Source organism: Tachypleus tridentatus, chromosome 10 (genome assembly GCF_004210375.1).
Source record: "Tachypleus tridentatus isolate NWPU-2018 chromosome 10, ASM421037v1, whole genome shotgun sequence".
NCBI classification, from domain to species: domain Eukaryota; kingdom Metazoa; phylum Arthropoda; class Merostomata; order Xiphosura; family Limulidae; genus Tachypleus; species Tachypleus tridentatus.
In genome coordinates, this window is record NC_134834.1 from 29,329,652 (window position 1) to 29,444,621 (window position 114,970).

General features: G+C 35.1%; 2 protein-coding genes across 4 annotated transcripts; one reads left to right on the forward strand and one right to left on the reverse strand.

The window, feature by feature from the left end:
• The first annotated feature begins 17,233 nt into the window (after positions 1–17,233).
• On the forward strand, positions 17,234–84,192 carry LOC143228962 (villin-1-like). 2 transcript variants are annotated; one of them, XM_076460498.1, is made up of 26 exons: positions 17,614–17,749; positions 31,053–31,111; positions 34,869–34,950; positions 39,213–39,287; positions 42,106–42,144; positions 42,954–43,019; positions 43,667–43,797; positions 56,106–56,208; positions 58,010–58,123; positions 58,611–58,712; positions 60,757–60,866; positions 64,824–64,902; positions 65,273–65,371; positions 67,716–67,869; positions 68,457–68,557; positions 70,038–70,175; positions 70,753–70,839; positions 76,203–76,274; positions 77,408–77,605; positions 79,217–79,272; positions 80,121–80,214; positions 80,692–80,895; positions 81,755–81,877; positions 82,583–82,651; positions 82,772–82,885; positions 83,721–84,192. In XM_076460498.1, exons 3-26 carry the CDS (start codon positions 34,879–34,881, stop codon positions 83,832–83,834), a joined length of 2,514 nt encoding a protein of 837 aa, XP_076316613.1. In that variant the 5' UTR covers positions 17,614–17,749; positions 31,053–31,111; positions 34,869–34,878; the 3' UTR covers positions 83,835–84,192. The 2 variants fall into 2 exon arrangements, with proteins under 2 accessions (XP_076316612.1, XP_076316613.1); XM_076460497.1 differs by lacking the exon at positions 31,053–31,111 and having other exon boundaries at positions 17,234–17,749.
• A 1,210-nt stretch (positions 84,193–85,402) lies between these two features.
• On the reverse strand, positions 85,403–101,024 carry LOC143228963 (LETM1 domain-containing protein 1). 2 transcript variants are annotated; one of them, XR_013015577.1, is made up of 9 exons: positions 100,898–101,024; positions 98,029–98,192; positions 97,008–97,120; positions 94,631–94,713; positions 93,501–93,687; positions 92,707–92,808; positions 89,926–90,065; positions 87,917–88,013; positions 85,403–87,227 (listed from the first exon to the last, which is right to left on the reverse strand). XR_013015577.1 is itself a non-coding variant. In XM_076460499.1 (9 exons), the coding sequence occupies exons 1-9, from the start codon at positions 100,975–100,977 to the stop codon at positions 87,148–87,150; spliced, it is 1,050 nt and encodes a 349-aa protein (XP_076316614.1). In that variant the 5' UTR covers positions 100,978–101,024; the 3' UTR covers positions 85,403–87,147. The 2 variants fall into 2 exon arrangements, 1 of the variants encoding a protein (XP_076316614.1); XM_076460499.1 differs by having other exon boundaries at positions 89,922–90,065.
• Positions 101,025–114,970: the final 13,946 nt, after the last annotated feature.

A 114,970-nucleotide genomic window follows, 5' to 3' on the forward strand; every position in this document is an offset into this window, starting at 1 on the left:
TTGATAATGTTACGTACATCTTTGAAACATTGAAATAAAACTTTCTCTTGTTTATCAAATAAAAATGATACATTTAAAACAATTAAAGTATACTGAAAAAAACAAAAAGTTACCCGTAAGTTAAAGCAGGGGAGGGAAACTTCATTGTGGTTACTAGCTCGAGTTTAGGAATCAACTTTTTTCATCACTTATTTTTTATCGCAAATTTTGGTAATCAGCAATTGCATTGCATCACGTCATCACTGCCATAGACTCCGCTCATTTTGTAACGTCAGTCTGGTTTAGATGTTATCGAGTGTGCGTTGTTTTGCATGCGCTTGCAAACATATTTTTATTGTGCAACTTTCAAGTGATTAAATATATTTTGTTTTTAATCCCATGATGTGGATAATTCGAAAACAAGAGAATCCAGATGATGGTGAACACTCAGAAAATAAAACAATTTCATTGATTCCGGTATTACTACCAGAAAGAGAATGAATGACACGTGACTGGAGAAATGTGAAAAGAGAATTTGATGAAAGTCGGAGTTAAAATTTGCAGTGACTGAAACAAATAGCAAGCCAGTGTGTCTTTTGTGTAACAGAGTTTTTAGGAATAATAAAGTATACAATCTTAAGCAATACTTTAACAATTTTCACAACGAATTTGATGTAAAATTTCCAGTTGATATCAAAAATCGTGTGAATGAAATTAACTGTTTGAAAGCACAACTTCATGAACAAAAGGGATTCCTAAAAAGATTTTTATCATTGAAAAAATTAGTTACGTTGGATAAAACATCTTTGATTCTAGCTAAAAAAACATTTTCTAATGCAGAACTGGTAAAAGAAATATTGATTGTGGTCATTGAAACTGCTGGAGAATTATGATTCAAAAATAAAAGGTATTATTCAAAAGGTAAATAATTTGCTGTGCCTCCGCTAGTACAGCAGCATATCTACGGATTTATAACGCTAAAATCAGGGGTTCGATTCCCTTCGGTGGGCTCAGTAGATAGCCCGATGCGGCTTTGCTGTAAGAAAAACACACTTTGGGCCCGGCATGGCCGAGCGTGTTAAGGTTCTCGACTCATAATCCGAGGGTTGCGGGTTCGAATTCCCGTCACAACAAACATGCCCGCCCATTCAGCCGTGGGGGCGTTATAATGTTGCGGTCAATCCCACTATTCGTTGGTAAAAGAGTAGCCCAAGAGTTGGGGGTGGGTGGTGATGACTAGCTGCCTTCCCTATAGTCTTACACTACTAAATTAGGGACGGCTAGCGCAGATAGCCCTCGAGTAGCTTTGCGCTAAATTAAAAAAAAATGCAATAAGTTGAGGAACAATTATACTCAGAATGCTAGAGCTAGCGAAAGACAGAGTAAATCAGTTACTTGAACAACTGAAAGACTGTTTGTATTTTTCTTTAGCACTGGATGAGTCAACAGATGTTAGTGACATTGCACAGTTGATATTTTGCTTTCGATATATAACTTCAGATCTTCGAGTGAGGGAAGAAATGCTTGGCCTTTGTGGATTATAAGATCGAACATGTGGAAAAACATCTTTGAGAAATTTCTTGAAATGTCAAAAAAAATCAAACTGTATTTTATAAAACTGGTTTATGTCACAATAGACGGTACTCCCGCCATGAGTGGGGCGAAATTAGGATTTGTTTCTCTTTTGAAGGAGCATTTAATTGAAAATAATGTGAAGTCCATGCTGCCATCTTTCAATTGCATTTAGCATAAGGAAAATTTATGTGCTCAGATGTCTAAAAGTGATGAACTGAAAAATTTGATAGACATTGTTGTAAAAATTGTAAATTATATTAGAAGTGGAAGTTCTCTCATCCACCGACAGTCTGTTGAGTTTTTGAAGAAAAGCAGTGACTGTACTTTTGATGATCTTACTGATTTTGCAAATGTAGGATGGTTAAGTAGAGGAAAAGTCTTGGAACGATTTACTTCCTTATTACCTCAAATAAAAGAGTATCTTGTTGAAAAAGGTTAGATTGAAAATTTCCCTGAAATTGAAACTTTGTCATGACAGTGTGATTTGCACATTCTGTGCGAAATGATGTCTCACTTGAATAATTTGAATACGAAGCTTCAGGAAAGAGGTAAAATAATACGCGAGCAATCACAGTCTATTCATGAATTTCAATTAAAGTTAAACTTCCTTACGGAATAATTACAAAATAATGATTTGACACATTTTGCAAAGTTAAATAGTTTTCTAGAAAATAATAAGGACCATGATCTCTTTGTAAACTGTATCAAAAATCTATCTCAAAATTTTGAACCACTTTTCTCCGAATTTAAAAATTTAAAATTGATATTTGAATTTTTGCATGATCCATTTCAATTTGGCTTAGAAAATTTGAGTAAGGAAATTACATCTTTTTTGTCTTTGGATAAGTGTGGATTTGAAGACGAGATGCTTACCATGCAAAGAACACATAAAAGGTAAAAATATTCTATCAGAGAGATGTGGCTTACTATTCTAATAAGTGAGTCTTCCAAATCTAAAGATAGCAATTTCAAAATTATTTTCCATGTTTGGATTCACATGGGTGCGTGAGTCAACATTTTGTACTCTAGATTTTTTCAAGTCTGGATACAGATCTCAACTTACTGACATAAATTTAGAGGCAGAGCTAAGGTGCTCATTGAGCAGAGATATTAAGCCAAATTTCACAAAACTTGTTGATGAAAACCCCCATCAATTTTCACATTAAAAATTAGTTGAAATGCAATTATTTTTATTAAACTAACATTTTTCAATTTTTTAAATAATGTGGCCAACGTTGTATTCAGTAGCCACGGTTGTGAGCACTGAAAAATAAGTTGTCCACTCCCGAGTTAAAGTCTGTGTTATAGTCATAACTTTTATTTTCATAGGAGTTTTTCATCCATTTATAGAAACTTAATTTGTAATGCAAAATGGACTGTTACTTAAAACGAATTTGCTGAGTCGTGAATGAAAGCAATTCTCTGTTTTGTCTGTTATATAGTAGAAACAAATATAAATGCATGTTTTTTAAAAGTTATATATGTTTATTATAATTTTATGAAAAAAACTGGGTATAATTTTATTATTCTTACATCAGAATGACTTCCACTGAGGTCTACCAATCACAAACGTACCACGCAGTTTTTGTAAACTGTTAACATCAGCTGAAGTGGACGACTCGTTAGCCATTGGCATGCTTCCCATGGTCGTTTTGTCAGATACGTCAATGTATTTGTTAACCTTAGATTACTGTATGTGTATTTCTATGATATTGTGTACCAGGATAATTGATATTATCTTCCCATCAGAGCAAACTACATACTTGATTCAAAACTGAAAATCAACCTGGTAATGAATATAGCTAATTGAACATATAATCCTTACTTGTAAGGATTAGAATGCATTGTTTTATCAGTTGGATACTGTCACTATTTAACGATGTTTTGGGCCGTAAACCCAACAATATCTCACTAGACATAGGTTTGTTCCAAGTAATGCATTAGGCTAACAATATAAAATAATCATTATAGTGAAATTATAATAATGAGTAAAAATAATAAATTATACATATTAAAAATTCTAATCAATTTTATTAATGATAATAAACTTAAAGAAAACAGTTTGTCTTGGTTTAAACACCAGCGAGCCACAAGTATTGTAAATTTAACGTTCGTTGAACAACGTAATTTCAGTATGACCTTTTATAAACAAAAGTTTTTTACAGTTCTCCCTAAAAATGTCTTTGATTAACAAAAATCCATTAACAGCTTCGATAGTGTGTATTTAGAATAGCCTGACATCTGAATTGTTTCGAAACGTGTTATCGTTTGGGTGTAGCAGGACGGTCATAAACTAACGTGTAGACACAAGATAAGAAATTAAATGATTACTTAAATCGTACAATAAATAAGTAGAATATTGATTATACAACTAAAATATAATTCTCTTAAATATAATAACGATATAATAAACATTTGCTCTTCATCCGGCCACATGATAGTTGTTAAAACACATTCTATTGTTTATTACTCCAGAAAAAAATTGTCAGCTGTTTCTAACGGAGATTAACGTAATTCTAAAAAACTTGTATTCCATGTTATGGCGTACATCTTCTGATGAGCTGATAATCCCAGTGTTCAATAAAGGATAATTAATTGGAGAGTTAAAAAGAACACAACGAGATACAGTTTTTATTTTTATTTTACCATTACCGTTGAGAAGTTGTAACCATGAGCTGATCACGTGATAGCAACAACTGAAGTCTTTTTTTTGTTGCTTTAGATGTTTCTTTTGCAATAAAATAATAGAAGCTTGAATAATATAAAACTTTACATTATTTTATCAATAGATTTTAATGGAATTATTATAATAAAGTGGTTTAATTAAATTTTGAACGTAATTCGATACCGGTGCAGAAAGGGATTAAAAACGGAGCTTGGGAGCAACAGAGTTTAACTGCTATAGTGATTCATTAAAAATATCAAAAATGTGTATAATATTGTAGTTCAGGACGTACAGTTTCCTAGACAATTTTTGTAAATAACTTTTTCTTTTGTTAAATGAAAAACCGAGACTCTATTTATTAGGTTTCGATATATGCTCAAATCTTGGCTATCAAGATCGGATACCATTCAAGTCAAACTAAGTACCACAGTTTGTTAATTCGCTCACAGACCACATTTTTGTTTAACCCAACATCCTCTGCGGACTTGCAATACCAGAAACTGGGTTTAGATATGCATATTGAGAAGAGCATGATAGCCAGTTTTGCTTGACCACAAACAAACAAACACCGTTTTTAAATTATTGGACTTTCATTCTCAGCGATAATTTGAGTCTAATGAGCACCACCTAGTATGAGAAATATGAGTGAGTCGTGGCCCATCTTCAGTGAAGCCAAACCTAAATATTGCATCTTAAATCAGATGCGCAATAAATATATGTGCGTTTCTGATTAATATACCTCGTATTACAGTTTACTACTTTGTGAAACTAAAGTGCAAATAAGCTTCTAGTGAAACTCTTTTAGCGTCACCCTTTGTTAAGTACAGTAACTAAAAAAATATTTTATAAATAATTCCTTTTTAAACAGTATTGTTTATTTTAGAGCAAAGCCACATTAGATCAACTTGCTATGTCCACCACGGAAAATCAAACACCACATTTTAGCGTTATAAATCCATAAACTTACCATACAACAATATTATATGTTGGGTTGTTCAGAAATATCGGAATTATCACGATAACATCTAGAAGCTGAATATTGAGTAACTTATCGTTGGTTGGTTTAATCCAATGTTTGTCGCTTAAAAGGTGTCTTAATTGTCTGTTGTTTCAACTCTACTCAGAGTAAGTTTCGCAACTCCCAAGGCAGCATGGACAAGAAAGACTTTCGTTTGATTTTCCTCTACGACTTCAAACTTGGACGAAAAGTTACAGAAACTACACGAAACATCAACCAGGATCATCAGCCATGGATCTGTTACTAAACGTACAGGTTTGGACACGAAAATGAAAGTTTTGAAGACAAGGTCGTAGAAGAAAGCCATCCTCAGATGAAAACACATTAAGGAGACAAACTCTCGCACAACAGTACATGAATTTGCAGAAAACTTAAACATAAGCAAATCAAGCATTGCCAACTTCCTGAGTGCGATTGAAAAGACAAAAAAGTTGGATAAGTGTATTCAGCATCAGCTGATTGAAGATCAACAAAATCGACGTTATGAGACCTGTCAGGGATTATGCTCCAAAATTTGAATGAATTGGGAATTGAGGTTCTGCCTCATCCATCTTATTCCTCAGACCTTTCCCCTACAGATTTTCATTTTTTCAACACGTTGACAACTTTTTGAACAATAAACGCTTTCAAAACCAGACAGCTGCAGAAACTTTCAGGGAGCTCATTGACCATGGAAACTGATTTCTACAGCATAGGCATAAACAGCATTGTTACACGTTGGCAAAAGTGTGTCGAAGCAAATGGTGCTCACTTTGATTGAAGCATGTTTTACAAAACTGGTTTATACTTTTCCAAACTTCGCTATTGAAAGCGACATTTATTTCTGGACAACCCAATACAACTTAAATTAAGCTTAAGGATTGTACTTAGTACAGTTACTGCTGTTCTACATACTTCGTTAATGAAATGAACGTGCTTGAGTATAGGAACCAATTAATTCTCTGCAGATATTCTATTCGTCAACATTGTAAAGATAGAATATTACTCAGTGTATCGGTTTCACAGATTTTACATTTAAGGTTTTCATAATCACTTCCAACTTTTTTTAAGAATGTAATTATTGTTTATAAATAAATTCAGAGGTATATCACAATTCAATTGATTTTGAAAACTCGCTGATTAAAAACCCCCGAAAACTATAATGTTTCTCTTTATTGTTATCGAGTCTTTTCTGAGTAGCTTTGGAAATACGTTTGTTTGAAAGCACAATATTTTATTTAAGTACATTTCGTGATTAGTGTAGTATACGCTGTGTATGAAAAATGGAAATAAGTAATAAATGAAATACACATTAGTTGTTTTAGTTGCCAACAGGTAACGTTAAAAATCTTTTAACAAATTATTTATTTAGGATTAACAGATGGCGTTATGGTTGAATATAACACTGTCAATAACACAATCGCAAAAGAAGAGTATTTATTAAACGTCTAATTTAAGAAGTAATTTCCATATTCGAAGAATAAATATAGTAATGTTTTGTAGGACGTAAGGACAATAAACCATAGCGGACAAATGCGATGCTCTTTATAGGGTAAAATACCTATTGTGATAAAATGTCCACAAAACAATTCAAAAGCTCAGACCTGTTAAAAGGTAAAATTTAAAAAGAGGGGGGATACTTTTAACAGTGTGTTACTAAGGGTTAGTCAACGAACCATTCGAGAGTAAGTTGAATGTGATTTGATCGGTTATGACATGGAGGATCAGATTTTTAGTTGATAACGAAAAAAAAAAAAAGTGTTAAAAGGATGAGGAAAGTGGCTCCACTACTAATAAGTTTGCAGCGTTTATTTATGAAGGAAGTGTCCATGTATATACCCAATGGCAAAGTTATCGTAGCTACAAGTACAGAACAAACAAGAGGGAACTTACATATACGTTTATTTTTTATTCTCCTCACTGTAAACATATATATTATGTTCTTAAAATAAAGTTATAGGTTAAATATTTAAATAAATATCACCCTACCGTTTTAACTGTCATTATAGTTCAGAAAAAAAGATCTTTTATTTACATCGTGTGAGGTCCAGAGGCATTATAAGTCACAATGGAATGATACTATTAGACCAAGCAAGAGTAGCCGTTACCTACTTACCTTTCGTTCTGACCTTACAGTTCGCAATTAAGAGCGGCTTTGCACAAATAACCCTCTTGTGGCTTTGAACGAATTTTTGAAAGCGACATCTGACGATTAAGTAGTACTTGCTTGGACGTTAAAATTTTAAGAGTTTTCCGTTTCAAGGTTCATCAAAGCTAATTTGTTTTAAGATATACATTGGACTATCTGTACTCTGTACTTTACAGGGATCGAACCCCAAATTTACCATGGCCAGGTAGTTTTAAAAACCATCAAACAAATATTTTCATTATAATTATTTGAAATTAACAACAAGTCACTGGAGATTGGGGTGGCTGTTGGTGGTGATGGAAAGTTAATGATGCTGGAATAATTGTTTACAGTGGGAGTACGTAAAAAACCATTGAAACTGTAAATACTGGTAACCCTCGTGAGGGTTTTTGAAAACAGAAACAAGGACAACAGATTACGCTGGTCAGTTTTGTTTTTGTATTGAATTTCGTGCAAAGCTACAGAAGGTCGATCTGCGCAAGTCGTCCCTAATTTAGCAGTGTAACACTAAAGGAAAGGCAGCTAGTCATCACCACTAGATTGCCAACTCTTGGGCTTCTCTTTTACCAACGAATAGTGCGATTGACCTTCACGTTATAACGCCCTACGACCGAAAGGGCGGGCATGTTTCATGTTATTGAAAATGCTGGTCGGAAAGAATAGTGAACATAAAAACAGAAGCATCTGTGGTTATACATCGCACTGAGTGGACGATGAAAACGGAGATTCCTATCCAAATAGTGGACAAGATGTTAAGTGGTTGTATTGTTATATCGTACTGTAAGCCTTTCTTAATCTATTTAACACGTGTTTATTTTTACCTTTTTAGTGTTTCAAATGTTCCGCTTTTGTGAAGTTTAGACTTTAATATCAATTTATCATCAAATTCTCTTTTGTTTACAAAGATGTTTTGTTAATACCCTGCAAGCGTGCATATTTCCCATCTAAATTCTGTGTAGCTGCACAAAGGGGTGTTATTATAATAAATAACCAGGAAATATTCAGCTGTGCAAATCAGAAACCAGAGGGCCAACTTTTCGTGCGCAGGCTGGTCACAGCACAACAAGTTTACTATTTGACTAACGCAGATATCGAGTTGGATTTATTCAGTTGTTACGCACGACACGCATTTACCCGCGTTTTATTTAGCTTATAGTTAACTCCAAAACGCTAGAATAAATGATTGCCTTCCTATCTTAGTTTTAAAATGTGTGTGTGTGCAAGCATACGTGGACGGCCTTAGAAATTTCTTCCAGGGGTTCCAAGTCTTCCATTTCTGAAGGGATAAAGCAGTGCGAAATTGTGAATTGAAATTTAAAAAAAAATCATATACATTCGCTGGATAAATAAATAAATAAAGAATTATGTTTCTTATTTTCCTGGTTGGGTAAATATCCCCTTTTCCCCCCTCCTCTCCTGCGGGCGCCCATGTGTGCATATGTATATATATATAGCAGTGTAATACTAGAAGGAAGGCAGCTAGTCATCACCACCCACCGCCAACTCTTGGGCTATTCTTTTACCAATGAATAGTGGGATGACCGTAAAATTATAACGCCCCTGATGTAATTTAAGGGCGATGGGTTTGAATCTCCATCACTCCAAACATGCTTGCCTTTTCAGCTGTGGGGGCGTTATAAAGTATCGGTCAATTCCCCTATTCGTTGGTAAAAGAGTAGCTCAAGGGTTGGCGGTGGGTGGTGATGACTAGCTGCCTTCCCTCTAGTCTTGCACTACTAAATTAGGGACGGCTGGTGCAGATAACTCTCTTTGCGCGAAATTCAAACCAAACCGAGCCACTTTGCAGTAATAATTAGAAAGCATTCAACACTGTATGGCACGATGGTCTGAGGTTCCGAATGAATGAAATGGGACTCTGCGTGGAATTATTCGCTGGCTATCTAACTTTTGGAAAATAGAAAGTGTAGAGTGAATGTAGAGGGTACCTTTTCTGAGTACTTTACTCCAGAAGCTGATGTCCCTCAGGGAGGGGTAGATAGCCCTATACTCTTCATCATGTATCTAAACAATATGCCATTGAAGGATCCAATTCACGGATTTTCTTCACAGTTCGCAGATGATGTAGCAGTCTGAAAAAGCAGCACAGCACCAACAATAGCAGCCACCAACATACAACCGCAACTAAATAGAATAAGTGAATACTGTCAAAAATATAGAATAAAAATAAATACAGCAAAAACACAACTTGTCGTCTTTACAAAGTGACAAAACACAAAAAACAACAGCCAGAATTATACATGAATGGCACACTAGTTCATACTGCCCCATCGGCAAAATTTTTAGGTCTGACCTATGATTCAAAATTAACTTGGATTAATCATGTCAACGAAAATAAAAATAAAGTCTGGCGAAGAACTAACTATGGTAGGAGTCTAACTGGCAAAAACAGTGGAGCATCCACAGACAACATACTAAAAATATCTAAAACATACATTAGACCAATAACAGATTATGCAGGTCCAGCATGGATAACTGTAAGTGATAAAATAATTAAAACTAAATTACAAACAATCCAAAACACACTCCTTACAACAGCATATAGAGTTCCCAGAGCAACATCATCTCAATTTATACATAAATATTCAAACATACCAACCATACCAGATAGACTCCTACATAGTACAATAACGTATTTTGATAAAAATTAGATGAAAAATGAATTACTATGCGAACCAGACAGGTACCGCATACATGATGAAGATAGTCCTAAACACCTCTCCCTGATTAACTTATACATTAGATTATTAGGAAAAAAATATTAAATAATTAAAAAATATATATAATAATTAAGTACTAAAATAAAAACAGGTCACCTATGAGCGAAACATTAGTGAAGGAACTGATGGTGCAAAACACATGGACATTGTCCTGATAGGGGCTGGAGTAACTGTGGGTCACTCTGGCCCTCATGTAGTAATTACACAGGTCAACAAATTTTTTCGAAATCTCAGTTGCATAAGATTTTTTTACTCATTCTTACCCTTTGTGACCTGCTATATTCAAATATGAAAACGGTTCAGCTCTACATGCTCTAGTTTTAATGCAATTTTAAGTTTTTCATTCTAGCCGTTTGTGGTCAAATTAACACGTTTCCTGCGATGCCTATATTGGCAAACCGGCAACTGCTGCGATGCTCTTGTACATCTAACAGCTTTAGTGCTGCATGAGCTATGATAACGTGAGGTTGTCGTTACATTTGTCTCTAGCCTGCAACTTAGTTAAAGGTAAGACAATAGTGGGACACCGGTAGGTCCCATCGCAGGAAACGTGTTAATTACTTACACGTTTATGTTATCAACAGAGATATTAATATTGTTTAGATTTTGTGGTCAAATTAATTACTTACACGTTTATGTTATTAACAGAGATATTAAAATTGTTTTGATTTTGTTTCAGATCTGATCATGACTACAAGGAGACGTCAATGTGAGAACAAGCCGGACGCTTTCTGTTATATTTGTGGATGCTTCACGCTTATTCGTCAAAGGCGTAATATAACATCGTTTGTGAGGCGTGCTTATAAAGCGTACTTTGGACTTGCTCTTGGTGACCAAGACATGAAATGGGCTTCACATATTGTGTGTCATAACTGCGAGGAAATGCTGCGTGACTGGACAAAAGGGAAACGTAAGGGTTTACCTTTCGGAATTCCCATGACCTGGCAAGAACCGATGGACCACACAACTGACTGCTATTTTTGTCTGGTCAATACAAAGGGCATTGGCAAGAAAAACAGACACAAAATCTCATATCCTAGTGTTCCCTCAGCAATCCGACCTGCTCTGCACTCTGATGAGCTCCCAATCCCAGTTTTTAAAGGATTTCTTCCATCTGAAGATGTGGGTAGTGACCAAGAGCAAGAGACTGCTGATGAAACTCAAGAACTACTTTCAGAATCTGGCGATCCTTCTTATGAGACCCCACAGTCATTAACTCCTCAACAGTTTAGCCAGCCAGAGTTGAATGACCTTGTGCGTGATTTGGGTCTCTCCAAAAATGCAGCTGAAGTGTTAGCTTCCAGGATGCAAGAAAAGAATCAGCTGAGCCATACAACTAAAGTGTCATACTTCTAAAATCGGGAGCAGCTTTTGTGCCATTTTTTACAGAGGAGAATATGTTTGTTTATTGTCATAATATCTCAGGTCTTCTCCAGGAATTAGGGATGCCAATATACCATCCAAATGACTGGCAATTATTTCTAGATTGTTCTAAGCAAAGTTTGAAGTGCGTTCTACTTCATAATGACAATGTCTATGCAGATGTTCCAATTGGACACTCTGTGTATTTACGAGAGGAATATAATGACGTTAAGACTGTGATTGACCTACTAAAATACCACGAGCACAACTGGACAATTTGTGTGGACCTCAAAATGGTTAATTTCCTCCTAGGTCAACAAAGAGGATTTACAAAGTACCCCTGCTATCTTTGCATGTGGGACAGCCGAGCTCGGGAAAAGCACTGGAACCAGAAGGAGTGGCCCATACGTGAGACTCTGAAGGCGGGTATGCCAAATATTGTCAACGATCCAATTGTCAGTCGAGTAAAGATCATATTTCCTCCTCTCCATATCAAGCTGGGCTTGATGAAACAGTTTATGAAGGCGTTGAATACTGACGGTGAATGCTTCCAACACATATTTTCTGTGCTCCCTGGTTTGTCCTTCGAGAAGATCAAGGCAGGTGTTTTTGATGGACCACAGATTCGTGCACTTGTGCGTGATCAAGAATTTGCTAGAAAGATGAACGACAAGGAAAGGACTGCATGGCTTTCATTTGTGGCGGTGATGGCAAACCTTCTCGGTAATAAAAAAGCTGACAACTATGAAACCCTTGTAGCGAATATGTTGTCAGCTTTTCGCGATCTTGGATGTAACATGAGTGTCAAACTCCATTACCTGTACAGTCATCTTGATAGATTCCCTGAGAACCCAGGAGCTGTAAGTGACGAGCAAGTCAAGCGGTTCCATTAGGACCTCAAGACCATGGAAGAGCGTCACCAAGGGAGATGGGACAAACATATGATGGCAGAGTACTGCTGGAGCATTAAACGAGAATGCCCTGAGACAGTCCACAAACGCAAGAGCTACAAGCGGAAATTCATGCCTGAGTAGACTGCAATTGAGCTTTGCCTCCTCATAGTAGCAAATGTCTTATCTATTAATCAGTTTTATATAAATAAATTGAATTATAACTTGATATAAAATTGAATTTATATAAATAACTTTAATACATTTATACTATATTGCATTTCCTTTTTTATTACCCAGCTATATTAAAGAGTTTTATAACATATTTTATCACACATTTTTCATGATAGACTACGACGTCAATGTGATGATAACGAAATTTTGAGATTTTTAAATACCTTGATTGCAAAAAAAGTAGAGCACTGAGGAAAAAACTAACTTCAGATCTGAAATCAGGGCAAGAAATTATGTAATACCAAGTTTTTGATATAAATGCAACAAAAACTTTGTTGACCAGTGTTATTAATACACTAAACAGTTCACACCAACATGGAAAAGGAAAGAGGGATATATACCTCCTGGGTATATACACATAAATACCCAAACAACGAGAGAGAGAGAGGGTAGTAATTGTATTTTACAGAAGCTTTTGTGAAACACTTAAGTTAAACACCTAGAAAATACAGTCGGAAACCTCTGTTCTCACCAACCAAATAAAATAAACATGTTGATTGTTTGATAACTATTTATATTGTAGATAAAAAAAAACAGTTTTCACGAGGACTCGCTTTTAGAAGAAAAGACGAAAAATTTTGTTTATTTGTTCGTTTGTTTTGAATTTTGCCCAAAGCTACTCGAGGGATATGCTAGCCGTCCTTAATTTAGCAGTGTAAGATTAGAAGAAAGGAAACTAGTCATCACCACCCACCGCCAACTCTTGGGCTGCTCTTTTACCAACGAATAATGGGATTGACCGTCACATTATAACGCCCCCCATAGCTGAAAGGACGAGCATGTTTGGTACGACGGGATTCGAACCCGCGACCCTCAGATTACGAGTCGAACGCCTTAACCCACCTGGCCATGCCGGGCCATGGCTCTAAAGAAGGCATACAGTTGTTGATAAATAAATTATTTAAGGTAATTAAAGTATACAGCTGACAACTGAGCTTTTATTTAACGGCACTTTACACATGACATGGAATTATGCAAAAGTTAATCCCAAGTTAATCTGGCAGGTGTTCTAATGGAAACCCATCGCTGTTTACACAATCCTGGCGTCTGCGTGCCACACTTCTGCAAGCCTTCTGACACAAATAAGCCTGTCTATTAATCTATTTAAATGCGTCTATGATTGTACCCAGAGGCGTAGATTTTTTACACCCAATGGGTAGGATGATTTTTGCAACAACTTATGTAGACTGTTCAATTTGCAAGTTGGAAATCTCGGATTACGTGAACCTGAAAGCTGTAAACATGTAATCACAGAGTAATCTTGTTACCACGATACTTGCATGTATACTTAGGCCTACTGACTGATACTTACGAACTATCACTTAGATCGAAAAGCTTAAAAGCACGCCTATATTAAAGATGTACATTTCGGCTACTGAAAAAGCCTACATCTAGGCCTAATTATGTAATTCGATTGGTAAGAACACGAGAATCACAAGAACAAACACAAAATTTGTAGGCCTGTGACGCAATAAAACAATTCAACAGACCAAACTGTAGGGGGGGGGATGATTGTATGCACCATACCCCACACCTAAAATGAAGGGGGGATGTATACCCTCATCTCCCCAGGATCTACGCCCCTGTTTGTACCCTTTCACTTCGTCAACATTTCATGATTTCCTACAGCACACCATTCAATAAGTTCAACATATGCAACTGTGTACCTACTTTTAGGCCACTCTGTATACTGCGAACGTTCGTCTGTCTCTCGTTTACGGCAGCCGCTTCTCGCTCTGCGTTTAAAAAGTTGCGCACGCAGACAAAACTCAACTTTTGAAATTTCAGAACAGGCACGAGTAATCTTGATACCGAATTTCATTTTACAGTAAATTTCTAGGAACTGACATTTCAAAATGTGACGTAATATAAAGAAGTAAAATGTAGATTTACCGTATGTTATTGTTGAGCAGCTCACATATGACTGAAATGTTCAAAAATAAATGTTCGTGCTGAGCAGTATAAGTTGCTTTGGTTCTGAGTGAAACCAAGAGTGGAACACAATTAACCTCATAAAAGTCCGTGAAATAATTTAAGTTCATAGATTAATTTAAACATTTTCAATCACTGGGGACGGGTAACTTTACCTCTAACCAATAAACGCTGAGAGTAACGTTGTTCGTATTATCTAACTTCATAGCTTGATGAAGAATAAAGAGTACCACACAGTCATAGAGATAAAACCAGAACACAAACTACAGGGTGAGAACTGTGAAACGTTCTGTACTGGTAAAACCAGAACAGAAACTACAGGGTGAGAACTGTGAAACGTTCTGTACTGGTAAAACTAGAACACAAACTACAGGGTGAGAACTGTGAAACGTTCTGTACTGGTAAAACTAGAACACAAACTACAGGGTGAGAACTGTGAAACGTTCTGTACTGGTAAAACTAGAACACAAACTACAGGGTGAGAACTGTGAAACGTTCTGTACTGGTAAAACCAGAGCACAAACTACAGGGTGAGAACTGTGAAACGTTCTGTACTGGTAAAACCAGAGCACAAACTACAGGGTGAGAACTGTGAAACGTTCTGTACTGGTAAAACTAGGACGCAAACTACGAAGATCTGTGAAACGATTGTTCTGCTAAAATTAGTTCGTAAACTATAGAGTGTAAGAACTGTATAACACGTTTGGTAGGGATACTAAAATCGTTCAAAGGTATAATATTCAGAGCAATAGTTTTTATTAAAGTATAAAAATTACACTACAATATATATATTTAAATTTATTTTAAAGCCCACTTAGGCGTGCGAGTAATGTAGCTAGGTAAATTAGCTTGAGCTCAATTTGTTTGCTTGAAGTCAAGTACAAAGCAACACTATGGGCTATCTGTGCTTTGTCCACCACTGGTAGCGAAACATGGATTCTAGCGTTGTAAGTCTGCAAACTGTGCCATTAGGGGGACAGCTCGAGCTGAAAGATAAATTTGTATTTGAGTATACGGTTCGTTCACAATATTAAATAAGTATACACTTGCCAGACAAACAAACTGCATAATGTAAGTTTTGATGTTTTCAGCTGAAAGTATAACTAAAAGTTCAATTAAACGTATATCAAAAGGTCCAAGGTTTGAGCCTGCGATATGCTGTTGAAGAGGACCAGCACCTTCAGCTGTTGGTGTGCCATAAAAATGGTCTATTTCCGCTATTCGGTTAAAAATAGCCTAGCAGGTAACGGTGACTGATCAACAGTACTAAATTTCAGTGATGTCAAGAAAACCCACTTGTAGAGAAATATATATGCAAAAACGGCTCGTTTGGGTTGAGAAAATATTTTACATAGAAGAGCGAACAACGTTTCGACCTTCTTCGGTCATCGTCAGGTTCACAAAGAAAGAGGTAACTGACCGGAAGCTGACCACATGTTTGGAAGGGGTTGTGTAACTGAGTGTCGGAATTTAGAGGGCGGTGTTAGATGTTTGAATATATAATTTTATTTATACTAAAATATATATACTAAATAAAGAAACAAACATAAACAAACGCAAAATTAAAGAAGCCTTACTTATACAACAACTTAAACCCAAAATAAACCAATATAAAGGAACGCCTTTATACCTATATTAACAAAATAAATAAAATTATATATTCAAACATCTAACACCGCCATCTACATTCCGACACTCAGTTACACAACCCCTTCCAAACATGTGGTCAGCTTCCGGTCAGTTACCTTTTTCTTTGTGAACCTGACGATGACCGAAGAAGGTCGAAACGTTGTTCGCTCTTCTATGTAAAATATTTTCTCAACCCAAACGAGTCGTTTTTGCATATATAGTACTAAATTTGGGGTCCACATAGGGAGTCCAGCAGATTTGACTCCTTGTAAGGTTAAATAATTTCATACAAAAATTAGGATTAACATCAATATTATTATACAATTTTAAAAATATGAAAAAGTCTTCAGGGTACTTAAGATTGGAGAATGCTTATTGATACGGAGTTGTTGATTTTTTTTTTTGTGTTGTTGTAGATAATCAATGATTCCAGATCAGTATTGGCCTCGCAGATGATGGTAAAATTAAATGTTCTTGATTTGTATATCTTTAAACATGCGGAGACTGTAAGGTTTCCAATGTTTGCAAATTCAAGCGCCACCTAAAAGTATAAACTCACGAACATAAATAAAAAAAAGATAAAAAAAGATGAGTAATCCCGGTGTTTCTTCAACACCCCAACATAGTGAAAAAATTGAACACCAACTAAATGTAGCTAATTTAAATAATCTATATGTGTGGGGTAGGGAGGAGGAGGCTTCAGGTCAGAATAGTTGGGAGGCGCTGGAGTTTCGTCCTCGAATGCCATAGGTGACATTTCGGTTGAAGATTCCAAACAACAATAATAAAACGCAATATCAAACAATGATTTTAAAATAAAACTCTGTAGATGGCGCTGAATATCATCTCTGCGAGCAATGTTGCTGGAACTCTCGTGCGCCCTAATTTTGCATTAGTGATAAGAAACAAAAACTACTGTCTTCATTGACATGCACTCGCACTGTTCAAACAGGCGCACAGACGTTGATTCGTTTTTTGTTTTGTTTTTAATTTTGCAGCATTTAAAACACTTCTAGACATGCACGCGTGTTCGTGTAAAATATCCTTAAGCAACGCGGAGCAAAACGAAAAACTGGGTATCTCATTGCGTTGCAAACACTGTGTAGGACCTGACGTTGACTGTCTAGCAGGTAACTTGTCATGCACCGTGAATCATGAACAACTGTGAAGGGAGGTAGACGTTCAAGCCATATTTTCACCGTTTCCCACGAGCAGCCGGTTGTGTGATAATAGAAGCAGGTGCGAGTTGGACGACGGAAGTTGTGCTTGGAAAGTCGTGACGTCATCGTATTTTGTCGTTTAAACAATAGTCTACCTGTTGCTCGCCGTTATATACTACCAACCCAGCTCGGTGAAGGCTGTTCGCGTATCACCTAGAAGGATTTGTGGTTTAGGCTTTTATACTTGCGTACGGTTCCCGTTCACAGACCACACACTTTGTTTTCGTTTTTCTGAAAGAGTGAAGGCTCATTTCATTAGTAAAAGTGTACCATTACCAGATAGTGCGATAGCAGTGAGAGCCCCACGCGACGTTTCGCCTGCTACTGAACACTCCCCTCGGGGAAAGAGAGGTCCGCCTACAGTAACAATTAAGTTCAGGTAAATATGCAATATCAATCAGATATTTTAAGCGTGATTATCCCTTGTTTTATTTTTTACATTGTTTGTGGTGCAGTCAATAATTTTAATATGATATTAGAAGTGTGCGCATTGTGTGCGCTGGTTTAAACTTGATAGCTAGATTTTTTTTTTCTCTGAAAACTAAAACATGGAATCCATTTATTAAACAAATACTAGCATTAAGCAAATACAGACAGAAAAAAAGGCGCATTTATAAATAGATTAAAAACAAATGGGCAAATATAAGACACTGGCTCTATCTATCTACATAAGACACATAGATAGGCAGGTACAAACAAAAACAGATATAAATTAACGTAAAAAGAAGAAGAAAATAGAAAAAAATGTCTCTATATGTATATAGGCAGATAGATAAATATATATACTATTTGAAGAGTGTTTCTATCCTGTACAGTTTTGTAATTTCTGTATAAACTATATCATTATAACAAAATTCGCATATACAATATATATATGAGTGCATAATGTTTCCGTGCATGTGTTTTGTGTGTCACAGCGTATAGGAGCGGACATAAACCTAACGGATGTACATCTGGGACATCAGGAATGTCTCCAGTCACACTGTCCCCAGGTACACGTTCTTTTATATGAAGTAAACGGTTGCAGACGTGAGGCGTTTCAGCCGCAACTACACTGATATCTCTTCTGTTTCCATACGGATGGAATTAAAACTTGCTTGTAGTGAAAGAAAGGCGCGCTTTCCGTGTTTGTTGTGACATACAACCCATACTAACAGATAATATGCCATGAAAAAGAAACAATTTGTTACAACCTATTCTGTTTAATTACAAACAAACGGAAGAAACAGCCGTCCTTAATTTAGTAGGGTAAGATTAGAGAGAAGGCAAATAGTCATCACCACTCACCGCCAACTCTTGGGCTACTCTTTTACTAAAAAATAGTGGGATTAAACATACATTATAACGCCCCCACGGATGAAAGGGCGAGCATGTTTGGTGTAACGGGAATTCGAACTCGTGACCCTCAGATTACGGGCCAGTACTATTGTTATTCTGATAACCGTACCAAGGTTCCTGATAACTTTTATAGAATAAAAATACGTATACTTTTTTATCTGTCAGTCCTTCCAACAGTCCATTCATTCTTCTCTCTACACTGGTAGGGCCCGGCATGGCCAAGTGGGTTAAGGCGTTCGACTCGTAATCTGAGGGTCGAATGTTCGAATCCAATTCGCACCAAACATGCTCGTTCTTTCAGCCGTGGGGGCGTTATAATGTGACGGTGAATCCCACTATTCGTTGGTAAAAGAGATGGAGGTGGGTAGTGATATCTAGTTTTCTTCCCTCTAGTCTTACACTGCTAAATTAGGGACGGCTAGCGCAGGTAGCACTCGTGTAACTTTTTGCGAAACTCAGAAACAAAAAATTCCTCTTGTAACTATTTTTAAGGTTTAATTTTTATAATCGTTTACACAACATATTAAAGGCTAACGGGTAGGTATCGAATCCTTTTGACAGTGATTTATTGGACAAGGTTTGGTTTGTTTTGAATTTCGCGCAAAACTATCCGAGGGCTATTTGCGCTAGCCGTCCCTAATTTTGTAGTGTAAGACTAGAGAGAAGGCAGATGGTCATCACCACCAACTCTTGAGCTACTCTTTTACCAACGAATGGAGGGATTGACTGTAACATTAAAATGTTCTCACGGCTGAAAGAGCGAGCATGTTTGGTGCGACGGGGATTCGAACCCGCGACCTACGGATTACGAGTTGAGCGCCTTAACTACCTGGCCATGTCGGGCTGATGGACACGGACAAAACACAATTCCTACTCAGTGGAGTTTCTAATAGTTACAACAGTACATATGTCGTGACGTTAGTGTCCATTTCTTCTTTGTTTAATTTAGAGCGAGAAAAAATACTGTTGTTCCATTGTAAAAAAGTTCGCTTCTTAAACAGACAACATGACTAGTGATCTCAGTATGGTACGAAAGCTTGGTGACGTCACACTGTGAGGTCAGATCATTGAGAAATATACGCGCTCAGCTATAACGACCTGGAGTCTTTGTTGTGTGACTTTCAATTGATAGACGTGGTCATTGTCTTTCTGACAATAAGGTTATGCCAGACCATGACTAACAATATTTCTCTCAAACTGAAGAGCCTTGGTGTTGGACAAAAGAATTCATGGATACAGCAGATGTATATTGTTATACACCCTTCGTTACACCCATGTGTTAAACAGAGTCTTCTTCCCGTTCTCCCACCCTCTTCCCATCATCTCTCGTTTATTTCAAGAGTAGAGAGAAGATAACAACCAGTGATTGGTTGTTATCTTTCAGAAAACCCTTTCTTTCGAGTGGAAATTAATTCCCGACAAGAGGGTTGACATGACCTGCAATGACCTACGTGAAACAGGATGGACTCCTGTAATGTCACCTTTGTCTAAGACGAACAAATAAATATCGTCCCTTTTATATAGTACCAAAGTGAAATAGCAGATTTTTGACGGTTCTTTTCACATCGGTGAATAACTCGCTAGACAACGGTGGTTGTGGGGGTGAACACAAATTGAAGGACAAATTTAGAGGGTTTAACCATTCAGTAACAAAGAAAGAAATAACTTTTTCATATTTTTTGAAGACAGAAAAAAAAAAGAACACAAGTTTAAGATTTGGAGAAAACAGATTGAGCTTCAAATATGACATTTATATTTTTCTAACAAGGTGTGGTCCGGCATGACCTGGTCATTAGGGCACCCGACTCGTAAGTTGAGGGTCGCATGTTCGAATCCTCCATCGCACTAAACATGCCCGCCCTTTCAGCTATAGAGTGTTATAATGTGACGGTCAATCCCACTATTGGTTGGTAAAAGGGTAGCCCAAGTGTTGGCGGTGGCAATGATGATTAGCTGCCTTCTCGCTAGATTTACACTGATAAATTAGAAATAGCTAGCGCAGATAGCTCTCGCGTAGCTTTGCGCGAAATAAAAAAAAACACAGGCATAGCAATAATGTGATTGATTAGCTTATGGAACGAGTGACATTAACAATAATGATGGCTGGCGATGGATAGGAGTGTGAAAGTGAAACTGATGACCTCCAGAAGAACCAAGGGTGGGTGAACAAGGTGTTTGATGAGGTCAAATGGTTCGTTTTCTCACCTTATTGTCATGCTTGTTTCTTAAAAGCAAAGTTTGCACAGGGGTTTGTTTATATGTACCTTATGTCTTTTAGCACTGTGAGCCATCAGTCTTACCAACAAACCAACGAGGGTGTGTGGGGGAAATGTAGTTATTCAAATACATAACTTGTTACTTATAAGAACTCATGCCACACTACATCAGATAATAAACTAGACTTGATGTTAACATTTCCCAGTGCATATTTGTCTTGCGTTAGAAAGTTTGTAACTTTTTCTTTTTATGTAAAAATGTGTATGTGTGTGTTTTCTTATAGCAAAGCCACATCGGGCTATCTACTGAGCCCACCGAGGGGAATCGAACCGCTGATTTTAGCGTTGTAAATCCGTAGACTTATCGCTGAACTAGCGGGGGACTTATGTGAAAATAGTTTTCATTATTATTACTGTGTTATTTAATGTCTCCGTATCTCTAAAGAAAATTTGGGTATTTTAAAAGTGTAAGGTCATGCTTTCTTTCATTATTCTATAGAGGTGTGAGGTATTTGAAATGTTATGTAGCGTCGTACATTTGAAACTTAAAGGTTAATGTCCATTGTGTGAAACGTCAGAAGACAGAAACGGGTATTGAGCACTATTTTTAGAACTGTTTTACAATATTTTGGTCATAGTCTGATAAACATGAGTTTCAAGGTACCACAGAAAGTATGAAAGAACTTAGAGTACGCACTAATTTGTTACACATCAAAAACTACACCAGCCTAAAAATGTGCGAGCGTGAACTTAACGTGAACTTAAATGTTAAATCAAATGTCTGTAGTTTATATACTGCGCCCCCCTCTGGTACAGCGGTAAGTCTACGGATTTACAACGCTAAAATCAGGGGTTCGGTTCCCTTCGGTGGGCTTCACAGATAGCCCGATATGGCTTTGATAAAAGAAAACACACACACCCACTCACTCATGTACTGCGTGGCCAGGTGGTTAAGACATACGATTCGTAATCTGAGGGTCGCGGGTTCGAATTGGTGTTATACCAAACATGCTCGCCCTTTCAGCGGTGGGGACGTTTCAATGTGACGATCGTTCCCACTATTTGTTGGTGAAAGAGTAGCCAAAGAGATGGTGGTGGGTGGTAATGACGACTTGCCTTTTGTTTAGTCTTACACTTCTAAATTAGAGGGCTGTCCCAGAAAACCCTTGTGAAGCTTTTCTATATATTCATGTAACTGTAAATATTTACGTGTAATAAAAAAGTTTGTTAATAACCATTAGTAGATTATACAGCTATTGTTTTTTTTTATTTAAAGAGGTAGAACTTGAATCAGCCGCAATATGTATGTGCGTATGTACATATATAATAGGCCCGGCATGGCCAGGTGGGTTAAGGCGTTCGACTCGTAATCTGAGGGTCGTGGGTTCGAATTCACGTCGCATCAAACATGCTAGGCCTTTCAGCTGTGGGGGTGTTATAATGTGACAGTCAATCCTACTAAAAGGGTAGCCCAAGAGTTGGCGGTGGGTGGTGATGACTAGCTGCCTTTCCTCTAGTCTTACAATGCTAGATCAGGGACGACTAGAGCAAATAGCCCTCGTGTAATTTTGCGCGAAATTCATAAACAAATATAAACAAACGTATAAAATAGAAACAAATACAAATTTCAAATAGTGGATACAAATATAAAAACACGTCAACAATCAAGTTAAAGAGTAGTTCTGTTTATGTGTGTATATAATTGAAAATGGTTCATTTTCTGAAAAACAACGTGTGCAGTTTCCTTTGTGTCACGCAAACTGTCCGTACCAGTACAATATAACCTTACACGAGATATGTACACATGCTTAACGCAGTAATTTAGAACAGGTTTGTGGACCTGAACTGTCACTTCCATAAAAGGCAATAAACATTCGCGCACGTATGTACTATTTTTTTCTACCTCCAATATGTCTGGAGTAAAGTTTCTTTGAAGAAACGAAAATAAAATAATGATTGGTTCTGTTTCTCCTATCGCCCATTACCTCCCTCCACCCCCGCTTATATATAAAACGTAGTTCAGAAGCTCAGCTGCCTCGTTATTCATCTGCACACGCAATACACGTCATTGCGGATTGTCATCGTTATTAGGACAACACAAACGTCAGGGATTTTTGATTGGGAAATTACGCCAGGTTATGAAAAGCAAAATGAAAAAGACTGAAATGAAACACGAAGCAGTTTCATAGGACTCTTTCAAATACTTGTTTATTTAATCGTGTAACTGGGTCGTTTGATTACGAAATCATGAAAGAAAAGTTAAATAAACGAGATATTTAACGTAGTACTTCAAATACTGCCTTCGCTGTATTATGCCCTACATGACAGCTGTATATTCTGAACTTATGTTTAACCTGAATATACATATGAAAGTTACAGAATGGACACAGTATTTTCTCCATATTATACACGATATTTTAAGAGTAACAAATTCGCCCACAGTAGAACAGCGGCGTATCTCCGGATTTACAACGCTAAAAACCGGGTTTTGATACCCGTGGTGTACATATCATCGTGTAGCTTCGTGCTTGATTCCAAACAAACAAATGTATTATGCTTTTCACGACGGTTTTGTATCGTTAGTTTGTTTGTTTTCAATTTCGCACAAAGCTACTCGAGGGCTATCTGCTCTACCCGTCCCTAATTTAGTAGTGTAAGACTAGAGGGAAGGCAGCTAGTCATCACCACCCACCGCCAACTTTTGGGCTACTCTTTTACCAACGAATAGTGGGATTGACTGTCACATTATAACGTCCCCACGGCTGGAAGGGCGAGCATGTTTGGTGCGACCGGGGTTCGAACCCACGACCCTCGGATTAGGAGTCGAACGCCTTAACACACTTGGCCATGCCGGGCCCCGGTTTTGTATTATGACATATTGTTTATGCTGAATATATATGTATTAAAGTTACCTCCTGGTAACAGTATTTCCTCTGTATTATATACCGTATTTCAAGACCTACTATCCGTTACATCTCAATTACTTGTGAACAGTTTCAGCGTTACTATAAGATATGAAGTGTGAAATTCCTTTCGAAGTTTCAAAGTGTACATTAAAAAATCGGATTTCATAAATTAGAATTTCTTTAGTTAATATTATAGATATGTGTGATGTAAAAAAGTGTCTTGCTGGGCCACGTGACACGGAAATAATTATTTTCATTCTTATTCCGTACGAAGTCATGCAAACAAAAACAACCCTAATATCTTGAATTAATAATCGTTGATGTTTTTAATCTTCGGTCAAGCATGGAATTAGTATATAAGTAATGATGAGCTTTGAACTCTACAGTCCTCACTATCAAGATTCTTTAGAAGAATCCCAACTTCCACAGTTATAATTTCTGTAGTTGAATCCTTGAAAATAGGCACTTCTGACACCGGTATTTGTTATAATGATACTTAATTTTTGTCTATTCTAAAAATGCGCATGCACTCCATTTCAACGCATGTAAAAAAATGGCGGGTGTAAATATACTTTTAGTATACATTTTGTACAACAACATATTAACAGTTTATTAAAATTCTTAAAATGGTTTAACGTCAGACGTTAGAATAACATTATAAGTTGACAGCCAATGTTCGGCGGATTCCCACTGGGGAAAACATAATAAACAGATTATGAACGTGATAGATTTGTTTTGTTTTTGAATTTCGCACAAAGCTACTCGAGGGCTATCTGTGCTAGCCGTCCCTAATTTTGCAGTGTAAGACTAGAGGGAAGGCAGCTAGTCATCACCATCCACCGCCAACTCTTGGGATACTCTTTTACCAACGAATAGTGGGATTGACCGTCACATTATAACGCACCCACGGCTGAAAAGGCGAGCATGTTTGATGTGATGGGGATTCGAACCCGCGACCCTCAGATTACGAGTCGAACTCCTTAACCCAACTGGTCATGCTGAACCAAAATCGGTTGTAAGTGACGTGGAAACTTGACAACATTAAACTTTTATTTGTTAAAACATAGATGACAAAATTCCAAATACAAATGGAATATAGTGCTATTTAAATATTATTTATTTCTTTAATTTTACAGTTTTCGTTTGTTCAACCCAAGTCATGGTTTTGTTTCATTTATTACACTCAATAAGACCCTTTCAAACTTAATTTGTGAAAGAAATGCATTAGTTGAAATGTTCAAAGGAAAAAAAAAATGCAACCAAACCTTTCAGATGCAACTAATACATACACACTAACATATACAGAGCAGAGTGGTTATAGAATCTATATAATAAACTATAATATAACAGTGTACATGACATCCGTGCAAAATAGTTTCTTCATGCGTGAGAAATTACGGCAAGCGCATTTCACTGTTTTTTAAGAATGCCACCAGAGGTACCACTGTAGGAATTATTATAACAATTTCATTATCGCTTCTATTCAACAACGGTGCTGGATATTACATAGTTGTGGATCTAGCAGGAACTGAGAGTTCGTGACCTCTCATCCTCTTTTTCTATGAACTACCAAAAAAAATCGCCCTTAGATTTGATAAAAAAACCTTTTTTTTTCCAAAATGCTTCATGGTCTGGTGAAGAACGCCCTGTTCCTCCTTATCAAAATTACTGTATCCACCTGTGTTTCAGTACCAAACGTTTCTCGAAGGAACCCAAAATGATTGTTGCAACGATATTTTTCAGTTTAAGAATGGTTGTAGTGGTCATATATGATGAAAGAAATGACCGTCTGGTCCTCATTTGAAATGCTGTTTTCCTAATCCCTAACGAATGCATGCAAAGTGTTTCAACTGCATTATACACGGTTCGCTCTACAGGTCGCCCCATATACTCACATTGACCTCATAACGGCTGTAGTCTGTCTCTTTCTGTCACAATGTATTCAACGGAAACGATCAGCAAAAAAGGAACGCGTTGTGCCAGAGGCAACGGAAATAGAATAATGTTAATGCACTTTGTAACACCATCCGCCCATATAATTACTGGAAGATGTCTTGCCCCTACTAGTTGTTTTGTAAGCTGCGTGGTGGTGTAGCTACACTAATCTGTCCTCTCCAAAATACTCAATTAAACCTTGTCTCCTGATTGGACAGCGATAAATCTGTGAACTTACAATGCCAAAATCCGGACGCAACAGATAATCTAATGTAACTTTACTTTAAAACAAATAAAATTATTAAATCCGTATTTATAAATTCCCTATTTAAATCTGACGAGCTTCTACTTTTAGTTCTAATATAAGATGTAACTCTCTTTGCTACGAAAATAAAACGTAGTTTTGTTTTACAATAATAATCATTTGAACTGTCTAACCCTGAAACCACCATTTATATCGTCCGCTAGGATCTACGTTTGTTTGTTTTGTATTTGAATTTCGCGCAAAGCTACTTGAGAGCTATTTGCGCTAGCCGTCCCTAATTTGGCAACTCTTGAGCTACTCTTTTACCAACGAATAGTGGGATTGACCGTAACATTATAACGCCACCACTACTGAAAGGGCGAGCATGTTTGGTGTGACATGGATTCGAACCCGCGACCCTCGAATTACGAATCGAGTGCCTTAACCACCTGCCCATGCCAGGCCTTGTCTGTTGCAAGGTTCACTTTAAAGAGCTGACCGAAAACTTAAAGGAACGTACCCATTTTTTTCTTAAAATATTCACTGGACACCAGCAGCAATTAGTGTTGTTTACATTTTTATGTATGATGTGTGTGCCTGAACCATCAAAGTCGTGGGTCCAACGGAAATTTTGGTGTGAATATAGTTTAGAAAAACGTGTTTAAAAATTCGATGGATGAGTGATTTTTAGGTTAAAGGAAATAAAAAGTGGAGATAGAGGGAGTGACTGTGTATAAACAGGATGTTTATGGTCTATCACTGCTAAATTAGGGACGGCTGACGGCTAGTGCAGACAGTCCCTCGTATAGCTATGCTCGAAATTGAATACAGAGAAAAACAACTGTTGTTTTGCTGTTTTGACCACCTAGCATCGTTAAGTAATACTAAAGCCATTTCGTTAGGGAATACAAACAATGCTACAACGCGCTAGAAGACGGTGTACCAGCAGTAACAAACGTCGACTGTTATCACAGTGATTCAATACGAGTTACTTCAGTTTCTCGGACTCTGCTTAGAAACGTTTATTATGATTTAAATCAGTAGGCTAGATACCCTGCAGCTTGTCGGAACAGGATATAACGCCTCCTGTGGCCTGTGATGGAGACAACAGAGTTCTGGTGTATATTTTGTAATTTTTTTTTTGGAAAACAAATATCCAAAATCATAATGAAATAAGGTTCTATTCCTTTTAGGTATCAAAACATATAGCTTCCATAGAAGGCCTAGTTACGAAGACATGGGTGAACTGAACAAAGGTCACATAGTATGATAACTTGACAATACTTGAGTGACAACCTAAAATAACAGCGACAACAATATCAGAGAACCCCGAATTCTGAAAGCTCTAACGAATTTTCCAGTAACTTCGTTGTGTGGTTACTACTACTTTGATGGTCTTACTTTGTACGGCCTGGCATGACCAAGCGCGTAAGGCGTGCGACTCGTAATCCGAGGGTCGCGGGTTCGAGCCCGCGTCGCGCTAAACATGCTCGCCCTCCCAGCCGTGGGGGCGTATAATGTGACGGTCAATCCCACTATTCGTTGGTAAAAGAGTAGCCCAAGAGTTGGCGGTGGGTGGTGATGACTAGCTGCCTTCCCTCTAGTCTTACACTGTTAGATTAGGGACGACTAGAGCAGATAGCCCTCGTGTAGCTTTGCGCGAAATTCAAAAAAAGACAAAGGAAGATCTAGCTAAAAGACTGGTGATTCACTTTAGACGAATTGAAAACAACAAAATAACGATAAATAACCACCAGGAAGAAGGTAACTTCGACAACAATTCCGCCGACAACCAAAAAACTACGTTATTGTCTTCAGGTCACCCATATAAAATCTTCGAAATTAGCTTGGTTATCTGGTTGTTTTAGAGAAAACTCATAGTGGGCTATTTGCTATGCCCATCATATTTTAGCGTTATAAGTCCGTACGCTTACCGCTGTTCTACCGGACTATGCTAAACTAGGGATAAAAAATATTTGTAGGATTTGTTCTTATGTAAAGATGGATATTTTGATGGAAATTATAGGGTCAAAGATAAACACAATGTTAATGACTCGTTCAACTTGTCGTGACTGTGAAGAGATAAGTGTCGTTACTAAGCCTACAAGGACTGTGGGTTTGTGTCGAGAATAAAAAAGAGAGCATAGAAACTGGAGGTTGACATTAGATTAGATTGAATTTATTTATTTTTATCTACCAGAAGTTTAGGAGAGAGTATGTAAGTCCGCGTTTCTAAACTCTCAAATATAACATGTTTCAAACATCTTATCTAAGTGGGTGAGCCATACAAAATGTTAGTGAGTTAAAATAGTTAATCGAAGGTGCAAAAAAGAAAAAGAAAAGCTTTGAAGAAAATTGTTTCATCCTCGTGATTATGTGATGTCCGTCCTACCAAGGAAAACGTTCAAATGTTACGTGATGTCCGTCCTACCAAGGAAAACGTTCAAATGTTACGTGATGTCCGTCCTATCAAGGAAAACGTTCAAATGGTGGTTACGTGATGTCCGTCCTACCAAGGAAAACGTTCAAATGGTGGTTACGTGATGTCCGTCCTACCAAGGAAAACGTTCAAATGGTGGTTACGTGATGTCCGTCCTATCAAGGAAAACGTTCAAATGGTGATTACGTGATGTATGTCCTATCAAGGAAAACGTTCAAATGTTACGTGATGTCCGTCCTACCAAGGAAAACGTTCAAATGTTGGTTACGTGATGTCCGTCCTATCAAGGAAAACGTTCAAATGGTGATTACGTGATGTATGTCCTATCAAGGAAAACGTTCAAATGTTACGTGATGTCCGTCCTATCAAGGAAAACGTTCAAATGTTACGTGATGTCCGTTCTACCAAGGAAAACGTTCAAATGTTACGTGATGTCCGTCCTATCAAGGAAAACGTTCAAATGGTGGTTACGTGATGTATGTCCTTCCAAGGAAGGAGTTTAATCGGTGGTTACGTGATGTATGTCCTACCAAGGAAGGAGTTTAAACGGTGGTTACGTAATCTTCACCTTGCTTAGGAAAATAAAAACTACTTTTAGTTTTGAGTTTCTACATATACAGTTTTTTAGTGCAAATGCGTTTGTTTGTTTTTTACTTCTTCTTATTATTTTAGTTATCTTTATTTTATATACACTGGAACATCCGTTTCCTGGCTGACATTTTTTTATTTGAAACACTGAGATCTGTGGGTCTGATGTCGGAATTTTAACTTAAAACAGTATCAAATCAACATGTAGAAACAGCACCAACGATTTTACAAAACAACAGACAACAACGAAACAGTTTTTGGTATTAGTTGAAACATACCACGTCAGGAATAAAAAATTCTTTGAAAATACCTGTGTAATTAGTCTGTATAAAGCATGACCTTCTTTGACCTTTCATAAGCGACTTATGGTGATGTTTACTTTGGGATTACAAATTTTGTGATGGGAAGGTCAAGTCATACTTCGGCTGAGTCACCTTCACATAGTCACGCGTGAGTGATTCAATTTGAATGCATTCTCTGATAGACATTCAAATCGCATCTTACCACATGTCTGTAACACCCAAGTCTCGATAATATTTTACTGTTTCGATCATACACTTCTATAGCATTAATATTATTCAGGTTGTTCTACTAAGGATTTGTTTTTTAATTTATCGTTCCGGTCTCTTTTATCGTTCTAAACATAGCCAAACCCCCAAGGTAATGGGAAAACAAGACGAGCTAAGGAAACTAAACAGTTCTCGGTTATCAACACGAAACCAAAACCAAGTGCTTTCAGAATTCGTAACTTGAGTATTATATTATTTATAAGTAATTCTGCCAATCTCCTTGTTACTACCTATCTAAGCAACAGATTTTCAGATTCGTTTTGATATATCATGCTTAAACTGGTGATGCAATGACCCGGATTAAGTTTAACAAACTTGTTGGAAAAATATGCCGCTTCGAGTACAGACGCCTTTCTTCGTATTTCGTTTAATAAGTGCACCATGGATTACAGCTCCATTAAGTGTTGAAACAGGAGTTCATTTCCCTCTTTCACAACCAGTACCAGCGCTGGGGGCTGGGTGTGAAAAGAATGCACTGCTCTACGATTCCCCGTCACCAGGGGCTCCAAAAAGTTTCATTTTTTGTACCTTTACCGTATCATGTAGAATTTTTGTTTTGATAAATTCTGTACTTTATTTTTTCAATATATATTTGTTTGGATCCGAAGCTACGACCCTCGGATTACGAGTCGAGTGCCTTAACCACCTGGCCATGCCGGGCCCAATTCCAAGAAGGAAACAAAATAAACAGACTCAAACACACTTATAGGTGTCTTACCATATCATAGCTATGTTACCAAAAACATCATAAAGATTTGGAAAAAAGCATACAAAATACACAAAATAAAGATCAAAGTTGCTTTTATTCAGACACAGAGCACTAAAATTAAAGGGCGTGTATATTAGATTTGTTGTGATAACTTCAAGGCAGAAGTATCTACAAGTATCGATAACACTTATATAGATGAAACGGGAAGTAACATGATCATAAGAATCAAAGAACATTACAATCTCTCATCATATACTTACGAACACAGTTCAACTAATCAATATTCAGTTAACATCAACAACTTTAATAAGATATTATGTAATGAGAACAGCATTAATAGAAGAAAAATAAAAGAAATATTAGTTATTCGTCAACTAAAACCTAATTTAAAATCAAAATACAGGTGTCGCCCTATATGTTTTATAAATTAAAACAAAATACTAGCGCAGTATTTCTGTACTATTTCACACGACAGACGATAGTTACTCAATGATAGCTTCATATTGGTCGAAACGTTGCGATTAATTTAAATAAAAATTCAAATAAACAACTCACTTAAAAATTATATCTCTGGGCTTTTCTTAAAGCATGTAGTGAATTTATTCTTTCCAAACAAGTGTCAAATTTATGAGAAGTCTAAAAACAGACACGTGCTGCTGAAGAGTATATATTATTTTTTAACGCTACAAAAATCAGTTTCTAAATTTAAGATTTTTATTTTACTTTTTTGTTGTTAGACGGCCTCCTCCTCCACGAACAAGCACCGCTGAACTTTTAACTTAAGTTAAAAAAAGAAGTAAATAGAATATTAATGTACTTTTATGTGTATACATATATATATCAGTAATTTACGTTTTACGAGGAAACAAATGGTTCAACAGATACAATATATTTTTAGTCAGTTGTTCTACAATTTCTTTCCATATAAAAATCATTTCAGCCAGAAGTAACATTTCAGAAAAAGATGTTAAATAACAGAGACATTGATGTATATTCCATTAAAACAGGTATAAAAAAACACCAGTTTCATCTCATGTTCACTGAGACGAAACACTTCTTTACGACTGTAAACTTATTGTCATTGTTCTTAGAGGGAAGAACGGATAGTACTTGAATTGTTTATAACTGACGTTCCATAGTGAACGGTTGAGGAAATATTCTATCCTCCCTAACAATGGGTAGATAGCACAGAATGATAATACTATGAAAGTAGACGCTTTGTGTCGGCATTTCTGTACTAAACAAAAATGGTTGAAATTGTAATTTAACATTCTCGCTGGGCCTACTGAGTTATGTATATATATATTGCTCATGGGAGAAATTGGACATAATGTTTATTTTGGTTTCGTTTCAATTTCTACACAAGGGCAATCTGCGCTAGCCGTCCCAAATTTAGCAGTGTAAGACTAGAAGGAAGGCAGCTAGTCATCACCACCCACCACCACCTTTTAGGCTACTCTTTTACCAATGACTAGTGGGATTCACCGTCACACTATAACACTCCCACTGCTGAAAGGGCGAACATGGTTGGTGTGATGGGGATTCGAACCCGCGACCGTCGGATTTCAAGTCGAGTGTCTTAACCACCTGTCCATGCCAGGCCTGAAGAAGTTTAAAGGCGAATCGAAGTTTCTAGTTGAATAAACAATGTTTTTCCCCTTATAAAAAGATAGAGAGAGAAAGAAGAAGCAAAATTGGGGATAAATATCAGAGATAAAGTGGGCACTGCATAAAATACCATCTCCAACTGTCTACTTATTAAAGACATAATTACTTAAAACGAAAATCTCTCTAACATTGAAATGATTTGTTTTAGATTGTGGTTGTTTTTCCTCGGCTCATGGTACCAAAGCAAGAGGCAAAAAAGATAACATTCCGTCAGGTTCTCTGATACAGACGAACAAGATTAAAACCAGTGCAGGCACACATCCGGTTCTCGTAAAATCGTGTTCCATAATTTGAGGCTATTGGTTTGGAAACAAGGACAAACCTACACAATGGGCTATCTGAACTCTGCCCATCACAGGTATCGGAACAAGGTTTCTAGTTGTGTGAGTACGCTGACATACCGCTGTGCCAAGGTTTCTAGTTGTGTGAGTACGCTGACATATCGCTGTGCCACTGAGGGGCAATTTATGGCTGTGAGTATAATACCACTATTCGGTTAGTCGAAGAGTTTAAGGTTGGCACTGTAGACTAGGTTTCTTTTCTCTTTAGTCTGACTCGGCATGGTCAAGCGTGTTAAGGCGTGCGACTCGTCGTAATCTGAGGGTCGCGGGTTCGCATCCCTGTCGGGCCAAACATGCTCGCCCTTTCAGCCGTGGGGGCGTCAATCCCACTATTCGTTGGTAAAAGAGTAGCCCAAGAGTTGGCGGTGGGTGGTGATGACTAGCTGCTTTCCCTCTAGTCTTACACTGCAAAATTAGGTACGGCTAGCACAGATAACCCTCGAATAACTTTTTGCGAAGTTCAAAAAACAAACAAAAACAAACAAATCTTACATTGCTATATTAGGGACGGCTAGCGCAGATAGCCCTCGTGTAGCTTTGCGCAAAATTAAAAAAAACAAACAAACAAATTTTCTTGTCTAAAATTCAAAAGTCGTAACAGAAAACGCTTAGCGATGGTACCAAAAACTAACTAGCAATTGTATATCCATCCATCCAAAAAAAAAGAATGTTAATGTTTGGTTAAAGAAAGCAGCCAAACAAGCACCAACTGAAATAAAGGTACATATAGAATGAATATATACCTTGTAGTTAAGTTAATAAATATTTCTTTTTGTCACCATTATCAACTTTTTTTTCATCTAGGTGGTCCAGCTCTCTTAAGGGCATCAATGATTGAGAGATATTTTTGGGATTACGGTCGAAAATATCGCTAACAGCGAGGGCACCGGAATGATAAATCAATACATTCTGTTTTGCGATTCGTCTTTTTTAGTGAAATTAAATACTTCTATATAATACTTATGAAATTACATACTCCTATATAATACTTAGTATAAATTAACTACACTTTATTTATTTATTTTAGTTCTAAACAATGGACATAGCTTGTTTTACCTGAAATTATTGATAAAGATTTATCGATAAAACATACAACTTTGCGAACTTCATTTTGTTTTCTGAGGGGGGTCCAGTTTGCTGATATCTATTGATAACACTTCCAAAGCACAGTGTTTTCGTTCGTTTGTTCTTGGTTCTAAGAGTATGAATTTTTCCAAAGTTCAACCTCTTAGAATTTATCACAAACAATGAATGTAACCCATGTTATTAGTTGTGTTATGAGGAACTTAATGATAAACTTAGTTTTCTGTTTAAGCCTATCCACCTTTTTCTTTTTTATCTCATCTGTAAATAATAGATGACGTTTTATTACTATTTAGTTTTCCTGTACTTATCTGACAGCTAGTTGATAAAATTTGCACTTGGAGACAAACACAAGAGCTTAAAAATGCAGTTGAACGTTTCTGTCACTATAATAAGCCATGTTAAAATGATCAGGCTAACAACCAAGAGAGACACGTTCGATCTCATGTAAGCCTAACACGAAACTAGTTTTTAACAATTCGAAAATTTTTGGTGTAACATATATCAATATTTATTAATATATATAAATAGTTTATGTATCTATGTATATGATCTTGATTATTACGACAGAGGGTTGAGAATCTGCCATACAATGTGTTATGTGCGTTAAATATTAATAAGGATTAAAAGAACTGATTAGAATAATATCACCCACAGCGAAAATATTAATTATTTCGATAAATACTATTACTTTATTGACTATTAAATTATTTTTCCTACGTATATCACATCAGTATTTCTTATAAATAACAGAGTTCAGCACTATATTTGCTTACTTTAGGTTTTTCCCAGCGAGAATTAGTTGAATTTCAAATCTGTTAAGCCTTCTTTATATGAACATAACTTTTAAGACACAAATTCTTGTGCTCCTAATAAGTTTTTACTGAAAGTTATTTACATTGTGGTTCGTATACGCTTTATTACAGTATATCTGCAGGCTCGCTGCTCTAGAAACCATGTTTCGATTCCCCTGGTGGGCAACGCACAGATACCCCTTAGTGTAGCTCTGTGCTTAATAAGAAATAACAACAGGAGCCTAAATATTTGTAGTGGTAGAATGTTATGTTTTTACTCTGTTCAATTTCATGTTACAATAAATAAAGGCAAAATGATATAAAACGTTTAGCGTATATTACATAATTTCGAAATGGATGTTTTAATTCAGAAACTTACAAAAATTCAGTGTGTTAGATACTGTATAGAATATAGAGGGTACTGCACTAATTGCAAATGCTCATTGTGTGATGCTACATAAATAATTGAAACTGTAACACAGTGCAGAAGGCGCTTTACGTCCAATGTGTGTGTGGTTTTATATAGAGGGCGCTATACTCGTTTCAAGAGAAATTTTATTTTTATCGCATAGCATTTGGTATTTATGTATCTCTGTGTTTGAAGAAGTTATAGTAATAGATACTTTAAGTGTTTATTTTATATGAGTGTACATGTATGTATTTATAGCTATACCACGATGTCTCAAGTTGATCCAGCGTTCCGCAATATTCCAAAGAATTCCACGTTTTTCATTATCTGGAGGATAGAGGTATGAATATGCTTGAATTATATCTTCTAGAAACCACTTACAAAAAATAAAAAAATAACGATTTAAAACGTTTAAATATTTGTTTTTATAAGTTAACTTGCATAATGGAACTGTTAACCAGTTATTCAAAATGTGTTTTTACGCTTCAAACATACATATGTTCTTCTGTTGTAAGCCTAAAATTCCCATGTTGATAGAAACAGTGGCAAAAGTTAGCAGTTCACTTAACGTATTTGTGTAATATAAAGACTCACTATAACTAACTGTACGTTTAATGTAAGAACTGGATGTGTAATGTAAGGAGTGACTTGGTCTATTAGATATTTATTGTAACAACTGACTGTGTTCTACTAAATGAGTGCTGTAAGAACTGATTATGATAAAGTAGATGTGTAATATAAGATCTGATTACATTAAAGTGAATGTGTAATGTAAGAACTGACTATGATCTATTGGACAGTAATGTAAGAACTGATTATGGTAAAGACAATGTGCAATATTAGAACTAACTTTGGTCTACTGGATGTGTAATATAAGAACTGATTATGTTAAAGTGAATGCGTAATGCAAGAACTGAATGTGGTCAACTGGATGTGTACTGTTAGAGCTAAATGTGGTCTACTGGATGTGTACTGTTAGAGCTGACTGTGGTCTGCTGGATGTGTACTGTTACAGTTGATTGTGGTCTACTGGATGTGTACTGTTAGAGTTGAATGTGGTCAACTGGATGTGTACTGTTAGAGCTGAATATGGTCTACTGGATGTGTACTGTTAGAGCTGACTGTGGTCTGCTGGATGTGTACTGTTACAGTTGATTGTGGTCTACTGGATGTGTATTGTTAGAGTTGAATGTACTTTATTGAATAATTGTAAAAAGAAAAGAAGAGTTAATTCACTTAAGAATAGTTTTGTATACGAACTGAAATTAAGAAGAAAAAGAGAGAGAAAGAATTAATTTTTGTTTTTGGTAATTTGTTTTTAAAAAAAAACGTTAACATAAGTACCAGTATAGCTGGACCACCAGAGTGACGAGTTTAATCACATGAAACGACTGAGGAACATTCTGTTAAAGTATGACAGAGATTTGGTTTTAATAAGATTGTTTTAATCTTTAGTGTTTTAAACTTAATTTTGTCTAGTGTATTAGTAAGAATGTAGTTAACGTGTGTGTATATGTATATTCTCGTACAAGTACGTTTCATTCTGTTTGGGGCACAACTGTAAGGTATCTACACTTTCATGCTGGTAGTTTTTAGCTCACGACAGTTAGTAGCTCAAACTTTTGACATGCAAAAGCCTCCACAAATTATTCCGCTTATCTACATAAAAATGCAAAGCCGTTACCTCATTGGACATTATCATAAAATACCCACGCTCCGCTGCAAAAATATCAGGTTTCCTCATGATTCACAGAGGTCTCAATGTACCAGTCAAGCGTCTCCATTATTATAATTACCTCTATTCCTACTTTGTTCTTTTAGTTGATTTGTCTGTTGCCATTTCCCGAACTTAACTCAATTCATCTCTTTTTAAAAACAAATCGTTTTAATTTAGATGCTCAGAGTCAATTCCATTCATTCTCCCAGTCCTTCAATAGTCTTCTCTGAATTGCATTTTTCTTCCTGTTGTTTGTTGCCATTTCGGCCCGGCATGGCCAGATGGTTAAGGCACTCGACTCGTAATCTGAGGGTCACAGGTTCGAATCTCTGTCACACAAAAAATGCTGGCCCTTTCAGCCGTAGGGGCGTTATAATGTGACGGTGAATCCCACTATTCGTTGATAAAATAGTAGCCCAAGAGTTGGCGGTGGGTGGTGATGACTAGCTTCCTTCCCTTACACTGCAAAATTATGATGGCTAGCGCAGATAGCCCTCGTGTAGCTTTGCGTGAACTTCAAAATCAAACAGACGTTTGTTGCCATTTCCTAAATTTAGTTCAGTTATCTTTTTTTTTTTTAATTTTCAGGTACGTATTTTGCTTCCCAGGTTTGTGGTTAAATTATTTACATGCGAAAAAATCCTTTAATTGTTTTGTTTGATGTCATTTCCCGAACTTTACCTATTTATACCTTCTATAGCATTCTGAGGGTCTGTTCCATGGGTACTTGGTGGTCTTGACTTCTTTGCCTTGGAATGGCAAAGAAAAATTTGACTCATACTCTTGGAACATCGTTCATTTTTTCTAAAACATGTTCTTTTTTCCTAATATTTGTCCAATTTTGGCAGATGTTTTGACAGTTTTTCACAAGTATTTGCCATAAAACTTCCACAAACTGTTTAGTCAGTGAGTGAGAATCAGAAAAAAAAACAAAAAAACTTTTCTATAGACCTTCAGGGAGATAAATGACGGAGCTTAATGGCTATATCGCAAAAAATGGTCAAAATTTGTTTTTGTCGAATCTAAAAAATAATCCTCAGAATCCCTGTAGTAAGCGTGAAATGTTTCAGGTTCTTTCATTTTGGACTTATGGCAGTCTTACACGTAGGCTTTTTTATTATAATAAATGAACTCATAATTACGTAACATTCAATTGTTTTACTTTGTTTTTGTTCATATTTGTTATTCATAAAATGCCGAGACAGTTGTCTATTTTACAAATGAAAAGGACATTGAGCAAGGAACAAATTCGAAGTTTATGCACATTGCTCTTGAGTACAGCTGCAATTACACGCACGATTACCTCAATATTACCAAATAACTAAAAATAAAATCACGTTCATTGCTATCTAGCTTGTCGTAGACGGCGGGAGTTGTATTCACTCAAGCGAACATATTTCTGTTCCTTAAACTGTAGGCGACAGTTTGCTCTTCTTCACATGCAAAATTATATAATTTTTTTTTACGATTAGCTGGCCAAAAAGTAAAATAAAATGTACACACGAATCAAAGCTCGTAGATAAAGTTGGATAAAGTTTCTAATTTCTAAAGACACACGTACACAGATAATATATATATTTGTATACAGGGTAGACGAAGTATAGTTTCTTATTTAATGCGGCTTATTTCTAACATAATTCAGATAAAAAAAAACGAAACGGCAAGGAATATCTATATTAAGAAGTACAAAACGTCTATAGAAATAATTATAGAGGCTTAAAAATTGTAAGTGACAATTAGAAAAAAACTATATAATACTTTTCTATAGACCTTTAGGAAGATGAATGACGTAGCTTAATGGCTATAGGGCAAAAAAATGGCCAGAATTGAATTAGGCCTATCTAGATGAAAAACTATATAATTACAGTAAGTCTGTAGTCGTTTGTTGTTTTTTTAATTGGAAACGTTGGATTTACTCATGTTGACTAGCGTTCCTCATGTGACTGGTTTGTTAAAAAATCTGTGAGACGAATCGAACATAATTCGGAAGCAACTGCTCAGTAGTGTAGGCTTGAGGTTTTGAAGCACTTAGACATGCCAGTAAAATTTCAGGTATAGGATAAAGAGAAGCTGTTTTTTTTTTTTGGTAAACATTTAGCATTTTATTAAGACTGGTATTTTTTTAGTTTACCTTTCATTATAGGCTTCAGAGTTGATCGAATTTATTTGTTGATATAGAACTGAGTTACTCTTTCTTAGAGACTTTAGTCATGAGGAGTCCGCCATCTTGAAAAACATCTAGGCACATATTATATATATAATAGCTTGTTTTGTATCATTCAATGAAATAGAAAATTCTTATAGACACTATAACATTTGATTTTATTTGTTTTAATGATCATTTGATTGAAGATGTAAATCAATTTTAGTTTGTTTTTTTATTTATTGGGCCCTTCCCCCCCAATTGGAAAACTTGGCTGCGCCACCGCTTCAAATTTGATTAGATTTATTCGTTGTTAGAGACTTTATATTTCACTGAGTTTATTTGTTATTGGAAGCTATATTTGATTGAGTTTACGTGAAATAGAAATAACAAGATCCAATAATTTATCTCCCTACACAAAATTATATTATTTTTGCGCGCTTTGACTAGCTGCTAGATTTTTAACGTACATGATGACCTTTTTACTTGTTGACAATTAACCAAATATGGACAAAACCAAAATCTTAGAGAGTGATACCACGTGCTACCCAGGACGTCACGTGTAAGATGAAAGAAAACTTTGTCCGTGTGATTACTTATCGTTATATTCAAATAACTCTACTCATTTTTTTTGCTAACTATGTTTCTTTTTATTGATAAATATTTTGATTTTATAAAAACCTTTTGAATAAATTTGTATTGTTAAAGAAAATTAGATCAGTCTACGATTTCATTATTTCAGAAAATGGAATTAGTCCTTCTTTCCCAAGAACATTACAGCACTTTCTACACAGGAGACTCTTACATCGTCGCTTGTGTAAGTAAATCACTGTATAATGTACAATATGTTGTAGTTAAAAATTTTAAATGTTTAGAAACTATCACCTGGCGGCAATTTAGTAAAACATTGAATTGGTCTGACGAGCTCTGGTATTGGATAAACGAACTTGGATGTAGCAAATATTGTGTAGTTACCATACTGTTAGTCTGTCTTCTTTACTTTCAATCACAAATTGTTTGACCAAGCATTTAAAAAACTGTTGTACTGCGACTTAGTCATTAAAACGAACTGTATGACAATACTTAGAATCTATTGGGAACTGGATTGCAAAGTAACATTGAATTCAACTAACAGCTGAGTTGAAGAAAGGAAATGAATAGACTGAACACCATGTGTTATACACACTGGAAACAGTTTTTATTAAAATCAATGGACAAACATAGTGTGAATGCTTGCTTTAGTAAGGCACTGGATGGTCTCCTTCTATTGATCCTGTGAATTGATCAACAGATTTACTTCACATAAAATATTTTTTCCGTAAACCAGCTTGCTTGATATTGTGCATAGACTGTTTAAATCCATCGTGTTTTGTTTAACAGGAAACGTTGGATTTACCCATATTGACTAGTGTACCTCATGTGACTGGTTGTTCTTATTCAACACAGAGGAGGCCGTATCGTCAAGACACAATTTTCTCTACTAGTGAAGGTCATTGCTGTATTTTACTTTTAAAACAAATTGCACTGTAACAGAGATACCATCTCTAGAGGATAATAAAGGAACAGATTGAGGTAAAAGATTGATGGTGAAATGCCACTATTCGGTCGGACAAAAGAATAGTTTGGTGGTGGTTGTTGTTGATTAGTTACCTTCCCTATATCCTAAAAGCTCGAAATTAATGATGGCTAAGGGCGGAAAATCCTTATGTAGCTTTTCACACACAGAACCTAAAGATAACGACGGCAACAAAACACAGTAATGCCAAAATGACGCTTCCAGCTTATTTACCCCAACCTATTTTATCATTGAAAATATTACAGTGATTTTGTTTCTTTATGGTTGAATCAACAACGGTGAGAACACTAGAATAAGCGCTCAATACATAACTTAAGTTACATATATTCTAAGAGGTATGTTTTTGATCGTTATGATTTTCATCATAGCTAAATTAGCTACTTAAAAGTTTTACACAGAGGATAATTCAGGTTTCTAGTGACTAAAAAAGAATCTAAACTGTATACAAGTTTTCGTTTGTAACAGAGTGTTTGTTTGGTTTGTTTTTTTTAATTTCACGCAAAGTTACTCGAGGGCTATCTGTGCAAACCGTCCCTAATTTAGTAGTGTAAGATAAGAGGAGAGGTAGCTAGTCATCACCCCTCATCGCCAACCATTTTACCAACGAATAGTGGAATTGACCGAAACATTATAACGCCCCCATGGCTGAAAGGGCGAGTATGTTTGGTGCGACAGGGATTCGAACCCGCGACCCTCTGATTACGAGTCTAGTGCTTTAAACACCTATCCATGCCGGGCCGTAACAGAGTGAATTATAATAATATAATTAATTTAAGGAGTATCATTATGTTTTTCCTACACATTGTGTATGTATTCTATGAACTTTGACTGCGCGATCAGCAATTTGACATCATGAGATTTCACTTAATGAACCCCTTGTTTAACCTTCTATTCATATTAAATGTAACCATTGTAAGGTGAATATGACAGTCAATTACATTATTTATTGGAAGAAAAAAAAAGTAGCCCAAGAGTTAGCGATGAGTGCGGTTGACTAGCTGCCTTCCCTTTGGTCTCCAAGGGTCGCGAGTTCGAATCTCCGTCACACCAAATATGCTCACCCTTTCAGCCGTGGGTGCGTTATAATGTGACGGTCAATCCCACTATTCGTTGGCAAAAGAGTAGCCCAAGAGTTGACGGTGGGTGGTGATGACTAGCTGCCTTCCTTTAGTCTTAACACTGCTAAATTAGGGACGGCTAGCGCAGATAGTCCTCGTGCAGTTTTGCGCGAAATTCAAAAACAAACAATCCCACTGGTTTGTCCCTCTTAAATTAAGGACGGCTAGCATAGATAACCCTCAAAACAAATCAAACCAATCAGCAAACTGTATCAGATCACGACTAACAGACTTACACTTACGCACATGATTTATCAACACAGTCTCTGTTCAGTTTGTTTCACATATTCCATCGTTTTCATACTAGTTTTATAAAACGTACACATGACGTAACGACTCAACTAGGCTATCAGATGTGTGTAAGATTATCCACACAGACTGTTCGTGAGAGGAATACAGAATATGAAAGTCGCAGGATGCAAGGTCAGAATCATGGAATAGAAAAGGTCTCGTCCTTCCACGTTTTTCAATTGTAGGCATTACAAGGCTAACAGTAAGGGTTTATTTGTTTGTGATTTTCGGTATTATCACGTTTTTACGAGCGGACGGATATCGACCAGTCCACACAGTCATTTGTTTATCGCTTTTTAATACTGCCAAGTGTATGTAAAAGTAAATTTTGTTCACTTTTTAATACTCCCTGTAGAGGGCGTGTGTGTGTTTTCGTATAGCAAAGCCACATCCGGCCATCTGCTGAGTCCACCGAGATATTCCTGGATATGATTGTCTTGAGAGATTTGCTAATAAATATATTTTTATGCCTTTAACCTTACGTTGGTTTAATAATTCGTTATGTTTTCTTATCAGAAATCGATTGAATACAGATAATTACTTATTTAGTTGTTGGCAATGAAATACCAATCAAGATATGTAAATAAATATTTAATATAGTTTTTTAAACAAAGAATAATATTGTTTATACTGAATTTACTTAACAACAGGCAACAGAACATGGTGAAAGAGGTGATTCGTCTATGAAGGTAAGACAAAGTTTGGGTTCTCAGTATGTTGCTATTGTTCATGAGATTAGATGAGTTAAGAAAACTATTGGGTTAAAGGTATGATTTATTAACAGTGAATTGTCGATTCACAAAAAAAGCATTCTTCATGATGAAATAACATCCTCAGATACTAATGACTAATACATGTGAAACGTTGAAATTAAATATCTAACAGACGGTAAAATTAGTTTTTATCTTAGTCGTGTAGTAAGAATGTTCAACGTAAAAATGCACAAGTAGTGTAATACACATTTCATAAAATAAAGACAATATTAACTGTTACCAAAAATGCTCTTTAATATATGTTAAAGAAGACGATAAAGTTATATGGCCTTAAATAATAAACATAGTTATTTGGTCTATTTCTGTCTTTTGGTTAACTATAACAGTGCCACGGCGAGGTGTAGCTGTTATCATGCTGAGCTGGGGAAAAAATATTTAAGGTTTACACGGCGATTCTGATAAACGTGTTTCGTACTTTCAGCTATGAGTGCGTTATAAAAGTAACAGTCAGCCACGTTTTTTTTTTTATTCCTGTTGCGGCGGGTTCCGCTACTCTGTTCAGTAGCTCAAAATTATAGACGACTGTATCTGTACTACGCCGTTTAGCCTCTGGGTGTATAAAGTTTCACTCAGGTTTAACATACCAAATATAAGTAGGAAAACAACGTGTGTGACACCGTTGTAAGGGCAGTAATATAATTTTCGTCTTTTTTTAAATGTTTCAAACATTTCAAATAAACTCAATATGTATAGTTTAGTTTCATAAATATTGTGTTTTTGTCCAGCCAAAGCCAGCTCGTCGTGGACTCGATATTCATATACACTTCTGGTTGGGCTCTCAAACTTCTCGAGTAAGTATGAACCTGTGAATCGAACAAAAATTGAATAACAAATATTATGATATTTTTGAATTAGTTATAATATTCAAGATTAGACTTACTTTTAAGCCATTCAGAATCTGAGATATATATATATAAGCAAAACAATTGTTAACGTTTAGTAAGAATGACTGTTAATTTAGTCCCAGGTAAAATTATGTATGTTTTCATTTATTTCCAACACTTCGGCTTACATTTTTATCAAACATACTTGGTGTTTGATCTTATTTTTCATCTGTTTATGTACTTAGAACCCTCAATGAATTAGTAATCAAACATACTTTAAAAGAAATAAAACAACGATTGCTTGCTAGTTAAAGATGTTAAGTGTTTTTTTTTTGTGTGTAAGAAAGTTATGGATTCACGTTGTCTTGTTCAAAATTATCATTGTTTGTAGAATATTCTAGCAGACTCGTGTGTTTTTAAAATTTGTTTCATCAGTAACAAATGAATAACTTGTACCCAAATAAACAAGGAAAATTTGCTAACGTAAGAACAGATTTCTAAACATGTTTCATTTGATTCTGGATTTTACCGAACTAAAAGTAAGTATAAAAGAGAAATGGAAGATTCATTTCTATACGTGTGATGACCCAGATTTTTCTTGACCTTATAAATAGGACGAAGCTGGAGTTGCAGCTTATAAGACTGTCGAACTTGACGAATTCCTCGGAGGTTCCCCTGTACAACATCGAGAGGTTGAAGGTCATGAATCCAAACAGTTTCTGTCGTACTTCAGGAAAGGAATCAGGTAATCAGGAAACCTAGTGTACTGTGATTGGTTTGTTTTGTTTTGAATTTCACGCAAAACTACACGAAGACTATCTGCGCTAGCCGCCCCTAATTTAGCAGTGTAAGACTAGAGGGAAGATAGCTAGTCATCATCACCCACCGCCAACTCTTGGGCTACTCTTTTACCGACGAATAGTGGGATTGACCGCCACTGTATAACGCCCCCACGGCTGAAAGGATGAGCATCTTTGGTGCGACATGGATCCGAACCCTCGATCCTCGGATTTCGAGTCGAGTGCCTTAATCACCTGGCCTTGCCGGGCCGTATTGTACTTTGAAGGAAGGGGTCAGGAGTATCAATGGTCCCTTCCCAGAAGCTTATAAGAACCTAACAATAAAGTGCATAACAATTGAACCAAATACTACATATTAGTACATTTTCACTCACAAAAAGCAAAAGTCTAATAGAAGTATCCAGTGTCAAGTGAAATTTGGAAAACTCCGTTTACAATTAGTCTAAGACTAGAGGTAAGGCAGCTAGTCGTCACCACTCACCGCTGACTGTTGAACTACTCTTTTACCAACGAATAATGGGATTGACCATATTATTATAACGTCCACATGACTTAAAGGGCGACCATGTTTGGTGTGACGATAACGAGTCGAGCAACCTAATTATCTGGCCACGCTGGGTCTCAATATCACTTTATGACACATTTTAGTATGATCCAATCATCTTTAGATCTGGTTATGTATATATACACTGCTCATCGTTTTATGTTTTACTGAAGGAGGGGAGAGTACAGGGGTAGATATATAGCACCCTCTCTTCAAGGGGACCTTTAATTAGCTTGTTTTCCGATATACCTAAGGATTCCCAAGATTGTCTCACATTAAATTTCAGAAGAAACCATCATAAATTAGCCAGATTAGTAGTCAGCTTCAGTTTGGCGGGTGCGAAAGATTTGTTTATTAAAATGCTGGAATGTTTTCATTAAAAGTCGCCAAGAAACTTAAATCATTGATATTGGGAGGCGGAAGGGGCAATTCCAAGTACATTTTGCAGAGGTGTGAAAGTAGATTAATTACTATAAATACAGGTTGGTCCAATATTATCTTTCTTGTTTTAAAGTTAAACAATTAATTTACGAAAGAAATACAGTCATGAAATTTCGACAACATGTGGCCAAACTCAAACTATTTTATTGACATGTCACCATTATTGGCTTTTGGAACATCTAAACGATATTTGATTTCAGTACACCTTAGCTGCAGCATACCCAGAGTTACAGAGATCATGGTATCTGTTATTCTGGTCTTTAGCTCCATCATGTTTGCCATAGGCATGCGATAGACGATCTCCTTAACATATCCCCATACTTACCTCCTGTGCAGGCGTCTGTAATTACGTTGCACCGCAGTCACTGAGTTGTTCTTTGCAAGCCAAACGATGCATTGAGTCTTTCTTTGCACAACTGCCATTTTACGGGGTAACAATATTCATTGCAGTAAAAGGAAACAAACAACAACAACATGTCAACAGAAATTGTTAGAGTTGGTCTTCAAAACTTTGAAAACTGAATGGTTGCATTTCATTAGTTATTTAATTATTAAATTTTGAAAAGGGAAGATAATATGGGTCACGTAAACATTCCTCACGATAAAAGATATATAAATATATTGTGATACAAAGCCCCTCGGTGTGGATTCCTGTACGTGGTGAGGGGACCTCCCAGGGAAGGTTCTGTTCTATCTGGTTACCTTCTCTGGGATCTAAACATCCACCCACGTGTTTGCCGTGCGTGGCGACCCGTGAAGGGGAGGAGAGGATCCTGGTGGTTGAGAGGTTCAACCCTAACACACCACTTTAGCCTCGAATTCCTGTAGACGGGCGGCCTTTGGGTGGCCCCCCTTGGGTCAATCGGCTGGTCCACTTGGGCTAGAGTCAACCAAGTACCAGTGTTGGAAGTTCTCAACGGGTGTTGTGGACATTGTGCCTGATGCTGGTGTTTGGGTATAGTGCTCACGAAACCCTGGCGTTGCTGCATTGTCCTTGCGTGACTTTGTAGTGCGTCCCCTTTTAGGGCTCCATGGTGGGTGGGGTCAGTGGGTACCGAAATTTTTTCTTTTTCCTATGGATTCTCTAAAAAATTTAAATAAAATTGTAAAAAAACAGTCAATGGGTAAGCAACCACGTCTTGAATACTCAGAACAGCAATCTTCAACATCAGTAATACACGTACCTCATTTTCTTCTATTACATTCTCTTTCGGAAAAACCTTTAGGGCAAATGTCCCCTTTTTTTATTCAAAAGGGACTAGAGGGACTTGCTGGCTCTCCAAAGTCAGTAAAGAAACTTCGATCTGGTGACATATTGGTTGAAACATCCACATCCCAACACAGTGAACTCCTCTTGAATTCAGAGGCAATTGGGGATATACCTATTGAGGTTACACCCCATGCTACCTTGAATTCTTCACGAGGAGTTATTGTTGAAAGAGATTTGAAGAACGTTCTTGAGTCAGAGATTCTCGCTGGTCTCTCCACTCAAGGAGTTTCTGCAGTGAGGCGCATCTCCACTCGCAAAGATGGAGTTACACTGCCAACAAATACCCTCGTTTTAACATTTACTTCACCATGTGCACCTGCCACCATCAAGGCAGGTTATCTCATTTGCAGGGTTCGGCCATACATACCAAACCCTCTTCGATGTTTCCAATGTCAGAGATTCGGCCACTCAAAGACATCTTGTCGTGGTTCCCTGACATGTGCTCGTTGTGGAGGCAAGGACCACGATGCCTATGACTGTGACATGAACCCACATTGCGTAAACTGCAATGGTTCTCACCCCTCTTACTTTCATTCTTGCCCAAAATGGTTGGAGGAAAAATAGGTGCAGCGTTTGAAAACGACACATAACATTAGTTATCCTGAGGCTCGGAAATTGCTGTCCACAACTCCATCTCGGACATATGCTGCTGCACTTCATTCCACAACTACAGTGGGAGTGCAGACAGATCTCTCTGTGCCTCCAAGAGAATCGTTTTCAAAACAAATGAAAAGCCTTTTGACCTCCATGGTTAAAAAGGTTGATGAATCGACTTCCACACCCATTTCTGTTCCTCCCATACATTCCAACAAACCTAAAGATCCACGTCCTTCAGTTTCAAATACAGGCATTTCTTCTGATACATCTTTTTCTCCCACCACAAGAGACAAAACAATTATTCGTTCGCCTCCTCAGTCACTGGATTCTCCTTCCAATAACAAAAACCTGCCCACCCGACCCAGAGCAGAATCCATGGAGGTTGATAGACCTCCTCCGACTAAAGACAGTAAAGAAAAAAGACGTGGTCGTCAATAGAAGGGTTCTCCAGCCACTTCACCTACCCGTTCTTAAAAATGGCCACCTTGATACAATGGAACTGTTGAGGTTTACGTTCTAATCTGGATGATATCAAAACGCTGATTGCTTCCTACCATCCCGTTTGTCTTTCTTTACAAGAAACATTTCTCAAAACTGCTGATACTGTCTCCATTCGGCAGTTTTCTCTGTACAGAAATGACAGGTTGTGTGTTGGTCGAGTACATGGAGGGGTGGCACTGTTAGTTGATCAACACGTGCCCACCCTGTCTTTGTCACTCAACACACCCTTGGAGGCTGTAGCCATCCGTGTTTCCTTGGGTCATACCATCACTGTTTGTTCTCTGTACCTGTCCCCTGGAGAGACATATGATCAATCAGATCTTGATGCTCTCGTTGAACAATTGCCATCTCCATTTCTAATCCTAGGGGATTTTAATGGACATCATCCCCTCTGGGGAAGTGCTATTATTGATGGGAGGGGCCGATCTGTAGAGCGTATGCTCTCTGATCAGAACCTTTCTCTTTTCAATACTGGTTCTTCCACTTACTTTCATGCACCTAGTCAGTCCTTTACTGCTATTGATCTCTCAGTTTGCTCCCCTTCATTATTCTCCCATTTTTCATGGAGGGTTGACAATAATCCACTAGGCAGTGATCATTTTCCGATCCTTTTGAGAGAGACTGGCCGTGGTCGATGCCACCCTACCCGCGTGCCCCAGTGGAAGCTGGATCAGGCAGACTGGTCCACTTTCACTGCTCTCGCAGAACTTGATCCTGCCATCGTAAATCAGCCATCAATAGACGACTGTGTAGCAGCGGTAACTGACTGTATTACACATGCAGCTGCTCAGTGTATTTCTAAAACCTCGACACGTTTTCCACGATATCCTCGTCCGTGGTGGAATCCTGCTTGCCACTTAGCACGGAAGGCTCAAAAGCGGGCCTGGGATACTTTTCGTAGATATCCCACACCTTCAAACCGGGTTGCTTTCCAATGGGCCCGTGCACATGCTAGGTGGGTAAGACGTCAAAGCCAGAAGGAATCTTGGATTAAGTTCACAACCAGCATATCTTCTACCACCAGTTCCAAGATCATATGGGACAGGATTCGAAAGGTTAATGGGCACTACAATTCTATCCCCCTCTCGATCTTACTCTCTGATGGTCAGGAGGTGACTGATGTTCGAAACATCGCTAACACTCTAGGTGAAAGCTTTTGCCGGGTATCTAGCACTTCTGCTTGCTCCTCCACCTTCCTGACCATCAAGACTCGGGCAAAGCGATCACCTCTTTCCTTTCGAACTGACTGTTTCTTTGAATATAATTGTCCCTTTACCCTGGTGGAACTAAAAATGGCCCTTCCTCGGTCTGCCAGTACGTCTGTTGGACCTGATGATATTCATTATGACATGCTGCACCATCTATCTCCTGCTTCTCTTGATGTCCTTCTGATTGTTTTCAACCGGATCTGGCAGGAGAATGTTTTTCCTGATGCCTGGCGCCAGGCTATTATTTTACCTTTCTCTAAGCCAGGGAAAGATCCCAAGATTCCTTCAAACTACCGTCCAATTGCTTTGACGAGCTGTCTCTGTATGACATTAGAAAGGATGGTTAATGCTCGTCTTGTTTGATTCCTTGAATCAAACAACCTCCTCTCGCCCACCCAGTGTGGGTTCCGTCGACAGCACTCCACCACAGACCACCTAATTCGTCTTGAAACATCTATCAGAGAAGCCTTTCTCAACCGCCAACATCTTGTATCAGTATTCTTTGACATAGAGAAGGCTTACGACACAACATGGAGGTATGGTGTTTTGCGAGACCTCCATACATATGGGTTACCTGGCCATCTACCCATGTTTATTTTAATGGACAGGATATTCCAAGTTCGTGTGGGTTCGTCACTTTCCCGTTCTTTTGTACAGGAACTTGGAGTCCCTCAAGGCTGTGTATTGAGTGTTACACTCTTCAGTATAAAGATAAATGCCATCACTGAACAACTCCCTCTCACTGTTGCGAATGGGCTGTATGTCGACGACTTTCACATCTCATGTCAGTCGTCAAACATGAGATATATTGAGCGGCAACTACAAACCGCCCTCAATTGTGTACGGAAGTGGGCTCTGGCGAACGGCTTTAATTTCTCTCTCTCCAAAACTGTATGCATGCACTTTTGCCGTCGACGGGGTATTCACCCTGATCCTGAACTTCATATCGGTGAAGTTTTGCTGCCATTGGTCCCGGAGACCAAGTTCTTGGGGCTTATCTTTGATCGTAAACTGACCTTTATACCACACTTAAAGCAGCTTCGGGTCAAATGCACAAGAGCACTGAACATCCCTCGTGTTCTCTCTTCTACCAGTTGGGGGGGGGGGCAGATCGCTGTTCAATGTTAAAGGTATATCGCGCTCTTATTAGATCGAAACTCGATTATGGATCAATGGTCTATGGCTCTGCCAGACCCTCGGCCTTAAAGATGCTGGACCCCATTCATCACCAAGGACTTCGACTCTGCACTGGGGCTTTCCGTACATCTCCAGTTCAAAGTATATACATTGAATCTTATGAACTTTCTCTACTCCTTCGCCGTTTGCAACTATCTTTACAATATACTTCGAAACTTCATTCCTTACCAAAGCATCCCACCTGGAAATGTGTTTTCCTTCCTCGGTGGGCAGTACTTTTTCAGAACAGACGATCTGTCATTGCTCCGTTTGGCCTTCGCATCCGGGCACAATTGGATGAATTGGGTCTGTCCTTGGATAACATTGCAGATTCCACAGGTTGACCCATCCCACCATGGCTTATTACAGCCCCCAAATGTGACCTTTCTTTCAGTCACCTAAAAAAGGCAGATACTCCAAATTGGAAGTACCGTCTTTTATTCAATGAATATCTTTCAAACAATCATTCAGTTCCCATTTATACAGATGGTTCCAAATCAGATAATTCAGTGGGCTCTGCTATGGTTTGCTATGGGTCAGTAGTTGCGCGCAGAATCCCTTCTACAGCTTCTGTGTTCACTGCTGAACTGTATGCCATATCTCTTGCCCTGGATCATATTGCAGCTGAGCAGTACTCCAACTGCACTATTTATACTGATTCGTTTAGTTTTATACTTGCCTTGGAATCGCTACACGTTAGCTCACACCCTGTTCTCGCTGATATTCAAAACCGACTGGCCCATTTCTCATTAGCAGCTACTTCAATCCAGTTTTTCTGGATACCAGGCCATGTTGGTATTCGCGGGAACGAGCTTGCAGACATGGCAGCTAAATATGTCTGCTTCAGCACCATCACTCCTATGCCTATTCCGTACATGGACTATGGTGTTGTCTTCAAGGCTCGGCTCCGTGCCAGCTGGCAGTCCACTTGGAGTGAGCAACGTGACAACAAACTTTTTCAAATCAAACCCAAAATTGGACTTTGGCCATCTAGCTTCCGTAAAGTTCGGAAGGAGGAAGTTGTTCTCACTAGGCTACGCATTGGTCTCAGTTTTTTAACTCATCCTTTTCTTTTATCTGGAACTGATGCACCAATGTGTAATTTGTGTAACACTCAAATCACTATCAGCCACGTTTTACTTTCTTGCCATCGTTACAATTCTCAACGACGGCATTATTTTAAACATATTTTTTGCCAGGGTCAGTCTGTAACATTGGACAGAGTTATTAGTGATGGTGACTCTGTCCACCTTGATAATGTTTTTAATTTTTTAATGGCCATTAATCTTTTTAATCTCATTTAAGTGTTGCATATTTATTCATTACACCTTTTTAATTGTGGTTCCTTTTTTACAGTTTTAATCTCTCTCCTTCAGTTTGACATTATACTTTTTTGTTTTACCTTCATTTCCATCTATGTCTATAACTACATTTATTTATGGCGCAGATAGCCTCGCTGCTTTGTGCCATAAAACACTAAATCAATCAATCAATCAATCAAATGTGATACAAAGTGGCGAAAACAGAAATCTTGAAACCACAGACAAAACAATCGAACTTAGTATTATCTGCTGTTACGACAAGCAAAACTACCATTCTTATCAGTACTGGCCAGTACTGTGTAAGGTCATTCAGAGTTTGACCTACTAAACATAAAATGAGTGAGATTTGTCCTCGGACCCCTGAAAATATGGCAAAGGATAAAATTTTGTAAGTCTTGTCATATCTGTCTCAGTAGCTTCGCCCACCACCACCAACAAAAATAAACATAATTGTGCAGATGTTTTAAAAGACATTTTAAGACCTTTGTCCTTAATATTAAACAACAACAATCTTGAGGCCTAGTCTCATGAACAGCAACCTATTAAAGACAACATTTATAGTTGAAATGTTAACGTGGATTGATTTTACTAACTTTTTGTGCAATTGTTTCTTGTATATAATAATACAATGTCATGTTTCATTTTCCGCTGCAATTGAATTAATCTGATCTATTTGTTTTTGCACACATACACGAGAGCTATCTGCGCTAGCCATCCACAATTTAGAAGTGTAAGAGTAGAGGAAAGGCAGCTAGTCATCACCACCAAGTCTTGGGCTACTCTTTTACCAACGAGTAACGGGATTGACCGTAATATAACGCCCCCATATGTTTGGTGTGACAGGGATTCGAACCCGCGACCCTCGGATTACGAGGCGAGCGCCTTAATCACCTAGCTATGCCGGACCTTGATCTCTTTGTTGAACGAAATGTGAAGATTATATATCAAGACCTCAATTTCATGTTGCAAAACTAGTTGTATTACCTCACTCATATGTGTTTCGCTGGTTAACGAGATAGTTTAAAAAGGGAATATCTTTATCATATCGTCAAATTAAACTCAAGTGTTCATTGTATTTAACGATAACAGATGTTCTAGGAAAAAAAAACATCAATGAGAGAACTCGTTCACTTGTGGTTTATATCTGAGTTAAGATGTTTTCCAACTGAGCGTTTAATAACGTACTTATACAGGAATATCCTGGAAGCTATAACTAAACATTAATCAGTTACATTGTTTGCTAGCTCAGTTATAGTTCATTTACGAAAAGTACAGATTTCCAGAGCAGGTGTATAGATGGTTTGTTGTAAACAAAGGTCGAACAAACTTATCAAGGTTTATATCTAAGTGAAATATTGAAACACTGTGTGAGTTATTAAATATATCAGATTTTTTTACTTTGAAACCGCCTGAACAGACACTGGGAGGCATGTAGCCACTTTTTGCTCAATTACAAGAACAAAGTGAGCCTTTAGAATTGAGTATAAGCGTAAACAACGCAATGAATATAAATTGGCTTAATTCGTTTCAAAGCAGAAGTTTTTAATATTGTCCCCCACTTGCACTGCGGACTTGTACTGCTATAAACCGGGTTTCAATATCCTTGATAGCCAGAGCACAGCTAGTCATTTGTGTAGCTTTGTGCTTAATACCAAATAACATTATTTTAAAGCACAGTTATTGCCAACCTCAGATTACAGTTTACGGAGAAGGGGTCACGTTGCCCCCAAAAGAAATGATTTCAAATTAAGGCTTCAATTAGCCTCCTAACTTCTATTTATTCGATTAAAGTAAGCATTAAATATTTTGTTCCGTTTTGCGAGCAATACAAGATAATCAATATATTTTTAATAAAAAGGTTTAATTTTAACTCGCTAGAGGGCCCTACTACTCAAGATGGGTGAAGAATTGGCAGATTATCAGAGTAAGGCTTTACGGAGCTACCATGAAGGGAAAATTTATGTGAAATATTCGTAAGAGACTGTGGATCCCATTTACACAGATAGTACACATGGTTGTAGCACCATAACATAAACAAATATATAATTTTTTCAGTCATTTTTTTGGAAGAGCGCAAGGCTCTCACAAGTCGCTTGTTTTGCTTGCACTTCAGGCCTGCTTCTAACTCAGTATGTTGAGCTATGCATCGATAGTTATACAACCTTGGCAGATAGCAGAAGGAAGTTTTCACAGTATATTGGCAAAAGGACTAAATTTGTAACGAATAATCACTTCGTCAAAATATACATGTTATAGTACAGTGAACCTATATCAGATTAAACATCTTATTTCCATACACATTGACTGGTTTGTGGCCAATATTTAAGGCTATAGGCTACTTTTAGTGATACTACACAATATTTTTAGCACCCCAAATTAACGGTGCTCACCAGTATGTTGTACGCAGTTTGTTTGCACGAAGTAAGTATATACCTTCAGACACTTTTTAAAACTGTCAAATTTTAAAAGCATAGATACGGGTTGAACAAATAGTAGGGCTCTGAATTTCGGTTTTGACGAGTCGGGTTTGGTGAACCCGTGCGATAACACAAACTATTCCTAGCATTTTAATAAGCTGTGGGTGCGTGATAAGAGCGACAATCACTTCTTTAGTGTGGATGGTAGAGTGTTACTACTGGTTAGTAGAGCAAAATTAGGGACGACCACAGGTGTCTTTGCTATACATACAAAATCATAATAGAAAAGCTCTTCTAAGCATTTTCCCAAAAATCTTTAGAATTATCATAAAAGCTCATCTCTATAGTTACTTGTAAGTGGAATGGCTTATTGTAATATTTTATGTTTTGTGGGTATATTCCCTTCCAAAAGATTGCAACTCAATTCAAAATATTTTATGGTAGTCTACTTGTAGTTTTAAGACAATCACGTTTATTTTTAAGTGACTTAATACTGTGTATGTGCCTGTCTTTCCATTGGGGAGTGGGTGTAAAATTCCCCAAAGATATTTTGTTTATGTGCCCAAACAAATATTAAAGACTGTTACTATCTCACTGAAATTTTACTTAGCTGTACAGTTATAGAAACACTTTCTTTAAGATAGTATCTGAACGAATGTTGATTTACTGGCACCTCAGCAATTAGTTTGGGAGGCTTATAACGCTACAATTCGAAGCTCGATCTATGCGATAGGCACAAAACAGATATCCAGCATATAAAGAAACTGACTAATGCGTTACGTGTAAGCAATTAACCGGAAGTTAACATTTTATACATTCAAATATAAATGTAACTGTATGCATGCATGTAAGGAGGAGGAATCGGCCAAATCCCCTGTTTTTGTGATGTAAAAAATTATAATTATCTAGTTATAGCGCAGCTGCTTATGGTACTTAATGTTTCCTACATAGTTTATATCCTTGAGACAAAAGATCAGTATTTATTTTGGCTTGAAGCAGTTGCATGCAATTGCTTTTATTCACACTTCATAATTGGAATCCCAAGTCACGCTGTTACTGTCAGGTTTTGTAAGTCAAATATTTACAGTAGGTGTCTGTAACTTGTTGGCAATAAATTTTAACAATAAACAAACAGCAGCACAGTCCATTTGTTTTAAAATAATATATTAAAACAAGCCAAACGTATATATAAGTATTCATTACATTGTTAGGTATCACAATTGTATCTAAAGCTTTCAGTAATTGGCTCTTTTTCTGTCAAAGAGTTTCTTAAGAATATCGAATATCATTATGTCTCTGGAACTCTTTGCTACACTGATATTAAGTTCATGGGCCCGGCATGGCCAAGCGTGTTAAGGCGTGCGACTCGTAATCTGAGGGTCGCGGGTTCGCATCCCGGTCGCGCCAAACATGCACGCCCTTTCAGCCGTGGGGGCGTTATAATGTTACAGTCAATCCCACTATTCGTTGGTAAAAGAGTAGCCCAAGAGTTGACGGTGGGTGATGATGACTAGCTGCCTTCCCTTTAGTCTTACACTACTAAATTAGGGATGGCTAGCACAGATAGCCCTCGAGTAGTTTTGTGCGAAATTCAAAAAACAAACAAACAAACAATTAAGTTCATGTTCACGTAAACGTTCGGCATCTGTCATCTGCCGGTTAATTAAATAATTACCTGATGTGTACATGAACTGAATAAAGACTGAGTGATCTAGTTTTAATGCATAATTATTATGACACTGCTGTGAACACTGAAACTGTACTTACATTTTTATGGAGAAGTACCGTAGAAGAATGGAGCATGCTAACATGTTATTTCAGTAGTACATAGATTTACATATGTGATAGCCATAGCTAATATACTATTATTGTACAGAGTTGTTTCAGTTAGTAATATAATTTAACAATTAATAACTACTGTGTATATAGATAGTACAGTACTTTACTATAATAAAACAAACATATTTACGGTAATTTAAATCCAGCTCCTCGTGCATTGTTAGAAAAGAATAATTATTTGTTGACTTTTAACTGGTTGTTTGCGGATTTTATGTGAACAGCCATGCAATTGTTTAAGCTATACTTTATGCAAAATTGCTTCCATATTTAATCTCATAACACCTTTTTTTATATAAATTTTATGGTAAGGGATGTCCACAGCCGACCCCCTCCTCCCACATAGGATGCTTTGTACATTGATGGTGTCAATATTTGTTGGTTTTCAAACATTCTGCGCACGGGCCTGAACTGCTTTAAAAATAAGACTTGATCTTAGACGTTTTTCTTCGCGTTAAATTGGGTTTTATTCGGTATTTAAGTTAAAAAAAATCCAACAGACGTATACAACGACAGTTCTTCAACTGTCGCATCAAACATGCTCGCCCTTTCAGCCGTGGGGCGATATTAGTGACGGTCAATCCTACTATACGTTGGTAAAAAAGCACCCCAAGAGTTGGCGGTGGGTGGTAATGACTAGCTGCCTTCCTTCTAGTCTTACGTTGCTAAACAAGAGACGGCTATTGCAGATAGCTCTTGTGCATCTTTGAGCGAAATTCAAAACAAACCATACCAATCGTTAACTGTTACTCATCTCAGGAGTATTCCTTTAGTACACTCTGGGAAATTTAACGTGACTGTCAGAATACTTGATTATATAAGAAGGCTTCTCATGCAGTTCTAGGGTTGGCAGACGGCTTAATGAAGTGGTTGTGAATATATTATTGTAACTTGTCAATTTCTCTATGTAATATAGTGTTTATGTCCCTCGCTACACACAGGCTGTTATCCGGAGGAATATCCAGCGGCTTGAAGCATGTGGACACTTCCTTTCAACCACGACTGTTCCACGTTAAGGGCAAACGAAGACCTGTTGTACGACAGGTAAGATACTTCGTGGTTCAATACCTTTTGCAGTTAAACTCAGAATATAGTAGCTATCTTTTCAAAATACGTTGTCATAAATTACACACCAGTATAAAATTATGAAGAGTAATAAACCATCTCTAATCCCACCTTAGGTTGCAGAAGTGCTCCAGGTCATTGTGTAAATAGTTGTTTTCAGTTCCTAGTTGTAAGATATGGTATACGAAAAGTTGATCATTATAAAGAATGGTAGCACCGCAGAAATTATATAAAATAAAACAAAATGAATGTAAAATTGAGAAAATAAAAACAAAATTTACTTATAACTTCAATGAGTTTTAACTTCATAAATGTAAACATATATCAACCATAAATATTAATATTTGTGTTCTACTTAAATTTATCTTATATCTAGTAAGTTGTGTGTGAAAATCGAGAGAATAAGGAATTTGAGGTTTTTAATAAGTGTTCAAAGACAATTGTTTTTAAGCGTTTCGAATGGGTGTTGATTTAAATATACCAAAACAAAAACACCTGCAAAAAAAATCAATACATTTCTTTTTTATTTACAGAACAGTTTGTTTGTTTTGAATTTCGCGATAAGCTACTCGAGGGCTATCTACGCTAGCCGGCCCTAATTTAGTAGTGTAAGACTAGAGGGAAGGCAGCTAGTCATCACCACCCACCGCCAACTCTTGGGCTACTCTTTTACCAACGTATAGTGGGATTGACCGTCACATTATAACGCCCTAACGGCTGAAAGGGCGAGCATGTTTGGTGCGACCGGGATTCGAACCCGAGACCCTAGGATTACGAGTCGAACGCCTTAACACACTTGGCCATGTCGGGCCCTTACAGAATACTAACTATCCTGCTCTACACACACACACGCACGCACATATATGAATAAGTTGAAGAAAAAAGTTTAAAACCGATTTTAGTGGCACATGAGAAAAAATATTTAGTTAAGCCTAATTTTTAAATATTCTGGTTTTATTAGATTTTTAACATATGTTGTGAATATAAGCTTGCAGTGACAACAGTGATATTTAAAGTAAAAGTGAAGACCTTATTTGAAAACTGTAATTCGAAAACAAGTATAACTTAAAGGGGTACTCAGTAGAGCGTATATCTTCTACACGCAGGGCCTGGCGTGGCCAGGTGGTTAAGGCACTCGACCCGTAATCCGAGGGCTACGGATTCGAATCTCCGTTACACCAAACATGCTTGCCCTTTTAGATGTGGGGGCGTTATAATATGACGGTCAATCCAACTATTCATTGGTAAAAGAATAGCCCAAGAATTGGCAGTGGGTGGTGATGACTGGTTGCCTTTCCTCTAGTCTTACACTACTAAATTAGGGACGGCTAGCGCAGATAGCCCTCGAGTAGCTTTGCGCGAAATTCCAAAAAAAAACACAAAAAAAACAAACCTGCGGTGGCGGAGATAGTAAGTTGAATTTCGAAAAAAGTTCGATTAAATATATTCTATTCTTATACAATAATATTTTAACATTTTCTTAACTTGTTGTATTGTGTTTTGTACCACTAACTGAAAAAAAAAGAACCTTCAAATTAACTCTTTGTATCTACAGACAGAAAGTTTGAAATTAACATCAAATTATTAAAGTAGTTTTAAAAAGTTGAATACATATATTTATATATATATATATATAATATGTGTTAAAATAGTAATGAAAAATATCTTATTATAGTAATGGGATTTTTTTCTCTTTAATCTGAAATCCACATGTAGACACAATATGGGATTTTGTTAATTTTCCCCAACTTTCTGTTTTTTTTTACCCGTCTCTCTTTAGATAAATGATATAACGTGGAATAATATGAACGATGGAGACGTCTTTGTTTTGGAAGCAGGAAAACTGATATTCGTGTGGAGTGGCAGGTATGCCAACAACATGGAAAAGATTCAGGTGAGATAAGTTATTAAACCTACATTTAATTTGTAGGGGTGTTGGGTAACTTGGAGACTTTTTGTGATTTGTTTTATGTGCCTACCACGTTGAAGAAGGTGTTTCAAGTTGGTAGAACATGTAGTCAACAGGTTCATGAAGCATCGGTCAATCCCTGATCGTAGTCAGTTTCAGTCTAACAATAAAAGCAATTCATTTATTTACCATTCGATATAAATATATTGACGTAAACAAGGTAAGCCTATTTTTGCTTCTGCTTTGAGATTGTCAGTCCAGTTGTGTCGTCTGTTGTTTAGGGCAACTACTGTTTCTGAAGTCGTTAACTGATTATGAAAAATATTGTTGTATTTCGATATGCTTGGGATCAGGATATATATTATTTAATGCAGATTACTGCATTTATCTAACATGTTGCTAGGGGCACGAATGACCAGAGTACTGATATTTGTTTAATCTAGATTATAATGTTAGTTTAATATGTTGCTAGGGAGCACGGTTGGCACAAGAGTTGAAAGCAGAAGGTGGGGAAGGTTCTATTGTCACTGTTGATGATGGGAAAGAAAAAAGCCTCACGAATGCTGAGAAGGAGGTAAAATTTTGTCGATTTTTTTTTTGAAATATGTGATTGTTTATGATTTCAGAACTTCAAACAGGCAGGTCAATAAATTATACAACACTTAATTCATCTAATCAACATTTAATTCTATAATTATTAGTTATGAAATTTAAGACTAGTTGAATTTGTTTGGACAGATTAATACGATCATTGTTTTTGTTTAACTCTGCACAACCAGTTTCAGTAATGTTTTGTTAAAGGCATGAACTACAGAACCAGTTTCAGTGATGTTTTTCTTGAAAGAAACGGTCAAGCAAACATTTTGTTGCAGGTTTAATGTAGAATAAGTGTAAATCTCAAAAAACAGAACAAAATCAAATTGAAACCTTTGCTTCCAGTACTTCAAGAGTACGATTGTTTCCTTCTCCATTTTTTGTTTGTGAAGCCAACTATTAATAGTTAGAGTGTCAAGTTCAGACCAAAAGGTTCAAGGTTCGAGACGCGATGCCGTTGATAAAAATAACAACAAATATTCCGCACTTTTAGCTGTGTGCGCATTATAAAATTGATACAAATATTCAGATATTCACCCTTGTGATGCCGTATGTTGCTGATTGGCTGTCCTTCTGGTTGGTATTTCTAAATTAGGACGGTTGTACCTGAGCTCTCGGCCATGCTGGTCCTTGCAGGCATAAGGTACGGTTCAAAAATATACAGATTGATAAGTGCCGTAGCCATGAAAATTAATGGTGGTGGAATAGAGAAGGGGCGTTGTTAAAGCCTGGTATACGTCCCTTCACAACCCCTCGCAATATAAGGGTCGCATGTTCGAATCACCGTCCCTTCACACATGTTCGCCCTTTCAGCCATGGGCCAGTTCCACTATTCGTTGGTGAAAGAGTAACCAAAGAATTGGCGTTGGGTGGTGATGACTATCTGCCCTCCCTCTAGTTTTTCACTGCTAGTTTAGGGACGGCTAGCGCAGATGGCCCTTATGCATCTTTGCGCGATGTTCGAACCAAATCAACCTGATGACATACGAGTTGTTTGTTACTGTATAACTTTACTTATATGGAAGTGTTTCACTAGTGATTGCTGTTTTATCATCACTGATATCATAATTGATAAGTGATCTGTTGAGGTTACAGGAGTCCATTGGAATGGCACTCAGCTAATCACGAGTCTTTTACTTTTACATGAATATTCATAACATTAATAACAGTTATAGCATTTCTGACAATCATTAAAAAAAACCCACTAATCTTCACCAAAATATGTTTAGCACCACGATATTTGTTAATATCATTTAACTGTTCGTCTATCTTTTAATAGGCCTGGTATGGCTAGGTGGTATGGCTCGACTCGTAATCTGAAAATCGCAGGTTCAAATTCCCGCCACACCAAACATGCTCGCCCTTTCAGCCGTGGGGACGTTATAATGTTACGGTCAATCCCACTATTCGTTAATAAAAGAGTAGCCCAACAGTTGGCGGTGGGTGGTGATGACTAGCTGCCTTACACTGCTAAATTAGGGACGGCTAGCGCAGATAGCCCTCGTGTAGCTTTACGCGAAATTCAAAAACAAATAAACTCTCTTCTAATTTCGAATAAATAGTAATGTCATATTATACTAACAAATTACTTACCGGTCTTCTAAAATAATAGATGTTTCATGTATAGTATGTATTTTATTTAAAGGCTTTATTTAGGGAATTTTTAATAACTGTAGCAACTGCTTAGCCTTGTTTTGATCGAGAAGTGCTGCATATATATATTTATCGACTCCATTTTATCAGCCTTTAAATAATTGTATATGTTGTTTAGCTTCGTTTTGATCGTAGTATGTATTCATCTGATGGTTTTTGTTAATAAAGTGGCAAAACTGATTATATAATTTTTGATTAAGAACATAGTTTAATTTCGAAGTGTAACTTTGAAACAAACAATAATTAAATTGGTTTGAGATGTCTTTGTAATATTTTACTTAATACCCAATGTGCCATTCGTATAGTAACAGTTGTAACCCCATATGTATACCTATCTATATACGTGTATTCTCTGTTCTAACTGATCCTAGGTGTTCAATAAATGGCTTCCAATAACAGAAAAAAAACTGAAGAGTTACAAAGATGTAGTTGCTGATGACGTAATTGAAAGAAAGCTTAGAAAAGAACTGAAACTCTACAAGTGAGTACAGTAGCACAAGGTGGAACGATAGTATGTCAGTTTCTTGTATAAATAGCCTAGTCAACGAGCTTAATCGCATGTTCTGGTCAAGTGAGATTATACAACTGATTTTCGATGATGATTGGAATATACGAAGCTCGTGTGCTGAGCGTGACATTTCTAGTCATCACCTAGTTATCACGCCCTTGTAATTTAAAAAGTAACAAAAATTTATCATTGACGTTTTGTTTTTAATCGAATACTTACATATAAAACTGTTTCACAAACGAACTTGTGTATGTTGTATTAATTTATGAAGTTACAGCTATAAAGGATAAATATTAACAAAAGAAAAATTATATATATGTGTGGCAAACCAAGTATTGAGAAATTAGTAATGCATAAATACACATCAGATTTCAATCTACTTAAATAATAAACAAAACTTAAAACTCGAAACAAAGGATATCTTGGACAGCATTAAATACGTGACGAAAGTAACATAAACATTTCCTAGAGCGGATTAACGTGTCAGAGTTAAACTAGCCTTGGCAACACAAATGAGGCGGTGAACAGACCTGTTAAAGAAAGAGTATCGTTTGGTTTGTTTTGAATTTCGCGCAAAGCTACTCGAGGGCTATCTGTCCTTAATTTAGCAGTGTAAGACTATTGGAAGGCAGCTAGTCATCACCAACCATCCCCAACTCTTGGGCTACTCTTTTACTAACGAATAGTAGAATTGACGGTCACAATACAACGCCTTCACGGCTGAAAGAGTGAGTAAGTAGTTCGTATTTCATAATTATGTTAAAAATAGTTGCTTTATATGGAAGACCTATCTTTAGCCCCAATACTTTCTTTTGCAAAACCCAGATAGGTCGTAACACACCACAGTGTGAATGTGTTTGTTATGAGACACAAAGCTACACAAAGGGCTATCTATGCTCAGCCCATCACGGGTAACGAAGCCCGGTTTCTAGCAGTATAAGTCCGCAGATATGCTGCTGTGCCACTGATGGGGTCATAGTGTGAGTCCCAAACACTTAAATAATTAGCAAGATGACTATAGAAGATAGCATAATAGATTTAACAAAAGGCCCGAAACATACAAACCCTTTTATACAATGTTATTATATAGACTACCCTGATAAGTTTTTTTAAAAATCATTTCAGTTTATTGGTTCCATCTGAGATACTCCAAAATAATAACCTCTAGAATCGTTATTGAATCAACCCTGGACAGAGTGACGCCATTAAAACTGTAATTGTCATTCACCAGTTCCTTTGATGTGCCCCCCGCTAGTACAGCGGTATGTCTCCGGATTTACAACGCTAAAATTAGGGGTTCGATTCCCCTCGGTGGGCTGAGCAGATAGCCCTATGTGGCTTTGCTATAAGAAAAACACACACACTCCTTTGATGTTATAATATGTCGTGATTGACAGCTATTTAAAACCAGGCAGGTGTTGTCAAGATGCCAGGTAGCAATAAAAAACACTCCTTTATTTGTAAAGAAATGGGACTTCATTAGTTGAAGTGTAACATTGCCTATTTATCAGGTGCGTTTTAAGAATAATATGGTAAATATTACTAAGTAGACTTTACTTTACAAATGTGTTCAAAACAAATGTATGATTAACAATTTTCAAATGTCTTGGGCAATACCTAGGCCACTAAATGAAACTCATTTTGTGGCCTCATAAGCCTTTGTAGTGATTGCCAGTATATTGTTTTCAGCAGATTTCTGATTACAGAAACCAGATTGCGAATAACTCAAGACCTTATTTTTCTGAAAAAAACGCAACAATTATGTTACAAAGGATACGCTTGACAATACGAGAAATGCAGATCAGATAGGAAATAGGCCCATAATTTTAGAAACGACCAAGATTCCGTACGATCCTAGCAATTTGAAGACTCTTAGGAAATTTGCCAGTAATATATACTTTATTACCAAGTATAGTTATGTGTTCAATAATTAGATCACTAGCAGCTTTAACCACTGATGATAGAATATCATCCCATCCAGCAGAAGGAGAGATCCTGAATTACAGTGTGATTTCAGTGACAGTTACAAGACAGAGACTGGACTATAGGTGTATTCTGGAACTTTTTAGTGAGAGTAACATCCTGTCGAAAGAATGACCGTTAAAAATATTAGCAATACCAGCAAGATTCTCGTGGATACAAATTAATTTAATCTTGGTCTTATATTGTTTCGGCTTATCCAGTCATTTGTTAATGGACCGCCATATGCAATGAAAGAGTTTTTATCCTGAAAACATTTGTTAAAATAACTAGCTTTGCAATTGGCAACTTGATGCCGAACAAGCATCTTAGGTTCCAATTATTTATTGTAAGCACAAATATCACCTGTAAGCTTACGTTTAATCACAGTATTAAAATCACAGCCATCCAAAGTGGGTAGCTGGCATTATTCAACTTAACAACGTTAGCAAATGGAAACATGGTACAGTTAATGACAATGCTATACAAAAGAGGACATTAGGTTTTCCATTTGTAATAGGGTTCCAAGTAACGTCACTTAAGACTAAAATTTTCAGTGTGTCAGTATTAATTAATCAGTCATTTTTGTATAGATGTAAACTTTGCTGGAATTAATGACACAGTAACAGATAAAAATTGCACATAACGATATGAAATTTTACAACAAATTACGCCAGGAACTACATCACAACAATTTGTAAAAAAAACATTATCGGGTGTCAATATAGATAGAGCTGCCCATACTACCCAAGTTGGTTGGCAAATACAATAATTTGTAATAATGACAGACATCTAATTATTTAATTCAGTCACACGACTTCGACCAGTGAAGGTTTGAGTATACTTAGAAAAAAACGTTGCATTAAAATCACCCACCCAAAAAAAAATACCGAATTATATGAATTAACATCATCAACGAGTGGACCACAATCATTATGTCTGAAAAATCACACCATTTACCAGAAGGGCCCGGCATGGCCAGGTGGTTAAGACGCTCGACTCGTAATCTGAGGGGCGCTTGTTCGAATTCCCGCCACACCAAACATGCTCGCCCTTTCAGCCGAAGGGACGTTATAATGTGATGGCAATCCCACGATTCGTTGGTAAAAGAGTAGCTCAAGAGTTGGCGGTAAATAGTGATGACTAGCTGCCTTCCCTCTAGTTTTACACCACTAAATTAGGGACGGCTCGCGCAGATAGCCCTCGTGTAGCTTTGCGTGAAATTCAAAAAACAAACAAACAAATTTACCAGAAGGTGAACGATGAACACAATAAAAGCTATGAAACCCTTCAATTCTAAAACAACATAATTCAGTATGATTGGTTACAATAACAGAATTGAAATTACATTTATACTTGAGGTCAGAACATGTATATATAAAAATTCCGCCATCATGCTCATAGGGTCTGCCAAAAAGAATCTACATTATAACTTGGTATAGGGGGAGGTAGCTTTTCTTGACAACACTATGACTTAAGTTGATTGTTTAGAATTAAGAACAAGGCTACACAATGGGCAATCTACTTTTCGCCCATCAAAAGTATCGAAACCCGGTTTCTAGAGGCGTGAGTCTACAGACATAACACTGGGAGGTCATGATTTATGAAATGTTATTCAATATATTAGTTTTAAATTCTCAATAAAAATTGTGTTATCACATCATCAATATTAGGCCTAATACTTCTAATGTTTGAACATCTTATGTTTGTAGTTAGTTGTTAATCTTATTAATTGCTTCGTCTTTATCCTGGGTGGAAAATAAAATCCGACAATTATACCCTCAAGTTAAAGTTCAGGCAAAAAAATGTTGCTATTTCTAAAGACACAAAATTTAAATGTATAATGTGGATCTTAATATTTATTTGCAATTGTGTGTTGTTGTTTATTCCTAGAGTATACGTTAGTTTCTTTGAAATAACCACAAAATATAAGTAATGCTGTCAACATAATCTAAATCAATTCTTTGATAGATGCTGTGATGAGGGGGGTACTTTAAAGGTTACAGAGGTTAAAAGTGGACCTCTTGATCAGTCTGATTTAACCTCGCAGGTAGGAAAACCTGTTTAATCTCCTTAATATTTGTTAGATTAATTGTTAATAACATTACAGTCAGACAGGTAATTTGAAAGGTGATAATTCTATTCTGTTAGTTAAATTTTGTAAAAAGTGTTATTTCATTATAATATGCAAATACTTAAAATTTACAGAAAAAATATGTAGTAATTTACTATGGTCAGGATTTGTTTTCAAATCTTCTGCCAAAATAGAACTCGTTCAGTAACATATATTTCCTTTCAAATGTGATGAAACAAAGGGTTAAAGCACTGTAATGGTTTGTCGAGGATGTCATCCATAGTGTTCCACAAAAGACATCGCTGTTGTTGTTTTAACCCTAAAGTTTGTTCGTTATTTTGTACAGGATTCGTACATAATAGATAACGGGGAAGCAGGAATATGGGTGTGGGTAGGAAAACGAGCCAATACAAAAGAGAGAACAGAAGCCATGAGAAATGCCCAGGTGAGAATCTTTTTAGGTACTTTTGATGACGTCAAATGTAGTGTCGTTTTTCAGTATGATTTTGGACACTTAAAAACTAAGGTAGAAAGAAACAAGCATTACTTATTTTTATAGTACTCGAAAATGATACTGTCTGTTGAACTTAGTTTGTATATATATATTAACTTTAAGTTTGCTAACAAAATAGAAATAAGGTTATTGTTAACATGAGAACAAAATGATCTACAGTCGGTGGAATGTGCAATGGAATATTGTCTAAATTAGTTTGTGTTTAACTATGTGCACGTGGAACATATTCACAACATTATTAATATTATTATTTTTCGACTAAATTGAAAAAATAATTGAAAATAAAGACCAACAACTTTGTAGTACATATTATGATCCGCAAGATTCACTTGAATATGAATCGTGTTTGCTTAATAAAATAAAAATAGCTATAATAAATAAGTGCATTGATAATAATGCATAAAAAATGGTGAATATACGTGATTTTAAGTACACTATAACAAAATTAACTATATAATATTTCATGTTTAAGTATTCATAAGTTTCAATTTCAAGCCCCCCCACCCCGGTTGGATAGCGGTAAATATGGACTTAAAAAATAAACTCCAAGATGCGATTTTCCGCAGTGTACATAGTAAATAACCCAATGTGGCTTTGCCGTAAAACAGATATTTCAATTTAAATTATTTTTAATACTTTTAAATTGTTTGTTATTAATATATTTTTAGGTTTACCATTAACAGTTACGAATTTCTTCAACGCCAATTTAATATATATGTTTCTACAACTGGATGGTAATCTTATTTTATTTGGAATATTTTTGTAAAGTTTTGCTGTTTTATATAAATATTTTTTTTATTTTCTAAATATTTTCTATTCTACTTAAATTATGTAATTGGTAAATACCCAAGCTCTTCAGTTCTTGTTTCATACATTAGTTTAATTCTTTTTAACAATTCTATTACATTTTGTTAAATTTGTTTACTGTTTTATCTCTAGGTATAAAAAGCTTTTTGATTCTTTATTTTTTCATGACTTCTACGATATAACAACAAAGTAGTTTAATTCGGGAGTTTTATAACATTGAGTTGTAGGCAAAAGAAAAATGAAATTTACTTTCAGCTAAGCCTTAAGTTACGTTCATATATTAAGCCTAATGCTTGAATTAGATTACAAATAGGACTACTATTACTAACCTTATAGTCAGTGTTTAAAGTTTTTTTAAGTGGTGAATAAATGTTAATTAATAATTTTTAGTATTTTAACACATTACCAACTAGGTCGTAAAAAACAAAGAAAAACAAACGTTTTATCCAATAATTGTTGTTACTTTTATATATTCACCATTTCTTTATGTATTATTAACAACTGCTTCCCGTCATTTTTGATAGACTATTATTTGATACTATTAAATATATAATTTAGATAATGGTAATACATTTAAATTTTCAAATATAATTTATATTACCATACTGCAATAATGATAACATACATATTATAATACTTTTATAATTGATTTTGGCATTCAAATTTATTTAAATGAGTATACCCACTCACCCTACTAGGTTATACCACACTAAAAGATAAAATCAAACCAGACGTATGTGGTTAAAAAATAACTTTTCGAAGTAATAAAACTTTACTGTAACCTTTTTCAATTTTGTTTCTGTTATTTTAATTTGTCTTTCTAATTAATTCTATAGTACATCGCTATTTCAAGATATTTTAATACATTTTGATTTTTCTAAAATGGTTTGGATTATTTTCAATTATTTGTTTGATTCTTTTAATTAAAGAAAATATTATATAGACTGTTTTATTAACATTAAAACACATTTTAATATATTTTAAATTATCATTTAGTTGTGTGATAACGTCCCTATCATATTTTAATTATAAATCAATACTGAAGTATCTGAAAAACTACCATTAAGGTGAATTCCACAGTGAAAATAACAACTGCTCCAAACCTGATCGGACGAACCTGGAAAAAAAATTAGACGTTATTATAGAATACTTATGAATATAATTTGAAGCCACTATAAAAGTAACCCAAAGTCGATTCTATCCAGCTCTAGAGAATGGTACATCATTCCATGAAGCTAATATTTTTCTTAAGTAATGGGGTAAAGATTCAGTGTTGTAGTATTCGAGGTACCATGACTTAGTTTATTAAACAAATACATATAGTTATTGGTTCGAATACTACCAATATTATCAGGAAATAAAACTTAAAAAATATTCATAATCAAAATTTCAAATGCATATTGCTAAATATTGCACCTGGGGATTAGGATGCCATATATTGTCAAATAATGTTCGTTTATCTACGTAGGGGTTTATCAAGAAAAAAAACTATCGAAACTACACTCAAGTAACCAGAGTTATCGAAGGTGGAGAACCACCAGAATTCCAGTGTCTGTTCAGAACATGGAGAGATCCTCACCACACTATAGGTCTTGGTAAAACTCACAACGTTGGAAAGATTGGTAAATATTTAGTTAAAAAAACTGGGGTAGTGTACTGACATGTTGAATGGTCTCTCATGGATTATTCCTCCCTCTTTTTCTGGTTTTAGAGACGTTTGAGATTTTGTGTTGAATCTTGCGTGATGTCCGAATGTAGGAGCTGTCATAGCTAACTGGTCAATCGACTAACGGAATATTAATTTTAAAGCATTTTAAAATAGTTATGATAAGTAAGAATTTTATTATAATAATAAATTAACTCTAAGAGAAGGCGGTATACATTTTTAAAGAAAAATATGTTCTTATATATTTACTTCTACACAAGTACAAGTTGTGTTAATTGAGGTGTCTTTAAAAAACCAATAAATTCTTGTCATAATCACCCCCCGCTAGTACAGCGGTAAGTCTACGGATTTACAACGCCAAACTCAGGGGTTCGATTCCCCTCGGTGGGCTCAGCACATGGCCTGATGTGGCTTTGCTATAAAACACACACACACTTATTATAATTTCAATATCTCCGGTTCTTTATGATTTAGTAAAACGTACAGGCCAAGTGTTATTTTTTGTACTTTCTGTAAACTAATTTCCTGATTATTTATTTATAGCCAAGACAATTCAGACAAAGTTTGATGCTACTACACTGCACTCAAACATCCATCTGGCAGCGGAGGTGCAGATGGTGGATGACGGTAAAGGAACTAAAGAGGTATTTGTTCACCAGACCACTAGAGATTTAAATTTGCAACAGTGAAAATAGTTTTAATTCGTCACATGCAGAGAAAGACTTGTCTTTTAGAGTGCGTAAAGAGGACTAGGTACTTTGAAATCATGCAACTGCTAATAACAACAAATAGAAGTCCTTTTGTTAAATAGTGGTGCAATGAAAACTATATCAAGCCAGTGTAGAGTGTGTGTATTTCACCTTACTCGAACTTCGTGTAGCCAGTTCATTAACGTGCCCGAACTGTGAATCCAAAAGTTCGAGTTTCACAGTTCATTAAAAAAAAACCAAAAAAAAAACGCACTCTGCCTTATAGGAAGGAAGAAACACTCTAGAGTTAAAGTCAACTCCCATTCTTCGAGTACACAAAACTAACGTAAGAGTTAGATGTCGGTGCTACTGAACAGTTGCTTTCCTTCTAGACTAATAGCTCAGAACTGAAGATAGCAATGCGCAGTTTGTTAAATTAATAGATTAGAAGGGAGGAGGCTAGTCAACATTATTAACCTCCGATCTTTGCCGACTACTGTCTACTCACGAATAACGCGATTGATCGTCTCATCATAAACCTGTCACGACTGAGATGGGATTCTACCAGATATGCAGACTTGAAAGCCGATCCTATTTGATGAGAACTGCAAATTATAGTTAGATATAAAAGACGATGTCGTACAACGCATGTATTATATTTAAGAAGCAGAAAGTAAATATATATATATACACCACTGACGGTTTATAGAAAATCCAGTCATATGCTTAATTAACTGGGCTGGTTATGTAGTGTTTCGCACTATTGGAGCAAGTGTTTCTCCCCCCCTTTTGTTTTTACATCAACAGCCCCCCCCCCCTCCATTGGTTCTGTGGCAAACCTGGTTTACACTCTGGAAACCGATTTCAATCACAGATAGCTCATTATGCAGCTTTTTGCTTAACAATAAATAAACAAACAAACAACAATAGCAACAAGAAAACACGTGTAGTGTATGGGGAAACTTCATTGTTCGTGAGGCTTAGCGTTAATTTTATCGTTTGTAAAGAACGGCTCATTCTTCCTTTAAAACCGGATTCTGCGATTTCGCAATGTTATACAAAACTACAGGATATCTTCATGATCACTGCTAAGCCTAGTTCACAGAAATATATAAAGAGATTGCTACTGTTATGATAAGGAACAACAATTATATTTTCTGTGACAGGTTTTAAACTCTAGTGCTTTCAGTTTAATATTAACTGCGAGGATAATATCAACATTCCAGAATAATTAACTAAATCCTACAAAGATATTTAGAATAAAATACACCCTATGAAATTATTTTGAAATTTATATAAAAGTTATTTTTATAATGTATAGTTCTACATAAAATTGTTAAATTGTAGATACTTTTTTTTTTTTTTTTGCTGGCTTTTGAAAATCCAGAAATGGAGATTTTGAACTCAATATGTATCACTGGATTTGAATATGCAGGTTTTTCGAATTCAGAGCTTCGACCTAGTACGAGTTGATCAGAAGGAAATTGGGAAGTTTTTCAGTGGAGACTGCTACGTTGTTGTGTACGCTTATAACAATGATGAAAAAGACAACTTCATGATCTACTACTGGTTGGTAAGTTACCTAAACCAAATGAGATTCAATTGATGTCACTAGGACTTTATAAAAATTGATAAATGGATTTCTTCTCTACGAAAAGACTGAAAATTTAAGAAATATTCTGGACCAGAGCAGTACCGGAGCCATCTGATTTTTGTAAAGATTAGCCTGTGTATAATCGGATGAAACTTTCAAATGCACTGCTGGAACAAAACAACAATGTATAACCAGAGCCAGTTTTATAACAATTGATGTGAAATACTATTGTTGTTAAGTTTAGTGCTAACTTTATCAGTTGTAGAGAACTATCTAGTCGAAACTAGCTTTAACATTTTAATTGTAACAGGTTGCTTGATCAAACATGTCTGACAGGGCAAGTGATTAAATTACATTAATATACAGAAATACTGCTCGTATCAATGGTAATGTCCTCTATTAATATAAAAAATTGAACTCAATAATGTGCAACCGCCTCTTTATAGAGGATTAAATCTAAGACTTGTGTCTAAAAGTTTCAATGTTATTATCATAGAGATTTTTACGTCAAAATACACTTGCAAAATATATGTAATAAATGTCGCCCCTTCTGCAGGGAGCCAAGTCTACAGCAGATGAACAAGGAACGGCAGCTTTTAAAACAATCGAGTTGGATGAGAAGTTGAACGGAAGAGCTGTCCAAGTAAGTTCTCGATCTCGTCGTGTTAGTGTGGTGGTAATTGACCCAAAGTTTTGTCGATGATTCGTCATCGAGGTAGCTATTTTAGTTTTAAAACCAGAGGTGTTAAGAACTTTGGATTTCTCTTTGCCTCGTGCTGGACAATACTTTCCTGTTTATTTTAGGACTTTCTAAAATTGTCTCAGTGGCTTGTGGGAGTGAATGTAGGTGAGTAATTTTCATTTTATTATATACTCTCTCACGCATCCAATATAAACACCACTACTATCCCTCCCCTATGTCACTGTGTGGGGTCCTAAGGATATGCTTGGTTTGATGACAATCGGTTCAGCTGTTCTCCAGTCATAAACGGAAACATTTACACAAACTCAAACAAATAACCCATTTTTTTTTAGGAAATAAAAGTTTGGAAACAGTTTAAACAGATGTTGAAGAAACTTTATTATAAACGTACAAAATTTCAACAAGGTTATACCATCATCAAGCTATGTCGAAACGTTTTGAATTTACACTAAAGTTTCCTTCATTACCCATTCCAGCCGTCTCCAAACTTTTACGCAAACTTTGTTAAACAACTATTAAAAAGTTAAACTTCTGATTTTCCTCAACCATTATGCACTGACATGTTCGGTATGTGTTTTTTACTAATGTTTAAATGAGGTATTCTAAAGAGTTAAAAAGCATACATTATAACATTAACTATAAACAGTTGTTTCTTCAATGTAACTTTAACTTTTCTAATTCCACTATTGCTTCACAAGTAGTGACCAGTGGCCAGTTTTGCTTAGAAAGGTACTTTACATTATCTTAAACGTGTTTAATCGCTTTTAATTTTGTATCCATGATGAAATATTAAAAAAAATACATATATTATTTTAAAAATGTTCAACTTACCTTGCAAGCAACACACTTAGAAACACTCAAGTTTAACGCTTTATGCACTTCGTCTTTGTCTGTAGTTTACCAATAAAAAAAATTAAATCAGTTTAAATAACGCCTTTTTTTCACTACAATTTACAAAAGTACTCATAGGAGTGTTGAGATATAGTTCAGAACTCTCTAGATGGCCCGGTATGGCCAGATGGTTAAGGCACTTGACTCCTAATCCGAGGGTTGCGGGTTCGTATCCCACTCACACGAAACACGTTCACCCTTTCAATTGTGGAAGCGTTATAATGTGACGGTCAAACCCACTATTCATTAGTGAAAGAGTAGCTCGAGAGTTAGCGGTGGGTGGTGATATCTTACTGTTTTCACTCTAATCTTACAGTACTCATACTGCTAAATTAGGGACGGATAGCGCAGATAGTCCTTATGTAGTTCAAAATTCAAAACAAACAAACAATAATACAGACTCTTTTATAAGAAAAGACCTTACGATCTATTATATTAGACCTGTTATAGAATGTGAATGTCCAATCTGGATAAACGTAACACAAAAAAATACAAAATTCAATTTTAACTTCATCCTATAAAGTACCATGTAGCACTTCATCCACATTCATGTACAAGTATGCAAACACAGAGACAGTATCTGAAAGACTCTTGCATAATGCACTAAATTATTATAATAAAAATTGATATAAAAATGATTTATGTGATCTCAAGAGAATCCACGTACATGATAAACATAGTCCTAAGTACCTCTCTCTTATGAATATATATTTAAGAAATAGAAATCAAGCTGGCCGTCATGCACTAGACGTTTAGGATTAGTATAATATTCATACTTTTGTGTGTGTATTATTATTATTATTAATGTTTTTTTTTTGTTTTCTCGTTCTCCTTTTCCGTTAATTATATATTAAAAATAAATAAAAGTAATAATGGGAAAATAAAACATAAATAAAAAAAGGGCAAATCAAGACAATGTATGGACATTGCCCTGGAAAGGGCCGGAATACTCTGTGTTATTCTGGCTCAAAAGCACTAAAACTACAATATAGTAGTAACCGACATGAAAGTTAGGGATGGAGGAAGAGGTCTTGTGCACCTGACCCTTCTGAGTATTTAGAATTTAACATACTCAAATACCCACAAAGAAGAAGCGAACAAACTTATTTATTCTTGTGCTTTCCACCAAGAAGACTTGTTAGTCTTGTTGGACAATTAAACGTCATACAAATTCCGTAAATTTACAGAAGGAATATAAACTTCTCTGCTTAACCATGGCAGCTAAATGTGCTGGTTTCTTCAGATCATTTTCTCTGTTAAATTTTTAGGCCTAGTAACCTTAATTGTGAATTTTCTTCTCACTAAAATTTCGCTCAACGGAGAAAAGAAAAAATCCATGAACGACGTAAAGACCTAATCTATTATTTCTTTATATTAGGTTAGTAATGATAAGTAAAGGACTTTGTCAAATCCTAAAAAACAAACCAAAAACACGAATTCTTCTTAAAACTAGCAGCATCTAGTTTATAGTTAAAACTATTAAGAAAATGTATTTTTTTTCTATCTGGTATTATTTGTTTGTTACATAACGCGTTTACTTTTAAACTATACTCTAAGACAAGAGTTATGACAATTGCTTGGAATGAAACCTCGTCTTGACCGGTTAAGTAGTGTGTTACGATACCTTAGATTTTCTTGTTTAATGAACTTCAAACCCACTCCCTTGTCATTACATCTAATCTTTACTTTGCCTGATGGGTAAATGCCTCATGTAGATAGTAACCGTCGTTAAGGGTTAATAATAGTCACTCGTAAATTAGCACTGCGTGTCTATAGGTACACTGATGAAGTTGAAAATACAAACAAATTCGAGTCTTATCTAGGAAAAAACAAAGGAAATACAGCTATAAACCAGAGATGCCAACTATTTCAAATGACTGAGCGTAATGATTGTAGACAGAGCCCGTACAGATATCGTACAACCACTGGATACAGTTTTGAGTCATCCATGTCTGGATCCATCTGTGGCTAAATTGTAAACACTGTTAGTAAGTATACTTGAAATCATTTTGTCATCTTCACAACCCAACATTTGTACAATGGCTGTAGTTTTGGTTCCAGCACAGCCATATTTTTTCGCTATATTAGACTTTGGGAACATTTTTCTGAATAGATGTCCTGCATGATTGGCTACAGCTAGAGGTAAATTATGAGTAATGACGAATTGCGTGAACATCACTTCTGCTTTTATGGTTTCATATTCTGAATTCTTACTCATAAATGTCGTTATCTGCATCGTTTTTGTCTTCGCCTCAGTCTTTTGTTGGTGAGATGCTGATTTTGTATGTCTGAAACAATCGTTTATCCCGCCATGCGCCTCAGAAAAATTGATGTGACACACTGTACAAAACGCATGACTGTCACTGACTTTTGATGCAATTACCGGATATTTTGTACTATACTCTTTCCTAAATTTTGGATTCACAGTTTTAGTCCTTTCAGATTTGCCAGAAACAAGACAATCTGGTGAACCAGGCCTCTTTTTTTTCCATCTTGTGAACGATCGCATTGGTGTTTCAATGTCGCTGAGAAAACGAGAAATACCCATCTACGCGAGCGCTGACTGGCTGACAAGCACTAATGACGTAACTATGGATTCACCCACGTACCCAGTATGGAAAAGCACCGCACTCAAACTATTGGTAGACATCGGAGATACAAATATTTTTGATTATTTCAAGCACAAACATGATTATAGCAAGTAGCCATTTGGACTATATCTTTTATTTATTATCAAAATTTATTTGTATCTCACTAAAAATTTTCTTTTCACCCCTTTCAAGCCCTGGGGGAACAATTTATCACTATTGTGTAGGCCTATATATTATATAACAATTTGGGAGCTGCAACAAGTAATATTTGTCTGTATGAGCGTATAGTCGTGATGTATACACCAAAATCGTAATGATTGGCATCTCTGATAAATGTGTATAGTTCAAACTATGCATGAAGTAAAAGAATGACTTTTCAGAAGAAAAAAATCATAACCTTTTGCTTGTGTACGAGTGAGAAAGTAACGCAGTATACAAGGGTTATAAAAAGTTTCATTGTTCGGTCCATATTTCGCATACACTGTGAGAAAAGAAAGGTAGAATGGTATTAAGAAAATAATACCATAAGTTGTAACGTTTTTAGGATTTTTTTTGGGGGGGGGGCGTAAGAAGGAAATAATTATTTTGGAGTCAGAATAATTTAATTCGTGTCTATGGGAGTCACAATTTAGAGGATTTGAAAATATTTAGGGATTATATTTCAGATCAAGAGTGTGTGTGTGCGTTTTTGTTTGGGGGGGTAGAACTTTCCAACAGAGAACCGCTGCTGACCATAAGGATGACCCCTCAGCACAACTATATTAAAGGAACAACAAATAGCTAACCAGACCTCGGAAAACTGGAATTAGTTGGACTTGTTGGACAAAGTTCATTTGAGAATACTCGTTCGATCCCAGATGAGATAAGAAGTCTATTATTTAGGGTAGCTGGTTTACGAGCCTATGAATTTATTGATGGGGAGGTAAAATTCGCAGTATGTCAATCAACACTGGCTCTATATCTATAATTATTCGACCTAATTTGATAATGAAGAGATGAAGAAAGTTAGACTGATGCCAATAACAAGTGGACACAAGGTTCAGCAAGAGGATGTGTGGTTAGCTGATGTCGAAGAAGAATAGACAAACTGATCTTACCCGGGTGCGAGGCTAGGCTAAAATACTCAAACACCTTAACAATATGTGACCAGGAAATAAATCCCTGTATGTTATACGACAACAAGCAGTGGTACCCGTTCTATGTGCCAGTTATAAACCATTAGAAAGAATGTAGATGGATACTATGGTAAATAACGCAAAAATCCCAAGTTCGCCAACATTTATTTATAACCTAGCATATTCTACTCTGATCGAATAGTCATTGCTATAAAACACCCACAGTTCCAACGTGTAGAGTATGTTATATATAATGAGGGTGGAAGCTGGGAGTAACTTGTATGAGATTTTTTAGGGTGGTTATTATTCTACTTGAATATTTTGTTTTGAACTTTTAAAGGCGAATGATGGTAGGTAATGTTTAGTAGAAATATTTTAGGGTGGTTTTATTTTGACTTCAATACGTATCTCTACGGGTAACTGCCTTGGGATATCCCCAGTGTTTGTTTTTTTTTAGTGCTAACTATATGGGTTAATCACTCGGCCACGTTCAGCTCATTAGCTTAAGAAAAAATAAATTCCATTCTTCTATATACTACCAGTGAATACTTAAGTTCAAAAGCACATTTCAAACTTTGAAATACTGACATAATATCGAGTCTGTCTCGATATCGAAAAAAACAGTTTGAGTGAACAAAGTATTAAGCTAGTGGATTACAGTATCAAACTGTTCAGTTTTTACAGCTACTGCTATTTGTCTTTACAGGTCAGAGTTGTACAAGGGAAAGAACCGCCACATTTTATGGCCATATTTGGTGGAAAAATGATCATCTTAGAGGTAACTGTTTTTTAAAAGCGTCTCGATGCTTAACTTTACAATATTAGTTGTGGGTTAATAATATCAGTAATTGTACAAATAATAAGTAGGGTGTATTTATTATTATTAAATTTCAGCTGTTACATCGGTTAACTTTATCAGTTTTTAATACAGACAAATATATATCTCAAATATATTTAATCTGATATTTATATATGAATGAGGAATAATTAAAACAGTGTATGGATTTTTTCAATATATTTTGGTCGAGCGGGGGCGTGTCTACCCGTGGTCTATGGACATGACGTCACTGGCGTAAGAATGAACTCTGGGCTTAAGGACGTAAATACTAATATTTTTTAAAATTAAATAAGCAAAATATTATAGCTTTCTGGAAGAATTAAAATAAAGAAAACTGTCGTTATTCAAGTAATTTATTTTTGTAATATTTCAAATTATAGAATGACATTTTATGAATAGCTCACAACCCCCACAATTATTAGGTAATTACAATAACTCGTAGCTTTTCACGTTAGACATAGAAAACTTGTATATTGCTGAGATGGCTTAACAGTTGTGACCCCTGGAAACAGTGACGAAGGATCTTCCCTTTTTTTTAGGGAACCGACTTTTACCGACCCTGATATTGTTGGGTATCACTTAAACCAAAAGGGTATTGTTATTGTGTAACTAATGATATACATAATATGACACACACACACACTCTCTCTCTCTCTCTCTCTTTTTTTATAATGAATATAAATTAAGAATCTATAAATGAAATTTTTCGGTCTCGTGGAAGCTCTTCCACTCGTCTGCTTGCTCCCTCTACATCAACACTAACCACAACAAAAATGACTATTAACTTGCATCTTTGGTTTCTTACAGAATTTTCGCGAGTTTGAATTCCCGTAACACTAAATATGCTCGCTCGCCCTTTCAGCTGTGGAGTCGCTATAATGCGACAGTCAATCCCACTATTCGTTGGTAAAAGAGTATTCCAACAGTTGGCGGTGATTTGTGATAACTAACCGCCTTTCCTCTAGTCTCACACTGATAAATTAAGGACGGCTAGCGCAGATAGCCCTCGTTTAGCTTTGCGCAAAAATTCAAAAACAAACAAACTTACCGATTTTTACATACATTCTATGCAGGGAGGATATGCCAGTGGATTTAGAAACGTAGAGAACAATAACTCCTGTTATTCTGAGACTTCTCGACTTCTTCATGTCCGAGGAACATCAGATTACAATACCAAGGCCATCCAAGTGGAAAAACGAGCTGCTTCATTGAATTCCAATGATGTTTTTGTTTTATTAACCACACAGTTTGCTTATGTGTGGGCTGGAAAGGTAAGAAATGTTACTGAAAAAATAATGTATAACTTGGAAGAATGTTATCTCCAATACTAATGCCAAATAGGCTTAAAATTTACGATAATAAATCTCATAGATTAAAGTATTTTTGGTTTTTGTAAAAATAACCATATTATTGAGTAAACTAACGAAATAAACAGAAAGGGTAAGAAAGAAAATCGACTAATGGCATATTTGTTTACGAAACAACAAAAATGTATTGCTGGAAAGAGCTCTCGGGAAATATTTTGTACCTCTCGAGAAAGTGTTAAGAAAACTGTTGGAGATTGAGAAGATTGTGTTATATCGTTCATTGGGAAGCTCTTATCAATACGGGAAACAATAACGCTATTCTTCTCAGGGCGCATGTGCTACAACGTCACTGTAATCCCATAAGTAAAAGTCTTCAGGTTTTTTTCCTTGAATACTAGAATTCATCAGTGTGTGTTTTTTGTATGTATGTATAAGTTATTTATATGCAAAAACGGCTCGTTTGGGCTGAGAAAACACTTTTACATAGAAGAGCGAACAACGTTTCGACCTTCTTCGGTCATCGTCAAGTTCACAAAGAAAGAGGTAACTGACCGGAAGCTGACCACATGTTTGAAAGGGGTTGTGTAACTGTGTGTCGAAATGTAGAGGGCGGTATTAGATGTTTGAATATATAATTTTATTTATTTTATTTTATTAATAAAGGAACGCCTTTATACCTATATACCTAAACGGCCCAAACGAGCCGTTTTTGCATATAAATTTTCTCAACAAGTGGGTTTCTCGTCATCACTGATTGTATAAGTTATGTATGTGTGAATGTATAACTTCTATTTCTACAAAAATGAGCTAGATCTTTCTAACTCTTTTATCGAGTCAAAACGTCTATTATTATAGAATGTTGTTTTTTGGCGAAAAACTGCAAAATGGGTTGCTTTCATTCAGTCTACCGTGGGAATTTTATCATTCTAAAAGCATAAACTTACTGCTGACCTCAACGGGGACCATTACAGTGGAATCGAGACTTGGTGTTGACCTTTTAGTGGGCTTGTGATCTGGTTTTGTCCTTCTGGAAATGAGAGTTAATTTTATATTTTTCTAATGGAACTACGACTTAGTTTTGCATCTTACTAGAACTGTTATAGTTTTGTATTATTTAGTGAAACTGTGACTAAATTCGGCATCTTTCTAGTAAGGCAATGACTTGGTTTTGTTTTCCTCTAGTGAAGTGATGACTTGATTATGTATCCTATCTAGTGGAACTATGATCTACAGTTGAAATCTACCAATCTGTGCACGACTGATGTTAAATTTGAAGTGTACACACTTAATGTTAATGGGCAGTACACATGGAAATATTCACCAATTACTAGCGCCTACCAATACAATTTCACGTACATAGACGTAACTTATTAAAATGAATTTCATAAATTGCTTCCTTCAGTTCGGCCAAATAGGAATCTCAGATTAACTCTTGATAACATCTGCCATTTCTTTTGTTACTATTCTCATTTGTAAGGTTATCGGTAGGCCCGAGAGTATCGCAAGATTATCACAAGACACTGGAATCTTTTGCCATAAAACATGCCATGTTATTTAATCCCATTTACTTTTCAGGGGAGTACTGGAGATGAGAGAGAAATGGCAAAGAAGATAGTCTCACAGTCAGGAAGGTTAGCGTTTTTTTTTCTTCTCTGTAACTTTATTTCCCATGTAGAACTGTAATTGTTGGTTAACCCAGATACATTTTTAATTGATATCCATATATATATAATGATATTTTCTAAGTTTTTTTTCCTTCAAAGATGTTGAATTTGAGGGTCATAAACTTTGGTCAAAAGAAAGTGTGTTATAAATATTGTTTTTTTACAATAAAATAGCGTAAAAACATTTTGATACCGAATCTCAATTTTCTAAGTTAGTGAACTTGGAGAAAGAAAGTTATTTTCAAATTTAAATCATAATTTGTGTGTGAAATACTACATTGAATACGAACTACTTTAGTAGTCTAATACCGCAGGAAGTTCTCACTCGCAAGATATGATAATTTGTCTCTCCGTAAGCAAATCTTGAAAGAAATAAACACTAGTCATTTTCCTGCGTTTAGAATGTTTCTTGTTGGTTATAAACATTTTGCACAGTATCATGAAATAGCCAAATTGAGGATGATAATTTATTTTGCATAACCTGACCTTCTTATGTTTTTGAGGCAGTGGCATATAGCATAAGAAACCCGCCAATATGAAACGTTGTTAAAGACCAAAAACTGAAGTACTTAAGAAGTATGGCCTGGCATGGCCATGTGGTTAAGGCACACGACTCGTAATTCGAGAGTCACGGGTCCGAATCCCCATCACACCAAAAATGCTCGCCCTTTAAGTTATAAAGTGACGGTTAATCCCACTGTTCGTTAATAATAATAATAATAATAAAAAAAGTAGCCCAAGAGTTGGCGGTGGGTGGTGATGACTAACTGCCTTGTTATATATATCTCGTTTCATTTAATTGTTTTTATTTTCAGAGAAATAGTGCTAGTGTCTGAAGGACAAGAAAAACAGGAATTCTGGAATGCTTTGGGTGGCAAAGAACATTACGCAAACAACCAACAACTTCAGGTGCGTACAAGAGGTTCTGCATGTGTTATACGTATTATGATACTTATCCTTGTGAACTCTGAAGTTATTCCATTACAAATAAATACGTAAAATCTGCAATTTCATTTAACAATACAACTTCAGAGTAACGTTTTATTTGCAATATTTCCATACATTGACATTGTTTTGACATTAATAGTTTAAGCAAACCTTTAAGTATTAATAAATTATGAACCTAAAATGTGTAAATTATACTATTTTTCTGTATTTTTGTAACCATGAACTGCAGGCTAAAACTTTTTTTTTGAATTGTAAGGAAATATTACTTTATACTTTGTTTACAATAATTATCTGTAAAATGTTCCTTCTTCCATCGTTTAGTTTTGCAAGTAATTACAGATTTTTACATTTTTCATCTTGTTATCTCTTAAATTTAATATCATATTCGTGTCTGTTATGCAAAACTAATGAATAAATTTTACTTTGTACCCTTTCTAGATGACAGATGACAATCATCAACCAAGACTGTTTCAGTGTTCTAATGCCAGTGGTCGGTTTGTTGTTGAAGAAATTATCGGTTTTATTCAAAGTGACTTGGTGGAAGATGACATAATGCTACTAGATGCCTGGAACACAATCTTTATTTGGATTGGTAACAGAGCAAATGCAGAAGAAAAGCGTCGGGCCATGTCTGTCGCAGAGGTACAAACTGTTTTTGCTTCACATATTTGTGATTTTAAATCTTAAACTAAAAAAGTTTATTTTAAAAGTCGTGATGTTGAAAAAAAATCCACGTTAGCCACAAGACTTACTTTAAATCATTCAGGTTTGATTGATTATTTGGAATTATGCACAAAGCTACACAATGAACTGTGATCTGCTTACCATGGGTATCGAAACTCGGTTTCTAATAGTGTGAGTCCGCAGATATACCAATGTGCAACTGGAGGGCAAATCATTCATGAAGGGTATGTTTTCCAAATGATAGGCCAAATTTATTTCGTAAGAAAAGTTTCATTTTTAATATTTATTTATATGTTGACAATGGCCTTTTATTTAGATATAATTTATGCATCAGTAAAACCCGAGTTTGTTTTCGCAAAATATTGTTAGTTTTGTAACAAAATATAATGAAATGTATAGCAGTGTTGTTCGTCTTATTACAAAGTGTAACAAATTATATAGGTTTACGTGAAAACTGTAAGCCTTCAATCATATTTATATTATGTACGATTCAGGAGAGTAACCCAACACACAAATGAGGGCACGTTTTTCTGTTTTCTACAGCTAAACCTGTCTTTATTTAAATGTATATTATAGATCTTAAAAACTTCTCTTTCATATCTAAACGTGAGAAGGAATCAGGGAATGTTGTATTTCACACGATATGATTAATGCAAAGATCAAATTTAGTTTATCACATGACAAGTTTCACAAGCCCAGTCCAATTGAAATGCAATTTCTTTAAATAATAAAAAAACAAACAATAACAACAACGAAAAATAATAAGTCTCTAATACAATTGCATGGATTATTCTATATTATCATTTCATCTTATTAGGAATATTTGCAAACAGATCCTAGTGGGAGAGAGAGCAGTACACCAATTGTCAAAGTTAAACAGGGTCTAGAACCTCCTAACTTTACAGGATTTTTTGGTGTTTGGGATAGAAGCCTCTGGAACGTAAGTTATTGTAATTTCAAATAAATTGGGCTTCACAATTTATTTTATTATGAGAGTTTAGTTGTTTAATTACAGGCTTGAAATCACAAATCATTATAAAATTGTTAAGCAAAATTCAGAATAAATGTATTGTATTAAAACCTTTTGTTTCAGCTTCTTTTAAATCATACTATTTGATAACATAACTTTATTTGCATTTTTTTCACATTAAAACTTTATAAATGTTGGTAAAAATGTATTAATTTGTATTTTATTATGAAGTATAATCATTTTGATTAGACCTAATATCTCAGTAAATTTTATATTTGTTTTTTAAAGTTATTTCTTTCTCTGTAACTTCCACTTTCTATTTCTACATTTACGTATATTATTAAATTATATTATGCAAGTATATTTCGTTGTTGTATTATGTTCTTTTCTATAACGTATCACATGTTGATATAACGTTTTAAAAAAAGGTGTAAACGAATGCGTTGAATAACAATACAAAATAAATTTCCTTTTTGATTTTTGTGGTTGTAATATTTGTAAGGAAAACAATTAGTTTTGAATATATTTTGTGGCAGCCCTCTTGAGCATGATTCATAATTAACTGTTTTACTGCAGGTGATCATTAAAAATTCCTTGATATGTTAATCTATTGATAGTACCAACAAGGAAAAACTTTATTTTTAGAAGGTAACATTACTTTTTTCATTGACACAGAAAAACAAAACATATGACGAAGTAAAAGCAGAATTAGCACAGGAGAACCCTGGGGTAATTGTAGTTCGGGTGAGTACCAGCATTAGAATCTTTTATAATAGACTTTTACTTTTAATCTTTAATTTAATTATATAAAAAATAAAAGTTTTTTATCCATAATTGTTTAACTTTTGTATTTCAAAATTCTAGCCTCAAACTAATGGCAAGATTTCCAGTCCTGATGTTGATAAGTTTCCACTGGAGATTTTACAGATTAAAGATCCAGAAGAACTTCCCGAGTCAGTTGATCCCTCGTCAAAAGAAGTCAGTTTGCACTTTCTTTTGCAATATAACAACTGTAAATGTTAATATTGACCAACCAATTAGACTGTTGCCACTGTAGCTTTTATAAACAAACATTTTTTTTAATTTTTTATTAAACTTAAACAACCTGATAGGTTAGTATGCAAAATTCAAATTCATTTTAAACAATAAAGCTTTTAAACTACTCTTTTGGATACATAATTTTAATATAGCTTTATTATCTAGTTTTTACCTAATAGTAGCTTCTGTACAAAACAAATTACTTACCTGGATCCTAACTGACAATCAACCCAGTAATGAATATAATTAATTGAAGATACTGCTCTTATATTGTTACTTATAAACATTAGAATGTATCATGGATGCTAGCAATGTTTTCAGCAGTAACCCCAATAATATCTTGCAAGAATACAAATAAATGATCACAAACTTGAGAATCTTGTAAGGTTTTGTTTTGCTCAACATCTTAGCTTTCACCAGGAGCATGTCATTCCTGAAGAAAGCATGAGGATAAAACACTCAACAAATAAAACAACCTGTAAAACTCTAGTTGTTTTGTTTAGCTGCAATTACGTGTATTCTGCTCTAGTAAGCATTACATAAATTAAAAATGTAACAATAGCTTGGAAGATTTGGGTTAGTTCTAAATCCATACAGTAAACTGATGCTGCAAAGTCGTAAAAATTAAAATAAATATTAAACATTATAGTTAATATTGTTTATGAAACTAGACATATTTCAAGCATACACACACCACAGACTGATAATTAACTCGTATCTGAATTCCTATCATATTTAATACTTCCTTAGTTGTTTTTTTTTCCTTTTTATTTAGATTCATCTTACAGATGAAGACTTTTTAGAGGCCTTTGGCATCTCATTTTCATCTTTTCAGGACTTACCCAAATGGAGGCAGGTAGAAATGAAGAAAAAAATTGGCTTATTTTGAAAAAAAAAAACTTTTAATAAATAATCCTGTAAAGAGTCCATCCCAGTACTGTTAGCCCCAAGGAAAGGGAAACTATATATAGAGTAACATGTTATGTCCATAGAGATTTTATTCAATATATATAATATTCATAATTGTTTTTGATAAAGTTAATTATTTTGATATACATATGAATAAAGAGTACAATTTGTATTGTCATATTACTTTTGATATTCATGTTACGAAAGTTCAGTTTAGATTCTAAAAATTTATCTAGCTTGTTGATCACTATGAATGGATAATTACAAACCAGTTGTGTAAAATTCATCTTGCAGTTTTAAAACGTATATAAAATAAATCCTGTTTCATTTGTGCAGTCACACATCCTTGTTTTTCTTAAAACATAAATATCCAATCAAACTGCAATTTCTTTAATACAAAAAATTCGACATATGACATTGCCAAGCCATATTTTTCTTGGTTGTGTGTGTGGCCTAAGACCTATAATATATTACTGGATATTAAATGACCACCTTATAAGTTGTATTTTTCTTGCATATACTGTCCGTTAATTTGTTTTTAAAAAATTTTGGGTACTTCTAAAAAAAATACTCTAATTTTAATAAATATTTAATAGGGAAGTGTTAGAGACACTTGTGTATATTTATTAATAAAATTTTGTTCACTGTTTCATTACTATGTTATTGTGAACTGGAACAGTTAGATGAATCCTTAAACAAAAATATAGTTAAATCTTTTCTTCACTATTTCAGAATTTGGCAGTTTGTTCATTAATTCAGAAAGGTCCAGTAAGTCATTCATGCAAATCCTATCTTCTAGGTCAAGAAATATAGGTTATTGAAGAGCAAACATGAACAGAAGTTACCAAACTATGTTCATGTTTTCAATAAATTTTATTTCTTATTATTTGAACAAAAATCAAAGTCATTAAGTTGTGTAAAAATACGTAACAGTTCAGTAACAATTTTATTTTAGAGTTTGTCTCAAAAGATGGTTCATAATACAACAAAATGTAATTCCATGTCCTCAACACAAAACCAGTATGTTAGTTTCAAGTAATATTCACAGTCTTCATGAACCATTTAATGAAAAAAAAAACGTAATACACCTTGCCAACCAACAAACATTCAAGCCTTGTGAATATCCACCTTTTAAAACTGTAAAAAAATAACATTTATCAACAAAACAAATTATTATATTGTGGAAGTGACTTCTCGTATATTCAGTGCCATCAGTGCACACTATATAACAAGTGTAAATAACTTGGTAATCCAAGGAGACTTAAACCCCTCCAAAAACAAAACACATATTTGAATGTTAAACTGTATAGTTCTGGGCCTACAGTATCATAGAATTATTGAAAGCGATAGAGATACAACATCTCTGGACTTTACACACGTGTAAATTTATCACGTTACAAAGCCTAGAACAACTCTACTGTACATATTTATTAAGTTTATTTCTTCTCTGTTTTGTGTTTTTGCTGCACTATACCATAATTACATATATTGCTAGGCATACTCTAACAAAACCTTCATTAAGGTGTGATGATCTTGGATAGGAGAAAGTTTTGTTCCCTTTACTATTAAAAATACTTTATTGAATTTTGATAAATTACAGGAAAAATAGTCTTTTTAACATATTAATGAAAGTAAACCATGAATATGCAGGAATAAATCTGTGAAGCCTTAGGATATCTCTGATACATATTTTAGATTTAGAGCATAAAAAATGCAGACAGATGTATTTCCAGCAAACCACTTATTCCATCCACTACTGACTTTAGTAACAATATAGTTCACTTAAACTCCTAAAGAAATGAATGACATATTAAGCCAATCCAACCATACATCTTAGAAAATATTAGTTCTTATAACTTTTATTTGTAAGCTCTTTTAAAACACTATTAAAAATACCAAGAGTAAGATGTCTATGTAAGACACGTTGCTGTTGATAGCAACGGAGGAACCCTGGGTTCTAAATGTTTAGTATTATTATATTCCAACAAAAACTAATGATAATAAAGTTGTGAACTGTTGTATTTGAGATTTAGCAGCATTTAAGCAATTAGAATACATGTCCTTAAGTTTCCAGAAAAATCTTAAAACATCAAATATTATGTATTTCTTGTAATTACAAAATGACTTCAGATTACATGAATGTAAAAGAAAACAATTTGAAGATTCACAAAGCAATATGACTAACTTTTCCTTTTCTTCTGACTAGAATATTTGAACAAGAGATCAAAATAGAGTTGTTCACAGTTCTACCAATCACAGAATTATAACTCAAGTAAAAAAAGTCAGTTGTTAAAAATTGTTCTTTTTTTAATAAAATTTAGGAATTTCCTTTTCTACAGCTCTTGGCCATTAAGGTAGATCTTTCTGAGTTATTTTCATTTGCTAGACCAGTTTATCAGTAAAAACTGTTTTTAGTACCAGCTACTAAACCAAGAGTTTTTTGTTGGCTTTTTTTTAAGATCTAGTTAATTGAAATTTACTATAAAACTTTAGCTTCTACAGTTCTATTATAACACATTCTTCTAAATGTGAATAACTAATTCTAGCTGTAACAATGCTATACAGTGCTTTGATACACTGATTTAACTTATTAATAACTTTATTATTTTAAAATAAACAATTAATAAGAAAGTATATTAAACACACAAAAAGTACAAGTGTTAATGGGCACAGCTGCTCCTTTGGTGGGTGTTTGAAAATTCTTATAATTTTACCAGATCTTACAGATACACTTGCTGCTCTTTCAGGTCTTCAAGAGAAAGCCTTCAAATCATTTTATAGTAAGAATTCTGCAGAAATACTATTTTTCAGTATAGTTCAAAAGAGATTGCAGTAGGTGTCATAATGTTCATTTTATATAACCCATGTCATTCAACTCACAAAAATCTCAAACTACATCCACTTAAAGCAGTGAAACTCAGACACATTTCAGTAATACCTCTAACAAGAGCTTAATAATAAGAATGTGCTAGCTATCATACTTAATTATGATCAAAAGTATTCCTATTGTTTTAAATGTTATGTGTTGAATATCAGATATAAAACATAACCTTCAAGACATTAAAAAGGTAATTGATAAGCAATAGAATATTAACTTTCCTTTTACTTTCTGTATGTTTTCTAATTCCTATAGAAGCATATTCCCAAGCCTTGTGGCACAGTCTTTAGTTAAAGCCAGTTAGGATTATTTTTAATGGTGGTGTAATCATTACAATGGAAATACAGGATTTTATTACACATTTTATATTAAATAACTGAATAGACAGACAGTTCTTAAACTACAGTACAAAACCTTAATGAATCAAAACCCAGTTGCTGTGGAAGTTGTAAGCAAGAAGAATCGGGCAGTGGAGTAACAGTGAGAGGCTGCGATCTGGAACAAAGAATGTGAGGCCAAGTGTTTCAAATTACCACCAAGTACAACATAAATTATTTTAAAGCCTAACTAACTTAACTATTAATTATTACTGAAATTAAATGAGTACCGTTTTATAGATGAAATCACCAACAGATGACGCCAGGGAATTGCAAACCCATTTTGCAATAAGAAAAATCATAAACATTATCTTCCTTGAAAACATTAATTATAGTTGAAATACTTTATCCAACAACTACTTAATACAAGTAGTCTACTATTTTTAAAAATTAACTCACAATATCCTGATGACATTAAATAAAAATGTATAGTTTCCAAACAAATACATCTCAATGATTCTAAATGTAACATGAAAGGCCAGAAAAGTAGGCCATTTCAAACTCCATCCATATAAAAAAGTATATCATATCATGATGAGAGCAGTTAAAAAGATTACTTGTCATATCGACAGGTGTTTGTGTTTACATGCTAGTGAGCCAAGAAAGATCATATATTTAAGTCATTTCTTATTATTTCTTTAAAAAAATGTTTGTTCATCTCTTTTTAAGAGGCACAATTTTAAAATATACTCGTAAACTTGGCATATTAACTAATTAACTATAATATTTTAGCATTCCTCAATAGAGAACTAATTTATATAACACTATGATATAGATGCAAAAATGAAATGAAATGAAATGGCTTACTGTCAATGTTCTTGGCTATATAAGTCCACTGTTCTAGCCACATAATCATCTCAGACTTTGGTAATCCAAGGGGACTTAAACCTCTCAGAAAGCAAGCCTACAAATAATAATAATAATAATAATTATAAGTGTTAACAGTATTTGATTCTAAAACCAACAAACTGTTGTTTTAGTATCATTATATTGGCAGTCCTACAAACGTTATGTACAGAAATTACACAGAATGCCCTTTGTTTGATTATAATGTCTTATAGAGTAAAGCTTCTCAAAAATGGTGCATTATTCTTTCAAGTTTAATGTTTAGTTTGTTTTCTTGTTAATTTATTTCAACATATAAAAATATACTTAACTGCATTTAAATATGTAGGTGACAAAAACTATAAGGGATATTTGGCTGGATGAAATAAATGCAAAATAATCTTTGATATGGAGAAAATTTAATTTTGAACCAGAAGAATTCTGAAGTACCATAATAATAATAAGTGTTGGTTTATAATGTAATCATTGAAGTAACAAAACAAAAACTGAATATGATTTTCAAGAAGTGTAATAGTAGAACACAACCTCGTCAACAAAGAAATGCAACATGTCTTTCTAGCTTTGGTACATCTCTCTTGTCTCTCTTAACCTGAAACATGTACATCTCTCTTGTCTCTCTAAACCTGAAACACACTCTCCTGGTACATCTGAAACACACTCTCCTGGTACATCTCTCTTGTCTCTCTTAACCTGAAACACACTCTCCTGGTACATCTCTCTTAACCTGAAACACACTCTCCTGGTACATCTCTCTTGCCTCTCTTAACCTGAAACACACTGTCCACTTTGTTAGACTGAGGAAGACATTAGTTAAGCTTGAGTTTAACAGATGAATTTATGGAATAGAAGTGCATGTGTTATTCTGGTAGAATAAAATGAGCTAAGAGTAGGTATTGCAAGTAAATACTGCTCTAGATGTCATGCACAAAGTGCAGTTTTGTATGATCAAATCATTACTAATTAGGTATTGAATATACTAGTTACAATTATTCACTTGATATATACAACGTTTTCTTCCTTCAAGCCATTTTTTTTATTCAAGTCTTGAAATTACTAAAAAAAACTAAAAAAAATTGCAGTATTGAATTATATTCAAACATTGTTATAAACTCCATGTAATACATCATAGTTTTTACTGCTACACAGTAAGAAATTAAAACTGCTGAAGATTATTCCCTAAGAATTTTATTTTTGAGTCAGTATTTATTATATCTGTATATCATTTATCTATAATAATGTAACATTATTTTACATATATTTATTTCTTATTACCAGTTTCTTTAAATTCTTTAACAAATGTAAAGCATGTAATACAATCTTCACTGGAAACCTGATGACAACATTGTTTTCATGTTTGTCACTAAACCAAGTTAAACTTGGTATGTGTTTCACTTTGTTCATTTTCTTAAGCACTCATATTGAGTTCCAGCACTTGGGATATCTGTGTGTAAAGTGAAAGCAGTAATCAGTGAGTCAGTGTCATGTAAAGAAATATGTCATTCCCATCATGATAGTGACATCTCTTGCCATTTAATCTGAGTTTGTAAAGAAAAACCTTTTTCTGAATCATGCACATTTGAGGGTAAACCAAAAAAAAAAGAAAAAACAATGAGCTACATGGGGCAAAAACTGTACACACGGAAGCAGGCAACCAAAGTTGAAAACTATGGTTAGAATAATAAATACCATTTTTTAAAAAACTCTTGAACAAAAAAATCAGAAAAAAGATTTCATTTTAAAAACGTGTTACTTTTTTTTAATGTACCCCTGATTGAACCATAAACCGTCATTACACAGAACTGTATTAAAAATTTTATTTCTTTTAAAGAATGAACCAACAATACAAAACAGAACTAATTCACTGAATAGATAAATAACTATATTATTGCAATTAATGCTACTACAATTTCTGGTTCTTCAAAAAATATTCACAACAAAATTCTTAAAACATTTTAAAACTACTTACCCACCGTAACTCATCAAGCTTCATGTTACTCAGTCCTTCTCTTATAATTGCCAAATCCATTTCCCTAACAAACCCAGCATGACTCCACAACCGATATCGCTTTCCAGGAAGTGTGGACAGTCCATGCATCCGACATAAACTGTGCTAGAATGAAGGTCATATAGTACATTATTTTTAATGTATTGGTGAAAACTATTTTCATCAAAATGGTTGTATATGTTTCCTTATTGAACAAGGACCACTACAGATTCCAGTTAATATCTACGTATATTATAGGTAGAAATGAATCTACAAAAACAGTACTGAAAGTAAGCACAATTACATGAAGTTACAAGTTTATCTATTAAATCATACTATAAGAATCAGACTTGTTTGGTGATTGCACACTCCAGAGCATGTAAAATCATAACAAAAAGGTTAAAATAGCTGTTGGAACAGCTGCTATTCTAAGCCAAAACCTTATAAAAATTTCATAACAAGGCAGGATGGAGCTGCAACAAGGTGATGGGTCAGGTGTTTCATAAATCCTCCAATGTTTTCTTTGTTGTGTTTTGTGTTATTTGATAACACTAAATAACACATTCATATGATGTTAATATTTACATTAGAAAATTATGCTCTTCAAGTGATAACTAAGCTCAGTCTGTGACAATACTGAGTGAGCTGTTATACTCTACCTTGGAGAAGATGTGAGCCAAAACAATGACAAATGATCAATTACTCTAGAAATTAGCTCACTTGCCTTACTTACTGAGTCCTGTATTAAAGTATTCACTGTGATACATAAACAATTTTTAGTGTTAATTTTTATGAGGTTTAAAGTCCTGAGAAAATTGATCTAAATATGAAAACCTTAAAAATCTTTACTAATTATTGTGCAAGTCATATTCTGCCAATATTGACTACAATGACAATTGTAATTTCTGTAGTAATAAATAATATTGGTTTCAGCCTCAAATATTTGAAAGGTTGCTGCTACCTGTATAACAATTTATTAAAATGTTTTGCAAGTTCACGTGTAACTTCTCACTAAATTAAATCTTTATCACAGTTTAAGCAAAAGATGACTGAATTAAAAAGAAACAATAAATTTAGCATATTAACAAATGCTTTCATTTAGACAGTAGCTAACAAGGAAAGTAAAAAACACCAACAATGTATGCCACACATATTTCCAAAAAAACAACAAAGCAATGAAATATGAAAATATTGATAGGTACAATAACAAAACCTTAAACCTTTAAATATGCATTCTGTTTTAAAAAGGAGTGTTTAGCACAGTATGTAAAACAGTGAGATTCTCTCTACTGTTTCAAAGACTCAGCTGAGGGCCATAACCTTATGGAGGTAAACATAAATGGTAGAGGATTTAAGAGGGTACTGATAAAGTTATTAAATCACTTCACCACTTCAGTACACTTATCTTTAACACAATAACTTACTGATTTTCACGTAAATATGGGTTAAGAACCACGAATACACAGCATCTTATTTTACCACATGATTGTTTCCTATTTATTATGGTGTAATATGAATATGGAGGTTTCTAGCATATCCCGTGACTCTTTTTATATTTTATAAATACCGTGAATACAGATCCGCTTGCAATTAAGAACGAAAAAAATAATAAAATACAACTGGATATTAATTTTATGATGAACTACATAATTAGACAACGTTTTCATCACTGGATCATCTCACAATAATAAGCAGGAATGACACTAGTCGCATGTGGGCCACACACAATATGTATTGTATCATCCAACCCACTGATGCTTTATTGTAGTTAAAGATAGTCATTAACTAACCTACATAAACATCACAACTACAGCAAATACACCTAAAACAACAGTCTCAGCAGGGTATTAAGGGGTACAAACCACTGTTTCATGATACCTCATTATCTTAAATGCCATGCCACAGCTGCTCATGTGGAACTGTAAATTCTATGTCCATCTTTATTAAGAATTGAAAAAAAACTGAAAAAGTAGCTATCAAACTAGTACAGTATATTATATTGAATCACATTATATTATATAATTACATTACATTGAATTACACTTCACATTTGTAGCATACATTCAGTACCTACAGTCACATCTATCTACTCCTTATCTTATGGATACTTATGTGTCCAAATTTCAACCAAATCATTGTTCCATCCCTACTTACAATGTAACTTATCATATCCACAAACCGTATGGATCATCCATAAAGAGTGATTTAATGTAACTATTTTCTATTCTTTAGTGTAAATACCACAAATAAAGAATGACTTACAATGTAACTTATCATATCCACAAACCATATGGATCATCAACAATGAGTGATTTAATGTAACTATTTTCTATTCTTTAGTGTAAATACCACAAATACAGAATGACTTACAATGTAACTTATCATATCCACAAACTGTATGGATCATCTACAACGAGTGATTTAATGTAACTATTTTCTATTCTTTAGTGTAAATACCACAAATAAAGAATGACTTACAATGTAACTTATCATATCCACAAACCATATGGATCATCCACAACGAGTGATTTAATGTAACTATTTTCTATTCTTTAGTGTAAATACCACAAATACAGAATGACTTACAATGTAACTTATCATATCCACAAACTGTATGGATCATCAACAATGAGTGATTTAATGTAACTATTTTCTATTCTTCGGTGTAAATACCACAAATACAGAATGACTTACAATGTAACTTATCATGTAACTATTTTCTATTCTTTAGTGTAAATACCACAAATATAGAATAGACATAGTTTACCATGTGATTATCTTTTAATGTCCATAAACCATACGGATCATCCACAAAGAGTGATTTAATCTTTAAAATTTCATCTACTCTGGGGTGAACACCGCTACCTATCTGAAAATATCAAAAAATACAACATCCATTAATACATGACACAGGTCTGTTATATAGCATAACTTAGTCCAAAACTCTTTTTAACAACATGCAATCATTTTGTTTTTTAACTATTGTTTTACAAGAAGCAATTTTTACATCTGTCTGGACACTAGGGATGTACCAGAGCAACAGCAGTTGTAAGATACTATGAACATTACCTATTGCACTCATGCATAGTTTAAAAATTTTAACATTTTTTTTTGTCTTTTCACAATATAGAATATGTTCTTTAATTCATGAAGCATGTGTATGGAAAGTGCCTTATAATGCAGTAACTTACAGAGAAGACTCACTATTTGTTATATGTCTGGAAACAATTCAGATTCTCTTCTTCTCTTTAGTTTTAATGTGCATTACATTTGCTTTCAATAAAAAGTGATCATAAAACCCAATACAACAAGTACTCCAACTTGATAAATCCAAAGATATTGAATTTAGTGAAGAGTTAATTGTTTTTAACTGTTGCCAAGAGTATTCAAACCCTAATTCTGCTTTTAAATATACAGTGTTTTGTTATTTACTGTTACAGCCGAATTCAACAGCATAATAAATTATTTACTCCAAACCTAATAAGCTGGTAAGCTTTAAAAGTAGGCTAATTCTAACTTCTAGGACTCAACATCAGATCTAAAATAACACATGCAACATACTTGGGAAAGTATGGCTGCACATCTATTTCTTAGGTTATCATCTGAGGCGGTCAAAACTTTAGACTGTAAGTGACGAAAAACTGGTCTGTAATTATAAAGTTTCTTCTTATGACGTTGAAGGGCAAAGTCAACTCTTTGTTGGATAGTCCAGAAATGTGTTGAAAGCACATAACGTGGAAACCAGATCCTTAAATACAAATTCAATAATTTAATAATTTTGGATGGTAGACATTTAATAATAAATTCTCCTACTGTTATAAAGCCATAGATTTCATACTGGGCAACTTTAAGTAACATGTACTTTGTCTGAATTTTTCAGGAAACAGTAATATTATTCAACCAATTCTACAAGTACATAGATTACAGTTAAATAACTTTGTCTCAGTATTATTTCTTAACACAAATGCAGTCTAATAATGTAAATATTAAGCAGCCTAAAGCACAAACACAAACAATTTTACTTTTCTCTTTGTGGTTCTTGCATCATCTTACATCTTATTGTAGGTTCTCTTTAATGCACCCTGAATTTTTAAAATTACAACAGAATTTCCTAATTTTTTTCACATGAATGTAAGTACAAATGGTAATAAAATATCACATGAATAATCCAATTGATAAACATTTGTAAGAGTCATTAACTAATTATTTGGCTGAAGAGCTATATACAAATAGAAACACAAGGAAAAGAGGCTTGTAAAATGCAACTAGTGTTATACCTAAACATATTAAAATGACAAACAGAAATAATAAGAGCATATAACAACACATAGATAAAAACAGAAGTAGTACCTAAGAGTAAATAATTTAAAGTGAAAAGTATGATAGGACAGCAATGAGTGAAACAAACATTAGACAAATTTTACAGAGAAAAAAATTAATTAATATAGTAATTTCACAATCATCAAACTTCAAGTGGTTGAAATACAGAGTTACTAAAAGTTATGACCACATGGAATCTAAAGCATGCTATACTTACACAAGAGGAAGTATAATGTAATTAGTAAAAGGTAAAGCAGTTATGACCACATGGAATCTAAAGCATGCTATACTTACACAAGAGGAAGTATAATGTAATTAGTAAAAGGTAAAGCAGTTATGACCACATGGAATCTAAAGCATGCTATACTTACACAAGAGGAAGTATAATGTAATTAGTAAAAGGTAAAGCAGCTATGATCAACATGGGAGCCACTTTCTTCATGTCTTTAGGAGTCTAGGAAAAGAAAATAACTCAAAAATAAACACCTTAATTACAGAATAATACACACACATAAACATTATAAAATCCTGCTAATTTTGATGCTCTCAAATTATTGGTTCCTAAAAATAATTAAGCCAGTTTTATTGTGAGTATTAAAGAAATATGCTAAAAATCTTTAAAATTATATTAAAAGAGTAAATACAATATAGCATGATTCAAGTACATATACTTACTTTTAACGTTATATTTAATATTTTAACTTTCAGAAAAATATAATACTCCCAACCCATTTTCTACAGACAATTAATAAATGTATTATTCAGGAAATGTCAAAAGCATTAGCTATTCTAAGTCACAAAAAGAAAATTTGATTTCTTCAAATATTTTAAAAACTACATCTTTCAGTTGACACTTCAGCACTCCGAGTGAATAAAACTTGAAAGATGGAGTAGAAGACATTTAATGATTGAGAATACTTTAAACTAATAATATATTCAAATGACTTAAAACATCAAAAGCACTGACAGACACTTTTTGAAGTACTGAGTGATTCCTTATTATAAATCTTATTAGATTTTTCTCTTTTAACTATTTTTTTAATCATATTAAATTTCATCAGTTATAACTTGTGTTTAATCTAGATGTTCTAATATTATTGTCATACCAACAACTTGTGGTACACAAAGCTACTCAGTCCCCTACCAAGTAAAACAGAAATAAACAAACATTATTTTAAAATTAAAATGCCTTCAAATCTCAAACCCAGTAGAAACTACTTATTGCACAACTTTTTCAGAGTAACTTCTTTGCTCTAATTGTTTGAATCCTCTGGTTACATTCATGTCAGACTAGGTTGGGCCAACTCTTAGCATTCTAGTACTTTATTTAACACTACATGGAAAAGGAAGAACATATATACTGTTTGCTTTTTAATTTTGGGCAAAGCTACATGAGGGCTATCTGCACTAGCCATCCCTAATTTAGCAGTGTAAGACTGGAGGGAAGGCAGCTAGACATTACCACCCACTGCCAACTCTTGGACTACTATTTTACCAAGGAATAGTGGGATTGGCTATGACATTATAATGCCCCCGCAACTGAAAGGGTGAGGCGTTTGGTGTGATGGGGATTTGATATATATATTCTCCTCCCCACACACATACATAAAAAGAGAAAATATTTAAAAGGCTAATGATACTGAGGTACAATTTACTGCAATAGCCACAAGGATAAATACATTAGAAGTTTTTCAACCCTATATTGTAACTTCTCAGTAACTGTAGTAATGAATAAATACTCACATAAAGCACTTTACCCTAATATTTTGTGTATAATGCCTAAGAATATTTGTAACAGAACATGATTACATTCCACAGATGGAAGAATATTAGAAGAATAGTGTTTTATACTTCTGAAGAATATGTTTATTTGGAACTTAAAAGTTGATGTTTGTTTACAATTACAATAGGATTTGGTCTTTTTGATAGTGAATTACTATAGTTTTGTTAATGATAAAAGGACCTACTATATTGGCATTTTATGATGTTGGCTTTACGATATGCACTTTATGGGGAATTTGGTATCAGATAAATTGAAAGTCAGTTTACTCATTCTGTGTCAAAATTAAATCCACAGACTTTACAATAAAATAATTTTAATATAATGAAAAAAAGCACTTAATTTGATGAAGTGCAAAAAGAAAACATTTACACCCTCACTGATGAGCTTTGGGACTGAATAAAAGGTTTTCTGGACACTGACTCATAGCACAGAAAATAAAAAAATTGAAAATGCTATTTTAAGATAGCTCTAAATTGAAATTATTAAAGAATTACGTGAAATGTGATAAAATAAAACACTGCAGCTACACATGATGTTTCATCATATTCATGAAAGCTAAAACAATAATAGTTTACTAGTTACATAACCTTTGGAATATTGAAAGAAACAGATATTGACTGTCTTAAAGTTATAAACAAGAATATGGCAAGAACTACAAATTACTGCCATAGAAGTATTAGAGAAAATGTGTTATGATGTTTCAGGGAACTGCTTTCAGCCCAGCTTACCTGTCAACTGCAAATGATTAGTTAATGAAATTGTTTGTTCAAATGAAACTTCTTTGTTATTTCTTTTGTAACATAACTTCTAGGTCTTCATGTGAATGCTAAGCTATAGATGGCTTCTACATATGATAAATATAAAATGCTAGTTAAATATGCAGGAAATTCAAGAGGCATTATACACACAAAATAACAATTTATCTTAAATGTATGTAAGTGATGACTACAATCTATATTATATACCTGAAAATATGTCTCCAATTCTTTCCTTGTGAGATCACGTACAGACTTTCCATGTCGTAGTTCGTGTGATATGAGGAGATATTCCTTCATATCTGTTAACAGGTCTTTTGTACCTAAAAATATAACATGAAGGGTGGGCCAAAGGTGATGCCTTTGAGATTTTGTGAAAACACTGAACTCTAAATTCAGACCAGAAAATTACCTTATATTCATTCAAATTAACTCTAACCCAGTAATGCTTTTAGATGCTTGTTTTGAGCCAATTTCACTCGAATATAGTTTATAAAGGAAAACATAATATCCAGTGTTTGGGCACTTGTATGCTTAACTATCCACCCACATATCCAAATGTTTTGAAAGTGCAAGCAAAACATCAAAAATGCTCCATAAGCAATTTTACTGATTACATTTTTGTATCTGATTAGCTGTTAATATTCTACATAAATAATATATTGATGATTCTCTGTAGATTGAAACATATCTAATGTAATAAGCAACCCATGATTTAATTTAGCTATGTTCTTAAGGTTTTATATATATACACTATAATTTCATTTGTTACTTTTTTCTTTTCTTTCCAAATGTGGTTAATACACACATTATACACAACTGAATGTTTTAAAACTGAAATATGGTGATACATGTTTTTGGAAGATACTAGAATGCCTACTTAGCAGCTGTAAATGTATAAATAATATTTTTTTTTTCAGAGAAGAATTTACCTAATAATGTTTTAACATGCAATCTATTTATGATAAACATTTTGATGTAAATAATTTAAAAATTCAATCCTTAGTTCTAGAAATTGATACCAGTTAATCAACTGTTACAAACTATAGTTTCCAATACACTTATGTGCTTATGTGTATTTAATAATTCTGTTTTAAAGAAATTCTCAAATATTTTATAAATATATATACACACACACACACCATTTAGTGCATTATATATGCTATCTTGTTTAAATCACTGTTAAACATGTACTAGCAACAAAAATAAAAGTTACATTTCAAATACAAACCAATAGAAAATATTTGATATATCCTGAAAGCAGAAGGGAAATTTTTCTGTAGAATTTGTTCATATCCTTCAACAAAGGCAGAATACTTCTGGGCAATATATTTCTTGATTCCAAGTAAAGGTTTGACGTACCTGCTGCCTGGTTGTGGCGTCTCAACATTTCCACTGAAATAAGCAGAAACAAACATGTGAATACTGCAACTTTATAATAATATTATTTACTAGTCTTCCAAAACAGTGACATCTGTAGTATATTGTCAAACTAAAATATTACAATTTCATTCACAGTTAATGCAAAAACAAAGAAGTTACTGACAAGTTACAAACTACTGTTTCTCTATATAATATCGAACTATTACTGTCATAACCAGATGCTATAGAAGCATTTAAAAACACTGAAAATATTAATAATTTAATAATATCACACCTTGTTGTTCTAGAGAATATATCTGTTTAAAAATGTCCAGTGTATATCAAAAACCAAACAAACATGACCATAATCATATAATAAACAGTTGTTTTAATTATTAAACAGAAAAAAAAACAAACTTTTTGCATAAAATATTGTTATAAATGTTTGAATATGACTAGATTATTTTACTGATTTTAATAATGGAATATTTATTTAAAAATGTGAGTTACTCTGGGCCTTCATCACAGAAAAAACAGGTACGATGTATTACACATATGGTAGTTGTCCTAAAATGTTCCACTTAGAAAATTACTGGAGTGATATATTCTATAAGTGACACAATATTCAGTGAGTACATGAACTTGTTTATTTCTGAATGAAATATATATATTTTTCACCACATTTTCTTTACTGACCTTTTATGCTCTTGAATGCTTATTTCCGGTAACTTTGCAAAACGTGTTGTTTTCTTTCAAAACTTTCTATAAGTATCACATATAATTAATAATACTTGTTTCTGAAGTTCATTAAAATGAAACAATTTTCAATATATTATATCCCTAGTTGTAATGGAGATTACCATACCTTTAATAACTCATAGTTTTATTATGTTACTTATTTATTAAAGTTTGCAAGGTAACTTGATGTTTGTTTTATTTCTGTATTTATCCAAAACTATCTCATGTTACTAAATTACACCACATTTTTTTTTCAGTAGTGACTCTAAATATGTAAGAGATTCTGGATTGTAGGCAGGCATTTTACACAAGCCCACCCAATAAATAATATCAAAAGTCATGCAATAACCATAATAGCTGATCCCTAACTATCAATAATGCTCCAAACATGTGGTGAAGGAGGTCATTACTGTACATGGGCCATAGCAAATGGTTAGCATAAACCTGCAAGCTGTTGGATGGGGCCTCCAAACACTGGTGGGGTCTAGGTGGTTGTCTAGCTCACTTAGACCTGTACTACCAGTGCAACTGAAAAAAAAAAAATGTATATAGCTGTAATTTTGTATCTGTTACTTTTAGGATTTTATTTTAAAGTCTATAGTAGCTTACAAGCCAAAAATGACATTAGAGAAATAGTCAGTAATGTCAGTTGTGATCATATTTATTATAGATGGCATACTGAATATCGGCTTAAAGCAATGGTCAGCATGTGTTTTAGATGTGTGTGACCAATAGCCATAATCATAAATGTAACATGTGAAGCATAACTAAAAACGCTAAACCTCAAAAAATGCATTGGTTTCAAGTTCAGCCTGCTAGGTATCACCTTTCATTAAAGTAATTCATTATATCAAGAATAAGTATGCTTTAAGGCAATTTTGTGGTGTTATCAACATTAAAATCATCCATGCAGACAGAATAATTACTATGAAATATATTTTCACAAATTAATTTAGTAGGATTCAATACATTATCAGTAATTACCTTAATTTATGAGGTTTCTTCTCTTTTAAGGTGATTTTCAAAATTCCTCCAGTATACCTCCACTAAGGAAGGATGACTGTTTCCCAAATATAAAACCCCCAAATGCTCAACTCTTTAACATTTTCACCTGTATATTTACACATGTCAAACATCATTTTTCAGTGTCTTATGTTCCTGGTTTATCTGGATGATAAAGGGATAAAGCCAGGTATCATTATCACTCTTGTACTATGTCAGATATTTGCAATATAATTGATATAATTAGGTAGGGCACACATTGATAAGGCAAATGTTTATAATATTAATATAAATGGGTTTGCCTATTGCCAAAAGTAAAATATAATCTACCAATTGTTTCATGTGGACCTGAAGATTTGCATTGTTATTACAAGTGGATAATCAATGTCAAACATTTTTTTGAATAGTTAAAACATTTGTAGAAGTTTTGCCATGTTCCCAGTTTAAGCAATAAATAACGAAAACTACAGAAAACACAGGAACAGTATGTCTGCTATGTGTCTGTAAATGTTTGGAAATGTGTTATTATAAATTACCATTATTTAACATGGTGTATTATCATATACCTTATTCAGTCCTCTGATTCAATATTTGATTTTGAGGTGTACTGGTGGACGGATGTTTTTTGTATTTTTAAATTCATTTCAAAGTTGGTAGCCCTAACTTAGTAATTATGAATTTACAAAGTATCGAAGATTCCAGATGTTCTACCACAATAAGATATCCAGTTTAAGTTAACTGACTTAACGTCACACATTGCTAAGATTTACCACAACAGTCAACATAGTAAAGCACATTGCAAGTCAATTATTTTACCATTAATCTACGTTTAAAGTAGCTAAGTAATTCAAATTTTTAGTAAAAAATTAACCCCCAGTTTTAGTTTCTGTAAAATGTCAACACCATCTTCACTCTGCATATAAAGTAAAACAGCTATTTATAAAGCAACTCTGGTTAGCTGAAATACCATTCATCTTAAAAATTTATTTGAAAATTACCTCAGCCGTTGACTAAAATACAAAGCATTATATTTTCGAGATAACTTAGGTATCTGACCTTTCAAAACGGACAGCGCCATTACGTGCTGTTGCTATAAGGTGGAAAAGAGCGTCACCACTTAAACAAAAGGAAATTTCATTCTGAAGCTTATATCGAAAGAATTTTAAAAATCTTCTGAGCAAAATGCTGTAACTTAAGTTTATAACTCAAGTTAAAATTATCTGCTGCATTTAACTTGAACAGAACGAAAACCAAACGAACAAAATAAAAAGGCAAACAAATTTTCTATTTGGTGGTGTATTCAAGAAATATTCAGAAGTTTGTTTGTTTGTTTAGAATGGCTCGGCATAGCCAAGCGTGTTAAGGCGTGCAACTCGTAATCTGAGGGTCGTGGTTTCGAATCTCCGTTGCACCAAACATGCTCGCCCTTTCAGTCGTGGAGGCGTTATAATGGTACGGTCAATCCCACTATTCGTTGGTAAAAGAGTAGCCCAAGAGTTGGCGGTGGGTGGTGATGACTAGCTGCCTTCCCTCTAGTCTTACACTGTTAAATTAGGGACGGCTAGCACAGATAGCCCTCGTGTAGCTTTGCGCAAAAAACAAAACAAACAAATGTTATCGCAATCATATTCTGCTATGTGAACTACTGCACAATCCGAATACTTTACTTCTATTTCATTTTGCCTCCCCATTAAATAATTCACTCACAAAGTTCATATTTTTTGTTTTTATACGTTTCTTAAAATAAAACAAAGTATCTTGAAAACTGAATTTTTAATTCGTCTCAGTTCCACGCTATAAACACAACTTATCTTTCATTTCTTTCTTCAAATAATACGTATAAACACTTTAAGTATTTAACCGTATTCTATTATGTATAAGGCATTCTATCCATAGATCTCCGTTAGTCCAGCGGAAAGTCTGAAGGCTTACAGTTCTACGATTCTGACTTCGATAGTCACGATGAGGGTATAAACAAACAAATCCGACCATATGTATCTTATGACGGCTAATATGGATATTAACACTTACTAATATTAACACTTTTACTAATAAAGCAGAGAACAACGTTTCGATCTTCTTGGGTCATATTCAGGTTAACAAAGGAAATGTTGTCACATCTTATGAAATACATTTCTTGGAATGATGTTTTAATTTCTGTATCATATAATCATAGGATGGGATTAAGTTGCTATAAATTATTTGAAATAATATTATTTACTACTTACACCAAAGAGGGCAGTGAGAATAATGACCAGTTCTACTCCTCTAAGCCGATGCGTTTGTTCGTGGTTAAGCTCAAAGCTACAAAACAGGCTATCTGTGCTGTGATAACTACGGGTATTAATACCTAGTTTTTAGCGTTATAAGCCTTTGGACTTGCCATTCTGCCACCTGGGATCAGTCACCTAGTAATAATGGAAGTTGAAATAAATCAAAATGACATTTTACGTTATGATGGGTTTAGTAAGTTTCAGAGAAGGATTTTTAAATGAAATGACATTTATTACGAAAAGTTGTTACTTTAAAATAGAAAATTCAAGTTTGGCATTTTCGATTTATGTGTATATTTAGAATTTTTACACAAAGAACATTAACCACAAGCCTCGCCGTCACTGCGCTAGCCGTCACTGATTTAGCAATGTAAGACTAGAGGGAAAGAAGCTAGTCATCATCAACCGCTGCCAACTCTTGGGCATCTCTTTTACCAACGAATAGTGGGATTGACCATCACATTATAACGTCCCACGGTTGAAAGAGCGAGCATGTTTGGTGTGATAAGAATTCAAACCTGCAACCCTCATATTGCGAGCCGAGCGCCTTAACCCACCTGGCCATGCCAGGCTTCTCCTACAACTGAAAATCTAAAGCTTGCTCAACGATATGTTGTGGTTCGAACCTTAAACCTTCAGATTCGGATTCCGGTTCCACAGCCATAAACTTCCCCATGTCGTGAAAGATTAGCTGAAATATACGCACTCAGGGAGTATCAATAAGCTGTCTGTGCATTATGAGTAACGTGAGCATGGCGGCCGGTGTAGGCTCGCTGGACCCGCTGATTTCCTTTAATAGTCATTTTTTTCACACAGACGGCATCATTAGCTGTGTTTTGCAGTACGGTTGATCTATTTTTGGGATATATGACCAAATTTTGAGGAATATTACGTCATTCGAAATTGCGTTAGAAGGGCAAAGAGACCAGTCAAAAAACAACTTCTTACCAACTCAATGAAGAAAAAACGGTACCAATGGGGTCTAAAATACAAGAACTGAATGCAAGAACAATGGAGAAAGGTGTTATTCAGTGACGAGACTCATTTCTTTGTACAGGGTCAAAAAAGTCTGCATGTTCGCAGATCTCCAGGCGTCGGAGGCTTACATAGTGTAGAAGGTATGATGCAAGGACCACGGTACATCAAAGTTTTGCAGAGAAGAGTCGTTCCGGAATTGAAAAAGAGATTTCCAGATGCATCTGGCATTTTCCAGCATGATCTGGCTTCATGCCAGACATCGAAACTTGTGACGAATGTTAGGACTACAACGCGAATAAAGGTGCTGGACTGGCCTGGAAACTCTCCGGACTTAAATCCTATTGAAAATTGTTGGGCGATTTGTAAAGAAAGACTTCGGGGAAAAGACTGTACTACGAAAGATAAGCTAATTGAGGCCATAATTGAGGTGTGGTACCGCGATCCAAAAAAATAGTAAAGATTGCAGTCAACTCATGAACTCGATGCCAAAGTGGATTAATAATCTTCTGAAAAGTAAAGGCGGTCATATCATGAATTAATTTGTGAGTAAATTTTGGATTCTCAGAAAAAAAACGCAAAAAACTGAAAAAATCGTAATTTTCCGTCTTGTTTCAATTAATTTGCACAAGGGTGTATATATATATATATATATGTATATGTATACTTATACAGTTTGTAATCCCATTATACTCAGCCGGAGCTATAACACTACATTAATCTTAGAATTTTTCTCAATTGTTTGTAACACCAGCTGGTTTTAAGCAAAATTTTTTTAAAAAAGTTTTTCTTTTTTCATTACTCGCCGAATAAAAAATAATTTCAATTTCAATTGAACGTCTTCAGTTTGTCGGCTAGAAATAACTAATAAGAATTAACAATTGATGGATCGACTAAAAACAAGGGAAGGTTAGTTACTTTGCTCTTCCCCTTGAGACTGAATTAATGAAATACATGTAATCACAGTTTCTTTTATTCACTATGTTTTCTAGTTGTTGTTGTTTAAGTGTAACATTACATTAACTCTATTTACAAGCGATATTTTTATATTATATTATTCTGGAAGCGCAACTGTTTCAGCTAAATGGTTAAGCGTACGGAACAAATTAGGCTCGGCATGGCCAATCGTGTTAAAGCATTCGACTCGTAATCCGAGGGTCGCGGGTTCGAATCACCGTCGCAACAAATATGCTCGCCCTTTCAGCCGTGGGGGCGTTATAATGTGACGATCAATCCCACTATTCGTTGGTAAAAGAGTAGCCCCAGAGTTGGCGGTGGGTGGTGATGACTAGCTGCCTTCCCTCTAGTCTTACATTGCTAAATTAGGGACGGCTAGCGCAGATAGCCTTCGTGTAGCTTTGTGCGAAATTTAAAACAAACAAACAGAATAAATTTTGCTCATCATTTAACTAAAAAAAAATGTCTCTAATGGCCCATTTTAGCCTAGTTATTGCTATACGTTTCGGTTTTATATAATTCAGACCGTTCTAAAAAATTGTTACAGAGGGTGGATAGTGATTTTGTTGTGAGATAATCTGGGTAAAATATCTAATGCCTGCTCCAGATTATAGTATGGACTCTTTATCAATATTAAAACACGCTCATTGTAACAATTCTGAGCTTATTTTTCTGACTTCTCTGTTCGATAATCCTGGTTCTTGGTTTATACTTCTATATACAGCTATAAGCAGTCATCTTCCCACAACTGTCTGCAGACAATGAAGGGTGATATAGATGTGGGACGTTGTGGGCTTGAGCACCCACATCACGTTCTCCTAATTTTTATTCCTTTGATTATTTGATTATTTTTCGTGTGAAACTGGCGAATGGAGGTTAGAACTGATAGATGGTATATCCCCACCGCAATTTGGGTCCTACTTCTTTAGTCACCTCCTCAACCTATGGTACATTTTATATCTCGCATTATAGTTTGTACCCTGGAGATCATTTCGATTAGTGCAGCGTTTTTTATTTTTGTTTATAACAAACTACCATTAGTCGGAGATTTGGATTTGTTGTTTTTAACGCAGTTTTTCTTTTGATTTGTTTTATTTTACATGACTGTTCATTATTAATATTATATGTGCATACATACATTTTCATACATATATTCAGAAAGACACACCATTTGTGATGTATAGGTGTAGAGACCTGTACAGTTTCACAGTTTTATTTGAAATGTTCCTTACGTCTCTTTCTACAGACTATGAGAACAACAGTGTCACTCTTCACTACAGCTTCCAGAGAAAATCTCAGAAAGTCTCCTATCGACCGTTGGTCTTTTCAGTCATCTTTGTTTTACTTCATGAATTAAAGTTGTTTTTTTTATTTCGCCCAAAGCTACTCGAGGGCTATCTGCGCTAGCCGTTCCTAATTTTGCAGTGTAAGACTAGAGGGAAGGCAGCTAGTTATCACCACCCACCGCCAACTCCTGGGCTACTCTTTTACCAACGAATAGTGGGATTGACCGTCACATTATAATGCCCCCACGGCTGAAAGATTTTTGTTTGTTTTGGAATTTCGCACAAAGCTACTCGAGGGCTATCTGTACTAGCCGTCCCTAATTTAGCAGTGTAAGACTAGAGGGAAGGCAGCTAGTCATCACCACCCACCGCCAACTCTTGGTCTACTCTTTTACCAACGAATAGTGGGATTGACCGTCACATTATACACCCCCACGGCTGAAAGAGCGAGCATGTTTGGCGCGACGGAGATGCGAACCCGCGACCCTCAGAATACGAGTCGCACACCTTAACCCACCTGGCCATGCCGGGCTTGGATTAATGGTTACAATAAAACAATCGTGGGCTATACTTCATACCACATTTTCGTTTTCGTCACCTCACTTCTAATTCCAAAATTTTCACTTTGGATTAACAGCTGTAAGCATTTAATATCCAGAATTATGATATTTCAAAATCAGCAAGAAAGCATATTTTAAATGTTAACTCCGAGCCCGTTAAATAAACGGATATAAAAGTATATTAAGCTTTTAAGAGTGTCGGACAACAAACCTGGTAATTGTGATTGTAACTTTGCAATTTTTCTTAACTTATAGAATTATTACGACGTATATAGATTCACAAACAGTAGAGTACTGTTAAATTCAGTATCGAATTCGCTGGCCTTATTTTACTGGGGAGCAGTGAATCGTTAATTCCAGCGAATTTAACAGTACACTACTGTTTGTGAGTCTATATACGTAGTAAGGATTCTATAAGTTACGAAAAATTTTTTGTTTTGAAACTGCCATGTAATAGTTAAATCACACAGCAAGTTAAGGAACTGATTTTTAATGCAAGTGACCCATTACACCACGTCATGAGATATCTCGTGAACTCATTACGATATACCCCAGTGCGTGTCGTAGTTTTTCGGAACAACCGAAAGAAAATGACAATGGGAAACATAAATTAAAAATAAAAATAATCAATGAAACTGGAAAAAAAAACTCACGATACTCCGATATAATAGAATAACATTACTGGAAGAATTGTTTTATTATTTGAAAGTAGTGGACAAAAATTGTCTATTTCAGCTTTATTTAATGCATAAATTATAGAGATAGAATTAAAAATAGTTTATTGTGTTATGACACCCATTAATTAGTAATGTTTACAAAGCAGCATCTCCCTAGTGGCACAGAAGTATGTCTGCGGACTTGCATCGCGAAAAATCAGGTTTCGATACACGTGATGGGCAGAGCACAGCTAACTCATTGCGTAGTTTTGTGCTTGATTCTAAACAAACAAATAATAAAAATTATACTGTTTATTCGAGGCTTAAAAACACTAAATGTTTATCCAAGAACTGAGAGGCGAATTATTAGGTTATTGTTATTAAACAATAACTGGCTCATTATAAAACTACCAGGTTATCTACTGTTGTCCCTATTTTTGAACCAATAACCAGAGGGAAGACAATCAGTCAACAACACCCTACCACCTTTCACTTACACTGTGGATTTAACTGTCACTCTTATAGCGCATCTACAGTTTAAAGTGCAATGAGAGTGTCGCAGTGTCACACGGACTCTAATCCAATTCGCCATCTCCACAAATCAAGGCTCTTGACAAAATTTGTTAGGGTTTTAAAGAAAAATCTACGCTTTACACTTGTCTTGAGTTTATAACTATGTTTACCTATAAGAAGATACATTTTTTACTTGCTTTAATGTAAAACACATTATTTATTTCAAATTTATTTCAAATTTCATTATTTATTAACAAATGTTATTTTATATTTTTATATATTATATGGAATTATAAATCGATATTACATATCCTATCCTGGTAGTACAGCGGTAGTTTAGGGACTTATAACGCTAAAATTCAGGATTAGATTCTTCGCAGTGGGCACAGCAGATAGCCCCAATGGCTTTGCTCTAAAAACAAAGATATTGCATATCACTTATGCAGCAGGACTAGGTATGACCCAGTAATTACGACACCGATCTACTCATCCAGAAATTCCATAGTTCGAGTCGTGACGCGGTTGAACACATATCATACAATCAGCTGTAGAGGGGTTTCTAGAGCAGGAATCAATCCAATTATTTGGTTCAAAGAGCTTGTGGCAATGGGTGCTACCAACTGGCTGCTTTCCTTTTTATACGGAGTTCGAAATTGAGGACAGCTTTAACTAACCCCCAGGAGCTTCTGATTAGACAGTTTGATCCATGTGCAAATACTGTGTCATTTAAATCGAAACTTCTTTTCCTTGCACACTGATAACTCTTTATTTTAAGTAGCAATGAATGTATTGAATATAAATTTAACAGTTAAAACACACATACACACACAAAAGAAATGTAATCCGAAGCGTTTATTATTCCTCATTTTGAATCCAATGTTTAAGCCTATATTCAGTTGTAAACGTATTTTGTTAGAACACTGAAGGTGACATTATTCAGTCAAAATCTATTCATGTGTTACATTGAACGAACCTTTGTAATCTATTCACAGGACATTATGCTCTGTGATACCAACTATTCAATGTTTGTTTCATCTTCCATCTACGTTACATAATCACACTGTAGTTCATGATCCAGAAAAAAAATGTGCGAACAAAAGACTGGAAAGAATAGGTCTTTAAATCATTAACTTAACCCCTCACGTTAGCACCAACAACGAACACCGCATACCTAAACTGACTATAAGTTGTGAATGAAACTGGTTTAGCTTCGTGGTACTGTTTGAATAGACGAGGTACTAAACCTGTGAAAAGTATCACAGTTGTACCCTGGGACATAACGTTAAGGGTTTGATTTTTTGTGGCGAACACATCAGATAGTCCAATGTGGCTTTGCCCTAAAACAAAGAATACATTTACATTTAGTTTTGTTTATTCACAGAAGAAGTTTCAAAGTGATATTTCTGTAATAGAAATTTGTAAAAATGTAACACAACAATATTTATAACGTACTCAACTCCTGCTCCATGATAAACAGAGATTTTAAACATTACATAAAGTAGGAAAATAAAGAATATTTAATAAGCTTCATTTGTCTGAGTCTGTAAACCCTACTTATAACAAATGAATAAAACTGTATACATAAAACGATGGCAGATTTGATCGAGTGAATGGTGTTTCGGACAGTATATCAACTGTTCCAACTGAGTTTTCTTTGGTAAATATTTTGTCGTCTACACAGCACTACTTTTTCAAAGATCCACTAGTTTCCGCGTTTGTTCCGGCATAACCAAGTGGTTAGGGCGTTTGACTCGCAATATGAAGGCCGCTCGGTTCGAATTATCTTTCTGGCAAACATACTTTCTCTCTTGTCGTTATAATCTCCGTTCAATCCCATTATTTGTTGGTAGCAGAAGTCTTCTCTCTAGTCTTACACTACTAAATTAGTGACGGCTAGCGCAAATAGACCACGTGTAGCTCTGCGCGAAGTAAAACAAACAAACAAACAAATTTATCTTATTTTTATTTTAAAAATTGTTTAGAAACCAATGTAGATAAATGTGAACTACCGTAAAGAAACGTTTAACATTTTCCCGTTATAATAAGTTCTTAGCATAACGTTATTCACATGATATACTGGCGCATGAATTTATGGGAGTTGTTTTTCCTAAGAAAGTTTTGAATATTCACGAAAGTTTCATAAAATCTACACTTTATAAATATTCATACTACAAATGGAAAATGTCATATTTTATAGAGAGAGACTGCATTGGTGGCAACAGCTGTAACGTTGAAGTCTCGATTGTGCGCAAACAAATTATGCTATGTAAAATTTCAACAAATCAGAGAACGCCTCTGTTTTTAATGTAAACTTTGTTTTTAAAGAATTATATGAATTGAGACGATACACTTTTGCTGAATGTGTTTAGATGTATACGATGTTCATAGAATTTTATGTTTTTAACATGAAAATCGTGTAGATTGTTACACTTTCACCTTACCATGGAGCTAATATAATTGGTTGTTTCTCTCGAAAGAAATAGAGCCCGCCCCTTTACTGTTTTAACTTAAAAAGTTCAATACAAATGGCCATCATGAAACCTGTACAGTGGTTTTTGTACTGTTTTGTTAGCTTAATAAGAAAACGATGCTATGGAAACGAAATCGAACGATTCCAATGTGTAACTAAACAAACTAGTAACAACCTGATTTCAAACAAATTGGTTCTTGTTGACGTCTCGAACATGTGATTCACGTCGGAATAAACTATGACATTAATACACAACTGAATTAAATTAAGGTCTTAAAAATTCTAGCGAAAAAAACATTTTTCTTTTCACAGTGATATCTGTAATACACAAACAATTAGCGATTAGTTTTCATTCATTATTATAATGAGCTAGACCAAAAATATTATAACGTTGGGAAACATATGTAGTCTAATGCAAAATTTGTGGAGTACCTACTCTGATAATAAAAGGGTTAAGCAGACCACCCATCTTTCTTGTTTGGTGAATTATGTTTTATCCTATGTAAAATGAAGATTTTTCAGATTTTATAGGAATAAATATCCTTAACTTTTAATCAGCTTTTTACTGAATTCAATCAAATCTGAACTCGGTTACATAATGATCATTTAACGTCTTGGTACTGGTGTTGCACTAGTGTTACATAGAACTCAAAATGCCCCTCAGTGGCTTAGCGGTGTCTGCGGACTTACAACGCTAAAAACCTGGTTTCGATACCTGTGGTGGGCAGAGCACAGATAGCCCATTGTGTAGCTTTGTGCTTAATTCAAAACAACAACAATAACAGAACTCAAAATAGAGTTAGTGGTCAGCTCTGCCTGATGTAATAGATCACATTTTAAACAGTTATTCCTCTCTCTTTCTATATATGTATCTCACTTTCATTCTTTTAATAGTGGATAGATTTTTCGTCCACTAGAGGTATTTATTATACGTCTATTAGTTTAATCTTTAATCACAAATTTATTCGACTGGGCTTCAGTGGAGAAATTTAATTATAAGATGCTGGCTTGAATGAAAAAGTTTTGATTAGATATGTTTTCTAGTAGTACACTTTTTATTTATTATTGTTGTGAATAGTTTCAGGCAGTGTTGAACATTCTCTGAGGTAGAAAATGTCGTTTCAGATATGGGAATCGGAAGTTATCCATCATTGTGTGCAGTTTGGAATAGCAACAGAACTAAATGATTCTCATAAATATTTTAGTTAGGCCTAAAACAAAAACAAAAAACAACAGAATCCTGCTGTAACGTTTGTTAAACGTTTCCTGCATGTTTATGAAACACAACGTTCACATACACGACAGGAATTACTCTGATTTCAGAAATAAAAAAGTTACGAACATAAACCGGTAGAGCTAAAAGGAGTTGAATTTTTTCCACATCCAATCATGTGTATTTTTCTAAAAATAAATTCAGTTATTTTTCGTTTTATCGGTTTTAGGCGATCTTTAGGCGATTTGTCCTCCAATTCGATTAAATAGAGAGACAGAAACGCGGCGAAGTATTAAGAAATACTGATATTGGGAAATACTGCAATTGTATTGATATAACTAATTATCTTTTCATTGTTTAATGCAGTGGTTCTTAACCTGGGTTCAATCGAATTCCAGGGATTCGGTGAGTCAGTCTCAGGAGTTCGGCGCAGGTCAAGACACACACACTCTGAGTGTGTCCGTTCCGTTCACCCCACTCGTATGATTCGTGACGTCATGCTCCACTTGGCCATCATTGGCTGCGGCTGATCACGTCACATCACTTGGCCTTAATATCTGCGTTGCAGGGAACTTCGTGCGCTTAGCAGCCGACTTGTGACTGTAGTAATTGTGCGTCATTTGTGATTTTTTTCCTAATCTTTCAATACCTTCACACTAACTATGTCGAGCAAAAACAGAAAATGGTTGGACGAATACGTACAATATGGATTCTCGTGTATAACGGAAAATGATGGGGTCAGCGTCCTCAATGCATGATTTGCAATGCCAAGTTGAGCAATTCTAGTCTAGCACCGGCAAAACTAAGAGAACACTCCCTAAAGCTGCATGGAGATGGGAAATACAAGAACACAACGCTTGTTGAATTCAAGGTAAAGAGAGGCTACTTTGTACCCACACCAACAAACCGATCCTCACAGCATCGTACGAAGTTGCGCACTTGATCGTAAAGAAGGGCAAACCACACACCATTAGTGAAGCACTCGTAAAACCAGCTGCGTTGAAGATGGCGAATATCATGCTGGGAAAAGCTGCTGGAAATAAGTTATCCCAAACTCCTCTTTCAAATGACACCATCAGCAGCAGAATAGATGACATGAGCAATGACATCTTGGCTCAAGTAGTTGCAGATCTGATTTCAAGCCCAGAAAAATTTCCTATCTAAGCCAGCTTGTTGTATTCGTGCGCTATGTGAAGAAAAATGAGATAAAATATTTTTTATTTTGTAAGCCTCTTACAACAACAATTAAGGCAGCTGACGTGAAGAAACTTGTGGATGACTTCTTCAGAGACAACGATCTTTCGTGGGATATGGTTTCTGCAGTTTGTTCAGACGGAGCTCCAGTCATGCTGGGACGAAACTCTGGTTTTGGTGCGCTGGTGAAAGCTGATGTACCACACATCATTGTAACGCACTGTGTTCTGCACAGGCATGCGTTGGCAACAAAAACCTTGCCTTCAAAACTGGCAGAAGCATTAAAAATTGTAGTGAAATGCGTGAACTTTGTGTGAAATAGTGCCCTGAAGCACCGCATCTTCAAAGAGCTGAATAATGAAATGGGCTCTGAATTCGAGATACTTCTGTACCATTCCAACGTTCGGTGGTTATCCCGGGGTAAGGTGCTGAATCGTGCTTTTGCCATGCGTGTGGACTTAGCCCTGTTTTTGCGAGAACACCAACATTGTCATGCAGATTGCTTCGAAAAATCTTCACCGATGTCTTCAATGCTCTCAATCATCTCAATCAACAGATGCAGGGCGGTGGAGTCAACATCATCGAAGCGGAAAAAAACCTGAAAGCTTTTCAAAAAAAACTACAGTTATGTAAACAACGAACAGAGAATGATAACTTCGCAAACTTTCCCCTGCTGGACGACTGCGTAAGTAAGATCGAAGATGTGTCTGAAATCGGAGACATTTCTGTACCCGGGGAGCTGAAGCAAACAATTTCCATGCACTTAGATGACCTCATATTTTATTTTTCCAATTACAAAGAGTTCAGTGAATGCAACTACGAAACTTCCGGGGTTCAGTACCTCCAACAAGGTTAAGAACCACTGGTTTAATGTATTTGAATTTTGTTTTTACGGTAAATTTACTAAGCCTACCTGCCGCCGACCCTAAGTTTGAGTTTCTGACCAAAGGAAATGATGATAGTCAGCCAGAAGCACTCTGTACTAAGAGATTAACTGCTACTCTTATTATATTAAAAATAAAAATGCCAATTTTGAAAAAAGTAACACAAAAGATATATTTAAAAGCTGCAAGTTTAGAAATAACGTAACAAACCTATATACAGCAACCTCTTTGCACCCTGTTCATCATGCGGAATCAAACCCCATATCTTACCATAAAGATTGGTAAACTTATTGCTGATCCATCGAGACAAGTGTCCTCTGTACAATATATATATATATATATATGTATGCATTGCTTCTATAGTACTATATATTTTGTGCTTGTTTCAATAATATTAGGCCGAATGTTAATATAGTTTGTGAACATTATGTTATTAAAATAAAAAAAAATAACACTCGAAACGTCTGTTCTTATTTACAAAGACAATTCATCTTACTTGATTCTAAATTTCTCCAGTGACATCAGGCTGAGAATACAGTTTAATTTTTATTACGCTTAAAATGCATTTATTGATTATTTTCTACCAGAGGACAGCAGTGCGGTACAATTTTCCCGAAGAGCTTCGCAACACAATTAGATTCTCAATATTTAAATTGCACCAATATTTTCCACGCAAATTTTAAGACTTCCTTGTAAACTGTATTTTCCTTTTTTTAAAGGGTATGGGTTGGCCAAGAGGCAAAGCTTTGGATTTCGGAGGTGGCAAGCATAATCTAACTCTGCGCTATGCCACAAAACAGTTCCTATGTTTTAAGCTTGGACTGTGATAATAGTTGCTGTACATGTATTAGCGTGGATGGTGGGTTGTTGGGTGCTGACGAGGACATGACAGATAGACCTAATAGCTTTGCCATAAATACTTGGTTTGGTTTGTTTTGAATTTTGCACAAAGCTACACGAGGGCTGTTTGTACTAGCTGTCCCAAATTTAGCAGTGTAAGACCAGAAGGAAGTCAGCTAGTCATCACACATCACAACCCACTGCCAACTCTTGGGCTGCTCTTTTGCCAACGAATAGTGGGATTGGCCGTAACATTATAACGTCTACAAGGTGTGACGGGGATTCGAATCTGCGACCCTCACAATGAAAACGTAATACAAATTCTTTGTTATTTCTAACTAAAATTATCATTACTGCATAGTCTTTTCTAACAGAATTTGAAGATCTAGTAAAATGTTAATTTAACTTGAGTTAGCTATCCTCTTTACGCTCGCTGTTGCTTAATAATAATATTACACGGAAAACAGAAACAAGCAAATAATAAGCATTGGTTTGTTTTGAATTTCGCGCAAAGCTTCACGAGGGCCATTTGTGCTAGCTGTCCCTAATTTAAAAGTGTAAGACTAGAGGGAAGGCAACTAGTTATCACCACCCACCGCCAACTCTTGGAATTGACCGTCACATTATCACGCCCCCACGGCTGAAAGGGCGAGCATGCTTGGTGCGACGGGGATTCGAAGTCGCAACCCTCAGATTACGAGTCGAGTACCTTAACCACCTGGCCATAAATAAAAAGTACAATATTAGTTTGTACTTCTATCATTATAAAAACAAACAATTTCCCGCGGCTACAGCGGTAAGTCTACAAATTTACAACGCTAAAATCAAGGGTTCCATTCTCATCGGTAGACTCAGCAGATAGCCCCATGTGGTTTTGCTATAAGAAAACACACATAAAAACAAACAAAACCAGTTCCCTGGTGGCTCAGCAGTCAACTTCAAGTCTTTTTAACGCTCGAAATAAACAAGAACAAAAAAGACAAAATAACGAGATCATGGTAAGTTTCCCATCAGAGAAACAAAACTGTCGCAGTTTTGTCGTTGTTATTGTTGAACACACAGCTACGCAAAAAACTCTCAAAGCTCTACCTGCTTGTTGGTATCGATACCTGAACTGGTGTCATTAGTTTTCAGAATCAACTGTGACATTAGGATAATACCAACTGAAAAAAAAAGACTCTCAACCCATTTAATTATTTTAAACCAGTAAATAAACCTTCTCCAGCATAGATGTAGATTGAACTTATTTT

Bases quoted from the DNA above. Each gene is read 5' to 3' on its own strand.
- LOC143228962 (XM_076460497.1), top strand. From the start codon at position 34,879: ATGTCTCAAGTTGATCCAGCGTTCCGCAATATTCCAAAGAATTCCACG. The intron at 76,275-77,407 runs GTAACTGTTTTT...CATTCTATGCAG, and splicing joins GAAAAATGATCATCTTAGAG to GGAGGATATGCCAGTGGATT. The intron at 82,886-83,720 runs GTCAGTTTGCAC...CTTTTTATTTAG, and splicing joins TTGATCCCTCGTCAAAAGAA to ATTCATCTTACAGATGAAGA.
- LOC143228963 (XM_076460499.1), bottom strand. From the start codon at position 100,977: ATGGCGCTGTCCGTTTTGAAAGGTCAGATACCTAAGTTATCTCGAAAA. The intron at 94,714-97,007 runs GTATATAATATA...TTCTTTTCCTAG, and splicing joins AATTGGAGACATATTTTCAG to ACTCCTAAAGACATGAAGAA. The intron at 90,066-92,706 runs GTAAACTATGTC...CCTTCATTCTAG, and splicing joins CATTAAAAGATAATCACATG to CACAGTTTATGTCGGATGCA.